This window comes from Denticeps clupeoides, chromosome 2 (assembly GCF_900700375.1).
Source record: "Denticeps clupeoides chromosome 2, fDenClu1.1, whole genome shotgun sequence".
NCBI classification, from domain to species: domain Eukaryota; kingdom Metazoa; phylum Chordata; class Actinopteri; order Clupeiformes; family Denticipitidae; genus Denticeps; species Denticeps clupeoides.
This window is the reverse complement of record NC_041708.1, coordinates 26,605,059-26,721,009: the sequence shown is the minus strand read 5'-3', so window position 1 is coordinate 26,721,009 and position 115,951 is coordinate 26,605,059. Positions and strand designations below refer to the sequence as shown.

Below are 115,951 nucleotides of genomic sequence, written 5' to 3'. Positions count from 1 at the left end.
GCACTTTACTTTTGGCGTCCAAACCAAAGACAAAGTTTTTAATTCATACATGTATAAATATATGAACTCCTGTCTGTAATCTTTTTTTATACATACATACATACAAACATAATTGATCGTGTTTATTAGGATGTTATTGCTATAGTACTGTAGCACAATGCAATAGTTGAAGAGAGTTACTTGTGTACACTTTATTTATTGTTAAGTTAAATAAGGGTGGTAGTAGCCTAGTGGGTAACACACTCGCCTATGAACCAGAAGACCCGGGTTCAAATCCCACTTACTACCATTGTGTCCCTGAGCAAGACACTTAACCCTAAATTGCTCCAGGGAGACTGTCCCTGTAACTACTGTTTGTAAGTCGCTCTGGATAAGTGCGTCTGATAAATGCTGTAAATGTAAATGTAAATGTAAATAATGGTAATGTATGTGATGTAGATGCTAGAGAATACTTGATCAAATTAGTCATCTATCTTTATATCAGGAAAGGATATTTGTAATAGAAAAAAATCTATCAACTGACTACATGTAAGCTGGCCTATAGTTATATTCAGAAGATACTGTAATGAGTGACAACCTGTGCCATAATTTGACTGTTTAAACTTATTTCTAAGTGCACATTACCTTGAATCAAAGACCAAGCATAACATTTTACTCTGCCAACATTTAATTTATTAACTTAAATTTACAAAAGTTCAGTAACATGATAGATGTTTCACCAGGTTTTGTCATCAAGGCAAGTTAAGACACATTTCTTTGCCTCCATCAAAAACCATCCACGCCTAATTGAACATATTCTTTCCTCCCCTCTGATTATCAAAACCCAGATGTAACATGTGTTTTTTGTTTGGCAATTTATGTAATATGACTATAATGAAATGTAAGTTTCAGAAAAGAAAGTGCAGTAGAATATATTTACAGTACAATCATTTCATGACATACAGCATCACTCCATGATTCCATAAAAATGCCATATAGTATGTGAGTACAGCGGAATGTGCAATGCTTTCTCAGTTCCTTGAAGGCACTTCTGAGGAGAGTGGCAAGCACTCGCTTGCTGTTTGATTCTGGTAGCCATGCATTAACGGCTCCTACTTATGGGAAATGTTGCATACACACTCTGCTAGTAAGAGTGACATATCAATAAAGTGTCGGGGGGACTGCAATGGTTTTAGTTTTGAAGCATTTTGTGTTGTTTATTTAATTACAATTCATTTTAGAGACAATTAATTTTTTATTTAATACAATTTTGACACCTATCAAATCAGATTGTGATGATTTATCCCTTCAACAAATGTTTGAAGAGAATTCCAAAATTGTTGCAGTTTGTACTATTCCAAAATCTCCTAACAGTACATGTACTGCGAATGCTTCACTTATACAGGCAGAAACCAGGGACCAGCTGACATCAGCCTTTACCTTAAAAATAAAAAAACCCAATTTCTTTGGTTTTTGGGCATTAGAGTGATGGGAATTAAAAAATATGTAGATCTAATGAGACACATGAAGGACAAGTGTGGCTATTTACAGTATTGCTTATTAACTTTTTTTTTTTAACAATACAAAACGTTTCGTATTTTATCCAAACATTACAATAAACCACATTGTTTTGTTTATAAAATTATAAAATGTTTCATTTCCAAAGTATAAAAAATATTTTTTTTCAGCTGATTATCCTGCATGTTAACACCATATGAATGCAAAAAAAGTGCAAATGGAAACAAAAGACGACTCTTTACAGTGACTCTTGCCAAAAGGGGAGGAGCGTTTTGTATTTCCATCTCTTTATGAACTTTGCATTATCAAATGTATTTTACTTTTCACCTCTGCACAATGGCAGAAAAAAAACACACACTTTAGTTTGACATGCACATTCCCCACTTTGGTGGTTATTCATGTGCTGTTCTGTGTCTTTTCTAAAATGGTTAGATTCCAACCACTGAACACCTTTGTCTAACCAAAATGACTCATCTGAGTATTTTACAGTAAAATTTCAATATCTGCTTGACATACTGAAAATACATTACCCAATACCAAAAAAAGGTTCTAGCCAAAGCAGGATGATATTGGAAATTTCCAACACCTAATGTGACTGACTTGTGTTTTCCTGAATTGTCATTCAATGTAACCTTTAAAAAAACAGTTCATTAGCATAATATCATGGCGTGTTGGCATGCCTCAGCTTTCACCTCTGCGTCTAGCAGGCTGGGCTGTGGGAGATAAGAGTGGACGACAGATCTCAGGCTTGGCCCACCAGCTCACTCGTTTGTCTGACTCGCTGAGGTTATTTTAGCAAGGTAACACCATTCTTCACTGAAAGTTAAGGTGCCCAAGCATGCACGATACAAGTGTGAGTAGGGTCTGTTCTGAGTTCAGCTGTAGAGGGTGGAGGGCTTCTCCATACCCTGGAAGGCAGAGGGTGGTGATTGTCAGTGGCCTGGAGCTCTGCTGAGAGAGCGTTGTTGGCCCTGGAGCCAAGGAGGAACGGTTTTCAGAACCCTCCCTGGACGAAAGGGTGGCTGAGAAGCACCTCAGCTGTGGGGCGCCACTTCTCTTCCACGAAAACCTGCCGCAGGAAGTCCCGACATGCATCAGAAACACTGTCAGGCAGCATGGGCTTAGTGGGCTGTGTTGCAATCTTGAAGATTGCCGCCATGGCTTCATATTCAGCCCAGGGAGGTTTCTGAGTAAGCATCTCCACCACGGTGCAGGCCACACTCCTGCACAAAGTATAATATACAGTATTTGTAGGACCTTCCAGGACCTTACATACAAATGATAAATACATAATCATTTAAAAGTCCCCTGACATGAAAATTTCCCTTTGTGAGATTATTTAACATTAATACGAGTGCTTTGGCCATTCTGCTTCGCTGTTCAGAGAGCAGCAGCTCAGACGGTCGGATCTGGAATTTGTCCCCTTATGTCATCATAAGGGGAATGGTTACCTCCCCTTTCTCCACCAACCGTCATGGCTTGAAAACGTGCAAAGCAGTGCAGTTACTCAGCTAAAAATGAGCGCGAACCAGTGGGTTAATTTTACTTTTTCCGGAAAAATGCCAACACTGCTTGCTATTTGCGCCAAACTTTGTAGTTGGTGAATGGTGTTGATGACATCATTTCTGTGAATGCTCACTTCTATACACTGCTCTCCTTCTCATTATCATTTAATACCACAGACAAACAGTGCGTTCTGGGGAAATTCTGCACAACGGTTGAATTTCGGAAATAGAGACTTCCGATAGAGTATTAGGGAACCATAAAGACCTACAGTAGGTATGGAAAGTATTCAGACTACCTTACATTTTTCACTCCTGAATTAGGCTTTTGATCAAATAATAAAAAATTTTTTTTTCCTAATTAATGTACACAGCACCCCATATTGACAGAAAAACAGAATTGTTGACATTTTTGCATATTTATTCAACTGAAATATCACATGGTTCTAAGTATTCAGACCCTTTTCTGTGACACTCATATATTTAACTCAGGTGCTGTCCGTTTCTTCGGATTATCCTTGAGATGGTTCCTCACCTTCATTTGAGTCCAGCTATGTTTGATTATACTGACTGGACTTGGAAAGCCACACCCCTGTCTATATAAGACCTTACAGCTCACAATGCATGTCAGAGCAAATGAAAATTATGAGGTCAAAGGAACTGCCTGAAGAACCCAGAGACAGAAATGCGGCCGGGCACAGATGTGGCCAAGGTTACAAAAAAATTCTGCTGCACTTATGGTTCCAAAGAGCACAGTTGCTCTTAAATGGAAGATGTTTGGGATGACCAGAACGCTTCCTAGACCAGGCCGTCCGGCCAAACTGAGCTATAGGGGGAGAAGAGCCTTGGTGAGAGAGATAAAGAAGAACCCAAAGAGTGGGTTCTGTGGCTGAGCTCCAGCGATGCATTTGGGAGATGGGAGAAAGTTGTAGAGTTGTAGGAAGTCAACCATCACTGCAGCCCTCTACCAGTCGGGGCTTTATGGCCTCTCCTCAGTGCAAGACACATGAAAGCCCGCATGGAGTTTGCTAAAAAACACCTGAAGGGCTCCAAGATGGTGAGAAATAAGATTCTCTGGTCTGATGAGACCAATATAGAACTTTATGGCCTTAATTCTAAATGGTATATATGGAGAAAACCTGGCACTGCCTATCACCTGTCCAATACAGTCCCAACAGTGAAGCATGGTGGTGGCAGCATAATTCTGTGTGGGGTGTTTTGCAGCTGCAGGGACAGGATAACTGGTTGCAAACCAGGGAAAGATGAATGCTGCCAAGTACAGGGATATACTGGAAGAAAACCTTCTCCAGAGTGCCCCAGATCTCAGATTGGGCCGATGGTTTACTTTCCAACAGCTAATATAACAAATGAATGGCTTCAAAACAACCCTGTGACTGTTCTTGAATGGCCCAGTCAGAGCCCTGATTTAAACCTAATTGTGCTTCTCCACAAAGACATAAACAAAGCTGTCCACAAACGTTTACCATCCAACCTGCCAGAAATGGAGAGGATCTGCAAGGAGGAATGGCAGAGGATTTCCAAATCCAGGTGTGAACAACTTGCCCAAAAAAAGACTCAAAAGGGTGTTTCTACTAAATACTGAGCAAAGGGTGTGAATACTTATGACCATATTTCAGTCATTCAGTTAATAAATGTGCAAAAATGTCAACAATTCTGTGTTTATCTGTCAATATGGGTGCTGTGTATACATTAATGAGGGGAAAAAAAATTGACAAAAAAAATTTAAGGGAGTCTTAATACTTTCCGTACCCACTGTATAAAAAAGTAAAAAAAAAATCACGTCATGGAACCTTTAAAAAAAGGGTCATGCTTACCAAACATCTGCTTTCCGTCCATACCCTTCCCCGTTAATAACTTCCGGACTCATCCAGTAGGGGGTGCCAGTGACAGATTTAATCCCTGTCCCTGACATGCAGATGGTCTGGATGCGCTTGCTGGCGCCAAAGTCTCCTAGCTTCACATTTCCCGAGGAATCCCTCAGTATGTTGGCACCTGGGGAAAGCATAAGGGCTAGAGGTCAACTCCCAGAGGCACAGTTCATCCAGTTCATCATCAACATACACACAGGCCACAGTTCTGAGCCAGCGCAGCTAAGGAAGTACACAGCTGGGCCAAGGCGTGCGTGTCTCCCTCTCCATGTTTCTGGGCCACAGAGATTTTCCACCAAAGCGGCGCTCCAACAGGCTGGGAGCCCGTCATTGTTTGAGCAGTGACTAATTAACATCAGCCACAAGCCATCTTTTTAGTATCTTCTGAATAAAATGTGTGAATTAAGATGGATGAAGGGAGAAGATACCCGGCTGCTCATTCCAGTGTCTCCCGACCTGATGCACAGGAGAAACCTGACAACCTATAACCGTTAACCTGGAATAGCAATTGTAAAGTATCACTCTGCATCAAACACGTGGGCAGAATCCAATCCATTTGTGCAATTTACAGAGAAGCCATTTCAACTGTAATCCTTTCTAAGCAGCCTATGTAAAGAGAACCTAAAATCACACATGTATGAAAATAACACAGTTCTGTTTCTTTGTGATCCAAATCATTGTAAAATGATGAAGCTGAGCTGGTGGCCAGTGCAAAATGTACCTTTGATGTCCCTGTGCACGATCATGTTGCTGTGAAGGTAGTAGACGCCCTGCAGGATCTGACGGGTGTATCTGCGTGTCACCTTCTCCGTCAGGGCCCCATAAGCCTTTAACTGGTCTTTTATGGACCCCTTTGCAAAAAACACACATAGCACATCAGGAAATAGCTTTTAAAGTTATGTATTGTATTGCACAAAACATATTTTTTCCTTATAACATGTTTTGGATCGTGCATGAGCGTCTTATTTCCATAATATCTACAGCAGATTACAACTGGATGTTTTGGTTCGGGTAGCTATTTTAACTTTTAAAAAATACTCTGCATCCATGTTGAACGTTTTCACTCCAGCTCTTTGGCTCACGCAGGCCACATTTCCTCTCTTTTCCTGTTTTCAGCTCACTGTTGAGGAAACAATGCCTCTTCACAGGCCCGCTTTCCAGCCATACCTGTCACAGAAACGTCCGACCAAACATGCTCCTCCATTCAACCGCACCGCTTCAATTCAAAGCCCTATAGAAGCCCCAAGGCCAAACTTATAGTTGCGTTACAGCGCAGTGAGGCCGTGTCCATGACCTCACTGGGCCGGGTGGAAAGGGAAAGAGTTGGCCCGAATCGTGGTGCAACGCACTGCCAGAAAAACCCAGTCACACATAAACATTCCCTCCGTTTCCAGAGCTCTCCGTTTATTAAAAACAGGCACTTTGTGCATCATTAAAGTCTTCGTTAGGAGAGAAAACAATCTCATAAAGCACAGTGTGGTGCTGACAGGGACAAGCACTGGCACATTTCTGGAGTACTTTTTTTGTTTAGTACTGGTGACATTTTGGCATTGTGTCGCGTCGCTGCTGTACATGGAGCCCTGATCTGGTTTCGACATTGTGAAGAGGTCCTCTGGGACACTCGCCCTCGCTGCATTTCTTGCTCGTATTGTGTTTCGCTCGCAGCATGAGGCTCGAACAATGCGGGATAATGGCAAAGTTCACATGCTGAATGCAAGTGCATTGTCGAACGCATGCAGAACACATGCTACACACCCCCGGCATGTATTCCACGAAGATGGAGAGTTTCCTTTGCTCCGGGTCACGCAGGCACCCATAATACTGGACAATGCGATCGTGGCGAAGATTCTTCAGCAGTTGGATTTCACATTCCAGAGCATTCACTTCCTGTCAAAAAGGCGGGAAGGAAGAGATGTTCACAGATACTGTTAAAGGCAGAAAAAGGAAGCGGGGAGGAAGCCTAATTCTAAATGTTTAAACATCCCTGGAATTCATCTTGCCACTCACCTTGCTGGTTTCCTGGCAGTCGGGGTCAAAGGGCACCTGTTTGACAGCTAGCTCTCTGCCTGTGTCGGCGTCATAGCAGAGGTAGACCTCACCGAATGCGCCGCGACCCAGCAGCTTACCCTGCCTCCAGTTCACCGGCGCCCGTGGAGCTGCATGGAACACACACCACGTTAATAAAACGAGAGCAGATTCATCACAACTCACCACAGACAGACGTCGGGTCTACCAAGCTATCGAATAAATCAAACGCCTTACGCAAGGCATTTCAGTTTACGGCGCAGGACGGGGATTTTCCCAGATATGAAGTGTCTCCGAATTTCTGATTAGAACACTAAATTGACCTAAATGCCATTCTCATGGCTGGACGGAAAGGAGCAGTATATAATCACACGTTCAGCCAGGCATTGTGGGAAACTGTTTTTTCAGCAACATGCAAGCTGCTGCTGTGTTGTGCAACCACAGGTCGGTCCTGCGTTGTGAAATGCAGTCTGTTGTTCCACACCGCTACTGATAATGCCTGCCGAACGGAGAAGAGCAGTTTCCTGCAACTCCAACATAACATACACACTTTGAGATTTTGACAAGATAAAAGCTCTTATTTCAGTTAACTTGTTAATTAATTGCATCATGTCTTTATGCACTTTCACCAATACAGATGATTTGTTTCATATGTGTGTGTGTTCATGAGTGTGTGTGTATATATTAAAAACAAAAACGTGGAAAACAGATACACCTCGAAAAGAGTTAGATCCATCGGCTTTCCCTTAAAGTAGCAAGACTATTCTAGAATTCTAGTTTCCAATGTGTACTACCACATATTTTCTCAATAGCTGCAACATGGTTTGAGACATTTGCTCAGCACTGTGGAACCACCGATATATTTATGACTGAAAGCGAGAACGCCAGAAAGCGAGCTATCTTAATAACTCAACAAGGGTCAGAGCATTAAGAGATCCTGAGTTTTTTTTTACATTTTTCTTTCTTCCAATTTGTTCCAAAGTTGCTGTGGGCCAGTGAGCCAGCCATGGATTTCCTCTTCCTGGCTCGTGGTCTGACAAGCTCGGCAGACAGGGAGCGTAACCACAGGCAGACAGTGGAGTTGCAAACAGGCCGCGTCTGACGCTGCATTTCTCGGTGCAGACGGGGATGATTAGGGCAGAGGGATGAGTCTGCAGCTTTGTGGTTGGTGTTCAGACACTCGTTAATGACCAGGGTCTGAAGCTGGTTAATACCCCACCACCTCTAGGGAGCACTGTAGCCCTGTAACTTATTGCGAGCAATTTGCAATCTTTAGGGTCTGAAATTTTTTGAAGGACCTACAGCATGATAGTGACATTTAGAATTCATAAATTACCCATGGTCTGGACAAACATTTGTGTGTGTGTGTGTTGAAGGTGGTCTCTCTACTCACACTTGGGGGTGCTGCGTTGCGAGCTCACTGAGTGCAGGTCGTACTGCAGGGTGCTGTCGTTGTTGTAGCTGCGCGTGCGGCTTGGAGGGGCCCACTGGAACATGTTCTCCTGAGGAACACGCATAAAGCTGCGCGGGAACGTCCTCCGGCCTGAACAAAGCAGGGACGCGAGACACCGCCATTAATTCATTAGTTCACGAATGCTGTTCCCACAAAAAAAAAAACAACACTTGGGGTGTTACAGACACTGCTGTGACACAAAACACTGCGCATCATGGAAACGTGACACTTGACTCATTTTGGGTTGATTGTTTCTCATACTGGTGACAAAATTGCTAAATATATACGATGATTCGCTGATCTCATTTAATTCATTTATTTTATGCTTTATTACAATGAAATTTGTATTTTGTGTCATGATGACTATACTATCTAGTGCCTGGAGACATATATAAATATTTGCCAGGAGTGTTTATCCTGCACATAAATGCACAATAGAGACTGATACAGATCGCCAATTGGCATGTGAAGAACCGGGTCCTGTCAATAGGCAAACAGCCGGCAAATACTCTTGCACGGTTCATAACGGGGGGGTGTACTGTGTGTGCCGCAGAGCTGACACTTCAATCTCAGTGGACAAACACAAACACAACTCGCTTTCCACCTCCCTCTCTCGCCCCCCCCCCCGCGTCCACCCCGCCAGCTCAGTTCCGCTCGATTTCCCCGCAGGCAGGAAGCCCCACACTGTGTTTTTATACAAGTCAGTTCGCTCCACACTGGGGGAAATGTAAATCACTGCTGCTCAAGGTTGGGTGGCGAGTAAGTGCATGCATCTGCCCCAGAGAGAGAGAGAGAGAGAGAGAGAGAGAGAGAACACTCATATCACACCAGCTGCTGTAGTGTGATGTATGGCGCTGCTAAAGTTACATGAATCCGCCGCTGTGTTACAACGGCCGTGCAAGCACAGCACTTTCAGCGTTTCGCCGCCATTAACTGCGACCACTGCCACCCGGCCCTATATATTTTACAGTGTGTGTAGTTCATTCCGAGCGGAGCTCGGTTCTGCTGATGACTCAAAATGTCGCAAATCTGTGGTATCAGCAGGGTGACCATTGTACTGTGAAGGGCTCCTCACCGTCGCCGTAGTCCTTGCTGTGATTGGACAAGTGGAACTGCCGGGGGAAAGTCCCGTGTTTGCCGTGCCGACCTGCAGGGGGAGCAAGGAAGAGGCGGCGTTAGCGTGCGCCGCACTGGTCTCCAGTCAGCAAGCCTACATGTCTCACTGTACATGTCTCTCTCCTCACAAGGAAGAGGCGGCGTTAGTGTGCGCCGCACTGGTCTCCAGTCAGCAAGCCTACATGTCTCACTGTAGCGCTGTCTGAGAACCACAGAACTCAAGGGAATTGGACTAAATCACGGCTTTAAATGTCACACAATACAACATTAAAAGGCATCAGAACCCACGGTGACAAGTTTTAGAAACACCTTCTGAATAACTAAAAAATGAATGCCACTTTAAACTTAAAACATTACACATATTAATTTCTAAGTGGCAATTTTTGGTGTTATGTGACAATGTTTGATTTAGTGTTTCCAACGCCCATGTGCAAATTTAAAATGCTTGTTTAATGTTACTAAAAGGTAAGGTTTCACTATTAATACCTATTTATTAATACCTTAATAGCATGTCCCATATTAACAGCTATTAATGAAATAGTTATCATATATGGTAAATGTGGCCTGTAACATTAAAATAGTCACAGAACATCCAAAAGGACTCCAAAATGCTTTAAGAAAAATGGTAATGAGCAGTTCAGTCAATTTTGCCAAGTCGTGTTAATGTTGTCATGAAGTGTTTCTTTCATTGGAAACAAGTCTGGGTTCCGCACGCACTTAACTGAAGGGATTATTACAGCTTCTCTTGTCCAGTGGATGATTTTTAAAAGCCCATTTACTGTGAAGCCTGCAAATTTGAATCCACGCTACATTCCTCAGCAGCTACTTTAGGTTAAAAATTGACTAATGGCGACTTGTGGAAAAATAGGTGTGTTGTCCATGAAGTGTGTGAAGGTCAAATGCATGCAGTTAAAAGTATAAAAAGATAACAACATGTTTCAGCCCTGTTCTTCAAATACTAACACGTGCGCACATATTTATGCTAGGGGCTTCGATATGAGGCCTAGCGCATCGGCTAACACAATGAAGTATGTCTTTTCGGCTGTCAGAAATAAATCAGCCAAAAAAAATTTACAAAATTCTGTAGCTGAGAGAGGATCAACGAACAACCAAGGTCAATGGTTCGTTCTAATCTTTCACTTCTTTTTATGAAAACATGATGTAACTTTAGCATGCTAGTCTTATCTGTAATGTTCTTAGCACCTTTAAAACAAAGCCTAGGATGTGAAATATGCCTGTGTGTGTGTGTGAGCATTAAATGAATGCAGGTGGGAGAGCCACGCTACAGAGTTAGCATTAGCTGGGCTCCGCCGCCTCCCGCCTCCCCTCGTGCCGTTTTCCTGCGGCTGTATCCCAGGGAGACGGGCCTTATTTTCTGTGTTTAACGGCCGAGGAAGGAGAGGGGAAAAATCTGCTCATGCCGGCCCGGTAAACAAATCGTCTCAGCCTTCCCGTGAGGGAGGACTGTCTGTGTGTGTTCGAGAGAGAGAGATGCCATTTTTTAAAGGGCTGAGTGGGTGTCCCGAGTTTTTTTTTTTTTTTTTTTTCAGTCTTAGTGGGTATCGCGTACATATGCATACTGGGTGGATGCTCGGAAAATCTGTGGTGTGCGTGCATGTGTTTGTGCATGTGTGTCAACTTCCCTCTGTTTAGGGGGGGATTATTATCTCATTATCGGAGGGGACAGTTCTATTTGATCAGTGTTCAATAGGAAAAAAACATCAGAGTGGAAAGAAAAATCCCCATCACTCTCCACTCTCACCAGGCCGAAACAAGTAAAGTAAATGAGATGGAGAAATCAGACACTGAAATGCTTCTCAAGGCTCCGACTCAATGATCCCTGAATTCAAAACGGCCAGTGTTGTGACAGAGACAAGCCCCTTATAGCCCCCTTTAAAAAGCAAAGCAATCACAGCCGGTCACACACACTTAGGCCCACAGACCTCGCCAGCCTCAGAATGGGGCCATTAAAATGGCAGCAAAGAGACTTAAAAAAGAAGAAGGAGAAAAGCAAATTCTTTAACGCTCCACAGCACCCACCTTTGTATTCGTAGTTGAGGTTTAGGTAATTGTTGTCCCGGTTGTTCTGGGAAAAAGGAGGGCTGCAAGTGACAGAAAGGAAGGCAGAAAGATAAATGACTACGGCTATTTTTGTGCTGTTAATTCCCTTTATGCCTCCACCAGCAAGGCTTGGCTCTGAGTCCTAACTATCCATCTGCCCTACATTTCACCACATCAACCAACCTCAGATATGAAAGGCCAGCAAATACCGGTACAGTCTTGTGCTGTTTAACTCTTGTTATCCCTGTGGGAGTGTGTAGCTTTCTTCCCATACTCCATAAATCTCACAATAAATGTTATATACAGCCGCGTTTTTCTCCTTGTGTGGTCCTAATGTGATTCTTTAAAAAAAAAAAGGGGAAAACGGTAAACTACCTGCACCATATGTTTTGTTGTTTTGTTCTTTGCATGTTAATCTGAAGAAGAAAATCATTGTAGCAAACTGTAGCAAAGGCACATGATCCAATTCATTTGATTCTTGGACTGATTCCTGAGCTGATTCAGAAATTATTCTTGACATCAAATACATAAAATAAAATACATTTGTTTAACCAAATGTAGTTCAACACTACTCACAACAAGTGTGAAAACATTTTGCAGGTAATATGTATACAGAGTACTCAGTTTTTGCAGTTTAAGACTTAGCAGCGCTATGCTAACTCTACACAACTTATCAAGTTACGGTCATCATGTGCAAACCCTTTAACAATAAATTTGCAAACAACAGTTTACTCATTTCAAGAGGCTTCAGATTCGTTTAGAGGCTACAAAATAATTCACAGCTCTGGTGGGGGTGGCCAGGTGGGGTGGCGGTCAGATACACATATATATTTGTGACGCATATTTTGAGCAACAAAAATGTTACAAGATTACAACAATCTTCAAATTTCAAACTACCACATAAGAAATTGCTAAAAATAAAATACACTTTAATTATGATTAATTCACAAAATCCACAGGGAACCACAGTGTAAGGATGAAAGAGCTGCATTCATCTCCATAGCCACAGACTGCCGAACCCTGGGCTTGGTGAACATCAAGAAACATTGGTCCAAAAATATAATTGGACTTTTGGATTGTTTGAATTGATTTTTTTAATTGGTAGAAACAGAATCTATAATTTTTATCCAGCACGTTGCCATTAGCCTCATTTTGCTGCATGTTTCAATGTCAACATGTGTAGTAAATGCCAGTGCATTGTTGCCCTTGGCCCAGGGACACTGCCATCGTGACATCATGTATGACCACTGGGGGGCAGGGAAGCCAAAGAAGGGGGGATGAGACCCCGGATAGAGGGCGCGCACGCCCAGAGAGAGGGAACATTTTCCATGCACTCGTTTCCTGCCATTGTTCTGTGACCCACGAGCCAGATAAGGCTCGTGCAGGTACCGCTGTTTCCGTCTCTCCAGCTGCTTTCTCTTTCTCTTTCCCTCACTCTTTCCATCCCTCTTCCCCTTTCTAGCTCTCTCTCTCTCTCTCAGCAGCAGCAGAGCTGGCGAGTGATAGCAGTGGAATCCAGGCGTCCAGATAAGGGCACTGTTGCCATGGAGACCACCGGGGCCTTCCTGGTTGGCCTTTGTAGCGACCTCGTTCCATTTCCTGTCAGGCTACAGCCTGAACAGCTCAGTGCTTACTGGACTAAAGGCAAACTGGGAACCCTTATAGAAAAACCACTCACACACACACAGCTCACCTGTCCAGGGCTTGTTCCAGTGATTGACAGCTGCTGGACAATGATTCATCAGCGCTGCCAAAAGGGTCCATGATCTAAGCAAAGGAAGAGCAATGCTATTTAACATCCACCATCTACGTTTACATTTACGACATGTAGTAGGCGGCCTTATCCAGAGTAGTTACAGGGACAGTCACCCTGGAGACACTCAGGGTTAAGTGGTAGTAGCCTAGAGGGTAACACACTCGCCTATGAACCAGAAGACCCGGGTTCGAATCCCACTTACTACCATTGTGTCCCTGAGCAAGACACTTAACCCTAAGTTGCTCCAGGGAGACTGTCCCTGTAAATACTGATTGTAAGTCGCTCTGGATAAGGGCGTCTGATAAATGCTGTAAATGTAAATGTGTCTTGCTCATAGACGACTGTGTTACCCACTAGGCTACCATCACCTCACCCCCTATGGCTCGACGCCCACCTGCAGCTGAGTAATCTTCTCAACACATGCTTTACTCATGCCGCTTCATTGCACTAACTCTACTAAAGTTCTCGCTGTCACAGCATAGACTTTCTTTGTCCCCCCTACAGAGTTCTCTGCACAGTAGTCAACGCCGTAATCAGCACTGCAGAAACCCGGTAAGTAAAGGTGAGGTCTCGTCAAGCGGCTGGCTTACGTTCTGGTCCAGCGTTTCAGGGATGAACTCGCCCTCGCTGTGGATGCTGGTGTAAGAACCCTGTCGGGCGATCTGCTGCTGCTCCTCCGGGACGCTGCCAGGAGGGGGGGAGGTGCGGCCGGTGTGCAGGGATCCTGGAGCGGGTGAAAGAAATACGTCCGGAAAGGTGAACGAAAAGGCGGTTTTAAACATGGAAGTACATCTGTACATAAACAAAGAGGGATGTAGAGTCGGTGACTCTACTTATGACAACATGGGTCTCAACAAAGGAGAAGCAGAGACTCTGGAGACGAGAGGTTGAGGCGACAGAGACACCAGAAGATGGGCGAGGGGGTAAAAGAAAGTAGGAACTTGAATGAAATAAAGAGGGGTTGGAGGACAGAAAGAGTGAGACAGTCTTTCATTATGACAAAATGCTTAATGGTGCCAGTCGCGGCTGGAAAAAAAAACAATGCCTTTCACCTCAATTATAAAGATGTACACTTCCCTTTCAGTAAAGTGGCATGCTGAAAAAACATGTCCTTGATTCCCTGCCATTATAAACCACCATTTCCCCCCCCTCAGCAGTGCCGTGGAGCGTGCATATGGTGTGAACGCTGAATTCTCTCTGCTCAGAGGTGTGAAAAGAGAGGAAAAAGAAAGGAAAGGAGGGACAGAAAGCGGGAGATGGCCACTGGAGCGTTTAAACCTCAAAAGCTCTCTGTTTCGCCCAGTCACCCCTCTCTCCCTCACTCTCCCGGGCTCGCTGGACTCGTGATCGCTCAGCGTAGATAATGCAATCGCCACCCGAGCATCTTGAAGATTCCAGCACAATGCATCTCTCCCTGATCACATCGCACCCCTATCCTTACAGCACGCCCCTCTAGCGTGAGTTAAAGAGGTCCAGTCCCCCCGCAAATGTGACATTTTACCAAGGGGAATATCACCTTTATCAATATCAGCTGTAGGGGTCTGTGAATTCTAGTTTCAATTTTTGATATATTGTGTATATATGTTGCAATAATCTTGTTAAGTTTCAAAAATTGACGCGATGAAAACTAATGCGGGGAACACACATACACCACAGTTTGTTCCAATCTCACAATCTGATATGCTTTTATCTTATATTCACACCGTTTTAACAAGGAAACATGCCATTAATTAATATATACTGTTAAACTACGGCAATTGATACACTGCAGTGGTGTGTTGAACCCTGACTTTGTCAATGATGTGTAAATTGTACATAAAATAATTAGAGTATGAATACTATTATAACAGTGTAGGCCTTGAAAATGTGCTTCACTACAGTTCACCTTCGAACTTTCCACATGCACGTTTAACTGGGATACTGTCACTGCCAGCATGCGTGTGAATATCTCGGTAAACACATTTGTTTGCGCGAACACCAGCCGAAGATGCCTGCGTGAACGTGTGAACCCACTCCTTTATCTGACAGAAGAGGCGGCTTTCAGAAAAGCCCTTCAGGCAGCACTACAGAGAACGTGGGTGCTGGCTTCTGACAGTCTGATCTGAGAGAGGCACAGGAGTCACTTATCCTGACATGCTCTCATGCTGGTTCACCAGAGCAGAACCATTTTCAGCAGAGCTACAGACCAACGGCACAATGTGCACTGTGTATCATTGCAAAAATGTTTTCTGAACGCTGTAGCTAAACCATGTTTTTTTTTTTGTAACAATATAGTTATGGATGTGTGTCAGTAGTGATTTATCTGAAGACTTCTTATCATTAGTGGGCAACAGAACACAAAGAATTCACCGCAATGTTGCTCAAATGGTGTACCAAATGTACCAAATTTACCAGTAGGTGCCACCTATATATAGGTGTGCTCTATATAGCACACCTATATATAGGAGGCACCTACTGATTTTTAAAAGAAAAAAGAAATTGTACTTAAACAAGCCGCACTTGTCCATAAGCCCTGAAACATGAGATATCAGATTTGAACAATTACTTTGTCACACACTTTCTTTGCGAAAATAATTGATGAGCAAAAGTCATTGATCACTATCGGCATCGTCCTCCTGTGCACTCGTGCTTACGTGCAACACCCTGACTAATCGCTTTTTAACATAAAGGTCGCAAGCTATGCATGTCTTTGTGTCTTTTCCAGGATGAAGGTCTGTGCATTAAGTGAAAAACGGCTGACCTGAAGAATTAAGTGTGAGTAAGTTTGCCGAAACAGTTTAATTGGTCGGTAATTTAATCGGTCTGATACGACGAGGTTAAATGTTTTGGTGGCAGGAATCTAGTTATCCCATAAAAATCCATAAATTTGCCCAATCGTTGTAAAAGCCACAGTTCTCAAAGTATGTGAAAAAGTAGCGGCTCATATGTCGAAATTTACAGTACACCTTAGAGCAATGTCATCTGAAAGTCGCTCCACCCACTTTTTTTAGTAAGTCATGTTTGACGTCACTAGTTCTGTCCTGTGGGACTAAGTGAAATTGGATAGAGTGATAATCTGGATAATGCATCTTTAATGATGGTTGGGGCGGGATGGTTGTATGAGTGTGTGTGAGTTTGTGTGTCATTGAGACGTACCTGTGGAGTGTTTGCGCACCCGCTCCGATCCCTTGTGCAGAGAGCCCTTAATGTCTACCAGCGACCGGGACGACCTCATCTCGTTGTGTTTGTCCCTGTTCACCTGAAGGAACTGCAGGGGAGAGGGGCAAAGTTTGAATAAAACAGAACATTCATGGTAATAAAATAAACTTGTAGGTAGAAGGCGGGTACTCACATGGTTGTTCTTAGGGGTTTTCAGCAGCACTCTCAGGTAGTTGTTCATGGCGGAGCTCACAACAGCCCGGTCCAAATCCTCCTGAGTCTTCAGAGGGAGCAGCATCTACAACACACACACGGCAGCTACTTCAACAACAGCATGCTAAATCATACAATACATATACAATACACGAATGCCATACATGCAGGGAATCTTAAGCACTTATCTAAGTCACTCTGATTAAGAGTATATGTTGTATAAATGCTGTATATGTAAATACAGGTGCACGTATATCAATTACAATCCAGTGTCATATTACCTATAATCAATACTACCTAAAATATATACATTTTTTATATGAATTAATACAGTCAATCCTTGACTCTCCTTTTCTTTCTTTTTTTCAAATGCACTTTGTATGTATTTATAAAAAAAACCTACATTTATTGAGAAGACATGCAGATAGATACATATACAACTACATTTAAACATTCATAAACCACAGCTGCTTTTCATCTTCTGCCATAACCACATACACATAATATGACTGCTATAAAACACACACACTCCAACCAGTAATGACCTTCATTTCAGGACAAGATAATGTGCATAAAATACTCAATTCAAAGCATTTTATACCTCTTTGTCAGTGTAGAATAAGTCCATCTGCTGGCCAAAGGCCTCGGTCACTTTCTGAAGCAACTCTTTAAGCTTGAGTGGCCGCTGGAAAGGGAAAATTCTGAAAGAGCCAAAGGGAGAAAAATGGATTAAAACATGAAGAATGTTTTTTTAGCCATCTAATGTTCTGATGGAATTAATATTTTTTTCTTCCCACAATAGTCATTCTGAATGAAAATGATCTGTATATTCTTAAAGTTTCACAGAGGAATATTTGTTCATAACATCCTGAAAATGTATGCAAAAATATGCAGCATTCTGGGAATGTTCCTTTCAAGCTAAAATTTCAAAGCAGAGTCATACAGAACCTAGAAAAACCAACACCAATCAGTTTAAAATCTGTTTAAAATCTATGCCGTAATTCACTTCTGTACAGCATCTCATTTATGTTTTTACAATTCTGTGACGACTCCGGGGAAATGGCTTATGGTTATGAGAAGGACAGGGGTACAGAAAGTGCATGACTGTGACCCACTGGACAGTCCGTGATGGCGCAGTCCAATTAAATCTCTGGCATCGAGGCCATTTCTGTACAATTCCGGGACGGATGAGGGACCGACACGTTAAAAGATGATTCATCAGCACAAAGAAAAGTTGTGACTGCCACACACATATGCACAGAAGTGTGTGTGTTTTAGGGAAGGGGCCCAATCAGCAAAAGTGGGACGTCTTTTCAACACCAACAGGCCCCACACACATCTGAGTGCACAAGGCAGATGGGAAGCTTCCTGAGAGGAAAGCAGCATAAAGCAAAAAAAAAAAAAAAAAAAAGAAATGCAGAAGCAGCAGGAAGTGTGTTTTCCCTCCGCTCTCCTGAAGTTCACTGGCTCTTCAGCACACTGCGGGATCCATCCCACCGCCCCCTCCCAAACCAGGCCCTACTACCCCATCTCACCCCACCCCCAATCTTCTCCATAGGTCGATCTTCAGCGAATGCTTAGCAATAAAACCTCACCGCTGTCTGGGTTTCAAATCAAAGCAAGCTTCTGGCGCTTCTTTTATCGTAATTGCGACCTGACTGCTATCTGCAGAGGGACGAGATTCTAGGAAAGGGGAGGTGCTGCGGAGTTGGCATGACTAAATGCTGGCTGAGTTTACGCTGCTGATGGGGGGAGATATCCGCAAAAATGGGCAAGCGGAGGAGAAGGACACCGGCGGTCGGAGCGGAGGACACAGAGCGATGTGGCTTTCCTTCCGCGATGCGCGCTGATAACATGCGATTTCTGGCTCCCGGTCTCTCGCTGCCTGGCAGCACACACTGGGTCCCTTTCTGATTGCAAATGAAAATGAGAGGCTTCTAGCAGCTCCAATTAGGCCACTTATCAAACTCATAGTAACAGATCTGACTTTAATGAGGTTTTTCAATAAACTGAGCTGCTGCTACTAAAATGCATTGTTATACTGTGTCTCCCTCATGTTTTACACACAGTACGGTATTTTATACCTTTAAATATTATATATTATATCTTGTTAAATACCCTGTTTTGATCATTTGAAGTGCCTTCATTTTCTGCATTGTATAAATCCCCTGTCAGTGATGATCTAGGTTTTGTAGCACCCTGGCAACCTAGAGAAAGGTGCTAAATTACGTGGATAGACCAAACTGATCACACGAATCTTCGGTGAAGATCCTCCCAAGTACGAGGAAAAATGAAAAACTCCATCTGTTCTGTTCATCTGTTCACCAAAATAATCCATGTAGTTACTACCGAGCATGCATCATGGACAGCACATGCTCCCAAGCACAAGGCAGGTTCCTATTACGCTGTACAAAGTGTAGCTTCCACATTTCAAAATGAAAGAAAATACAAAAAAAACAGGAACAAACCCAAGAAAAATTTCCTTTTTATGGTACCGCTGGACTTCTCTTTTTCTTTTTCCTTAAACATTTCCATACCAATATGCGTGGGAAAATTACAATCTAGAGAATGTTTTAGTTGGTCATTTTCAGTCCAAAAAAAAGACAATAAGCCAACAGAAGTTGCTTGTTGCTGAATGGAAGAAATTAGTAGCAAAGGGAATTAAGAAAAAGGAACTGCAACAGCAACTGAAATGTCAAGGCAGGAATTTTCCGGCATATTCTGGAGGTTTGAGCCATTCTCACGTTTTCCTTGTCCCAAACCAGACCTCTGATCTTCAGAGTGGAAATAAAGTGTGGATGAGGCAATATTGGAACAACAATAATAACGAGATTCCAACCCACCGCTTTTCTCTCTCATGCTCCAGCTTGACTCGTAAATCCTGTTAGTGGAATAAAAGAGAAAAAAACACTTTAAAATGAGAGGAAAATTTTACTGTTTCATCTCTGTGGAGTTCAGTACTTACTGACGGAAATAAGAAACCTGTTGCAGTACTAAAATCTCAATTACCCGCTTCATTATCTTTATGAGCCTACTGGAAGACAATGAAGTGAACTGAAGGCCACGCATAGCTGTTCTTTCATTATAATTTGCAGAGCTGTTGGAACGGAAATGCTGTTCTGCATTAAAACGTGGTCCGAAAGAGAAACCGTTCTGCCATTTACTGCGGTGTGCCGATGTCTGCAGTAACCAAAACTCTGTGATTCCCATAGTCAGCAGGGATTCGAGGAGATGGAGCAGTAGGGTCGGGGGGTTGACGCGGAAATGTTCTCTCCGTTCTTGTTTATGCAACTCTGTAAACAGATATGCTTCAAGGCAACAATTGCTCAATTACCATACCACAGTCCTGAGGCAATGCGTTAGAAGAATGAAGAAGCAGCTCAGTCTGGATCTCCAACAAGTACTTTTGCTTGAGATTTTCTGCATGCTTTACTAATACCAGCATGGCCAATGCATTGGTGCAAAGAGCCTGTGGAAAGCGTCATTAATAGGACAGGGATATGTGGTTAATTGAATATGAACGTAGTTGCTCAGATGCATGCTCAATTATGATCAACACCTTCAACGCTTTGTCCTCAAATAGTTCTTAAGCAATGTTTTCATAGTGGCCGTATCCTTCTGAAAGAGGACACTGTCATGTAAAACCACTGTTTCAGTACGTTAAAAGGAGCGGTCACATGAATGCACGCTGCTGCCACCCCTGTCTTCTTCCTGTCATGCATCCAGGTGCCAAGTCTTAGGTACCCCGCCATTCATATGGTGTATAAGATAATGTGATTTGTCAGGCCTTTCGATCATACCTGTCTATAAGACGGACTCCTGCTCTTGGGCTTGCTGCTGTTGAGAGGGTAGCATCCAAACCGCAGGGCTGCCAGGTCCTTCATGATGGAGTCCAGAGCTTTCTCGTCTTCTGAGGGGGACAAAAACACAGGAACTCATCACAACGCTCCTCACCAGCCACCAGGCCAACTAGGGTTATTGTTTTGAGGCCCTGAGGTGGTCAAGCCTGCCAGTCATACGAGTAGGTGAACTTTCACCTGAACAGAGTGCAAGTCATGTCTGAAATTCACACCTACAGCTAAGATGATCCTGCTGATTGTTCGCTTTACCAAAGATGGAGACATGAAGTGAGAATAATGTTTACTGTCGTAAGTCAAATCCTTAATGCAAAAACAATCTGATGCACAATGTTAAAATGATTTTATTGCTTTGGACTCATATCATGCCAATATTGCACTCTTTCTTTATTTGCATTTTTTTTTTAAATGCTCTGTGACATGTAGCTGTTCAGCACTGGCTAAAGGCTTGACAACTCCATTCTTCTGTTCTGGTCCAGGGGCTGAAGTGGAAGCCATGCAGCATGTTGGATGACAAGCTGAGAATGATGAGCCGGAGAACCTCAAAGAAAGACCCAGCTATGCCTCATCATAATGTACTTCAAAGAGAATATGTTGGAGGAAAAAAAAAACAGTAATCTTTATGAACGGGTGATAGAAGTCCCAGGTTCCAATCCCACTTACTACCATTGTGTCCCTGAGCAAGAAACTTAACCCAAAGTTGCTCAATGGGGGGGCTGTCCCTGTAACTACTGATTGTAAGTCGCTCTGGATAAGGGCTTCTGATAAATGCTGTAAATGTAAATAAATGCTGTAAATGTAAATGCGATTTGCAAAGCAAATTGATTTTGATTCAACTTGGGTATACACAGTGCAGAATTTTAATGGCTCCATATGTCCCCCGACAGTAAGCTCTCATGAAGAAACCACTCAGAGGTTCAGATAAATGTACATGCTGAGGTGGTTTACTAAAACATGCCTAGAGTACATAACTGCTCTTTGGAGCTTATAGACTGGCCACTTTACTCTTGATCCTTCTCATTTACTTCTTAAAATAATATATACATATACATACACACACATATATATATTTTTTTCCATAATCACCTCACCAGCAAATGGGAAGCAATCATGCAAATACGACAGTCTGGAATTACCATATCAAGAGGCCCTAATGGAGCCAATTAGCTGAGTCTGGTAATTGCAGCTTGACTACGGGGTCATTCACCCCCACTGGCAGCACTGCCAAACTATCAGATGCAGGACCGTCTGGGCCACATTCTCATGCATTAGGTGGGATCAGAGTGTCTGGACTGCAGGGGAGGAGCAGATTGGGTCTGGTGTCCCTCTGATGGCTTTCCAACAAAAGCAGCCTCCAGCAACAGCTGGACCAGCCACCACAGCCCCGGTTCTGTGAGGGTTCATGCAGGGTTCAGGGTCAGCTTGAAGAGGGGCTGGTGATCTACATCCTGTATCAGCAGTGGTCTGTTCAACGGTCACACTTTACAGGGATAATAGTGGATGTAAAAATGATCAGGCTCCGGGACAAATCCCCAGCATCCCCAGTTAGTTGTCTAGACAAACGGAAATACTGTACATGGTGCAAAAATTCTATATTTTATAAGGAATGTGAGCTGACCATCAGTGAAGTTTTTTTTTTGCATGATTGAAATGCACATTCATTAGTCTATGTTACTTCATTTAAACAATGAATTATATTCTGCCTTATCACCATCATCCAAAAAAAAAGAAACTCCAGAATCTGTCTCAAAAAAAGGTTAGTTTGAAATATCTTGAACATCTTTGCTGTGTTTTGCTGATTTCACTTAAAAACTAGGGTTACAGTGGAGGATCGGGTGATTAGGAATATGGTACAATAAAGAGGTACCTCTAAAAAAATGGCACGGCAATAATCACTGGCCCAGTGCTCTACCACCTACTGTTAAAATCCTACTTGGGTTTTCTCAGGCTTTCTCTTCACGTTACACAACTCACACTTGGTCATGACTCAACCACACACTTCCTGAACTCATCTGACAAAATCGACATCATGCAAGGGTGGTGACCTTGCCCTCAACCCCCACATGTCAAAGCGGTGGCATTAAAAACAAATCATAACCCCTGCCGCCCACTTGGACATCAGATCTCCCATCACACCTTAGACGGAAAAAAAAAGACGCCACCTTTACAAGACAGGCGACACATCGCAGCCTTTGTCCCTCCCCACCCCAACTATCTCAAAACCATCTTATCAGGACACAAGTTTTTGTTTTTTTTTTCTCGATGGCTGTCAGTACAGCACTAATACTAATTTATAGTATTGTGTCTCTCATATAAATGAAAGATTCACAATAAATTCCATTGTGTCTCCCAGGCACAACGATAACAGCTCCTTCAGAAGGCATCATATTACAGTACCAAAACCCACAGATCATTCTGCAAAAAGCAATGGTCAGGTTAAAAATGGACTAGTTCTAACAGTAGGAGCTGAGCTTTGGAGCTGACCTGGTTAACTCGGTTAACTTAAAAGACCCCAGATAAATTGCCGTTAGTGTTAAAATGTAGCGGCTCTGCGAGTTAAAAACGAGTTACGGGGAATAAACGCCCCCGCAAGCCCAAAGCGGGGCAGCCACAGAAAACACGCACAGCAACCCCTTTCTCTCCCTCCGTCTCTGTGTGGTCGACAGAACGCCCTCTGACCCCTCTCTCCCACTCTCTCGACGGCCCCGCTTTCTTCTCGGCAGCCAAGGATACAAAACAAACAAAGATGGGAAGGGGGGGGGGTGTTAGCGGTGTGGGAAAAGTGTGGTTCTGCCGGCGGTAAATCAAGCCATGACATCATCAGGCCCTGTCTGAGCCTGCCAGAGCCCACAGCACACACACACACACACACACACAGCAGAAATGAACCCCACATGTTCTCTCATTAACAGCACCTTTTGAAAGGTTTGAGTTAATGAACCTTCAAACTCAGTACAAACCCAAATGTTTGAAACAAATCAATAAAACCCATTAACACAAATGCATACACGTCCTGCCCAATCAACTTAAAACACAATCCAGACAGACAGACGTGTGCAAATACACACACACACCGCCCCCGCAAATATGCGTGAACATGCATACGCACACGTGCACATTAGGGTTGGGCAGGTGAGTTGACATTTAGACGTGGTGACGCCCACTCAGGGCCATTCCTGTTGTCATGTGACAGGCGGCGAGGGTCTCGCCGGGGAAACCTTTCCTCTGCTTTCTCTAGATTGCATCATCTCGCGCTGCTCTGTCTCCACTCGCCCCACTGGTTGGACGGGCTGAAGCCGAGAGAGAAGGGGGAGACGGATACAGAGGCCGACAGTGAAAGACGAGAACGACCAGAATGAAATGAATGAAAGAGTCAGAGAGCGAGCGAGGGGGGAGAAAGAGTGAGAGAGGGAACGCCTGAAAGAGAGCGAGAGCGCTTCCGAGACGTGAATGAAGACATTGAGGGGATTTCCCGCTTATGGGACACACATCATCGCAAAGGCATCTGGCTGGATTAGCGTCATGTACCGCCAGCACAGAGCCCCGGTTCAATCCTTCCTTCATCCTCTTCCCTTCCCTCTGAACCGCTCTCTCGCCTTCTCCTACATTTTGCCCGGCTCTGCCCTCCACGCTCCTTACCGGGGCATTCCGGAGCCGAGCGAGAGGCCGCTGACAGTAATCCAGAGTTAATGTGTCACGGGCAGCACAATAAGGGTGACGTAACGCTGTTTCATAGGCGTGTTTGGGTTTGCCTAACCTCGGGCTTATCGACGCCACGACGCGAGTCGTGTTTGTGGGTGCCAGGGTGACAGGGGTGGTGCCTACCTTGTGAACTCTTGTGCTCCCGGGGTCCATTTTGGACACCGTCATCTGTTGGGGCGTAAAACGAGAGCGTTGGCATGGGTATTTCTGCATTTCCATGTTCCGTGTAAATGAATACTGTAGCATTAATATTAAGGTTCTCCAAAGCACCGGTCCTGTTTACGGTCCTTTAGAAGGGACAAAAGCCACAGAATCTGCTTGCGAGGTGGTGAAGCCACGGCCAGCTAGGATTATACTGCAAGTGTGAAAAGGTGAAGAAAATCTTACGTAGGCTGACAAAGGGAAAAAAAATATGTCTGGTGTGGGGTGGGGTAGAGTAACACCATATATCATTTTCGGGACACACTAAGCCTAGTGTGAGGAATGGAGGCAGTAGTCTATATTTAGAAGCCCTCCTCGCTTGAAAGCTTGTCCAAACAGGGGGGGGGGGAATGTAGTATGCCGGGGAGGGACGTTATGAGGAAAACCCTGAAGTTTCTGAGAAGGTGGGTGAAGGTTTATGAGGGTGGAGTGAAGTCGTGTTCCTTCAAGGTGTGCTATGGTCCTCGCGTTCCTGAACGGCCTTACTCACCCATGTTTACTGTCATCATCAGGAAGTGGCCCTGTTGAACTCGAGCGCTGGGCTCGACTCCTCTCACCTCACAAAGACCTCGACCTGCAGACGACAATGCAAACGGGGATCTGGTTTAACACAAACGAAACCCATTAGAATCATGCAAGCAGCAATCCGTCTCAGGTCTGTCACGCGCCCACACAGCAAGACAGACCTCAGCGGAACAGCGTGTGCCTTTTTTTTTTTTTTTTTTTTTAAATAAAGCAATTACAAAAGAACAGCATGGTTAATGTGCATGTGATGCAATTTTAGAAGCTGCTGGGCCGGCTAGTCTGCTTTATACATGCATACCTCAGAATTAGTAGTATTAGTAGTATGTATGTACACCTTTAAAAATATTTTTTTTGCACACGTACAGTACAGGCCAAAAGTTTGGACACACCTTCTCATTCAATGTGTTTTCTGTATTTTCATGACCATTTACATTGGTAGACTCTCACTGAAGGCATCAAAACTATGAATGGACACGTGCCCCATTTGGTCAAAGTGCCACTGAAACTGAAACATCCTTGTGAGAATGATACATCCAGAATGACTCACTTGGACAAAAGGTCCTGCTAACTGGAATTCTAAACCATTTAACAGGCACATTTACTAACCAGTGTCAGAAACAAACACACATCGTGTTTTGTATAACCTTCCCTGGCACGGCACTGTGATTTAGTAATATGTTCTAGAGCCGCCAGGCTCTTTGGCATTCACAGAATGAGGATTCGGCACGGCACAGACTTTGATGGGTAAAAGCCCCCTTTGCCCTTGAGACGCAGTTAAGCCACAAAGCGTAGGATGAAAGATAGGTGCCGCGCCAGAAGGGTGCAGGCCGAGAGCGCGTCAAAGCTCAAGATGCGGGGATGCAAAGTTCTTTTCCCGAGGCACGACAGAGAGCCTGTCACTGGCGGAGACGTGCTGATCTGTGCACAGACTCTTTATTTTGACACATGAAAAGCAGTGCAGAGACAATAGGAGCCATTTTCTCCCGGTTGTCGTCAGCCCCTGTCAATAACATTGGCCCGTCAGCCGGCGATACAGTACAGAAACACAGTACAGTCCTTCTGTCTTTCGTGTAGCTTTGAAAACTGTATGAATCCATGACAAAAGACCTCCATTCACAGGTTGCGAAGAACATCGCTTGTATTGTGAAGCACAGACAATCTATGCAAAACCCACACTGAGGTGTTGGCCTGCTCACATTTATGTGAAAACCATTAAGACTACAGTACAATATCACACTATGGGCCCTATTTTCAAATGACAATATCACACCGCTCTTAAAATACTGACACAATTTGTGCAGAAATCTGGAAATAACGTTTCCTCTTGTACAACAGGGCCTTGTGTGTCGATGGCTGGAGGCACATTTGCCGTGAACTTGTGAGAATTCTGAGTATTAGGGTTTATGTCTGTGTCTGCATGTCGTGTCGTCCCATGCCTCTGTTCTCCCTCACGGCACCCGAGGTGTTCCCCGTGTCTGCCGTCGCTCCCAACAGTCTGGTTTGTGCGTAACGTATGTGTATGTTTGGACTCTGTTGCACTGGTGCGTTCAGGTCCGCGCTGTTGTCGTCGAGGGGGAGCTCGCTTGTGAAACGTGCTGGTTCACTTTTTGACCATCGCCTCCCTCCACACCTCGGGTGTGACTGTAGTAGTCACATCCCATCTGTTTTTATAGAAAATTGTTAAAGGCACATGGTTTGCCCCCCAAAAAAGCTAAACTATTTTTATTCTTAAATCACATTAATTCTGATACATAAATCAACATTTTGAAGGTTTGCAGCACCACAATGTGTCAGGCAACCCCTGAACCCAGTAAACTACAAATATGGGGCAAGAAAACCCACTGCATGATGCCTCATCCTTGGGAATACTCAAGCAGACTTGACTTCCACGTATGTGGCAGCATGAGATATAAGATACACAAGACGCAAACACCAGCGCCATCGCTCCGATCGGGTGAGAGATTTCAAAAGCTCGGGGACGTTTAAAAATATGTATCTGACCACAGCATCTGTCCATTCATAGATGAAATGTCATAAAAAAGTGAGGACGAGTGCCGGGCCGCAGATCTCCGGGCCTGGTAATAAAGGGGGAAATAAGTAGCCGCTGCTTCAAAGCGATTGCTTTTAGCTCTTGTAATTGCCTTTCCTGAACACGCGTATTTATTTATATATTTATTTAGCACGTTGCCTGTAATGACGCGGGGATGCAGGTCGTGTTGAAAAGAACCGCATCCAAGCGCACATTCCACTGAGATGATAGAAAGAAAGATAGAATAAATCGGCTATTTGCTCGCTGGAGGACTGCGTTGCCCTTGATGAAAACCCTCTGTTTGTATAGACGGTTGTTTTCCCTCCCCGACGTCTAAAGCTGGCACCTCGTTGACTTTCTCCAGAAAGTCAGCAGACAAAAATGTCCCGGGCTCTTAAAAGAGGCACAAAGGGCGTGCTGTAAGTTTCCACCTCTCAAGCCAAAGCGCTCGCATCAGGCGCTCAGGCCGACAGACAGGGCCCAGCCTGGATCTCTCCGAGGGAAAATACGCCGGGGCCACCGAGAGCTCCAGAGGCATTTTTATAAGACCAGTTAATGGAGCACTAGATGCCCCGACATATTTGTGAGTGGTAAGATGATGTGTAGCTAAGATGGGCCAGATCAGAGGAATGGATGGCCGCGTCTGTGAGAGCCCTCGGCAATTAAACATAACAAGCTCCTGAATCTCGTCCAGTTTAAACACTACAGCCAGTCAGCTGCATCACTTTTTGACTGCGTCTTTGTAGCCTGAGGCTGTGTGTGAGAGAGAGAGAGAGAGAGAGAGAGAGAAAACTCCCACTCGCTCTGAAGTAACAGACAGCCACTCTTGACCTTGTAACTCCCACCCAGCCCGGCTTAGCCGGTCCACACGGGTGCGAAGCTGCGCCGTGCCAGAAGACAGGTGGCCCTGCCACACCGCCACTCTCGTCTCGCTGAAGCCCGGCTCTCCGGGCGTCTCGCGCCAGCCACTCGCAACATGGCCCATCTGCTCAGACGCTCCTCCCAGCATGCATCGCGAGGCCTGCCCGGGTTGCTGTTGACGACGCAACCCAGCCTGCACTCTATTCTTGGATCCATCTCCAAAGATTAGCACAAAACTGCACAAGTGAGTCATTCTGTGCACTTCGTCCTGAGTAAAACATCTACAAAGTCTACTTACTCATCTTTATTGCGACATCTATTCACTAATTACCAGGACAGTCCCCATGAAGCAGCAACTTTTGTTGGCTAGATCATGGTTGAGGTTGTTCCCTACTTTCTCAAAAGTAGAATACAGTAACATGGTGGTCCTACGTACAGTGAGGCAAAAACGTAGCCACCAATTATGCAAGTTGTCCCATTTAAAGAGATGAGCGAGGTCTGTCATTTTCACCATAGGTACACTTCAACTGTGAGGAATTTTTTTTCAAAAAAAAAAATTCAAAGATTTTATTAGTATAACGTCGCAGAAAATAAGTATTTGGTCAATAGAAAATGTTACCTCAATACTTTGTAATGTAATGGTTGGCAAAGTATAGGTCAAACATTTCCTGTAGGTCTTGCACTATAACCAGTAATTTGGGCCATTCTTCCATGCAACTCTTCTCAAGAGCTGTGATGCTTTGGGGTTTGTCGCTGGGCACAGATTTTTTATTGGATTGAGGTCTGGAGACTGGCTAGGCCATTCCAGAACCTTGTAATGCTTTTTACGTAACCATTCCTTCATTGGCTGGGCGGTGTGTTTGGGATCATTGTCATGCTGGAAGATCCAGCCACGTTTCATCTTCAATGTTCTGGAAGGAGGTTTTTACCCAAATTCTCACGATAAATGGCCCCATTCATCCTTCCCTTAATACGGTTCACTCGTCCTGTCTTTGCCGAAAAGCAGCACCAAAGCATAATGTTTCCACCCCCATGCTTCACAGTGGGTATGGTTTTATTGAGCATTCAACTCAACTCTATAGGTCCTAAATACTTATTTTCTGTGTATCAATCCCGCTTATTAAAGTGGGGTTGGACTGATCTGATCACCCTAAATAAGTGAAAGTGAAGTGATTGTCTCTATGATACATTGCAGCACAGCACACGGTGTCAGAAAGAAATTTGTCCTCTGCTTTTAACTTGGTGAGCAGTGGGCAGCCATGACAGGCGCCCGGGGAGCAGTGTGTGGGGACGGTGCTTTGCTCAGTGGCACCTCAGTGACACCTTGGCGGATCGGGATTCAAACCGGCAACCTTCTGATTACGGGGCTGCTGCCTAAACTGCTAGGCCACCACTGCCCCTGCACCACGGCACTAACATAGATCCTTAAAGAATCTCCAGCTCCACTTTCCCAACTACTAATTACATGTTACAAAGATTCGGGGTGAGAAAGGAGGAGAACTCACACGCCTTTCACGCTCCAGGCTGCGCTCAGTTTTGCGTCACTCTCGTGGAAAAGAAAAGAAATCGAAACAGAGAGAAAAAAAAAAGAACAGGCATGGCTATTTCCCCTCTTCCTAAAACAACGATCCCCAACTGCAGCCCCTCATGACATCACCTCAGCCGTTTAACACAGCGCTGCACAATCGGCCCCATGTTCCACCAGGAATTAATACTGACAGTAATGACGCATTTATACACTCACACATCACAATACACATTAATGTGTATAAACACATTATAATCAAATAATCAGGCTCACGGTCTTAATATTTCACATCACTTGGTCCCATCTTTCTGTTGCCAAGAAACTGTCAATCAATCAATGTCGTATTCAGCAAACACACTCTATTGTTTACTCTTCTCACCATATGGATGAATGCATAATCCCACAAAGTCACATATGATCCTGGGTTTAAGGTTGGCAGGGATTAAATATTAATAAATGTAACACAAAATTCAACACACTGAATACCGATAGCGGTATTTTAGATCCTCGCGTCATTTGGCAACTTGTGTGAAAGTGGGATGTGTCACTACTTTATAAGGTCAGATAACACCAATGACCGAAGCAGCACGGCCCCTGGATACGGCCCCTGGATACGGCCCCTGGATGGTCGGTGACCCTATGAGGCTCTGTGGTCAGGTCTTTCCAAAAAGAGTGCTGAAGATAAATCTGTGTGGTTGGTTGACCTCACGTAGACTCCTTTTCCTCCAGACTACATTTACACGGTTACACAGAATGGGGTTACAACAGCAATCTGTCAAAATTGCATTATTATTGACACCGATATTAAAAATGCAGGAAATGTTGACCGCGCCTGCTTCTGCTCATTGGTTGAGCGATAACACGCACACAACTTTTCACTCTGCACCCTCCCCTTGCTCGCCCAAAACACTCCCAGTACGACCGCCACGCCAGCGTCACGCACGTTCCTACATACTTCAACTTGGCATCGATGACGAGGTCCACTGGCAACTTTAAGCACATTTTGTAAGAGCCCAGCTGTACAGGAAATAGGCAGAAACCCAGAAGAAGAACGTAACGTGTTACCACGTCGCGTCCTTGTTTAGCAGGTCTTCCAGTTTTAACATTTGTTACGCTAGAATGGCATCTGCATTTTTAAGCTAAGCCACCCTTTCCATCGGCCGATTGGCTTGTTTTGTGTCGGCACTTTTTATGGTTCTGCTCAAGAGTGCAATCGCAGCAGCGGCTGAACATTCCGGAGCGGCGGGCCCACGCTTCGCCTGCATGTGCTTAAGAGGTACTTGAGAACGCTCTTAATTGACACGTGCTTTGCCACTCGAATCAAAGCCACTGACCTGAGGCCGGTGCAAGTGCAGAGAGAGAGAGAGAGCGAGAGAGAGAGAAAACCAAGCGCACTTATGTGAACCGTACAAAAATTGCGCAAGGACCTTATTCCTCCACTTGGCCGGGTCGCATTTTCCCGCTTGTTTATCGTGACCCCGTCAGAGGGTGGGTTATCTGCCGGCCGTCTGGCTCTGCTGCTAATGAGGGCATTGTACCTGTCAGACGGAGACCTCAATCAGACCATTTCCTTTGCGCTCATTAGATCAGAGGGCCAGCGACGGACACGGGGAAAACTGGACAGATATCCCATTAGAATTTTTTTTTTTTTTAAATCGCATCGCATGCTGCTTAGGGCTGAGAGGGCTTGACCTTTGACCCACGCACGTTTGGTTGCTGGTAAAAGCACAGCACGTCCGGCCAGATTGGATGAGAGATGGAGCTGGCCAGGCGTAGGGCAAGTGTTATCGCCATGGTGACCAGCATCTAAACACTCCAGGCTCTGAGGTCATCTGTACTTTTCTCCAGGATGGTTACTGATGTTAACTAGAGAGTGCGATGCGATATGATACATTACGATAAATGCCATACTTGTAAAATGACTAAAATATATATTTTTTCCACACACACACACATAAAGATGGAATCAGAAAATAAGGTAAAGTAAGATGCTATAATACGAATACCAACAAGCCTGAGAAAAACATATCCGAGCCGAAAAGCTGCATGGTGTGTCAAACGTATGAAATTGAGACTGACTGGGATCTCCGCCTAACGTTTTTTCATGGCATGTGACGTACATAAAAAGATCCGGCCTGCGATAAATTCATCCCATCAAAACGGAGTTAGAAACCGCCGCTCCCGTCTCCGTCTGGCATTCCGGCGCCGCTATCTGCTGCCGGGCTGTTTGGCTTGTACCGGGGGCCTCGGGACGTCTTTCTACCTGACAGCTCCACCAATGGCCTCCCTCTGTCCTGCGGGGCGCGACCCCGCCCCTGCCCTGCCCTCCCATGGCCCGTCCCATCTGTGCTCCGCTACGCTGATGCTCTTAAGTAAACCCGGTGACTTTAATTTGACATGCAGCAATGGTCGATGACGCCTTCATTCAAACATTTTCCCTTTTTTTTTTTGAATGGCGGTAGTTCGTTTGTACGTACCGACCTGGCCTGCCCGGCCGAGGTCAAATAATCGCTCCAATATCAGGACTGAACATGATCAAGAGTGTCAAAAAAAGGCCGATCTGTGCGCGTTGACTTTGGGGGAATGGACACGTGGAAACCTGGTGCGAGGGAAAGGGCGTAAACCTGAACACGCAACGCACAGGGACGTTCAACCTGAAGAGACAGACACAACGGCGCTTCCTGTCCACGTCCACCACACAGTTACGTGCATGGACAGGGCCCGGCGGCCCGGCGACAAGGCGGGCACCGATGGCCACTTGTGGCTCCTGACCCTGGAACAAATCTGGAAAACTACGCATGACCTACAACGTCCAAAGTCGTCAATTGATCCCGCAAATGTCGCCAATAATAAGAGGTGAACGGCAATGACCAACTTTGCACCAGAATTGTGGCCAGAGCCTAGAAAAGTTGCTCATAGAAACGACGTCGGCGTCTCGCAGAAATATCCGTGCACGTTGAATATTTTGGTTGGTTTTGGAACGCCGAATCCAACCCGCCCAATAAGCACGTTCCACGGCCCGTGGAGCGTTATTAACACGTAACTGAGGGTTCATAAGACAGCCGTGGAACAACTGGACTGTACATCTACTCGGCGTTGTGTCGTTCAGCAGCTGATAGTACGCAACACCGGTCGCCATTAATATACGGACGAGGGAAATGCGCATATAGCCGGGAAAGAAGAAGCAACTTTAACCCCTGTTCTCTGGCGTATTTTCCGGAACTCACCTCGTTACCTGCGCGTCTTCATCGTCTGACGGGGGGAAAAAAAACAGCAGGCGGCCGAATCGGTGCTCGGGGGGCGATGCTGCGCGAAATCCCGCCGTACGCGGAAACCGCGCTCCTCCGAGGCGGCGCGGAACTGGCTGGACGCTCCGCCAAAGTCCGAACGCGGCGCGGCGTCTCTCCGTGGGGGTAAAAAAAAAAAAAGGGGGGAATAAAGCGGAAAAGAAAGTTTCTGCTGTCGACCGTGCGCGGCGCTCGGGAACTGCGACTTTTTCTCTCGGGGTTCTTTTTTTTTTTCGCCCCGCAGCTGCGCTCCAGGAAACGGGTGACGCCGCCTGCGCCGCCGCCGCGCGGGGTCTGCTGCCCTCGTCTGGACCCGCAGAAGGTCGCCGAGGGGACCGCCACACCAAACTTTCAACGCATTCCTTTAAATCGGCGCAAACCAACACAAAATCGCGCTTAATTAACCATTTGTGACGCTCCTCTTAACTAATTTTTTTTTTTTTACAAAAATTACACTGTAGTTTGCAATAGAACATCGTAGCTTTACGTTATCATTATAAAACCTTATCGAGCAATAATTTATGCCGCGTAACTTCTATTACAGTGAAAGAAGGAAGAGTATTTAAAAGAATACACTTCTCATTCAATGTGTTTTCCTCATTTTCATGACTATTTACGTTGGTAGATTCTCTCATGAAGGCATCAAAACAATGAATGAAGGTGGTAGTGGCCTAGTGGGTAAGACACTCGCCTGTGAACCAGAAGACCCAGGTTCAAATCCCACGTACTACCATTGTGTCCCTGAGCAAGACACTTAACCCTGAGTTGCTCCAGGGAGACTGTCCCTGTAACTAATGATTGTAAGTCGCTCTGGATAAGGGCGTCTGATAAATACTGTAAATGTAATGAATGAACACATGTGGAGTTATGTTCTTTACGAAAAAAGGTGAAACAACTAGTTTCTTCGAAATAGCCGCCCTTTGCTCTGATTACTGCTTTACACACTCTTGCCATTCTCTCGATGAGCTTCAAGAGGTCGTCACCTGAATTGCTTTTCCAACAGTCTTGAAGGAGTTCCCAGAGGTGTTCAGCACTTGTTGGCCCCTTTGCCTTCACTCTGCGGTCCAGCTCACCCCAAACCATCTTGATTGGGTTCAGGTCCGGTGACTGTGGAGGCCTGGTCTCCACTTTTTGTTAAGTGCTTAACTCCACATGTGTTCATTCATAGTTTTGATGCCTTCAGTGAGAATCTGTAAATAGTCATGAAAATAAAGAAAACACACTGATTGAGAAGGTGTGTACAAACCTTTGGCCTGTACTGTATAATGGCTAAAGTGATTTGGAAACGCGTTTTGTCCCCGGGCGCTTGCCGTCGTTCGCCCGTGTGAACGCGGACGTCGGTCTGACGGCATCAAAGTCCAACAACCGGACTGTCGTTTGGAACCAGTGTGTTTGTTCCGCTTCTGTTTTATTAGCATTAGTTTTAAATCCGCCATGCAGAGAGTGAAGGTAGTTTTGGGACACGTGAAACAGACCGGTTTCTCCGTCGCTCCGTCTCAGTGCGGCGCGTCTGCTGGGGCGCCTGATGACGTCGTTGTGGTCCATGGGTTGAGAACTGCGATCGGAAGGGCTAAACGCGGGTCGTTCAAGGTGCGCCGTGCTCGGTGTTGGTTCCTTAAGCAAGCAAGCAAGCAAGCAATCAATCAATCAATCGATCAATTTAATTTCTAAAGCACTTTAAAAACAACACAGTCGAACAAAGTGCTGTACAGAATTAAATTCAAACCATAGTTAAAATCTCATAGGATACAATTAAAAACTAGGTTAAAAATGGACATAAAATATCTAAACAAATTATAAAAACAATAATAGTCTAAAAGCCATGGGGGGAAGAATAGAGAAGAAAAGAAAAGAGAACTCTTTAAATCAGGAAGTGATTGTGCCTACAGATTAATTGATGGAGATTTAAATACAGTGTGTGCTGTATATAGAATGGGCGTTTTAGGTCGGTTGCCAAATGCGACTTGATGATTCCTCGTTGTGACTCTGCGTTAAAGGACACCACTCCAGACGAGCTTCTCAGTGCTGTGATCACAGCCGTCCTGAAGGATGTGGGGCTTCCACCTCATAAAGTTGGAGATATGTGTGTGGGTGAGTCTGGAAGCACTTGTTAGCAACAAATCTGATTATTCTACACACACTTGCATTATACATTTTATAGAGTGGTGTTTTCTTTTTGTATTGTTCCAATAGGCAACGTGTTGCAGCCAGGGGCAGGTGCACTGGTGGCCAGAATAGCCCAGTTTATGAGGTAGGATCTCAATAACATTAAATTGATGATAACAAAATGCATGCTTACCATCCAGAATCATTGCAAGTTGCCTTTAATTCCATTTTGAAGTGGCTTTCCTGAGACGGTAACAGTCTACACTGTGAACAGACAATGTTCCTCCGGACTACAGGCCCTGTTCAACATAGCAGGTAGGAGCTGAGCACTAATGCTCAAAGTCACCCTCTGCTTTTGTTTCTGCTGCCCAGAACTGACAGTATGCACATTTTGTTAAAGGTGGCATCAGAAATGGGTCATGTGACCTTGGACTTGCTTGTGGGTCAGTATTTGCATGAAAGATTTGCCAAGGGAAATGTTAATTTGTGAGTGTGATGTTAATCTTTCTTTCTGTCTGGACCCCCAGGGTGGAGAGCATGTCGCTGCGCTCTGTAGGTAACCCAGGAGACCTAAGTTCCAGGTTCATGGATGTAGAGAAAGCTCGCGACTGCATCATTCCCATGGGGTAAAAACATACACAGGAATCACATTACATTCACCAGGGACAATGGTGAGAAATATCTGCGAGCCCTTGAGACAGTGTGGTGAACGGCTGTCTGTTGCAGCATCACATCAGAAAATGTGGCAGAGCGATACGGCATCACCAGGGAGAAGCAGGATGCCTTCTCTGTGAGTTCTCATCAGAAGTAAGCTATCAGTTCTCCCTCCCACCCTCACGCACTATCCTCAACCACGTAGTCCTGTTAAGACAGAAATATACTCACTGTGAGCTACGTATGTGTAGCCGTACACGGTTGCGTTGTTAACATTTGTGCTGATATACTTGCATCTGTACTGTGCGTCGTAATCTGTAGTGTGTACTCCTTACCACCAGGTGTCAGTGTCGAGGCCGCAAACCAAATAAATTAATGAATACCTCTATCTTAAAATTGTCATCTGAGACCCCGGAAGAAAACACAAGAGGAGCAAAACGCCGGGAATTGATTTGCCCCTTGGGGACAAATAAAGTTCTTTCAATTGAATTGACCAACTCGCCAATGTGTGGATTGCTATCTGGTTCTATGACTAGTTTGCTGGACACCTGTATATTTGACACGCTGATGCTGTTTACAGAACACTGGTGTTGTGAATGGCTTAAACCATGTGCTCTTCAATCGGCACGCTCGTCCTCAGGGCTGCAGCGGCACAGAAGAAAGGCCTGTTCGATCAGGAGATCACACCGGTCACCACTAAATTTGTGGATGAGGGAGGCTCAGAACGCACCATCACGGTCACCAAGGACGATGGCATTCGACCTGGCACAACAATGGAAGGGTTGGCCAGACTCCGGCCAGCGTTCAAACCGGACGGAAGCACGACAGCTGGTCAGCGCACTTTTCTGTACAATCACAATCTGCCATATTGTTGTTACGTCAAGTTGTGTGAAATACTTAATTCGCCAGTCAGGGAGAATAACAGCTGCTCTCCCATGCAGGCAATGCCAGTCAGGTGAGTGACGGTGCAGCGGCGGTACTGGTGGGCCGGCGCTCCGCGGTGGAGGCCCTAGGCCTTCCTGTCCTTGGTGTCCTGAGAGCCAGTGCAGTTGTGGGCGTTCCCCCAGATGTCATGGGCATCGGGCCGGCTGATGCCATTCCAGCCGCTGTAAAGCAGGCAGGTTTGTATTCTTCCTTATTTTGTATCAGATTGCGAACAATTTTGTTTTCTTTAAATAAATTCTACTACTGTTTTATATATTCTCTATTAGGTTTGACATTGGCTGATATTGATGTCTTTGAGATCAATGAAGCCTTTGCTAGTCAGGTATGTTTTGCTAGAAATAACAAAATGACCTTTTTTTTTTAAATGTTTTTTTTATTTGCCCATCTTAACTGTGTATGCGTGGCACGTTCCAGGCTGTCTACTGTGTGGAGAAGCTGGGCATTCCCCCTGAGAAGGTGAATCCCAATGGTGGAGCCATTGCACTGGGTCATCCATTGGGTTGCACAGGGGCCCGGCAGGTGGTGACCCTGCTGAATGAGCTCAAGCGCAGAGGCCGGAGGTATGTTGATCGTACGAGTTGAGAACAATAATCAATAGGAATAAGGACAAATACTGTTCTTTACCCCCTCCCCAATTCAGGTCCTATGGTGTGGTCTCCATGTGCATTGGAACTGGGATGGGGGCTGCAGCAGTTTTTGAATATCCTGGATATTGATTGCCAAGGAGAGATATGGAAATTGTGATTTACTGTTTTTGATCACTATACAACAACAGTCCTTAATTACCACTAATGTGGCATATGATGCTTTTAGCGAGGTGCGACTATACTTGAATTCCACAAGTTCAATGTCAAGAATGAACCATTATTGATTTAGGACATATCACATGAGCTTAATGGATCTTTTGGAACAGAATATCTACTAAAAAGTGCCTTGACTTCTAAGAGTTATTCAGAGTGATTTATATAAATGGACACCTCTGGCTTCTGAGATGTCCTATTGATTTAAGGAAGTGTTGCAAGATGTTCTGGAACTTAATAGGATTGCCACCTTGTCCAGTTACTGGCCTGTCAAATTTTGGATTGATCTCCAAGAGTATGTGTCTGAAATGCGGCAAATGTCTGTTGATTTAATTTTATTTTTTATTTCATCACACATTAATACTCAATAATACTAAAAGACAACCGAACATTTATCACTTGTTTCATTTGTACATATTATTACATGTAATCAATTACTTTGAATAAAGATGGAATATCATTGTCTGCTGATCATCAGCCCCACTGTGCAGATATATGAGAACCGGCCCAGCAAGTGATGCCTGTGCCTGTTGTAGCCTGTTCAAGTTGACTTTCTTCACCATGCACCTGCATGTATGTGTTTTTCATCTAAGGAGCCTCTTCCCACCACCTGCAGCCTGAGGGAAGCCTCTCCCAGCATTCCTCTGATGGTAATGATGGCTGTGAACTCTTCCTGGTCGCTTTAGGGAAAGATATTGCATTTATTTGTGGGAATTTGTGGCAGTGCTAGTAAATTACGTTGCTTGGGCATCGTAGAAGCAGAATGATGTCAGGCATGTACCTGGCAGTGAAACAAATTTGTAATGGCTGGCTGCTGCCGGATTGCTTCATAGGCTTCAACACACCACAGTCAGGCCTCACCCTGAACACACCTCTCCCACTCGCCTCTTCTAAGGAGGCAAACCATCAACTGATCACAATAAATTAGTAATACATTTAAAAACTCTCATGACAAACCATCCCCCTTCTTAAATAGAAGTAAGCTGATTTAAAAGGTGCTTTATAGCATGATGGACTTTTGCACATGGCTGTATTTTACCTATAAAGGTGTTCCAGGAGCTGCTGGAGCCTCCTTGGTTATAAAGGTGAACCTCTTTTATCTGCGGCTGGCCCACATGGCAGATGCCAAAGTCCACGTTATCACTTGAGAGGCGTAGTGCTGGCAGGGCCAAGTGGGCCAAGAGTGGCACCATCTAATGAGGAGAAATGAAAATGGTCACCCCACACAAAGGACATTGGAATCTCAATGTTTCTGGTCATATTCAGAAGAAAAAAATTATATTAGCATTTAAACCGTGTTTATATAGCAACAGTGTTCATTCATGGAAAATGCGTTCTTGCTAATACCATGTCTGACCTGAACGCTGTTGTTTGTGAAGTGCAATATGAGTGTCTGGTGAAAACAGAGGTTTTTCTCCCCTGAGTCACCACAGACCAGCGTTACAGAGGGCGGCAGCTCCTCTGGTCGCCTGTTCACATAGTCCAGAAGAGATACGGAAGAGTGGAACCCAACTTTCACCTGCAGATTACATGTTGATAAGAACAATCAGTCAGCAAGACAAGAACAATTCAAGTATGTCAAAGGGATTCCTATATATGAAAGCAATAAAAAGGTCTAATAACTTGAGTTGGACTCAAGTTGTCACACACCTGCATGTTGTGCTGTGGAGGAAGCCGCAGTGGCTGACTCTCTGCTGGCTGCCCGTGTGAGCTGCCAGTTCTGCTGACAGCACGGGGCTGCAGAACGGAGAACGGCGGCTGACAGCTCAGCCTGAAGCACAGTGGCATCTCCGTCAGGTTCTTCAGTTGTATCGTCCGCGCCACCACAGTCGCCTGGGCAACAATGCAGTCGATTGAACTAGCATAGAAAATACGCTCGGCGTGCCAGGTTAAGGTTAAAGGTGTAATCATATAATTTTTGCTTAAAAATGTTATGTTACATATCGGCATTTGATTTGTGTACATTAAAGTGCATAGCCATGTGTTAGACTTGTCCTTAAATTAATCCAAAATTGTTTCTGCCTTTAATCTTTCCTCAAAGCACAGTCTGGACTCATAAAAGCTCTGCTAAAACAGATGAGCGGTTCTCTATCAGACCCACCTCCTTCTGGTCTTCCTCCTCTATTAAATTACTTGCTACTGCCCAGAACTTCAGAATCTTCTCATCGTCTTCCATCTGTACCAACAGACTTCACACACATGCACGCAGGCACACAGTATCCAAATTACCCTCAGTAGCTGTCGCCACAATTCATCACTGCACTGATTCCAAATGCCAAAGCAAACCAGCAGAAGAAGAACACGCGCACAGCCAAAAACGACAAGGACACAAGCGATTCCATTTTGTGCTGTTTACTGTGCATGCAGAATTAGCTCTGGTTGGCATGGCGACTGTGTGCACATGGGACTGAGTTCTCAACAAAGCCAGAAGATGAACATAGTGTCTCACGTGGCTGGCTTCACCGAGGCCTGCAGGTCCAGTCTCAGGGGTTCCATCCTGTAGCCCTGTGCCCGCTCCACTTTTCCTGGAACGCAGGATGCCACCTGGTGCCAGACAAGTTTTTGTTTCTTTCATCTCTCATTTGCCAGACAGTCTCAAAGAGAAATGATTTTCGCTAAAACTGTGGAATGAAGTCAGTAAAAGAGTTCTAGCCAACGAACAGAAAAAGAGGTCAGAGGTGAACATGATTTTGGTAGCATGCCTTACCCTGGAGTCAAGACTCATGAAGCCCAGAGCAAAACCCAAACACTCGGAATCCTTTGGCTGGTCTGAGAGACTGAGGGGGGTGAAGGACACATGCATGATGCTACAGCCCCCTGCTGGAACTACCTGGGACCACAAATGTGCATTAAATGGGACAGTTTTTCCTTGGTTTCAATGCATAATGAGAAAAAGAGGGTAGTTTTGAAGCCATGACATACTATCTGCTGGGGCGTGATGCAAAACGGGTAGTCAGAGGCATTGCCTTCATGAGCTCTTAGGAACACAGAGAAGAGTTTCCTCTCTGGACCATGAACGAAAGGAGACATTATCTGCTCCTCTTCTAAATGATCCCCAGTGGGCTCCTATTTGAAACAATGTTTTAGTATTTACAGTCTCTTCTGAAATAAAGGAATAAACGTAACGATGCTCACAGAATAAACCGTGCTGAGGGAGGAGCAGGAAATCTTGCTGCTGGGGGTGTGGCTTCTATCCCACGTGGGTGGGGAGTTCTCACTGGAGGAAAGTCTTCTACCCACAACCTCATTGCCATCAGCATCTTTCAGAGGGAAGGGCTCCCCACAAGCTACCACCATGTCTAGTAGCTTCCTGTCTAGTGGGTCCCAGTTAAAAGTCTCCCAGTCAACACGGATATCTGGAAGACAACACAAGCTCAAAACCACCTGCTTTTAAATGTCATATTTTCTCTCAGAAAGGTCTGTAAATAAATGATGTGACTTATCCACATTCTTATGAAAGGTTTTACCGTATGGGCTGGTATTGTTCAGGCGCAGAGAGCGTGACACGGTGTCTCCCCCAGACATGTGAGTTCCAAATCTGTAGAGTCAACAGCAAAACCACCCACGTCTCATAACTAAAATGTTTCAGAAAGAATACACAAATATGTTCTTTCCTTTCTCACCTTATGATTGGCCCCTCATTCTGTTTCTCTGGATGTGGTCCAGTCATCTGGAAGTAAAGTGGACAGCCCCTCACTGCCATCTGTACTGGGATGCAGGTTGGCTCAAGATCTCCTGCCTCAAATTAGACGGAACAAACACAGACATTTACCCATCACCACATCCCGTGATTGCTTGTGTGGATTAATTCGCATTCATAACATGACCAAAGTTTCATTTCATACTTTACATATAAGCAGGTCTTGGTAGTCTCCCCACATGTTGGTAAATGCAGTGATGTTTATGGTGTGAGTCTGGAACGGCCCAAGAGTCCCAGAATCTGGCTGGACAAAGAGCACTGCTCCTTTTCCAAGGGATAGCAGATCCTTGACAAAGTCTTCATAGAGGAAAAATAACTCCATAATAAAACAGCATGCACATAAAGACAAAATGTATATATTTGAAGAAACATAAAGTGTTATACCATCATATGCTTTCTCCTCAATTTTCTTAGCTTGTACTGAGTGTAACGGCCTTCTCATATAAATATGCCTGAATAACATAGTAATATTCAATGTGTCAGTATGAGCAAAACCCGTGTGATTACACTTCTAATACTGAGACTAATACTTCTAATACTGATATCTAAATGAGACCTTTACCTAAACTGAGACTCAGAGGGACGATAGGCTTTGAAATATTCTGCCTCAACAGAGAAGGAGGCCGGGATGGCCGTCTCATTGGTTAATTTCAACGTTCTGGTGACTGGGACTCCGAGAGTCAGTTTGTCCCCAAAGTCAAGTACTAGTGCAGAAGAATTGGCACTGAAAACATGACATATGGAGATCAGATGTATAACAGTAATTTTAATAACAAGCATATTGGGTTATCAGAATGACAAAAACCAGGTTACCTATCAGGGAGAGAATAAGAGACAGAGAGGGGCTTTGCTTTTGAGGAGAAATGCAACACTGGAGGATTCTCCATCTCTTTCACTTCACAGACTGCTGATATACCAGTAATCTCTTCCTGTTTGAGAGACATATGAAACATGCATAAGCTTTTATTATTAAAGGAAATGCAGAGATTATTGGCAGCTCAGCATGGAGCAGGTACGTACATCAGTGTGAGCTGTGAAGGAGACCATGACCTCCAATTTGGCTTGAGATGCTAAAGTGCCACTGGCTGGCACAAAGCTGGCTGTGCACAGGGATGCTTGTTTGCCAAAAACCTGATGAAGAAGAATGTGATCCACACCCAACCATTCAATCCCTGGCATTTTTAATTAAAGTGTCAATTATGAGCATTGTGTCTACAATGGCATTTCTTGAAGTGTAACCCACAGATTTGGTGCATTTGAAAGCTATTCATTAATAATTCATTAAAGCCCAGATGTGAGCTAGCTGAAGCCAATTTTCCTGACAACAGAAAAAAAACGTTCACTCCCAAATGTCTGCTGATTCTTGAAAAATGAAGAAATGTGTATTCTGACCGGTCCCCATCTGAAATGTGCAGGTAGTTGGGTCTGGTTGAAGATGGTGACAGTGCTGGTCTCTGGCACCCCGACATAGAGGTTGGGAAACACCATTTCACAGCTCAACAAACACACGTCATGGCCCTGCACGTCACCCTTTACCAAGAGTTTACTGGGGACATAGAAATAAAAAAAAAAAAAATAAAATATATATATATATATATATATATATATATATATATATATATATATATATATATATATATATACATATATATATATATATATATATATATATATATATATATATATATATATATATATATATATATATATAATAATTGATATACATAAATAATTTATATATATAAAGAAGTTCTCTCACCACCCTGTCCCCTCCTTGACCACCAGCTCCAGGTTGCTCTCAAAGTTTTGACAGAGCAGGGCCTTAAAGAACATTTTCACCTTACAGGAGGCAAATGGGGCCAGCAGACCTTCTCTGGGGTCTAGTACCAACTGACATGGAAAAGGACAACTCAAAGAATCAAACTTTCATTATACTTAGTACTGGGCAATGGTACAGTCATAGTTGAGATGTACCTGACCACTCGTGCTATGCTGATCGAGGCTCCACTGTGCCTCTAGATGACTGTGGTTGATGATATTAAATCTAGAGTCAGTCTCTTCTCCCAGTCCCATCAGCCCAAGATCCACACTAGGCACGTCTATGGTGAGCTCTGGACCCTTACACCCAACACACCATTGAGGAATGATAAGTACTTGTACTTTTTATTAATTGCTATTGACAGACCACACTTAACATACTTACAATCATATAACTCTAGTAGTAGCCTAGTGGGTAAGACACTCACTTATGAACAAGAAGACCATAAAGTCTCAGGATCAACCCCACTTACTACCACTATGTGCCTGAGCAAGACACTTAACCCTGATTCTAACCCTACTTAACCATACAGATTGTAAGTCACTCTGGATAAGGGAGTCTGATAAATGTTGTAAATGTAAATGTAAAAAGAATATGCAAGAATATGTGTAAGGGCTTTCTTGCAATGAGTCTCTACAGAGTGCAGAGTGTCTCCTCCAACCTTAAATGTTGCATTGATGTGCAAGCCCAGGGGTTGTGGGTAATGCTGAACATGGCAGAATAAGACAGATGAAAAGTGCTCTGGTTTTCCTCCAGTGATTGCCAGGCTCAGTTCAATAAAATCGTTTGCCACTGGAAACCAAAGGACAACTTAACAGAATGCATCTTTTTGAGCACATTTCTCATACCCCTCAGTGGTTTTACCTATTTCTCCAGTAGGGGGCTCCACCTCCATGGTGTGGCAGTCTCTGGTGCACTCCCATTCAAAGCGAATGACTGATTTGCTGTGGTTCCACATCTAAATTATAAAAGCTGTTCTTCTCAAGGACATAATTTATTTATAATATAGAATAATATTTATTTATTTATTTATTTATTTGGAATGGGTACTTGTATCAAGCCACATTATAATTTTATTTGAATTTTACAGAGTCTGTTAGAGTTACCTTGAATGTCTTGATCATGGTAGTGTGGACATAGATTTCCTCAGACAGGATTATGGTGCATGGCTCCAGGAGGACCTTGTAGGGTTCGGTAGAGCCTTTCACCTCCACCTCCATCACCACCTCACTGCACATTTGTTCTGTTTCTATTGTCTGAGCTGCTCTGTTGACCCAACACAAAAATAAAATGGGATTAAAACATATTGATTTTGTACCATTTGTACTACATTTATTCATATTAATCTTATTATTACATCAGTCTTTACATCAAGATAAGTGGAGACAGTGGAATATCCTTGAGCTCTCTCTGCATTAAGGCCTTACCCTTCTTCAGGAACTTGTCTGGGTGGCTCTCGGGCATTAATTATGACCAGATGACATAAGCTGTGGTAATCAATCAACTGGGGAAACGTAAGTAAATATGAGTAAATAGGGGAATATGGCTGGGAGTAAAGGGCTCTGATATTAAATGTGTGGTAGAGAGTGTGTGTAAGTAAGTACCCGCTGAGGGTGGTAGGTGAGCAGGAACTCATGGTCTTCCAAAGGTTTCAGAATCCCTGATGCGGGGCTGATGAGGAAAGCATTGTCAGTGGCTATGTGACGCTGGATGTAGGATAGGTCTGCGCCTTCTTCATGCTGCTGCAGGATGGGCTTCATGATCGACCAGTGAAATGGCAGCTCTATGTGGCTTTACAAAGAATGACATAACAATATTGAACAAACCAATGCATAGTCATGTGTTATACATATACAAAAAGTGTAATTGTTTTATTTCTAGACTGAGCCAACACTGGAGACAAATGCATGGGGTCTATAGTAGACTGAACAATCAGTACAATGCAACAACTTAGCTGAAACAAATTTCCTTTTATTTGTTCAAATTTCACTTCCTCTTCCCTGATTTAACCATTGAAAAAAGGACAAGGATCATCACTCTGTGGTTTATTTTGTAAGCAAGCAATAAGATATCTCACCCATTGTTTCTGATCACCATTTTTTTCCTCAGCACAGAGTATGGGTTGGTTGAACCGAAGCGTACGAAGTGGTTGGCAGTGACATCACGTAACTCCCCAACAGCAGGAAGGTCCTCGCCACCTGTCACAGACACCAGGTCCAACGCAATCATCTGTCCCTGACCTGAAAAGTGTCACAGAGGCACATATTTTTTATGCACATAATTTACTTTCTGTATGTATTCTACCATTCACATTTAACACATTCCGACAAACTTGTTCTAACATTAGATGCCAATCTTAATTAATCTCACAGTGAAAAGCCACATTCCTCATCACATGTTTCATCACATGTTTCATCAGCAGTAGATTGATAGTGTCCACCAATTACTATGACAAGTTCCCAGCCTCTGCACTGTCTTATTAACAAGGGACACACCCATTCACATGGCAACAATTCAAAATATGTTGCAATGCATTCACTGTATGTTGTACTGGTATAACTACGCATGCAAACAAATAAAAATCTTGAATCTTCTGAATTCAGAGCTAAAAGTCTCCAAAACCTGCAATGATGTTGTTTTTACAAAAAAATATTCTTTTTAAATGTCTCTTTCAAACAGATTTTGTAGGCATGGAAAAAGATATTCTTACATAGAATGTGGATATGCTGTTTTGTCTTGTATATATGTTTAAGCCATCTGAGCCATTGCAGTAAATATATTCAGGCTGGCGCTCTGGTTTAGGAAGAAATGGGTATTTGACAAGAAGACACTGTCAGCATACCCTGCAGGGTGATATGTTTCACATGGCAGTTGTCACAAACGATGGTGAAGTCCTGAGAAAAAAGCTCAGCTGTGCTGGGGAAAAACACAACCTGCGGAATTACAAAAAAAATTACAATGTACCAAGCACAATGAAATTCTTACTTGAGAAAGAATTCACTTGTTATAGATAATATAGAACTATGTCATAGGTGTGGGCATGGCTGATGGACTGCATGTGTAATCATAATCTCACCTCCAGCACAGTGGCCTGTCCAGGCAACAGCTCAAAGAGAGAAGGGCACACAGCAAAGGGCAGCCCCTCTGCATAGCTGGCCTTCACCACAGACTGCGGAGAGAAATGCAGCATTACGGTTATTATGGTATTAAAACATAGGACATACTGGGAAATGTGAGCTGAATTACACTGGAGAAAATAGACAGTAAACCCTCAAGATATTATCATTCACTTCACTTTTAAACTCAGTTTTCTGCACCTTTCTGCACTGTTTCAGTTCCTAGGGACACCATGAGGCTGTTATTAGGAAAGCGTCCTGGTTTTGATACAGGCCCAGTGATCTCACCTTGAGGTCGAATGCAGGCCACTGTTTTCTGGGCATGATGCAGAAGGTTCCAGCACTGAAGCCCTCATTTTGGCAAAGTACCTCGATGAACTTCACACCCCCAACCAAGCAGTAGCCACAGTCCAATTCAGCTGGCACTAAGCAATCACAGTGGTAAGAGAGACTCAGTGAGAGAAGAGCTTACATATTGCCATTTATGCATAATGATTGTTCATTTGGGTCCTGCGTAGTCTCAGTCTCCTCAGGTGGACGAATGCTATTCAAAATTTACATTTACATTTACATTTACAGCATTTATCAGACGCCCTTATCCAGAGCGACTTACAACCAGTAGTTACAGGGACAGTCTCCCTGGAGCAACTTAGGGTTAAGTGTCTTGCTCAGGGACACAATGGTAGTAAGGGCAAAATGGCATGTTAAAGTTATTACTGTAGTTGTAAAGTTTGTTATGGGTGACCCAGAAACCATGAAACGTCAGATGGTGACGCAGTAACTTTTCACCAGGGTGATACTGAGATCATGTTTCAAATTACTAAGCTACACAGACGGCATAATGCAGTGCAAACAATGTTGAAAGGGGTTCAGTAATGACCGTGTAATAATACTTTAAATAGGATTATGTAAGCACAACCTAAGGGCGCTTAATAATAGGTCACAAAACAGCAGAACTTTTCAAATGGACTCAGGCTCAAGCTAGAGTACAGACGTCTGGGCTCTTACACTCCCTGTCCTTATGGCCCTAACAGGTGCAATGGTGCATATAAGGTGAATCAAATATATGGGTGTGGTGAACTCATAAGTCTAGGCTTATTGCTTGACATTCTGTGACATGAAAAATCTAATTTTGTCACATGCCATTTGTCATTTATGTGTTGTACAGTTAGCACTGTGCAATATTTGTTGACTCACGTGTGAGTATAGGCGGGGGTCGCCGGGCTTCCACTGGCACAATGAGAGGCTGGCAGGAACGAGTCTCCACCACAATGAAGTCCTCATAATCTTCCAGTGAGTCTGGGGCAAAGCGAACTGTGTACTGGCAGCACATCCCAGCTGCTACAATTCCTCCTTCACCAGGGAACTTTCCTATGAACGTCCAGGTACAAAAAGGGAAACGTATATAAAAAATTTATAGAAATTAAGAATGTTTATCGTTTCAAATTGCAATGCTCTTGTGTTTTTTTCTTCATTGTTCATAAGGCACCAGTTGGTGGTGCCATCTCCCTGTTTTTATGCCCAGAAACACTGGAAGTCCCCACAACACCAGAAGCACTAAATAACATTGAGCTCAATCATCTCAGGCATTTAACCCAGCGCTGAGTGTAAGAAGTGACGGAGCCACAGGAATGAGAATGGCCTGTGTTTTAGGGCGGGTGAGTGGGAAGGAGCTCACCCAGGCCGATGGAGAAGTAGGGGCTGGCGGGTGGGATGACACGCACATGCTGGCTGATGGCAGTCATGTTTCTCAGGGCTATGGTGGTCTGAAAGAGAATGCGTTCAACTAAGCGCTCGACCGTAAAAATGTACAGAACTCATGCTGCATGTAACTATGGCCACACCCCAGCTTTCAGAAAACAAAGGAAGAAAATGCCTGCTTTGTTTGAGATTATAAGAGGGTAAATTCTAAAGAGAATCATTGGTCACAAATGAAATGTTTAATGTACCTCGTAAACTTGTCCCACGCTGTAGTCTGTGAAGAAAACCACAGCTGGATTGGCCAAGAATATTGGAACCGAAGCCTCAGGCCTGTGTCAGCAGAACAGCAATAAAGGTTTTTGTCATGCTGGTTTGACATGTCGAGGCAGTAGATCTGGAACGATGGCCGGACATGGCGTGGAAGAAGGACACATACGCACTACATCACAAAACAGGGGTTTAATACATGGTGGACAGGACAAGGGAAACATCACCAAACAATGACTCAAGGGCAAACAGACACAAACAGGGCAGCTTTATACAATCATACACATGCCATCACGTCCTCTACTCAGCAACACATGTAATATGGAGGACAAAAAAAAACACTGGAGTGCATGGTGCTGTTACGGATCATATGGCAATATGGCAGAGTGACTAAGAAAATTAAGGTAAGTGTGAAAAAAAGGCCCCATTGTGTAACCACGCAGACATTCACCGGATTATGCTGTCACGTAGGCAAATGCAGCTGATTGCAGGCCAAAAGCCTCTTGCACCCTTGCGGTGGAATGTGCAGCAAGACAGGAGTATTTAACCAAGACAGCAAAACTAATGTCTAACAGATAACAACAAAACCTTTAAAGCCGTATGTTTAAGCAAATTACACCTAATATTTTATGGCCATATATTTGCCTGATGACAAATCTATTGTGTTTTGGGTTTGTAGATAGAATTAAACATAAGATTAAACATAAGATTTTAAAATATAATATGAATAATAATTTTAATGGTCATATGATTCTGTTGGCTGAGGACATAGGCCACCCCAGTAACACAGACTTGCAGGGCGTTTGACAGTCCACCATGATGACCTGTGTGTTTTATCAGGCTTGTCTGAATACCTTTATTCTGCCCTCTTTCTTTATGAAGTGCATGTTTGAAGGTTTGAAGTGCATTTTCTTTTATAATTCACAGCTCAGACGAACGCAACAATAGCACCACATGCTTCAAGCAGAAGCAGGATTTGTTGGTTAAACACACCCTGGAGACCATGAAATATGGCACAGTAATAGTGGTCAAATGGGTGACATAATACAGGGCGTAGAAGCACTATTGCAAAGATCACATTTCATACTGGTAAGCTGCACAAACAGCTGGCTGACGCGTAAAGAAGTGTGATCAACCGAGACGACTCTTTAATGGCCAGCCTATTATGCTTGGAAACCAAGGGTACAACATCAACAGGCCATAAAACAGCATATACACTACAGGCCAAAAGTTTGGACACACCTTCTCATTCAATGTGTTTTCTTTATTTTCATGACCATTTAAATTGGTAGATTCTCACGGAAGGCATCAAAACTATGAATGAACACATGGCCAGGTCTCCACTTTTTGTGAAGTACATAACTCCACATGTGTTCATTCATAGTTTTGATGCCTTCAGTGAGAATCTACCAACACATTGAAGGAGATGGTGTGTCCAAACATTTGGCCTGTACTGTATATATAGGTCAGGTGGATGTGGTGGTTTTTCCATTCGTATTCGTATTGGGCACAACATACAAAACCAGTTGCGGATGAAAGAGAGCTCGCTGCCATTTAATACTGGCCGCTGAAGGCGTAGCACGAGGCCATGTGCCATGCAGGCGCCAGCCCAGATTCAGGTATCGCTGCTACAGGAGGTAGTTTTGTTGTAACAGTAAAGACGCTTTATATTGAGTCTACAGACTGCCAACAGACTGCTGTTTATATTGTTGCTACGCAACAGGGAAGGCAGAAGACGCCTGTTCCTAAAAATCTGTTTATCGCCAGTAAAGCCAATAAACAGACACGGCTATATGTACCTCTCCTCCACCAGCGCTTCGTTCGCTGCGGCCTTGCTCTCTTCCATCTTTTTGGACAGGATGAGGGACTTGCACCCTCTCTCGGCACTGGGCGTCAGGAAGCGTGGGTTTCGCAGGAAGTTTTGTCGCTCTTTGAGCTTCAGCACATCTTCCCTTTCTTCTGCCCTGCGTTTGGTATTTGGCTGTCGCTTCCATGATGATTTACGCACAAATGCGGGTTTCTGAACACACATACAAGCAAATTATAAAACTGCGAGTAAGAAACATCTCTATAATCATTTGGATATAAATTTGTAAATTTAAATTTGATCAGTTTTTTTATATTACCTGGCTGGGAGTAGGAAGGCTTGTCTTGGTGCCGTACTCCTGAGAGGAGGAGGTAAAAGTCATTGTCGTCTCCGACCCATCCAGCAGGTTCTGTTCAGCTCCCCCTTGAGGTGAAATCACCGCAAATCCATCATCCTGGGGCAGGTTGCAGGTATGTTTCACGTATGAGGTGGTTGGGTTGGCAAAACCTGGTGCAGACTTTCCTTCAACATGTCAAGGAGAACAATGGCACAAGTATTTTTTTTTCCCTCTGTGGTATGACTATTCATCAAGAGTATATATTACTGATTACCATTACTATTACTCAACTGTAAATAAAACCAACCGTCACTCAACCAGAGAAAAGCTGTTTCTGTTCAGCACACTACCAAATTGCACTAAACACTGGGAGATTCTCTGCTGACCTTGTGGGGGCTTTCTGTACGGAACCTGCTCTGTTATGTAGTCCTCTGGGCAAATCAAATGATTACTTTTCAGAAGATGGTTGTCCACACAGCACTTGAAGGCTGACCTGACTGGCGGCAGGAAGACGTACAAAACATCACATGGTGAGTACATTACATCCCTATGCTGCTTGAGTTCGTGTATTTTGTACTCTACCAGCAGGAAGATCCACTTGATGGTACGACCCTCCCAAATCCTCCAGCATTCGTGAGCGGGTTCGCTCCTCAGCCGCCGTGGCACGAACCCTGGCCTGAACGATGTGTTTCTCCAACACGTCAGCATCTCTCAGTCTCTGACCGTATTCGGCACGAGCCTGTACAGGACACCCAACTGCTGTGAATATTAATGAGTTATAATGCACGTGAACTAACGTGAGCAGTGCTACCTTCTGAAGCTCCTCCACGTATCTGTCTTGGAAGCGGTTTCCTCCTTGTCGTGACTTGGTCAGGTTAGCCACAGTGTCCTTGCCGATAACGTCTGATGTGTAGACATCTTTGAAAATGCTTGCCAGTAGATATGAAATCTCCTAGGAGGACAGAGGACAGAGTTATGGAGTCATCCCTCTGCTGGGGATTATAAAGTTTATCATCTAGATATATATATCATCTACAGATAGATAGATAGATAGATAGATAGATCATTTAATTTTTTTTATTAATTTGTCAGACCCAATATTTAGGATTGATATAATGTGACCTGTAACCTGGTTTATTGACATTACGTCAACGTGACAGATTAATTCAATTTTTTTATTCTTTTTTTTTTTTTTTACAGTGCAGTGAGTTCTGCCGACCTGACTTTCTCCCGACGCTGGTCTGTGTCGATCCATGGGCGGATCAGAAGCGTTTTCGAGCATGGTCGCGCCGGGAAAGAACACGACGTAATATAAATGAAGTGGTTTAATACGCCCTCCGCCAGGAATGGATATCAGCGAAGCTGCGATGCGGGTTATAAATGTTTCTGAACTTGAATCGCTTGCGCTGCGCCGCCATTGTTGTTTCTGTAACCACGGAAACAAGGAGCGCTTAAAGGGCCGGCTCCCTCTAAAAAGAAAATATTTTTTTAGTTTTCTTTTTAGATTGCCTTGCATGCTGACTGATCAATTATAGTTGTTGTGTGTCAATGTTTCCATGCAGAAGCTCAAATATTAACAAATCAAAATGCCTTTATTGTCACTGTTATAATTAGCCTACATAGATAAAGATAAATAATATAAAATTTCAGAATGCAAGAATTAGACCCTAATAATGCAACATTTAATATGTAAAGAGATTTAAAACAAGACATATATAAATTAACTAGATTTAAACAGCTAAATTATTAGTTATTAATTAGTTATTGCACTTGACGCATTGCAATGACAGATATATCATACTCTCCACATTAAATAAACGCAAAGCAGTGAAAGTGAGGTGATCGTTGAAGTGTGCTGTCCTTCATCCTAGATCAGTCTCTTAGACTCATGCGTCATGCTCTGCATCTTCATCAATTCAAATACCAAAGTTGAGGAAGGCTCAGCCTCCTCCTACCTCAGATCTCTCATCACCCCTCACTCTGCACCTCCGCCTCTTCGATCCTCCAGCACTGCTCGACTGGTACCACCATCTCTTACTAGGAAAGATACTCTTACTAGGAGTATCTAGATGTCTGAACAGATCACTTGACTTTGAGGATCACCAAAGATTTTCAAACACAAGCTAAAAACCTAAAAAGGGCTTTTACGTATACTTACTCTGAGTTGTTAAGTGAATGGTGTCACCAGATCGGTCCTAATGAACCAAATTAGGGATTTCAATGGACATTTTAAAGTCGATTTGGATTAGAGCGTCTGCCAAGTTCTGTAAATGTAAATGTTTCTCATGTGGATGAATTCCATGGTGCAGTAATTAATGGACAATCCTCAAGACATCATCTGATTATGGGCTCAAAGCTCATTAAAGGTCCTAGAGGATATATAATTTTTCATCAGTGCCCTAAAATGTTTTTTTGCAGAATGATGAAAAACGCATTTCCATCGCAATGTGGTAGGAGACCAGTGGTCCTAATGATTTATATGGTTGCTGGAGGAAACATCTAGCATGGCCTCCTGAACATTCTTTTAGTGTGATTATAATCGGGCCGTGGGATTTCAGATTGGCAGCAAATCCCTCCATTCCATCCCGCAATCTTTCTCAGTTTCGATAAATGTGCCTGGTGTTTGGACATCGGTACCAATGCCATACAGTGCAACACAAGCACTCGTCCTTTCATAGCATCAAGCACTTATTGTCTTGAGCCTCCACTCATTAAAAGAAGAATAATGCTTCTTTATAAATGTAAGGTTCTTGGCACTTTAATAGGGCTTGTGATGGTACGTAACTAAGATAGTGAAAGTGAAATGACTGTCATTGTGAAACACTGCAGCGTAGCACACGGTGACAGAACGAAATGTGTCCTCTGCTTTTAACCATCACCCTTGGTGAGCAGTGGGCAGCCATGACAGGCGCCCGGGAAGCAGAGTGTGGGGACGGTGCTTTGCTCAGTGGCACCTCAGTGGAACCTTGGTGATTTGCGGATTTGTTTCCTTTACCCGCAAGGCCACCACTGCCCCAAGAGGAGCCACCATGGCAGGATTGTTCAGTCTCTGCTGTCTCAGCATCTTTTTGTTTATGCTATACAGGTATGAAGACCAGATATGGACGGCAAAGCACTGGTGTACGTCTCTCTGGAGACAAGCGTCTTCTGGAAGCTCTGAATATAAAAATGTATTCAATTATTAAACTGTCTAACTGTGGGAAAATTACTCTGTTATGTTTACTGAAACATCAAACTTCCTGTACATACAGTATATACGCGGCTTCCAACACATACACCAAAACAACGAAGAGCTGCACACACACACACACACACACACACACACAAAAAACCCATAAAAGAACCTAAAATGTATCTGAATAGATCAGTTTCATAGCACCCTGCTACAGATACCTGGTCCACTTATTTGAGTCATTATTTGACCGACATCCGATACATTCCTGCACCAAACACAGATTAATATTACAAGCCCAAGGAGGGACTTACGAGAGACATTTGTTAAGCGTAAATGCAAGATTAACTTGCTAATATTGCACATATCAAATAGCAACAAAAGCAGATGAAATTTGCCGGGTCCTAAGAGCCAACTGGTTACACTTTAATAAAAAAAAAAATTCCAGAAAGGAATAAACATGGAAGTGCACAGAAACGAAACCTTTTGGCATGCATGCACACTGGAAGCTACTTTAATGTCAGTGTGAGGAATCTGGACGTGTTTGGCTTCACCCCTGCTCATGTCACCACACGCCACAGTTTGAACTCAGGCCTGTTCCTCAGTTCCACACACTAGCGTGAGACAGTGAGCAAGGGTGTGCCAGGGCTTCAAACTCACACATGCTGAAATATGCTTGCAAAATATTCTGTGACACACACATACACACACACACACACATATATAGTACAGATCAAAAATTTGGAGACACATTTTCTTTATTTTCAGGACCATTTACATTGGTAGATTCTCACTGAAGGCATCAAAACTATGAATGAACACATGTGGAGTTATGTACTTAACAAAAAAAGTGAAATAACTGAAAACGTGTTTTATATTCTAGTTTCTTCAAAATAGCCGCCCTTTGCTCTGATTACCAGAGGTGTGGACTCGAGTTACATGACTTGGACTCGAGTCAGACTCGAGTCATTAATTTGATGACTTTAGACTCGACTTGACAAAATGTAAAGAGACTTGCAACTCGACTTGGACTTTAACATCATTGACTCGTGACTTCACTTGGACTTGTGCCTTTTGACTTGACAAGACTTGCTGTTTCCCAGAAAACCCAAATATTAAAACGTATGTTATTACCGAACGCTCTGTATCTTTCAATGTCTGTGTATATGTGCGTCTGTGCGCGTATTTGCTGTCGGCAAGACATCCAATCAAATTAGATCCACGTTGTTTTGAGCCAACAGCATCCATCCAATCAAATTACAGGACAACCAATGCAGTGGAACTCTCAAATAACGCGCCAGTTAGACAAAATGATACCAAACATAGTTTCGTTCGGATATAAAAACTACGAGGTGGTCAACAAAAAACGAACAGCAGTATGCAAAACATGCGGGTCGAAGATTACAGACGGAGATGCAACAACTTCCAACTTCGTTCGACATTTGAAGTTGCACAAATACGGTAAGTTCTGAGTGAATGCTAACGCTTATTTGCTAACTTTTCTTTGCTGTGTAGTTAAATCAGTGAGGCTGTAAACTCACTGTTAACGTCGCAAACTGGTAATCTGTCCACTGCGAGTTCACTCCCTTAATTTGTACACGTATTAAAGTGATTTTTTAAAACCTGGTAGGATGAGGTACTTATACATAACATTAGTCAATGTACAGTATCGCACACAGTAGACGGCGGTCAGCAGCAACGTGTATTTTAGCCACCAACAAAGACATACAATACATACATATTAGTGGTGGGCCGTTATCGGCCCAGACTCTTTATCGGGCGATAAAAACGTGCTGCGTTAATGTGAGACTCTTATCTGCGATAAAAAAAATATCGCCGTTAATCTATTCACAAAGTTGGGTTGGGAGCTGGGTTATACGCAAGCTATTGTGCCGAAGTTAAATGGTTAGATTTATAAGTATATTTCTTCTTTCTTGTGTCTTTTATGTTCTTATTTTCTAAAGACTTTTATTTTGTTTTTGAGACCTGGTTCAGGTCTCTTGGACACATGGCGTGAGCTGTGAGAGGTGCGTGGGGTTTGTGTGCAAAAATTTATTTCTTTCATTTTAATTTATGTACATATTAGGAATATTTTGCATGTGTGTTATTTTGTGAATATTGTTTTTATGTTCTTTTAATACTGTATATTGTAGAGAGAGGTGCAGAAAGACGCGATGTTATGACGCGACCTTGCTTTTTGTACAGGTATGCAGTATTGTAAATTGTGAATGCTTTATGTTAATGTTCAGTTCTCTTGGACACATGGCGTGAGTTGTGAGAGAGAGAGGTGCAGAAAGACGCGATGTGTGTCGCGATGTTCTGACGCGACCTTGCTTTTTGTACAGAATACACTTTGCACAGAAAATCTCTTGGGTGTCAGCTCATCATTTGTGGTTCAAGAAATCAAGAAATCAAAACGTTCCACAATGCAGAAGAAGAACCGCTACACTATGATGACTTTCACCTTGATATTTTAGCGCGGATGTATACCTAGCCGAATTGCACTGTAGGGGGCGAGAACGAGTCTTCGAACTGTGAAATGACCACATCAAACGTGACGTGGTAACATGGATGCAGCTATTTAACTGAATTAACAGTTGGTAAACAAAAGTACATCTTATTTTCCACTTCCCGCGGTTAAGTCTGTTATGTTCATGTATTTGTTACAGTACAGGACAAACTGCTGTGGAACTAATTGAAATGCAATATGTCATGGAAATACAATGTTAGCACTTTTTGTTCGAATAATTACAGTTGCACTTGTTTTTTCAGATGCGTTTATTCCGTAAAGCAGTGGTTTAAAATGAAGAATATTCTTAAAAAATATGAGTTAAATATGCAATATCAGTGCAATATCAGCACTATTTATTTCTGCAGTTTCAATTGCACTTGTTTAAATAAAACAATAGATTTTAAAAGCATACACGATCGGTGAAAATATATTATTATTGTGCGGTTGAAAAGACTTGAATGGACTCGAAACTCAAACTGCAGGACTTAGGACTTGACTTGAGACTTATCAGTCTTGACTCGACACTTGCCTGTCTTGACTTGGCAATGACTTTGTCCCACTTCTGCTGATTACTGCTTTGCACACTCTTGGCATTCTCTCGATGAGCTTCAAGAGGTCGTCACCTGAAATGGTTTTCCAACAGTCTTGAAGGATTTGTAAAATTGTAAATTTGTTCATATATACAGACAGATACATATTTATCTTATTTTTGTGATGCTATTACCTCTGTTTTTGCTGCTATTACCTTCTGCTTCTGTCCACTTTCTGCCGTGACAAGTGCAATTTCCCACTTGTGGGACTAATAAAGGTTTATCTTATCTTATCTTATCCTTAAGGAGTTCCCAGAGGTGTTTAGCACTTGTTGGCCCCTTTGCCTTCACTCTGCGGTCCAGCTCACCCCAAACCATCTCGACTGGGTTCAGGTCCGGTGACTGTGGAGGCCAGGTCTCCACTTTTTGTTAAGTACATAACTCCACATGTGTTCATTCATAGTTTTGATGCCTTCAGTGAGAATCTACCAACGTAAATGGTCATGAAAATAAAGAAATTGACCAGTCAAATGGTGTGATGTGCAAATCAGGGCCAAGTATCAAAAATACTTCCCCGTAGCAAACTTTGCTACAACATTGCAAACATTGAATGAGAAGGTTAGTCCTAACTTTTGGCCTGTATACTGTATATGTTTTTTTCCAGCCGGCCGGTCATTCTGTTTGGGAATGTTTTTACTTTAAACAATCCGCGTTTGCTCCCAAGCACTGGCAGTAAATTCGAGTGGCATTTCACGGTTGGTCTGGTGGCGGCTGAACCACACGTCAGAACAGCTTCATTCTAACCCTCCTTGCTGCCAACTTGCCTCATATATAATTAGCCTATTCATAACCGCCTGAGTGGTATTAAGGTGGGGCTGGAAGCACATACTTTAGGTTGGAGGATTAAGACTGAAATGTATTTCATTACAAAGGTGATCTAGGGATTTCTGGTGATGTGTGGATTCTTAAACATCATCATAAAGCAAAATAAAATAAAATAAAATATTTTAGCTTCAATGGAATTTCAAGGGACCTTAAACGCAGAACTTTTTTCTCTGTTTTCTCTGTGAAGTGCCACAATGTCACGTGATACTGCATTCTGACGATCCAGTTCAATTGGATCGCAGGTTCGAAGCTGGAAGGAAACCCCCGGTACCGTTCTGGACCAGCCCTCTGGCAGACCTGCGTGTGTTCTTACACACCTTCAGCCGTGGACGCGTTCGATTCCACGCAGGAGAATAGCAGAAGCTGCGCAGAAAACCTGAAACTCGAGAAACTCGGGACCTGAAGGACCGGTGCTGGGTGGGTGTGGACGCGAGGATGATCATGATGATGATGATGATGGGTTGATACTTTGCTCTTCCAGTCGACAGTGGTTGACCGGAGGCTGCGATCGCGCGTTTTCTCTCCATTACGCGACCAACTCAGGACATTTGCAAAAAAAAAAAAAAAGAAAAAAAAAAAAACATTTTGTTGGGGCCACACCCGAATCACCGGGGCTGATAATCGCAACCGGCGGTGACCTGGAACCTCGGCAATGGAGTTGAACGGGAATTTAAGCAAAAACGGTGAGCAATCACATGAATCACATGACTGTTTATTTACATTTTACAGCATTTACCAAACGCCCTTTTCCAGAGCGACTTTCAATCAGTAGTTACAGGACAGTTTAAGTGTCTTGCTCAGGGACACGACGGTAGTACGTGGGATTTGAACCTGGGTCTTCTGGATACTACCACCTCTGTTTACTCACCTTGTAGGATCTCTTCAGATAAATTTATTCTTGAGGCAGGTTAAAAAAAAAATGATGCATGCACGAAAGAAAAATAAAAAGTATAAAGCAGATTTTCTTCTAACTGTACTTTGCATGCGTTTATCGCGCACTGATTGCTGGAGGCGATAAATGGCGCGGTCGTAAACCAGTAAAGTGCAGGACAGCGGGGTCATCTCCGTTGCAAGTGTAAAATATGTTGGTTTTTTTTATTTAAAACAGCAAACACATCTGACGACTAATGTGTCGGGCGAGACGTGACACAGTCAAACCAAAAGAGGGCAATCGGCCTCCATCCGTCCGTCCGTCCGTCCACGGCAGCCGCCCCACGCCGCATTCTTCGCCGTTGCGTAACGCGCCCGATGCACAAACTTCCAAATTTCAAGGACGACGTCCCTTTGGGACGTTCGCTCGTTTGTATTAAGACGACACGCGAGATTCGCCGTGGCGTGGAAAAGCACGCACACGCCCCGAGCGCCGTGCCGGGCACGATCCGAGTCTCCGCGGGGATCTTGCGGGGAGCCGAACGTTTCGGGACGAGTCACATGGGCGGAGAAGGTCTAGGGCGGAACAAGAAGACTCTCGCGACTGTTTTGTGCGACCTTTGTCGCCGAATGGCCGGCGGCGGGGACGTCGCGAATTCCTTCGGGTCCCTTTGGATCGGCCTTTGACTCTGCGCGATGTCCTGTCTGAAACGCGTGAAAACTAGCGGCTCCCAGGAGCCGTCGGACCGGGAGCACTCCACGAAGGTGTCGCGGGAGAACACGAAGCGCATGGGTACGTGCTGTGGACAGTGGCAGGTTGCGTTGGCGACATGACGGCCGCCACGCCACGCCACGCCGCGTTACGTCGCCTCGTGATTTGTTGCTGTAAAGTTATTTTGAGTGGTTGTGGATTAGTTAACAAAAGTTAACAAACCCACGCACTTGCGACGCTGATTGGCTGTGGGCGAGGTTTTTGTCACGTGACCGACTCAGAACAGCTCCAGTTGCAGAATGCAAAACAAGAGAATAATGCTTTAACATTTTGCCCTGATTATTTTTTTTTTTTTCACCATCAGTAGCCTTGAAGGTTTAGGGGAACGGTTTCAATAAATAATATAGTCAGCGCGTTGTACGTATTAAAAAATGCTGGTTAGAATGTGGAATGCTAAGCATTTATTGTGGGATCATATGACCGTAGGCGGAAGAATGGCATTATGAACTTCTTTTTTTTTTTCTGGGCTCCTCGTTTTATCAGATAGCCACCCCACAAATATACCCCACAGGCGCAAGGTTCAGGTCAGGTCAGCTCTCACAAAAGGGGAGCGTTGTTCACGGTCCACACCTCCGAAGAGTTTTGTGCGGCTGCAACATGCCAGATGGAAATTGATTCTTTTTTTTTTTTTTTTTTGTTAAGCAAAGAATATTCTGGGTGCAGGAACTACGCAAATCAGTGGCTCGAAGGCCCTGGGTGATTACCTTCCCTCCTGTCCGATCTCTACCTTCGCCCATCACCTTACAGCTTTACAGTTCCCATTTGTTTGGCGCCTAATACTGAGATTAGTTTACCGCTTTGCATCTGTAGAGCTTGTTTTGCCTGTGGTCACTACAAATTGCCTGATTTCACTGACACCCCACGGCCGCTGCTCGTCGCACCACTCGCGGCCTCGCGGTTTCGCCCCCAGGCAGTAGCCTGAGCGTTGCGGGGTAAAGGGCCGGGCTTGACGCAAATTCCTCTGCTTCGCTGTTATCGATGAGACGGGGCTCTGTCGGCAGGGCTGAAGAAAAAGAAAGCCATTACTCAAATCACTCGCATTCAAAACCAGACTCAGTATCGAGTCAAATCCCAGCCTTTTCCATACCTTGCACCTCGCAATGGCCTTTAAAGCTCACCGTGGACTTTGAGGCGCGACAACGGGAGCGTCCTCCCGAAGGCACGGAGTAACAAGGGCCTTTACCGAGTCAACACATAATTACAACAACATGACCTAGAAAAGAAGAAGAAGAAAAAAACGGGGCGTAGCTGAGACACTCAGAATGTTCCTCCTCCAGATCCACAGCCCTGCCAGACTCACACAAACAAGCCTCTGTGGTAGGAACTTGCAAAAAATGCCTGCGATGTTGGGGTCGTGCCCACACCGCTGAGTCGCGGTCAGCGTTTTACATCGAAAGTGCGCAGTTTGCTACGGGGAAGTATTTTTGATACTTGGCCCTGATTTGCACATCACACCATTTGACTGGTCATATGCTTGTGTGACTCCTTATGACTCAATATTTACAGTACAGGCCAAAAGTTTGGACTCATCTTCTCATTCGTTGTGTTTTCTTTATTTTCATGACCATTTACGTTGGTAGATTCTCACTGAAGGCATCAAAACTGTGAATGAACACATGTGGAGTTATGTACTTAACAAAAAGTGGAGACCTGGCCTCCACAGTCACCAGACCTGAACCCAGTCGAGATGGTTTGGGGTGCTAAACACCTCTGGGAACTCCTTCAAGACTGTTGGAAAAGCATTTTAGGTGACGACCTCTTGAAGCTCATCGAGAGAATGGCAAGAGTGTGTAAAGCAGTAATCAGAGCAAAGGGCGGCTATTTTGAAGAAACTAGAATATAAAACATGTTTTCAGTTATTTCACCTTTTTTTTGTTAAGTACATAACTCCACATGTGTTCATTCATAGTTTTGATGCCTTCAGTGAGAATCTACCAACGTAAATGGTCATGAAAATAAAGAAAACGCATTGAATAAGAAGCTGTGTTCAAACTTTTGGCCTCTACTGTGCATTTACAGCATTTATCAGACACCCTTATCCACAGCGACTTACAATCAGTAGTTACAGGGACAGTCCCCCCCAGGAGACACTCGGGGTTAAGTGTCTTGTGCAGGGACACAGTGGTTGTGAATGGGGTTTGAACATGTGACTTTCTGGTCTTCTTCTTGTGTTGCCCACCAGGCTACAGTTTTCTCACCATAATGCACACTGTGTCTACACGTCAAACATATTTAGTCGTGTGGAAAGTGAGGGAATGGATCAGGCCCGTAGCTGGAGACCACAGTCACCCGTCTGTCTAGAGCGTTGGGCAAAACTATGAAAAACTGACTCACTTATCTTCCAGCTGGAGGTCAGGTTCGACGTGACCGTGTTTCACAACTCTCTTCTCGCTGTGACTCGCAGGCCTAGAGGACGATGCTGACCTGAAGTTCTTGCTGGAGGGCGGCGCGCTGCAGAAGGTGCGCTCAAATTCATGGCAGAAGAGCCGCTTCTACAAGCTGCTGGAAGACTGCATGACCATGTGGCAGGAGTCCCACAAGGCCTTCAAGGGCGACCAGACCTGTGAGTAGCCAGGAGGGGTTTAAAGGGACCAAATTAAGTGTAGAATCACATGACTCGGCAGCAACATTAACTAATATTAACTAATATTAACTCCAGCTCCTTCTGAATCATACCAAGTACCAGATGGTCGTTCTCGAAGATCATTCAGGGCTTCGGAAATGCCATTGTAAGCGTATTCTCAGAGGGATAAAGATATGAGAGACAATGAACAAAAACAGGATGGAATAGATGTGCACTCTCTGCACTCGGTGGCTAGATAGCGCTCAGAGGGGGGGGGCGTTGATACCCTACACGAGCAGATACCTGGGGGGTTAATGTCAACGGCCGACAGCGTGGTCCATTATGATTGCTGCGAACATGAGACACGCCCTATTGTGGAAACGGCATCGCTACAATTATGACCATGTGTGGCCTAATTAAACACAGTCAGTCATATAGGTATCTCATTGGGAAAATCTTAAATTCTGTGATCCAGAATTGGGTCAAACGCCTACAAAAAAAAATTTTTTTTTTGAAAGGGTGGAATGGAAAGAAAAACTCCTCTGCAGATAGCCTGGCCGGAAGAAATTGGTGCAAAACAAAAGTTTTTCCCACAGACCCATCCACTCGTGGCTTCCTCCCCGGCACACCCTGGCCAAAGGGCTCCTATCAGGCAGCGGCTATCTGCGCTCTGCCAGGCTACAGCTGGCTGCCCCGATCTCTGTTCGGGAAGCCCCGGAGAAATGGAGTGGCAGACAGCCGTCTTCTGTCCAAATGAGGAAACAGCAGGGACATAATGAGGCCGTACTCTGTTCGTCTGCAGGAAAGCGTGTTTTAGGCCCAAGCTTGTGTGTTCAGTTGCTCATTTTCAGCACCGTTAGCCTGTAAATGAATTTATTTTTTTTCCTTTACAAGACGTCAACACCATAAAAAGGTTTTAAAGGTCCCCTGACCTTAACATTTTTTTTTTTATTTAGGTCTCATTGTTCCCCTAATCCTGTATCTGGCAGAGTGTTGGCCTAATGGTCGTAACCGGAAGGCTGTGGGTTCGAGTCCTGTAGAATGTCAACCTCCCCCACCAAAAAAAGCTGGCGATCAGCGTGGCATACGGTTCATGTCCGCCGAATAAGGAGTGTACGACCGGAGTTCGAATCCCGATGTGAGCAGTCTTATTTGGAGCAGTGGTGGCCTAGCGGTTAGTTACATACACAGTCATACACAGTATGATATGCAGTGAAATGCTTTTGCGACTGCTATAGACCTCAATATTGCAATATGGCCACCCCCAAACACTCTTCATCTTACACTCTTCATCTCGCTAATGACACTTTTACGCCCATCAAAATTAGTTTAGCTGCTGCTAACGGTTTTGGATTTAATGACTCAGGACTTTACTTGTTTGAGTGAGTTTCTCCAAAAAGGTTTGACGGACAATAGCCTCTCTTGGGTGAGTCGTTTTTTTTCTGCGGATCTTTGATTTCGGGGAAATGTCCACTCGACATTTTTTGCCGTTATTTCCAGACTTCTTCACGGAGCTCACCTCGTCCTGGTCCAAACCTCTCAAACCTCGTCTCTTCACAGTTCCTGGATCTGGGCGGCTTGGACACGGTGGGCCCGGTCAGTCTCCCTATGATTGAGTATTCACTGGCCACCTATCTCGCCTGTCATTTCTCCTGGAGAATATTTCTCAGGTGAGCGCTGCACGGGCGTTGAGTTGGGTCACCCTGCTGCTGACCTACCAGGCGATATGCTTATCTGACCTGAGCAGCACGTTGCCACCGGAGAGCGCCTTCAGAATCACCTTCAGTTACTTTCTCCGCGTTGGACATGCCAGACCGTGACGGGTGACTTATCTGGATGAGCCACTTTCCTCAGTGGATTTATGCGGCCAGTCACTCGTCGCAGTTGTGGAAGAAACAGACAAAAGCTCTTCGCTGTGTCCTTCCCAGAGGGGATGACAAGCCAAGGCAGCCATTTAAAACCCGCAGACTGGTCCTGACACCTGCACCTGCGCCCCCGGTGAAAGGGGCCGCAGGGATGAAACCGGGACCTCTCAGGCAGGAGTGCAGGACCCCCACCCAGCATCAGAATATACACCAGGGGGAGACGGAAACCTTCTTCATCCTCCTGACACAGGGAATGACCAGTTGGTACCAGGAGACACCACTGCCTCTCCAGAATTTGTTGTGGCTGCCAGAAAGCCCCATTCTGTTCATGTTGTGGGTTCCGGTCAAAATAGGACATGTTCTGGAGTGCACATCATGTATTGACTCTGAGACCCGCCCACATTCCGGGTCATCTGAACACGGGCGGATCACCTCTTCAGAGGGGGGCCTTGTGTGGGATCGGGATCGGTTTGGCAGGGCAGAGAAAACACACATTGTCCTCTGTGTTTCTCTCTGACGCTCTTGCTCACACGTGGCCAAATGTTTTCCTTTATACGTCTCCCCCAGAGCGGGGGAACGGTCAGGCGGGGTACGCTGACCCTGACTCTGGTGACCCCTCCCTAGCTTTCTTCAGAGATCATCAACCTCTCTGTGGTAGGATGGTGTACCCCCCCTTCGCAGGGATCTTCTCTCTCAGGTGGGGGGCCAGGTGATCCACCCCCATCCAGAGCTGTGGTGCCTTCAGGCCTATTTGCTGAGAGGTCAAAGCTTGTAGCTAAAGGTTTTCCCGCTAATGTTAGCGCCACTATTCAGAGCTCCAGGGCATCTTCAACCATGGGCTTCTATGCTTCTTTTGCTGAGCTCTGGTGTCATAAGAAGGGTCTGGATCCATTCCTCTGTTCCATTGAGGGCATTCTAACATTTCTGCAGGACCTGCCAGAACAAGGTTGCTCATTTTCAACAAGAAAGGTTTATTTGGCAGTTATTTCAGATTGTCATGTTGGTATTGATGAGGTGTCGCCAGGGTCTCACCCCCTTGCCATATGTTTTCTGAAGGGTGTGCGATGGCTGAGGCCTGTCAGTAGGCCCTCTGTTCCTCCCTGGGACCTATCAGTGGTTCTGAATGCTTTGTGTGTGCCCATTGAGTTGGTGGATCTTAAAGCACTCCCTTTCTCCACCACCTTTTGCAACCTTCATCTGCTCTGGCGATTGCGGGCAAATGTGCTCCGTACTCCGACTTTCCGCTCATGTGAGCAGCTACGAAGCCAGCCTCTGTCAAAGCAGCGTTTGTCGCATTGGGTTGTGGAGGCCATCTCCTTGGATTATAATAGCAGGGTAACTGGTCCCGCCGCTAGGGGGGGGGTTCATTGCCTGGATGTGGTCTCCTCCTCAGTTGCTACTGCAGTGTTCTGAACTGAAGGGGAGGTGGCAGGTGGTTTTATTGGGAGGCATTGCGACTTTCCCTGTTGCCCCATCTCCTGCCTGTATGCGTGATTAAAGGTGTCTTCAAGCAGAGGCGTGGTTATCCCATACTTCTTGTGTTGTGTCGTTCCTCTTCCTCCGGGAACAGTGGTCATATAACCTGAAGTTTCTCTTACTCGAAAAAGAAAGCTGATTTGCTAGTCGACCTTAGGTTGTGTGAGAAAACTGAGAAGCATTCCAGAGCTTTCATTATTATTGCTTCTCGTTGACCTTTGTCAGCATTACCCTGCTCAAAGCAGCATGACCAGCTTAAACTGAACCAGCAAGTTTGACCATCTTTCATTGTGTTTTTCTGGTGGTCATGCTTGCCTACCAACTAAAACCTCTACCAGCTTTATGGTGTTCTTTACAACAGGGTAAAAAACACTGTACCACAGTTAAAGCTGTGTAGAATGTTTTACTACTTCACTATTTCTAATTGCAGTATTGGAACCTTTTTATGTTTTCATATTTGTGTGTATTCAGAATAGTGGATAATCTAACAGAATTAGGAATGGCAGAGTAACACCTCTACTGTCATTGTAGTATTTCTATCCAATAACTGAGCCAGTCATGTTCCTAGAGGAACCTGGTGAGGAATGACTAAGAGATGATTCGAGGCACATTTTGAAGCCTCCATCGCATCACACTGCGATTTAGATTCTTGGTGGGTTAGATCAGGACGACATTTTACACTGATTCCTGGGTAGGGCACGGATGTGATTACTCTGACAGACAGTTGTGAAGCACTAGGCTTAATGAAATTTCTATCACAGTTTACTCTGAACAAGTTCTGAGGGATGAATGAATGCTTTTATTTACGATAAATCTAGGGCATTAGGTCTAATTTCAAAAATATACATTACATTAAAATATAGATATTAATATTTTATTGCGCTTAAAGTAAAATAATGTGTCTCTTGTGATATGTTACCTCTGCATCTCCACACAATATACTCTTTGATCCAGTGTGTTTTGATGGAATGTGAAGAATGTCAGCATGGCACCAACGACAATTCAGAGACTCCACTGGCTCCACACAGTTGCTCTGTAGGAGAGCTATTTTGGAAAACGCCCAATAGTAGAAGCGTTTTTGAGAGCCAGTGGAGTCTCTGAATAGTGGGCGATGTGCTCAGCGAACCCAGCTTGGGTTCAGTTCATATAAATGAAAAGTGTTCTATAAATGTGTTTTAGGCAATTCTTTGTTGAAAATGCTGAATTTTCAAGCAGCTGATCCCTGGGAAAGGCTAAGGTCTTCTGTTTTATGTGACTGTCAACTAATCTTTCATGATTGCTCAAAATGTCCAAATCCTGAAGAAAACAAGCACGTGTCAAAGGTGTGATTGGATGTGGCGTGCAGCATGTTGTGAATCGAGGCAGTCCAGGTCAGCAGGCGCGTTTGATGCCCCTGTGAACAAAGCTCGCGGTCAGGGTATTATGTAATCATCCATACATTTAGCTGCACCCCAATGGGCCAGGCTTCAAAATACAGCACGGGGGGGATCATGTTATCTTTATGTAGCACCAGGACCACTGGCGCCGATTCAGAACAATCTCTGCGAGTTCAGCTGTAGAGAACCTCAAACAGTGGTCCTGTGTATAGGAAATGAAAACCCAGAGCAGAACAGTACTGTACTATATTAACTTTTTTTTAGGGCTGCACGATTTGGGGAAAAAAGACATATTGCAATTATTGAGATCAATATTGCGATATGCGATTGTGATATGATAAAGGGCACTTGCTTGTATATCAATGAAAAGTTGCATACAAATTACTAATAGTGAAATGTTTAATTTCAAAGTGAAACATTTTTTTTAAGTATTTTTAAGTATTTTAAATAAGTTTATTGCAATTGATATACCATTATGGACTCTTTTCAAGCTGGTGTTAATTGAAGTGTTACACGCTAATTGTGCTACATGCTTATTTGTTAGAGTAAAGCATTTGGGGTGATGGGGTACTGTGCATCGTAATCTGTAGTGTGTACTCCTTACCACCAGGCATCAGTGTCGAGGCCACAAACCAAATAAATAAAATGAATACCTTAAAAACACCGATCTTGCAACACTGCCACTATAAAATCATGCAGGTATTGCACCCATATCCGTATATATGTTCTGTTAATAAATAATGTCACCTATAATGAGTGATGTTTTCACAAGTTTAAAATGGGAGGAGCCCAGTGATTGTCATTTCTTATGCATGCTACTTGAAAGTGCCCTATCAAGCATAGCAGCAGCATTTCACAAATATTTGACGTGTAGCTTGAGTATAACTCAAGTAAAACTAGTCATTGTCAGGTTAATCAAGTTTCCTTGTAGGTGAACTTCGCTCGTCATTGGTGCGTCTCACCAGCTACGTGTTGTCCTGCCCTGCGGACATTATAACAGGTGGTGGGTAAGGAAGCAGACTCATAAGCAGACTCATAAGTGAAGGGTTACCTAACCCCCTGAGCCTGGCTGCTAATAAAGGTCTCTGTCCTTGTCCGTAATTGGCTTCTAAGTGCTAACTATGACTGAGATATTATTATGACCTCAAAACCGATATCTTCATTGTGGCCATTTTTTGCAAACAGTACTTCAGTGGCTCTTGTGTTATCTTCGCCTCAGTCTCCATTGAGGATATTGAGTCAGTGCGCCAAGGAAGGCAGTCTGAGGGGCTCCAGAAGTTCACCGATCCGGACATGGAAGAACGCTGCTTCTCCATCATCTTCAAAGGCCACCGCAAGAACCTGGATCTGATGGCCAAATCCCCGGAGGAAGCCAGTAAGTGGGTTGCAGGCCTGGGGAAAGTCCTCAGCTACGTAAGCAAGCTGAACCGCCAGCAGAACAGCGAGCAGTATCTTTTGACATGACAAATGCATTATTATACAGAGCTCCTCAGTTGTAAGTAGTATTGTAATACTAATTATCACCAAATATGGCTAAACCAAACAGCTCAGGCAACAGTTTTGTAAGTCTACTGACTGGTAACCAAACAGACCTTACATCAGAGATTCAGCTGGATCCTCAGCTGCATGCGCAAAGCGGATAAGAACAAGGACAACAAGATGACCCTGAAGGAGCTGAAGCACTTCATGCGTCAGATAAACATTGAGGTGGATGACGCATATGCCGAGTTGCTCTTCCGAGTGAGTGCAAGAGTACATTTCTTTAGTCTCTCTTAATTTTGGATAAATCACGTTTTTTGGAATGTTAAAGTGAAGATGGATTACATGTCTGAACATTTTATTCATGTCTGTCCCAGTGACCTTTTCTTCCTCTTTGTCTGCAGAGATGTGACACCTCTAATTCTGGAACCCTGGAAGGGGATGAAATCAAGATTTTCTATCAAATGCTGACATCCAGAGAGGAGATCGATGTGATCTATGGGAAGTTTTCTAAAAATGCCAGAGAGATGAGTGCTGGTGACCTCCTCAACTTCTTGAAGACAGAGCAGATTGAGCATGCCACCTTGGAAGATGCTCTCAATCTCATTGAGAAGTATGAGCCAGATGAAATAGGTAATTAATTCACTCTCGCGTTGTGGCGGCATCAGGTAATTTCATTGCTCATTTTATTATGCAGTTAATGTTGCACAAATGGGGAAATTCTATTTATTTGTGTTCCTAGCCAAGAGCAACAAGCACATGACCAAAGATGGTTTTCTGATGTACCTGCAGCAGGAGGACGGGCTAATATTAAACCCCGCTTATAAGAAAATCTATCAGGACATGACGCAACCTCTTAATCATTACTTCATCAATTCCTCACACAACACGTACCTGATGGAGGACCAGCTGAAAGGACCCAGCAGCACGGAGGCCTATGTTCGGCAAGTGCTTTTTCATTTGGGATATTGTAATTATCACCGCTTTGTACATAGAATGTAAAAAAAAATTTAATTCGATTTTTGACGACAGCAAGTGATTACTGCATTACCATTAATTAATGAAATCAGAACTCAGCAACATACAAAACATTTATTTGCTTGACTAATAATAGTAAAACCCATGGTAATATTTAACAACTTTTGCCTTTAATTCTGACGTACTGCATTTGGCATCTTAAAGGGTGAAGGCTAAAGGTTATGGGGTGTTTCTGGTGATGGTTCAGCTAGAGCACAGGGGAGAATTCAGTTCTGACTTGAAGGTGAAATTGCAGAGCGCTGATGAAGAACTGTCGTTGTGTGGAGCTGGACTGCTGGGACGGCGCCAACGGGGAGCCTGTCGTCTACCATGGCTACACGCTCACATCCAAGATCCTCTTCAAAGATGTCATCAAGGCCATCAAAGAGTACGCCTTCAAAGTGCGTCATCTGTCCGGGGGACAAAGTTTGAGTATTTTAGCTAAATGGCAGTTTGCCTTGAGAATGTAGCTGTTCTAAAACCTTTTACCCCCCATTTGTCTATAAGGTATCTGAATACCCGGTGATCCTGTCCCTGGAGAATCATTGCACCGTAGACCAGCAGAAAATAATGGCAAATCACCTGACCAAAATTCTGGGCAGTGCTCTTCTCGTACATCCCCTGGGAGATCAGATGCCCACAGCCCTTCCTTCTCCAGAGGTTTGCTTACCATCCTATAAATTTCCTCCAATTAATTCCCTAAATAGCTACTTAATGAGCTCTCCTTGTGGAATTGGATTGTGGTAATGTCAAGGAATAGTTTGGAGGTTTCTGTCCACAGCACCACATGGGTTTTTGAAGAGATGCTGATGGATTTTAAATTTCCAGGCAAGATAGAACATGGGCTGCCAAACCAGGTCTTTAGGGTGTGTTCAGAGGTCAGTTGCTGAGATGCTTGAAAAAACAGAATTTTGTTTGAATCAGAATATATGAGGGGGAAGACATGCAGATAACTTTTGTTTTCATTAAAATATATATTTTTTTCTAGAGATAAAAACTGGTAAAGGCATGTTTATGTGTCAGGGCTAAAAGAAAAGGCACAAGACTGACACACAAACACCCCGACACACAAGCCTGGGCACGAGTGCTGAGGACGTAAAGTCTGTAGAACACCTAAGCATGTCGGAAAATATTTTTCACCATCATACGGCGTCGTGGTATGTGCCAGTATAGTGGGGCATTCATGTGGTTTCTCAAATGAAGCTTATAATTTACGCGTACATGCTTGAGTGTGATTGGCTGCCTGCATGGTGTGACTTGTTTTCTCACCATGCCATTGGTTTTTTTCTGCTGTGGTAAAGGAAAACATTACAGGTCGTGCTTAGTTTGTTTTTTTGTGCCATCAGGATTTGAAGGGGCGCGTTTTGATCAAGGGGAAGCGTCTGAATAAGCTGGATGCTGTGTTCAATAATAACAACACCATAGACGAAGAAAGTGTCTCTGAAGAGGACGAGGCAGCTGAGTGCGGGGACAACAACCAACAAAATCAACAGAAGAAGTCAGCCAAGGTATGTAAAGTTTTAAACAAGGTTTGCAATTGCATAATAAATCCATCCAAATGATTAACCCATCATCAATTCTGGTCGGAAATGTCTATTAATGAGTATAACGTCTGCATTAATGTAGATATGAAACGCCCCAAACCTTTGAATGGTAGTTGAAACGGCTGTTGAAAGAAGCTCCTCATTCTCTTGCTGAAACAATTGGCACGTTTGTGTATTTGGGCTTTTTTTTTTCTTCTTCAGAGGACAAAAATAAAACTGGCAAAGGAGCTCTCGGACTTGGTCATCTACTGCAAGAGCGTGCACTTTAGTAGCTTTGAAAACTCCAGAACCAAACAGGCCTTCTATGAGATGGCCTCCTTCAAAGAGACCAAAGCATTCCATCTAGCAGAAAATTCCGGTAATAACCATGCTTCACCAAATTGCAAAATGCCTTTCACACTAGAAATTGCATCTGGGTTCCTTGTATGTGTTCAAAAAGCACAAGAATTTGGGAAAATAATACTACCATTGCATTGCAGGTGCAGAGTGTATCCACCACAATATGGAAAAGCTCAGTAGAATCTACCCAGCAGGTTCTCGAACAGACTCCTCCAACTACAACCCAGTTCCCATGTGGAACGTTGGCTCTCAAATAGGTACCAGAAAAGGCTATACTTTCTCTCTGTTTTTTTTTTTTTTTACATTTTGTTAAATATTTTAGACTAAAATGTGACACTTTTTTTCCCACAGTGGCCCTGAACTTTCAGACACCATGTAAGGAGATGGACCTTAACCAGGCCATGTTCCTCCCCAATGGTCAGTGTGGGTACATACTGAAGCCTCAGTTCCTAAGAGACCCATCCTCAGGGTTCAATCCATTCAAACTCACCAAAGGGCCCTGGTACAAAAAGAAGACTCTACACCTTATGGTCATTTTTTTCCCCCACTTCAAAAAATATATAGTACATACCAGTTAGCCACAATATTGAAACCACCAGCCTTATGTTGTAGATCGAGATCAGCAGACGCTTTAGGTCCTGTAACTTGTCATCTTTGAATTTCATGCACAGCCTACACATGCACATTTGGTCATTTGGAGACCAAGTCAACACCCTGAATTCTTTCTCATGTTTTCCTGCATCTTTGCATTTTGACCTGTATCCTGTAACCCAGAACTTTGCCAAGAACATCATGCTGTCTCCATGACTTTTGGTAGTTTTAATGTTGTGGCTGATTGATATATGCAGTTAACAGAATTCTGTGTGCACGGCTTTTATGTTCAATAGCATGACAGAGTGCTGCAGTTATGCTGTGTACATTTCCTTTGTTGGCTTTTTGATGTCTTGTTGTTCCTCAGTTTGATTAGTAGGCGTCAGCTCCTTAAATCAAATAAAATATTTTGTGGTTGGTGCTGACTCCCTCTGGCATGTTCGTCTAGGTGATCTCCGCCCAGCAGCTTCCGAAGATCAACAAGAATAAAGAGAGCTCCATCGTGGACCCTCTGGTTAAAGTGGATATCTTTGGTGTGTCAGAGGACTGTGCAAGCAAGAAGACTCATCATATTGAGAATAATGGTAACTCCTGGTTAATAAAACCCTTTTAGGCATTCTAAAATTAGCAGGATACTGTGTGTGTGTGTGTGTGTGTGTGTGTGTTGTCACATTAAGAAGAAATATAGCACTTTTCTTTTTTTCTTTCTCCTCTAGGCTTTAATCCTATGTGGAATGTATCTTTCGAGTTCACTGTGAGGGTGCCTGAGTTGGCCTTTGTGCGCTTTGTGGTAGATGACTATGATAAAGGAAGCCAGAACGATCGTATTGGTCAATACACGATCCCTTTCACCAGTATGCAGAATGGTATGGCTTTTTTTTTTTTTATATGGTTTTGCTTACTTACAGAGTTTTCTTAACAAGCCATTTTGTTCTTGGCTTTCAAATTGAATTTTTAAACCATTACACAATGATTTCATAGACTGTGAAAATTTGTAAACCCTTTGAAATATATACAAGATGAATAAGGGTAATTGACCACTAACCAATCACATGTAAAAAAAAGATTTTTTTTTAATCAGGGGTGGCCACTACATCATGGTACGTCTACATGTTATGTGTGTATGTGCCCGTTTTCACAATTCTTTAAATAATATATCACAGGGTTCTGAATGCAGGGTCTGTAGAGGCTGAAAACTGTTGCCCCCTTTTGCCCTCTGCTTTTAGAAGGATAGGTTGTCTAATCCTGTTTCCTGTTTCCCTAGGTTACCGCCACGTCCCTCTCCTGACAAAGAGAGGTGACCTCATCCCGTCCACTGGACTGTTTGTACATATCATGGTTGTGGATGCCTAGTGGGACCACGGGAGCGTTTCAGACGCTGTGTTACAGAAAAGTGCACTTATTTTAAAATGTATGTGTAGAAGAATACTCACATTCTTTTGTCTTTTTTTAATAATGGTGCATATATTCTTTTACCTCTTAGAATGATTAGAAATGTTTCAACATAGCAGAATATCATGTTTTGGTGGAGGGACTGAGTTCAAATGCAAATTTGACAAGAAGTCATGGTGACTGGAGATCTTCAGTGCCTTGAAACCCCATAGGAAACAAAACCCCATCACTTACGTGCCATCACTCAGAAAATAGGACACTTTCCCTGTTTAGGATAGAAATGTGCAATCTAGAGAGTAGTGGAGAGTTGGGTTTTTACTGCAGCTATTTTAAATTCCAGGTCTGAGCAAAGTCCAAGCAAATACATATTTAGGGTTCTTTGTGGGTAAAATGCAATATGCTTGGGAGTGGACTTTTATTCTTTTTTTATTTCACTTTGACATAACTGCAGCAGTGATAGAAACACAGTACTAGTATAAATGAGCCCTAAAAAAAACATCTTGTCCAGAATGCATGAGAGTGTCATAAATCAGTGTCTTGTTTATCGGTCACTGTCATGATTGACCTTAAGTGCCAACTTTTAACCTCTGGTCAAGCTCATAGAGCAGGGGTTGATTGTTCTGGGGAGTTCAGAGAGGTTTGCCAAACAACATTGTCTGAATTAAGGTTCCAGACAATTTACTACCAGATTAATGTATTGCAAAAGTGTTTGCCTAATAATGCAATTTTTATTTTTATTTTATGCAGTGAATCAGGAATCAGGTATATATAGATGTGTATAAAAGGGGCATCTTTTGGTCATGGGCTGCATGAAGGGCACATCTGAATGGGATTTAAGTGAGGCCCATTTGGGGGGTTTATTTGCTTGATAAGACCCGACTGGACCTTATGCAGAGCAGAGGTGTCCTCCCCCCTGGAATGTCAACCTCTGCTCAAATGGGCCTGCCCATATGTGATCCTGACGGACATAGCTAATTTACACAACTTTGTTTCAAAATAAGTTCAATTATTGTCTCATCTGCTTTTCTAGCTGCAGAATTCCAATATTGTGTGTTGCTGAATGGATTGGAGTAATTTTTGTATATGACTGTATTGTATATTTGTGTATAGGTACTTTCCCTTTAATCAATCTTGATGTTCTTATAAGTGCCTTTATAAGTGCCTTTTACGTGGATAATGCTAAAAACTTTATTTTTTTATTTTTATTTTTTAATCAGTGCATAGACTGTGCCTTATTATTAACTTGTGAACTGACCAATTTTTTTAAGTTATTATTCTCTAACAAGGGCCTCAAACGTCATCTTGTAAGACTAGAGTCTGTTTTGCGTACCAACAATTGACTGTTTTGACCGGTTTTCTGTGACAGGGCAGGTTAGTGCAGGAAGAACGCTTAAGTAGACAGCACTGCTATGCCCTGCTAACTGAATTTTGGTCCTACAAACATTACATCTGTTAGATTTTCACACCGTAACACTAACCAAGCCGCAGGAGCAGAAAGTTCATTAACCGTTGATTAAACCGTTTACACGCTATAATATGGAATGGGTTCATGCCTTCGGGGGCTTCTGAGATTAAGGCTACTATTTCTCCCTGCTTCATTGCAGAGTAGTTTATGTAAGGAAATTCGTGGTGCATATCAAAAATGTCTACCTGTTGTAATACTATATGCATGCATGAATAAACACCTTCTTCCATTTATGGCACGAATCAGTGTTCTTTTCAATTACACAGCACTTTTTAATATCAGAGCTTAATAAACGTTTCCATTCGGTGTTTAGTCCTAATTAAGACCTTTTGACAGAACATTGACATGTACACACACACTACACAATATGATGAGAGCAGTTTTACTTTGCTCGTCGTTCATGACCTAAAGTCTTTATTGCAATGAATACAGTGGCACTTAGGAACGCAGTGAAAATAGGAAGTAGGTGAAACCACTACGTTGCTGTAGGTCTGTGTTTGCCTCCACATTATTTACATCATTGAATAACCTTTAACTATACAGTGGCATGTGAACAGTTGGCATTTTAAGTAAACAATGGCACTGAAATTGAAATATGGCTACTTGCTCTAGCTTACAGATGTCATATTCTGCCAAAATGCTGGTTCAAGGAGAGAGTGGCTATGTTCAGAGTAAATCGATGTGAGGCGTAAGTCCTCCATAATGTGTCTGTGTTCATCAAAAGAGCCCCGCCTTCTTTTTGAGATCGCTCTGCCTCCATTTGGGCAGGCGCTGGAAGTCTGCCCTAGAGGATCCCAGGACGCTCTCAAAATCTGCATCTGACAAGTAGGCCTGAAAACAGAAAAAAGAAAACTCAAGTTCTGAATTTGCGTGAACTGACAAGCATACTAAATGCATTCCGCTTGGGGAGACCCCTCACAAAGTGAGCTTCAGCCCTGAGCCCACCTCTCTCCTGTTGGGGTCCACCCCTGCAGGCAGCTCATTGGGGTTCTTGTTCAGCAGCTGCTCGGGGCTGTACGTTCCTGAGTTCCCAGCGCTGCTCTGGGACGCTGAGACGGTCGTGCTGGGAATGAAGGAGGGAGGGGTCGGCTGACTGCTTTTGTTGCCAGGAGGGGAGCTGATATTGCCAGGCCCGCCAGTGCTGTATCTCCCCCTGCCACCTTCTGCCTTCTGATTCAGATCGGCATTGTTCATGTTCTGCAGTAAAACAGCCCACAGATTAGAGCTTTTACACAAACATGTATTGTACTGGTAGAATAAATATCGTAAATCAGCAGTTGCAGTGAAGTTTCCCGGACAAATCATCACGCCTTGTGCTGCCTTTGATTCTCAGTTTGGAACGCCTTCTGCACAGTTGCTGAATCATCATGATCAGCCTTGTTTTTTTTTGTTTTTTTTTATTGGATTTCTGTGCCCGGATATCTGTATTTGCTAATAAACAGCAGCCACTTAAAAGCAGCAACACCCGTTATTTGGGAAACCTACATGTTTTTTTTTTTTTTTTACATTTTTTAACTCACTGTATAGACTCATCCTAGACCCAACCTTCGAAAAGATTACGATCGTCCGCATGACACGTGAAGAAACCATACTACCTGTTCACATGAATGTCATGTCAGTTTGGCGCTTGATATTTACCACAGTTATCTGAGAAACTGAGCCCACATCACGTAGTTTTTGCTTCATTTCCTCGTAGGAAAGGCCGCCCTGTGGGGAGAAAATAAATACATAAATGCCTGCAAATGGTCTAAATTATGCTATGTTGTTTTGTGTCTGTTGTGAATTAAAGATAATAACAATTAGATGGTAATGTACACTGACTGTGTACCTTTAAAAATTTCGTTTGTACAAATAAACAAATAATTGTAATTTTTAAAAATATATTTTTTATGACAGCAAGTTCTGCCTTTATCATTCTGACCGAAAGTGTGGCAATACTTAGCAATATGCAATACATAATTACATGAATCTGTAGAAGATGAGCTTCTGAATTAGTTTGACAACTTTGAGCTTCAAGTTAGTTTGACAACTTTGTTAATTACACAAGAAATTGGGTAGTAAAGTAAAGTAAAGTGAGTAAAGTGAAGTGATTGTCACATGTGATACACAGCAGCACAGCACACAGTGCACACAGTGAAATTTGTCCTCTGCATTTAACCCATCACCCTGAGTGAGCAGTGGGCAGCCATGACCGGCGCCCGGGGAGCAGTGTGTGGGGACGGTGCTTTGCTCAGTGGCACCTCAGTGGCACCTTGGCGGATCGGGATTCAAACCGGCAACCTTCTGATTACGGGGCCGCTTCCTTAACCGCTAGGCCACCACTGCCCCAAAGATGTACTGCGTTGGCCGGGAAACGAACCCGGGTCAACTGCTTGGAAGGCAGCTATGCTCACCACTATACCACCAACGCACAAGTAGGGATATATCACTATGGTCTACAGTGGTGTTTTTCACTAGAAAGACCAAAAGTCCCGCTGAAAAGACTGACTTTTCAGACCACTACAAAAGGGGGAGGAACTTTTTCACTTTGACGGTGTGGTAATTCTCTGCCACCCTCTGGTGGAGACTTTCTGTCAGCCCTCACACACTCACACTCCATTTGTGTGGGTCCCAGGCACTGAACCAGCCAGTGAAGGTGGGGGGCTCGTAGCCCTGCTTCACTGTGATGATTGGGGTGTTGGGGTCCCGTCCTGCCGGGTGGGTTCTCAGGTACTCCACCGCACTTTTAGATGCTTCCTGAGTCTCATATTGGTTGGCTGAGTTGCCAATCCACAAGAACACCTGAAAGAAAAGCAATTCAAAAAGTGAACTTTATTGTCATCTCACATATTCAAGTACACAGAAACACGAAATTGTGAAGCTCCAGGGATTTACGGTGAGCAAAAGAACATGGAAATGGAAATTTAAAATAACAGACAACACCATGACAAAGGACATTGTGCATCGACCCATAATACAGTGCAGGTCAAGACCAACCAGATGGACAAGGAGCAGCAAGTAACAATTAAGACGTCCATACATGACGTGAGAAAAAAAAAAAGCATGCATGAGACTTTCACCTCCTCCCATGTGTCCAGCAGCATAACATCATCCTCATCCAGGTCCTCCTGGGCAAAGTCCTGCACCTCGGTCATCAGGAATCTCCCTGTCTGATTGGAGCACTCAAACAGACGTGGAGTGTAGAGCGGCGTCTCCTTCTCGAACCTAACCATGTGATTGACAGCATAGCAATGCATCACCAGTCCAACTGTTACTAAAGCAAATGGGATTATTCTTCATTGTTGGTTATGCCAAATTAAGCAACTTCCTTCAGGATTGATAAAGTTTTCTGATTCTGATTCCATAATTGAGTTAAAAAGTGCAAATATTGCACCCTCTCATTAGACTGAAATGAGAAAATATTAATTGGTTAACCAAATATCCTTCATTTAAACTTCTGGCAGTCAAACAATACGATTCAGTCTATTAATTACATTTCATGACTGTTATATATCATTAGATTTTATCGTGTGTGAATGTTCTTATGACTGTACCTTTTGTCACTTGCATATGGAGCCTTCCCCCCTAAGGCTACCCAGAACTGGGCAGGTTCCTGGCCTTCCATCACAATTTGTTTGTCCTGCCTAGATACGACATCTGAGATGGCTTTTCCCATTTCCCGCTCATCCCCACTGCATCCCTGTTTGAGAGAGAATAGCAGACATAATATAAACATGTTAAAAATAAAGTAACAGTAATTACAGACTAATTACAATATGTAATATAATACAATATTACACAATAATGACACAATTACATAGAACATATAGTTAGATTAAAATCACTATGTGCCATAGTGACAGAGTGACAACAATGACTTGCCTTGCCGTACCACAGATAGCACACATTGTCAGCCTTGAGGATAAACACATCGTTGCTATTGAGGGAGGAGGATCTTGGGGGAACTTCTGTTGCCTGTGTGTTGAATTCATCTGTCCCTCTAACCTGGAAGAGTCTCACGCCGGTGGAAGTGTTGACCACACCGGGTCTACCTGTGCCTCCCTGTGGAATCGATTCTCAGATTATAGTGTTTTATGGATTCTGCATCAGAATATGACACATGGTGTCAGCAAGGAAAGAATCTCAACCTCATATATGATGAGTTTGCCCTTGAAGATGGCCAGGAAGTGGCGGGGTTCCTTGCCCATGGTCACTCTGACCTGTACAGGCGCTCCGTTGTAGCGGTTGTCCACGTTAACCGCTTGATATGCGCATGCTGTGATCTCGTCCTGAGTGGCATGGCGACCCTGCATGTCCCAGCATTAAATTTAGTACTTAGTACAGCAAAGCAATTCCACATTTATCATTTTTGGCAGGAGACTCAGGACAACACACACACACACACGCACAGTATGTATTAGAATCAGCTTTACCCTGGTGCTGTAAGACTACGTAACATACAGTAATAGGACAGGCTTTTATTTCTCTTTCTCTGGGATTCTGGCTCCTCATGACGCGTGATGCTGTAGCACATAACATGGCACTGACACTTAATGTTATGCCACTCCTGCACTTTATATTATGAAACTCTTACTTACTTATTTAGATATTTATTAAATGTAATACTGTCATATGTACCTACATTCTGATATCATCCCACTACTGCCTTTTTTTATAGGATGTTGAAAGTTTATTTTGGTATTGTTGCACTATTTTGTCTTCTATGTCCTGTTTGAAGTCTTATATGTCTTGTCTGTAGAGATGGTACTGAAATAAGAATTTCATTGAGCTTGATACATTGTACATTTGATTATAAACTAAAAATAAATGAACTAACTAAACTATATAATCAAATTGTTTCTTAAATACTCATACCCAGTCCCTATAGTAAAATGATGCTAAGATATCCACAACCTCAAATTTGCCTAAAACTGATTGCCATCATGTGAACATTTGACATGCAAAGGGTAATGCAGTTTGTGTACCATGTTTGCAAAACTGTGTTTAAATATACAGTAATTATACAGTGTGCATTGTACTGTACATGTGAATGGGTCAGTTGTACACTGTCTTCCAATATTCTTACCAGCCACATGTAGAGGATGTACTGCGGCTGGCTCGATCTCATGTAGGAATAGAGCACCAGGTAACAGTCTCCTCCATAGAACTGCCCATAAGTGCTTGGGGACACCTCTTGCAGCTCCAGGTTCTCAATTCGCCAGATCTGAGATGGAATACATGTAATCAAACACGTTTTGTTGTCTCTTCTGACACGAATGGCATTTGGAGCAACCTTGCCTTCACTTCTCCAGAGGCGTCGTCCACCATGCGCTGCTGTGCAGCCAGCTCAGGCCGAGCGTGAAGCTCCATCACATCAAATTTCGCCTGGTCCACTTTGGCTGCGTGAAAGGATAGAGGTGCGAAGACCGCATTGCTTCCATTAATCTTCATGTCCTCTCAGGAAATACATTACCTCTTCAGGGTGGATGATAGATAGTTATAATATTGCTTCATATCGTGGACTATAAGTCATCTATTCTGTCTGTAGCATTTACCAATCTTGCCAACAGAGTAGGTCTTGCCCAGACCCTGGGTCTGCCCCTTCTCCATCCATGATTTGAAGAGCTGCTTGAATGTGGCCGACTCCGCTCCCTCACACATTACCTCCACGTTTGTGGTGGTGGGGTAGTTCTTCGCCTTGATAAAGCCCTGTGTGTACCACAGAAGTGCTTGTGTTAAGGTGGTATTATCCTAGTGAGTAACACACTTGCCTATGAACCAGAAGTCACAGGTTCAAACCCCACTCACTACCATTGTGTCTTAACCCTGAGTGTCCCCAGGGGGACTGACGAATCCCGTAAACGTAAATGTGTTCCAGCATGTAATGTCACACCATTTATCACTCATGTTGTTGTGCATTGTAGTAACGTTTCCGCTTAACAATTACTTTCAAATGAGTATGCGTGATTGTTTGCTCCTAGAGATCTTACTACTGCGTTGCTCAGCGCCGCATGCCTCTCCTCCTTGGTTGCATGTTTGCCCTTCCACACAAATATTGCAGCTCCACCCTGGTCTACGATGAAGCAGTCCTGGGGCAGGGAAATGGACAAGCCGAGTAAATGAGGTGAAGTGGTTTCGATCCAGACAAGCTCGCAGGGTTCCGGCTCACCGAAGACTGCAGCAGGTCTTTGGTCAGTGGCTGAGTCGCCACCTCCTGCACCACCAGCTTTCCGCTTGCATCCGAGACGCTGCAGACAGAGAGGCGCCGTCAGGTGCAAGAACGGCCTCCATCAGTTCCACTTAGTTTCACAAATGAACTTGAACTTGAGACAATTAACTGAAGCGGGAGATGTTGATTACAGCTGCACCAGCACGAAAGAGCAGCACTTTTTTTTACCTGCACAACTTTTTAAATGCAAGATCATTTGTTTCTTGACATTTATCCAACCTGTAAAGCCTGACATGGGCAGTCTGATAGAAGTCTGGCTGGTCGTCGGGTATGGCATCCCTTAGTTGACCAGCTCTCTGGCCCAGTACAGCCCTCATCATCTTCATCAGCTCTGGACCATCTTCTTCACTGCCACCTTCCACCAGTCCAATCTGAGCCCGGCCTCCACGCTCTCGGTCTCTGATGTCCTGAGCCAGCAGTACACCCTGGAGCAACGGGTCAAGGGCAAAATGTTAACATCTGCCCAGACACTTTCCTGTCAGCTGTCAGATGTGATGTAGCGTGGTGAAAACCTGCTCCTTCTCTACCTTGAGTTTCTCTTGCCGGTTGCTCTGCGGCCCGTTCCACTGCACGATCATTTTCCCCATGTCCAGCAGGAAAACGTCTCCACTGTTAAAGCTGTTCCAGGAGACTTCCACCTTGAACAGGCATTAAACAAGCACACTTGAGCTGAACATCTTACAAAAAAAAAACAAGCACCATAAAAGAACTTCATGGTTGCTGAATGCTAATTAAAGGCAAAATGACTATTTCACGGAATCAATTTTCCTTGGTTTTTGGTTTAGAATAAATCCTTTCAGACTAATACTCTGCATTGATGAAATCTTTCCACTGTTTCTTTCTGTCAGTAATGCACATAGTGTAATATTGGCAATGTGTTTTATTCATACAGTGTTTTTAGATTGTGCTTTATTGTAAATTTAAGAAAACAGGAAGTGCCAACTGCATTCAGAACCAACTTATGCTGCCCGACTAGTAGGTTTGGCGAGCCTACGGATTGTTTACACAAGAAAACCGGCTAAAACATCTACCAGCATGCTGGGTTTCGGCTTTGTTTTCTGCAGGAATACCTCCGTTGCAGTGACATTCTTTGTCCCCTTGACATGCAGCAGCCGTCGGATGTTGTATACGTTGGTCTCAACGTGCTGGAACCCTGATGCCACCCCGCCCTTCTTGTAGCTGAGGTCAGTGACAGACAGGAAGTTCAACGCACTGCCATTAGATGTTCAGCGCACTGCTATATAATGGTGCTTGACCCTAAAAAAAAATCTGTGCAATGCTTAATCAATGTTCACTTTACGATCAAGTCAATGTTTTTCACTTAATTTATAATTGCATGTGATAGCTAGCAACATAAAGACTCTTTATTCCTTTATTTTTATATATTGTCTAACATACCTGTACAACAAAGAAATTATTCAGAAAACTAATATCCAGAGTATTAATACCATGTAGGATTAAGCCTTGTCCTAGACTAAAAGTATTTTTGAGTGGGGATCTACATTTAAGAGCTTCATTGAAGATTTCTTTAACAAGAAACCGACCCATTTTGAATGTGCTAATACTCGTATGACAACTGAGATATAAAGATACGATATCACACCACTAGTGATCAAAATGGAGGCTCACATGAGGCCATTCTTGAAATAACTCCTGAACTTGGCAGATTCACAGCTCTGCACCTCCCTGTGCTGGACAGGACTGCCCCCAAGGAACGAGTCCATCTGGGTGACATAGATGGCCGCTGATCCCTGCTCATCCTGGGAAGACGTGTTGCCTATCCAGTAGTGGATGTCCGTGGAGCGGGCGGGGTCCTGGTTTTGCTAAAAAGACACAGAGACAGCTCCAGATGTCTAAATTTACATACCTCAGTTCTGTTTGGTTACATTTTTTTGTGATAAGAAAAATTAGCCTGAACAAAGAACCTGTTCAGAGCTTTTTGGACATGCAATATTTGCACACCTAATTACAGCCTGTGTGATGCAAAGCCATGATCGTAATCTCAGCGAAAGCCCTGTGTCTACTCACATTAAGCACTATGTAGCAATCTCCTTCAAAGAAATTCCCATAGGCTTGCTCTGGGACAGGAACCATCTTCATGCTCTACAAATTAAACACATTTCAAAGACTTTATGACTTTTTTCCCCCAATGACCCCCCAGCCAGCTCTGAAGCCCTGACGCTCTTACATTGATGGTCCAAATCTGCAGGCCAGGTTTTCTCTGGATGCTCTTGAACACATCTGGAGTTTCGTCACTCATCCTTTTAGGCTCTGAGGGGGGACAAATAATCTTCTTTCAGATACTGAGGGTGATTGCTGTTTGTTTCCAAAATGTGTATGAACGGATAAACAGTGAAGCATCTCCCTGGGCCAAGCCGTGCAAAAACAGAAGATCAGCATGTTTCCATTCATTAACAGTAGACATGAATGCAAGACATGTCTTACTCAAGGACATGTCTTACTCAAGGCGGCCTGAAATCTGAAGTCACCTCTTGCAAAATCTGAATCCATTTAAAGCCCTGAACGAGGCTGACCAATGAGTTGTGACTACTGGGCGGTTGCTGCAGGATGACTCCTCAGACACAGAGTTACTAGTCACTGGAAATTTAACCGAGCTGATTCATAGCAGGAGCAGCAAACTTTCCATGCATCTGTCATTGGACGAGGTTTAAATTAAAGAAAGGTTTCATGGGCCTGTTTCAACGTTCACTGAGATTGTCCGTGTCTCGACTACAGACTGAGGGAGGAAGAGGATAAGGCAGCTCAATGGACTGCAAAGAACTATCCATATGCAGGTCTTGTGTACAATAAATCTAATTCAATTGCTTATTAAATGCACCAACATATGGTATTATTAAGGATTTGTAAATAACTGTCAAGTAGGAGACTATTTTCAAACTGGCACTAAGAATTGTACTATTCACCAGGGTCAAACGTGCACTCAGGATCTCCATAAATAAAAAAAGAACAGAAACTAGATAGTTCTATCACCCTGAATACAACCGTGCTTGTAAAAGCAAAGCTTGAAGTGGGAGGATCTGTATCCGACGATACAGATACTAGGTCCTCATTCTGGATTATTTAAACCCACGCCCATGCACAAACACCATTAAAGATCATGCTTCTTTTTTGTTTTACCTGTTTATTTATGTAAATCCTAGGACACCTTTGACCTTAGTGCGTAACTCTGCACTCAGCACTAGTTTGAAAACAGTGCCCGTAGAGTTTACATTATAATGAAATATGAAGACGTTCAATTGCCACATTACATGTTCAATGCAAACGTGACCGCTGACCTTTTTTTAAACTCAATCTCAGCCTTTGGTAGGAACTGTGAAGTATAGTTAAGGTGGAGGTGTTGCAGGCGCCGATGGGGATGTTTGCACAGTGATGCCGTAGCAGGATACGAGATTGTGCCACCCTGGGGACGCCACCCTTTTTTAATCCCTTTGAGCCATTGGAATGCACTTTAAGTCAAACTGATAAAAGCGTGTGACTAATAAAAAACAAACAGAAATCCTCCTGTAAGAACAAAGAGATTCGTGCTGAAGAAATATTTCTCTAGCGCAACCGTGCTGCTCCCAATACAAACGGCCAGTGGCTTGTGCTCAGGTGGGGGAGGACAAAACACAGCGCTGCTTATTAATACTACACCTGCTCCGATTTTCATATCAGCTTTCATAGCACACTGGCTAAACATCGTCCAAGAACCTGACAAACTAGCAACTCTGCCAGTTGAGGATTTTATAACATCAGTAAAAAATGATGAAGAGATATTACAACGGGTCCCAGTAAGTGGGGTTGTCTTGATGCCACTTCAGCATCCGTGAAGCAATCTGTATCTTTAAAGCATAAGCTGACATAGGAATCATTAGGAGACAGAGCTAATTTAATATTACATTACAACAGAAGCCGCATGAATAGCGCACACACACACACCTTACTTTAACAATTCTCCCATCCTTGTTAAAAGGGATTTCTACAGGTTGTCAAAACAGTGCAGGAAAAATCATGGCAAACACAGTTCCACACACACACACACACACACACACAGAAACCATGAATAATGGAGCAGCCTGCATCCCTTTCATGCCCAGTGTTTACACCCTGTCAAGAAATACTGGTTTACACTCAATTAAGCCCCATTATCGTTTCTGTATGAAATACAATCGTTAGCAAAAGATCGTTTTTAAAGCAAACTGTACCTATACGTTATGGGCTCAAATTCATACAAGTCTATACAACAAGCTCACAACCTACAGGGATGACATGAGTGTGTTTATTGTAATTATGCGACTGTTTGCCAGTGAGGTTCGTACTAAGACCAAATATACTAGTTGTACCCACATTCTAAAACATCTTAATGTAAACATTCTCATTTTAATTTCTAGCAATTAATGAATTAACCATAATCAATGAATATATGCATTTATGCTCCATTGGACTATATCTAGTGTAAAATGTCTATGTCTATAACTAAGCATAAATAAGGCTTGAGTTTACTAAGCATAATAAGGATTGAGCAATCAGGTCAGCAGTTCTATGTTCAATTGACAATTTAATGTCTGTGTGCACGATCCTTACCTTAATCCAACCGAAGAGGCAGAGCAGTGAAAATGATTAAATAAAGTGTTGTTTTTTTGGTCTCCTTTTTCGTGGAATCGGCTGTGCTGACCGCTCCTTTCTCTGGATGAATGTGTCCCCACCCAGGTGAAATCACCTGCCTACTCTCTCTCGCTCTCTGTGACTGGATTTCCTCCTCCTCCTCCTCCAATCTGTAACTTTAAGCCTCCGTTTCTACAGGGCACACAAATTGGACTGCAAAAAGTGGACATATGATACACACACATCTTAGGGCTGGGAACGTTTGTTGTTTTTTTTTTTTTTTTTTGGTTTTACGTGACCTCTTCTAAAAGAACAAAGGCCGCCGTCCGTAAATCTACACAGTGATGCAGATCTGAAGATCCTGGTGAAGCGTCTGGTCTCAGAGCAGGGCCTGTGCTGTCCACCCTGAGCCCACAGCAGCTCACATAAGACCATGGGGAGCCAGAGTGGGCAGTAATTAATTTCCACATCCCCCAGCAGATGGTGCGGGGGGGTGGGCTGGAAAGGTCCCGCCCGCACAATCGCTATATGATGTGGCAAATAGCGCGTCGAGCCTTGGCAGACATGGATTAGCTCCACGCGAAACCATTCCAGATCAAAGTACTGAGGCTTAACTTTACTCATCCCCCAACAGGGCCACGTTGATGGAGATGCGGCAGGATCTTTTGAGGACGACCATGGACAAGCTGCTGCGTTATGTTTACAAAGGGGGCTACGGCTGCTGGGGTTCTACCAACTTCCAATATGCACTAGCTTGAAGTTCCTCCGGAGACGCCCCGAGTTCCCTCGTGACGTGCTGTATTGTGATGCCACTTGTCTTGTGTCCAGGTACCCAGTACCCAGCACATCTCACCATGTTTTTTTTTTTTTTTTTTACAAACGCATCCCCCTCACCCCCTACTTAATTAAGCAAATGAGCGTGTTCCCAGCTCTCTTTCTTTTTTTTCTGTTGTTTTTTGTCTTCGCTCTGGCCATCCTGTTGTGGGAGTAGCCGGCCTTTTCCAGGCCTCCCTTAATGAGACAGCGACCCCCACCTCCCTCCTCTCCCTTTGGCTCGCTGAAAAACAAACAGCCTCGACTCTCTGGCAACAATCAAAGCGCCCCGATGAGGGGCTCCCCCAGCCTACTGAGCGTGGACCCCCTTTTTCATCCTTATTAAGGGGCAACTTTCAGCTTCGGATTAATCCGAAGTGTGATTACGTGAACGCATTTGCACACGTGTACCGAGATTTAAAGATTACGGGAGCGAACCACGAGAAAATAGCAAGAGCTGCGTTGAAAAAGTTCTGGGAATCGGTGACCTTGTGCAACTTTGACGAAAGCTGCCTTGTCAGGGGGATTTTGGACCATAAATCTTCACAATATTTGGATTTCCTCTCTCTTGTTTCAAAGAAACCGCAGTCATTTCCCCATCTCACGAGAAGAGCGTGGAAAGGCTATTAGTAAGAAACGTAGTCTTACCGTGAGCGTCCTGTGTAAGTAATCCGTAGGCACCTTGGATGGCTGAATAGAAATCAGGACTGGTTTGCAGCAAGCAAATCCACACATGAACGCGTTTAACGCCCCTCCACTGTTTGCAGAGTTCTTGATGTCACGGCGGCTCGGCCAGAGAGAGCCGCTCTTTTGTGCAGCGCTCACTGTACCGATAGGGCACGAATTCTTCGCCGCACCAGCTGACTGCGTTGCGCCGGTTGCTTGGCAATGCAGAAAAAGCTGAAAGTTCACGGCAGCTCGCGGCGCTTGCACATTAACTTGCCATTCCTCGTGCTTTTTGCTTGCTAGAGCAAGACGCTGCACTCAAAGCGTGGATGGCATCTCTGAAGCCAACAGATGTGGGCTGTGGCACCATGTCCCCGTTTCACAGCTTCAAAAAAAGCTTATCATTTGATTATCATTAATTGCCACACACTTTTTGCAAGCCAATTCGGAGAATCATCTCTGCTACTAACTAGGGAATAGAAATCCTGTGGATTGTGAAATATGTTGAGTGTAATTAAAGCAATTTCTCAGAGAAAATTATTGCACACTTTTACTTTTGTAACGTTATCCCAAGAATGCAAAACGAGTGAAAAAACTAGTGATTTTTGATGACAAAATGATGACATTTACAAAATAACACATATACACAGAAGACAAACATACAGCTTTAATGATGTCACATATCTGAGATTTCAAATATACCACTTTCATATACTTGCAATGTATTTTTTTTAGAACAGGTCATACCTAAATGTGGCCAAAACGGTTTAATTGCTACAAGATTGGAATCATTTTTCAACTGATTGCTTTGTATAATAGTGCCAAATTGCCATATCTAGGATTGGTCTTGATTCACATACATAACAAAATTTTTTATTATTATTATTATTATTATTATCATGGTACATTAACAAACAAACTGCGATTAGGCCATGTGCAATGCATTATGCCATAACTGTAACTTCCAAATCAAGGAAAAATAGAAGAACTATAACAGCACGAGCCTTTATCCATGAATGGAATTTTGATAGAAGGATACCTGTGTTGATCGCTCTTTCAAGTCCTTTTAATAAATAAGCTCCAAAATAAAGATATTTCTCCTGACGCTTTACACAATAGAAGTTGTTGGGATTTTCCACCCCCAGTTCTCTGTAAGTACGCAGCATAAAAAAGTTACTCTCCTCATAAAACGATCCCGGTAAAAAGAAGAGTCTGAAGGCACTTCAGTCAGTAGGATGAAATAATCACAGTTGTTGGGACTACTGGTGACGGAATAAAAGACTGCCTGCATAGCAAGGAAAGAAGAAAAAGACCCGGTAGTCTGTGGGCTTCAGTATGTCATTGAAAATAGTTTTGCTTCTTTGTTGTTATTTATTTTGGTAAATATATATTGAACTGAAGACGATAGAAAACCTGGGTCTCTCCAGATGAAACTCTGTTAGAAACATATGTACATATTTCCTTGCCAGTGTGTCCCATTGGCACTGGGTCTGTGGTTGGGCGGACGTATGCAGGACTCCGTCCTTGCGCCCGGAGTGCAAGGTGCCGCCCTCGGGCGGAAGCTGGACGCGCCCGGCCCTCGGCGAGAGCTACAGTGTGCGCGGGGGCTGGGAGGACGCAGCGCTACCTGGCCCTGAGGCTCTGAAGCACGCTGTAGATGTCTTCCTCTTGGCTCAGGCCCTCAAAAAGGGGTATGAGGTCCAGGAGCTCGGTGTCTGTCATGTCATCGAACCATGACTGCACTGGAACCTGTGGGCACGGAAATGAGAATGAAAATAAATACGTCACATCATCACTCTCATTATTGGCTCCTCCTCACGCCGGAGACCAGATTAACTGGTCAAGCACTCGTGTTTGCAGAAGGATTTCTCCCAGATGCAATATAATCATTAATGCTCTTATCTTGCAACACCAAGTTCAGCCTGTCGCTCAGGGGCACAATGGTAGCGGCAGGATTTGTGGGGGTCAAACTTCAGCTCAGTTCAATTTCAGATCATGCTACATTTAATTTCTTGCTATGGGTCTGACTGCTTCATCTTATGCTCGTTCTGTCAAACGTCCAAAAAGCATTTGGGCCCAGACAGACACACTAACACACACACACACACACACACACACACACACACAGCCACCCACACACATTTAAAAGAGCCCTGGGAAGAGCAGCGCTCTGGATCTGATACGAGACTTGGACGCGTCTGAGAGAGCTCTGGCAGCGTCCTCCTACGTTCGCCGTTACATCAGCAGTCAAGAGCTCGAAGCCTGCATGGGTAAATAATTGATGAGGAGGCGAATCAAAAGCCCGCAAAGCTTTCCCTCCGCAGAGCAGAAGTCTGAGAAACAGACCGACACCCACCCCGGCTCACAAGATCCCAGCAGCCGGATCCCGCACTAAACATTCAGCCAGAAGTCCCAGCTGGCTCGAGAAGGACGGCACCGAAGAACGCTTCTCATCCTCTGCAACTCCCCAGTGATCAATTACAGTAAACGCTGTTACTTCCCTGGGATTATATGGTTCTATACATCAGTAATGTATCTGTCACACTGTCGCACAGATTTTCATAAATTCCCAATGGCCAAGCTGCTACATGACCTACGGATGACACAAAGTATGAATCAATTGGTTACTGATCAGAATGAGATATTTTTGACGCATATGATTATATGAACATCCTCTTGTTTACTCGGCTGGCTTTATACCAATAAAAGACACTTGTGATCTGTCGCACCGACGTGCCACCGTGGGGCTGTGTTGTGTTGCAGCCACTTGATAGAATTTATGATAAATGAAACAATTTCCTGTACCGTATATAAAGCTTGTACCACAACCATCTGTTAAAAGGAACGTAATTGTTGTTAGTTTTGTCTTCCTGCTCCCCAGCAGACTCACAGCATTCTCAGGATGGAAGATGTAGGAGGCAGGCGAGTTGTCCACAATGATGACTTTGCTGAGCTCCCGGCCCAGCCGGCTGAGGTCTTTGACGTAGTTCCCTCGGTGGAACACGCAGGATTCCCTGAAGAGCCGTGCCCGGAACACCCCCCACTGGTCCAGAAGGTCGGCCACTGGGTCCGCATACTGCAGGAGAGCACCCAACACTGTCAGGTGCATTACACCTTCTGCTATCAAAATCTTTCATTTTACATAACAGATGCATAAAAAACATAAACTGAGAAAAATACGATAATCACAAAATACATATAAAAAGTGGTGTCATAAGAAAAAGAACAATACTGTTTATATATGGTGCCATTTATAATATAATGTAATAAATGTTTTAATTCATCTTGAAGGGCCATTATTCATATATTATTCATATATTAAGCCTCAAATGGTATTATACTGTATACCATTGTTTTTTTTTAAAGTTCTTTACATGAACATGTTTTTAGGCTTGTGTATCTCACAACTGCTGAGCATATAATGGAATACTTGTTTATTAATGACACAGTAAAAGCACTTTGTGACCTTCATATAGAGCCCAACCTTGGCTAAGCTGGCTGTGAAAAGTACACATTCAAAAAGCTCCCCCATCTTCTGCAGGAACTGGTCCACATGAGGTCTTTTCAGCACATAGACCTGAAGTAAAAAAAAAGAAAGCATGCATAAAAGCAGGAACATGACCGAGAGATATAAGCACGTCTGCCAGAAGACAAGTTGCTGCAACCAAGTGCAAGTAACCAAGAACAGGCCGACTTGGCTGTACAGAGCCTATCCTGGATTACTTGAACCCGGTAACAGTCTTAACTCCACTTCGTGATCGTCTTCGCACTCTAAATCGGTGGCACTGGGGCTCCCACGGGTGTCTGCTCAGCCAGTTCCTCCAAATGGGACGTTTGTTTAGGCAGTGACAGTGTCAGTCACCTTAGTCAAGGACAAGGTGGTTCTTTGTGACAGACAATCTGTATTTCAGAGAGATTTTTTTTTAATGATTCGGTGTCGGTTCAGGTTGTGTGATTTATGCGGTATCTCTTGGGCCCCACTCATGTTACCTTTGCTGTAAGATGAAATGCATCTGGGAACAAGGGGAAAAAGAAAAAAACACCACAAAAAAACTTTCTCTTACAGTAGAATTTCAAACTTCGGCACCTCGCTGTTGATCTCTGAATAAGGCAACAATGACATTTTCAGCAGTAGCAGACTTTGCCTCTTTGATCTGTGACATTAACTTGCAAGTGCTGTTGAGAACAAGAGGGCCTGCCGACTCCACCGTACCTGATGAACTGTTCCATCGATCTCCACAGGGACGATGAAATCTGCATTACTTATGGGCTGCAAACACAAGGGGCAGAACAAGTGGGTCACATCAGAACCAATTCCACGGGAACTCTGCAAAAATGAGATCCCACCCTATACTTCCCATTTCTATGACACCCATAGTACATAGCAATTGGTTGTTTATAATAGCCAATAGATTTTTAATATTACTTAATTAATGTTTGATTAGTGATTAGATATGTGTTAGCAGTGTCAGTATACAATGTGGAATGCAATGGATGGAGGGCAGGGGGGCACCGGTGATCCTTTCTGCTGTCCGTACATTACATTAATTAAGTTCATATACACACACACACACACACACACACTCTGTAATATCTGTATTTTCTGTTCATAAGATTTAGATTGTCTATTACTGTTCATTGTTCATTTATAGACACTTATAGACCTATGTACATTCATATGTATATTTATATTCAGTATACATATTTATAAACAGTATAAACATATTATACAACTTGTACAAATAACACTTATACACATCCTTACACTTTGTTGTTGTTGTTGTTGTTTACTTCTATACTGTACTTGAGAGACACCATCTACTGGAATCAAATTCCTTGTATGTGCTTGCACTTACTTGTCCAATAAACATGATTCTGATTCTGATATATATCCTGAGGACCAGTGCTGTCAAAAATAATTGGATACTAATAATTACTCTAGGATTTGTATTGATCAACTATTGCCTTCTTCAACTGGCAATACAATTAAGTAACACAATAAACTTTTTTTTAACAAAGCCTCACTTTAAAAGTATTAAACAGTTAGAATAAATGTCAACTGGAGCAAACATAAACATTAGCCTTTTAACAATTAGCAATGAGCCGATTAATTAATAATTATTTGGCATCATCTAGCAAAGTCCTTCCCATCTCTTTCTTAATACCCACTCACCCACCCTCCATCACTACTTATTCCCAATCAGCTCAGATCACTCACACACACCTTCTTATCACACACTCACAATTACAGACAATTTAGTCACCTATCCACCTAGTGTAGAACGAGGGTCAGTTTTTACATTCATTAACACATAAATAAAAAAATCGTCACATAATGTCTGCTTTGCATCATTAACAGACAGTGTTAATTTAACAGGACAAGCCAAAGATTGAAACTTGAGAAAATTTGTGATCGTACACAGGCATTGTTACCCGTGACAACACTACCCAGGACAGGCCCGATTCAGCCCTCGCGCGCTGTTTTGTTACACTGCAGTGCCGAGCAGGACACTTTCGAGTGTCTCTGCCTGAGGAGGCAAGGGGGCGTCACACCGACGCCTATAACAGGGCCCTTTCATTGGGGAGGCACGGGGGAGCCCGGCCTGGAGTCGTCTTTGAAGCCTGGCAGTGTGAGAAGACAGGCTGAGAGGGAGGGAGGAAGATGAGTGGAGACGGGATGAAAGAGCTCAGCAGGTGGTGCTGCGATGTCTTCGCGCTGCAGAAATGAAAAGGGGGCTGATTAAAAAAAAAAAAAGAGACTGGGTTTGTTTTTCGGGGGGAGTTGAGAAAAGTTGAGCACTCGTTTTTTTTTTTTTAACAGCTGCTTAAATATAATGAGATTCTTTCAACCATAGAGATTTGATCACTTCCAGACCAAGACTCAGAATTAAAGGTTTTATTTATTTAAATGCAGCTCCTCTGCTTAATTCAAACACAGCACACGGCAAAAAAATATATACTGCCCTTGAATACTTGAATTCATATTATGCTTGTTATGCATTTGCATGCTCTTTCTGTATTTTACAGGTGATCTAGAACCTGTATTTTTGGTCCCGTCAACCAGTGTTGAAGCTGAAGGAGCTGCATGTCCAGCAGGGGGAGCGTGTGAACTGTTTATGTGGTACAGCTGACCTCTGGCTACCATGTAGAGTGTGACACGCCTCCCATCAGCAAACACCATTTAGATTTAGGGCCTTTATCAGGCGCCCTTATCCCGAGCACCTTACAATCAGTAGTTACAGGGACAGGGTTAAGTGTCTTGCTCAGGGACACAGTGGTAGTAAGTGGGGTTACAACTAGGCTGCAACCACCCTGTCACACCCTGAGACATCCATCTCTGTGAAAGCTGTCTGCATGTTGTCCAGCATCTTGGATTTCTGTACTGGAGATGATGCTGCTCTAGTGCAGGTCCTCAAGCCAAAGTCCAAATCCTTTCTGTTTAAAAAAGCTGGCTTATAAGGCTGCATATGGAGCAGGCGGCTAATCGTTCAATTTCTAATTAATTCAAAAGAGGTTGAGAGCGAGCCAACAGAGTGACAGAGTATTTAGAGATCACTTCAGAAAGCAGAAAGCAAAAAAAAAGAGCTCAGATGGACCCGGGTTAATCTCCATTGGTCAGCAGCCGCTATTCATCTCTAAACCTCACCACAAACACACACACACATCACAAACTAATATCAATTAACAGCAAGAACTGAGATATCAAGTATTTGCCTCAATGTTTATAATATTTTTAGGGACATAAAAAAAATCACATATTGAGGGCTTGCAAGTGAGGAAACGTCCCCGTAATCAGAAGGTTGCCGATTGAAATCCTGAACCGCCAAGGAGCTACTGAGCAAAGCACCGTCCCCACACACTGCTCCCCGGGCGCCTGTCATGGCTGCCCACTGCTCACCAAGGGTGATGGGTTAAAGGCAGAGGACAAATTTCACTGTGTGCACCGTGTGCTGTGCTGCAGTGTTTCACAAGTGCTTCACTTTCAAATATTGGATTATTATGTTTGGTCAATATTTGATACCAATATTTGATATCCACGGCAAATCTGCTGAACAAATCTGCAGACCAAACAGCTCATTAATCACAGATTAAAAAAAAAAAAAAAAGAACCCGCTTGTTAAGTTGTTTTGTCTCCTAAATCCCGGCACAGAAAAGCGGGCCTTCCCACTTCAGGATCTTAGTGCACAGCCTAATGCAGACACACCCTTTGGTAAGATCTCGGGTTTTCTTTTCTGGTGTGTCTGTGTGTGAGGCTGACTGTGAGAAGAAAAACAACAAGATGGGAAGAAAGAGAGAGACTGTGTGGGTGTGTGTGTGTGTGTTTATGCGCTATGGCATGCATCCCTCTCTCTTTCCCCTTTCTCTGGGCCTCTTTCTTCTCTTTTCCCCTTTCACCGCGACCACATCCCTCTCTTTTTTTTTTAAAGAGCAACAGCAGAGTTGCTGTGGAGTTTGTGCGATTTATGGCATTTAATATGCTTCCATTTTTTTGCACTGTGTTGACCTGGACACGCAGGCTGTAACTCGGGTCACTCAGGAGGTGCTGCCTGCATGGGGACTTTTTTTTTAAAGGCATGTAAAACGGCGCAATGATCTCAAAAGGGATTTCATTCATTTGGGAGTTTTAATCCCCGCGGTCTCAAAATAGTCACTGCCATTGTCTCGCGTTATCGAGTCGCGGTGTGCAACAGATTACGCCGCACCTCTACTCCAGTAATTTCACAGTGAAAAAAGGCTGTTTTCTAAAGGAATGTTCAAAAAACCACGCTGTAACATAACTACACCCAAATAGCAGAAGGGTTGCCACACCTTCTTCAAGTCCCACTAGTTCAGGCACCCAACATAACTGTGGCAAAGTCCACATTTATAATGAGAACCAGCAGCTCACAGATAGAGATTTAATGCTCAAACATGACATTGTGGCAGGTGGTGCACACTGGGATACATACATACAGTACAGGCTAAAAGTTTGGACACACCTTCTCATTCAATGTGTTTTCTTTATTTTCATGAACATTTACGTTTTATAGAATATAAAACATGTTTTCTGTTATTTCACCAAGTACATAACTCCACATGTGTTCATTCATAGTTTTGATGCCTTCAGTGAGAATCTACCAATGTAAATGGTCATGAAAATAAAGAAAACACATTGAATGAGATGGTGTGTCCAAACTTTTGGCCTGTACTGAACAAATAGCAGAAAATATTGTTTTAGCATCAGCACTGACACTGGAAATTGATATTACTGCTAAAAAACATTAGATCAATTGATATTAAATCATTTGTTAAATTGGGAATAAAGTAATTTTCACCAATATTGCAAACATCACAAAATTCTAATATATAAAAATGAGAATGTCATTTTAAACTCTGATTCAATTAGAATAAAGACTACAAACCAAAAGCTTTATGTAACAATGGTGTGTGTGAGTGTGGGTGTGTATACCTTAAACGAACTGTGCACCAGCGTCTCATCAAGATCGATGACCACACAGTTCTTGCCGTAGTCCTTGATACTGACCTCAGGCAGGAGGTATTTGGCTGGAGACTGAAGGAATTAAAAGGTTAACAGGTTAAGAGGTTTCTTAAGATAAAAAGGATGGAGCGCTTTGACTAAAGATTTAGCCTGAAAGCCTGTTTTTTGGCTGAGAATTAATTAAAGAAAAAAGTTGATTTTATATCAGGAACTCAAAAACTCCTGTTTGGGGTTTACAGTAAAGTATTTTTGATATCAAGTTCAGGTTACATGAGTGAAATGTTTAATCTCCCTGAAATTTCCAGCCGACGGCTTTCCTCAATTTTCCGCCACACTGCCAAGTCATGTTGACTAAGCACAATCTGGCCTTATAACGCTGTTGGCACTGGCCAGGGAGAAGACACAGAAACACTAATACGAGGCTAGACCCTGCCAACGGCGGCCTGAGGGAGGCAGACGGGTATTGGCCAGATGGATTCACCTTGGGGGGTGCGCACACACACACACACACACACACATAGCACCGTGCACTAAACTCGAACGTGAGAGCTGGGGTGTCAAAGACATTAATGAGTGTGCGTCAGCAACAAGGTGAGGGAGTGAGTTGGTTTTTGGTGTGTGTGTTTGTTTGTGTGTCCACCTGTATGTGCACTTCCAGCACTCCATGCAGTAAAGGACGGAGAAGTTCAAGGGCAGTGAGCTCGCTGTGTGATTTATCGAGGCCTATGAAATGCTATGAGTTGTACCGGGGCTCTCATTCATCACATTTCATTGTTCACACATTGTGATATGTGAAAAAAAAAAGAACATTCCTGCATGCATATTATCATTCATTCCACTCAGCGAGAGATATGTTAAATAACACAGGCAGCACACACCGGGACTACCATGCAGATACTCATGCTCACACAGGCATTCCAGCAAGTTGCATGAACTTTTCTGTCGCGTCTTAACAGCAGTAAAGCTTCTAAAACCTTCAGTTTGGGTCACCTGTCCTAGAGCTATTTGAAGAATGATGCAAGTTAAGCGTATGTAAGGAGCATCTGTATGCTATGAACACTTAAATATGAAACTGTATTGAAGAGGCGTGATGGTCAGGACAAGAGGAGGCATCAGATGCTGACACTTACTGACAAACCAATTTAAAACTACTGCACTATTTCATGCATTCATGGATGTTGGAAGGTTGCCCTTTTCATTAAATGCGACCCTTCCGATCCAGTTCTGCTGAACTGGCAGAGACAGACGGACTATTTTCAGGTCTTGCACTACCTGCGAAGGCTTCTGGGTAGGAGCAGGAGGGAGACCAGGAGCAGACCTCCTCTCCACAGGCCTTTTCTGACTCGGCCGAGCCTACTGCTCGATCTGCAGGTGAATACCTCCCCGCCTTGGCTGGTGAGCAGAAGAAGCACGCAGCACCACGGGAGGGGGGAAGAGCGGTGCGACGGCTCTTTGGCACAGATGCTGAGGGACTGTGTATGTTCTAGTTCACTTAAAGGTCAGTCCAAAAAAAAATACATAGATTGTGTAAACCTGAAGCTGGTACCAATTTCATTTAAAGTCCTGGAACTCGGGTTTTGGAAAAAAAAAAAAAGAGAGAAGCAATCCTGCGCTACAGCAAATAGCCTTATATCAGATCTGATCAGGGCTTTATGGTCAAGTAACGCTTTCATCTAATACCAGGCCGTGCAAGGCCTTAATACAACTTGCCAAACGAGGCTGCAGAATTCAATTAAACACATTTTAATGAAAAGAGGACTTCGATTTCGTGCTTGCTCCCGCGGGGAAATTAGTCCACTGGATACATGTGACACTAGTACGCTGTTTCCAGCACAATTCCTCAAATGCAAAATGAATCCTGCTGGTTAACGGCCAGCAGGATTAGAAAGATTAAAGACGCTCTCTAAACCAAGGCAGGCCGCCGCAAGCATGCAGACACAGCACACAGCGCAGGCAAAATGAGAAGAGATAATACATACACTAGGGATGGGGATGACCTGGACCTGGTCACACTGAAAAATTAAAACAGAGACACAGAGAGAGAGAGAGAGAGAGAGAGAGAGAGAGAGATAGGACAATACTTAAAACACAAGCACATCTACTCGCAATTTCTGTATGGTGATTCCATTTTTCATTGGTTGCAAGTAATTATGATCATAATATTGTAATAACAGAATGATTTTTTTTCATCTTTTACACAATGCACTAACTGGACACAACAGTTAAAAATATGTGAACTAATATGGCACCAGGGGACCAAAATATGTCTGTTCCCCAGGTTCATTATTTTAAAAAATGAAATAAAATATATATGTATGCCTCGTTCGGTTAGCGAGTACCGAAAACCAGTCAGCGGCGACCGCGTGTACCTGCAAGCCGGACAGAAATTCCGCTTGCGTGTGCGAGCTGCTCGCAGGCAAACATTATCGGTAACGCGATCCAGCAGCGTTCCGTTTATAGCCTGTTCCTGTACCTGCTTTGGCAGCGGAGACGTGTGTTTGTGGAGGCTGTGGGCCCGGCGCCGCCCTCCCTGGCCAGTTCATGCTGTACAGTGGTCTGTGTGTGACGGAGGAGGGGGAGCTGCGGACCGGCAATCCATCACACAAGACACACAAGGCCCACTTCATGGGGATTAAAGGAGCAGCGGTGGCACTGGTGTGAACGATTGAGTGCGAATACATGTGTGGAATTGTGATTGAGTCGGAGCAAGCGTGTGTGTGTGTGTGTGTGTGTGTGTGTGTGCGTGTGTGCGTGGGGAGGAGTACGCGTAAGAATGCACACAGGGAAGCCCATAATTTCATGAACCAAGATGGTAAACAGCCTCCGAGTTCAGTGGGTTCGGAACAGCTGGAGTGTGTGCACAGGGCTTGCATTTCAGCACACTGCACAAACCAACCAGGAACAAAACAACAAAAAAAGACATAAACCCTGGCCTGTCATTAATTACTGCATTCAAACCTACAAAGACACTAGCCACCATAAACCTAAACCCACATCAGACAGACACCGATACATAAACGCGCCTTTACTACCCAGATCCTGCCAGTAACCCTTAAATGAATAGCATATCAAACGTGAACACACACGTAAAGCCCCATCCTATTTCTAATTCTATGCACCATTGGGCCGGAGAAGAATGCTGAGGTTGGGGTTGTGACGGTACACATATTCATAAAGGGAATTTTCGCCGTGGTTCAAAAAAACACTGCAAATGTTAAGCATTCGTTTAATTTAGACCGTCCCTCTAGCAAGCAAAGGGTCGGAGGACGTTGGCTGTGCGGCTGGCTTGTACCCAGCTGACCGTGGTGCTCACATGTGCATTTATGGCATTCATCAGACACCCTTATCCAGAGTGACTTCCAATGAGTAGTTACAGAGACAGTCCCCCTGTGACCATACCGAAATATAGCTGTATATTATATGCATTTCTCCACAATGTAGGCATTGCCATTTGCACTGAACGTTGGGTTCTGTTTCTTCTCCTACCTTTGTTTAGTTCTGTTTTGCTCTTGTGTTGCACCATGACCACGGAGGAATGTTTTTTTTTTTACTATTTGCTGTGTAGTTGATTTTTTTTTTTGACCGTAGGATGACATCTGATTTCAGTAGAGGGCTCTTGACCAGGCCCTTCTTCTCAAACGAGCACAGGATGAAAAATCCCATCCACTCATCCCCGATAATCTGCCCGTTCACCACTGAGCCCACATCAGGACCGCTTTACCCAGCATGCCCTGTGACGCCATCGGCTTTGCGCCTCTCACCTTTGGGGGGTTGCCGTTCTCCTCGGCGGGTGGTGGGAGGGTGCAGGCCTTGTTGTTGGCGACAGGTGGCTCTACATTGTAGTTGCGGAAGCAGCAGAAGAAGGGACTGAAGATGCTCCTGCTCCTGTGCTTCTTTAAGCTGCTGTTCGTCTGGGACACTGAGATCCAGAAAAAGAAAAAGAGAGGAAGAGGAATGAGAAAAGAAGACGTATATCGCCCCAGGGTCCCGATCCAGATCCACCAGACCATGAGGCCGATGCTGTTGTGCAATCAGCGCTGCACGGTACACACCTACAGCATTGTGCACAGGAATCGCTGCCATGGCAACGTCATCACCCGTCCATTCACAGGTTCCCTCTTCGGCGAGAGGGCGTACTGTTACTCGCTATTAGACACCGCCGACCTGCCACAAGCTTTGTGTAACAAGTGACGCTCTTGGCGAAACAACCTTGAGTTTTATTTTGCTGCAGGCCAGCAGGCGCCTTCCCGTACAGGCGTGGGGGAGAAAACCAGACACTTAAATACAACTAAGCCGAGGGCATGGCTGGTGATGCCCTCTACACCTCTTCCCTCACACAGGCAGAAGAAAAGGATACGTCTGGAACGTAGGGACTCACCGGCTTGCATACCAGCAGAATTCTTGATCAGCACTTGTGCCAAAGACTGCCTCTGTGCCAAAAAACCCTAACCACTATATTGCAAATCTAGTTGGGGTTTTTTTTTCTGTCTTTTCAAGCTTATTAACCTTAGTTGCTCAGTTAGAGCGAATGTCCAAGGTCATGGCTGAAGGGATCACCATCTTATCGCTCTCTTTATGTGAACGGATGTGCCACTGTCTCTTTGGTGGTCTGATAAATGCCGTTCATGTATTGCATGATAAATGGCATGCGTGCTCGTCAACAGACATCGTTCTTGTTCTGCTGCGAGAGCGAGGCATTGCGGGAACGTGGTGTTATTCCCAAAAATTGCACAGCAGGAACACTGTGTCCCGGGAACACTGCGCGGTTTCCTAGAAAATTACAAAGAGGTTAAGGCAGAGAACCCTAAGCCCCCCTGGCACCTGTGTCTGCAAGCACCGCAAGATGTTTTTTTTTCACACAAATACCACCAAATATTACAATCTGTCTTCTGCATGCATCATACGGGTTCCCCAACACACTGTCAAAGTTAAGAAACAAGGTTTTCCGAGACACGCGCCACCTCCGGCCAGCAGGGCAAGATCTTGAAATCTTGGCAGGCCAGCATTAGGGTAATTGCACAGGGCAAATGTCAGATTAGAGCTACGAGGAAATACATCAGCACACGCTGTGAGCGTTAAAGCGATAGGCGGGCGGGCGGTGGCCGCCGACGTTAAGCAGTCTGCTGACCAGCTGAGTGGAGCTGCTTACAGGACCCCGCTAAAGCACAACGGGGGATTAAGAAGTGGGCTACAATCACTGCTAATACACACCCTGCTGGTCACAGCTCTGCTTCAGAGTTGCAAGGGCTGCAACAAACAGCGCAGCTACTTTGAGTTAAAAAAAAAAAAACGTTATTCAAAATGATGCAGCTAGTAAAAAGACACAATCATCAGGAATAACAGGGACAGTTTCCCTGGAGACACCCTCGCTCAGGGACACAAATTAGCAAGTGGGCTTTGAACCTGCGACTTTGTGACCTTCTGCTTCATAGGCGAGCATGTTACCCACTAGGACCTCTCTGGGATCAAGTCCTGGGATCGAGTCCACAGGTTTTTCACTTTCCTTCCATAGTCCAAAGACAAATAGTTTCGGTGAACTGATCCAGTTGTAATAGGGCTGATAAGAGTAGCAGGACTTGAACGACTGGGAGTCGTACCTACGGGTGATAGCAAGTTCTGGTTCTCGCTCAGGCCAAACTGGGTGATTTCTGTGTGTGCGCAACCACTAAGGGGAAAGATCAAGGGAGAGATCATCTCGGATCGACTTAGATCAATGCTTTTTTGCAATAATTTCTACAGGACATCGCTCTGCTCGTTTCATACACCTTACATGTCCCACAAATTCCATGATACCTTATGGTGAAAGGCAGCAGGGGTCAGGAGTGTCCTTCAGCTTGCTGTCAGGCAAAGGCCATCAGAGGCAAGGCACGTGTGAGTTTACTAGGTGATTAGATGTCTCATTAGAGCCTTTAGTGTATGTGAAGCACAAGCCTCCATTAAGGCCGTTTCGTTTTAACACATTTGATTCCAGTACAGAGACACGTTCCGAGCAGGGCATTCCCTACTAAAATATAATTACCTCGACTTCGCTGATACGCAAATCGGCACAGCCACACAATGATGGTGGCGGCCCACCAGCTCATTCTTCTCTGACCAAAACGGCGCAATCCCTGGTAATGAAGAGGCCGTCCGGCTCAGAGCACATTTCTCTCAAACAGCTTTTTGAAAATATTAACAAAAGCATAGAGCACAAAAGTGACCTCACTGCAGCTGCCTGCTGTGATGTCACTCCGCTATGATGACGCTCCCGTAGACCCCTTGTCAGCATTGGCTGCGGCTGGAGACGTCACCTGTGCCCAATCCAGACGGCGGATAAGAGGCGATGGGCTCCGGCCTTTTTTCTGAACTCTTTAGTGGACCTCGCAACTGTTTGAGTGAAGTTGTTTTGAGTTCTGTCAATCGCCACACACGCCGCGGACTAGTTTAAGCTCTCCCCTTTTTTTCCCCTGGTTTTCGGCCATCGTGCCTGGTGTTGTTTCTGTTTAAATAAATCATTGTTTGCATTATGTCCCGCCTCTGCACTTCCTTCCCCCCGTCAGCTTGCCAACGTGACACCCTTAAAGCCACGCCCTTGCCCCACCTCTCCAAGTTCACCCTGTCTGACGTTGCCCGCCTTTTGTAGGCGGACTGAGAGGCTGAAGGTGGGTGGGAGGAGAAGCGAGAGCGTTCATACCGTACCCTTCCCTCCCTCCGACTGCGCCACCCAACACAAACAGCGCTCACTCTTCCTGCCACAAACAACATAGCTGACTGTTCAGCACTGCCAATCCCACACACACACACACACACACACAAACACACTGAAGACATATTCTTTTCCTGACCGCAGGAATGCAGCTGGAGACAGCTTGCATGGCAATGTTGTCCTGGTCCTGTCCAGGCTTTTGCACCCCTCTGGTAAATGTGCAACATTTTCCATTCCGCTCAAACACTTGCTGAGCAAACAGCCATTAAGCAGAGCACTACGGAGCAACAAGAGCCACGAGGAAGCTTCCAAACTGTTTCTGCCGAGGGCAAGGCGAAGTATCCGATGTTGTTAACAACAGCACCGTCACCGTAGGTGACCAAGGCAAGGCACCTTAAAAGTCCCCGCGAGGTGCAGTCACGCGCATAGGCAGGCCTTCTGAAGGGGTCCGGAAGCTGAGGAAAGGCAGGAAATTCCCCACATTCCTGACAGGAAAAGATAATAATGTGTGGCTGTGCTGCGTGCCCAGGATGGAGCCCAGGAAGCCCTTGTAACCTGGTTTTTACCCTTAATTACCCTTAACTCTCAAACCGCGTCTTACAAGGAGGCATAGTTTTGACTATTCCCCCAAAAAATATGCATTGGAGAGAGAGATTATATTTTAAAGATGGAATTCTTTCATGGAGACAAACAACAGGCGTATGTACTTTTTATATAACGGCAAACCAGGTAGACGTACATGACAATCATCACTTTAATAACAGTTAATTACAGATAATTACAATGGAGGAGGAATTACCGGAGGAGCTGTGGTCCGAAATGAGCTCATTTTTTTACACATATCCCAACACTCCCTGAATTGTCTGGAGCTGTGAGGTAATGCACGTCCCTGCCGGGCGACCTTGAAATCGCTGGTTTTCACAGCACTGTAAATCAGGGGACTCCCCGTCTGGATGCCTGCGAGGTCACTAGCTCTGATGTCTGAGGCCTGAAAATCATTTACAAGGATCTTACAACATTTTTTTTTTACTATTTGTTCTTCAGTTTTCTAAATTCATGACACACCATAGTTATTTTTGCATATAGAGCATATAGGGCAGATATTTCACATTCAACCCTCCTTGTCTTTTTCGCCAGCTATTTAATTGGGACTAAAATATGGACTAATGTCATGCTGCTGCCTACAGTCATCATAAAGCGTCTTTTCCAAAACTTCCGACACATCCTGTTGCATAGAAAGTTTAAAATTATTTTAAGGCACTGTCTTACAAAATAATGGACACATTATTAATATTAGATAAAAACAAAAGTTTCCTTAATTTTTTCTCTGTACCTCCCCTTAAGCAGTTTCAGTGTGTAAAATTGTCCTATGTATATGTGTGTGTGAGTGTCTATATGTTTATTCATAGTTTATATAGATATATGACTCAGGTTTCTTTATTTTTGCTGTGATCAGGGTTACACTTCTGTAAAATGTAAAATCTCACAAATATATATTTAATGTACATACTGATTTTTTTTTTTTAACTCACATTTGCTATTCTATGACTATTTATTTGTTTATTTGTACAGTGAACTTTTATACTATACAGTCTAAATAGTGTCTGTGCTCTTATCTTGTACTATCCACTTCATGCTATGACAATGTAAACTTCCTACTTGTGGGACTATTAAAGGATCATCTTATCTTCCTGCATGTTACGCATTTACGACTCAATCTTGTATCTTAAATGTTGAGTAGGGCTTTACTATTATGAGCGACATCAAGGTCTCGAAGTGATTTTGCACTACAAAATGAAAAAACATTCCAGACAAGCACATTCCAGGATGTTTGGCAACCCGGGCCCTGTTTTCCAGTTTAATGTCACATGTTCTGTCTGGGGTGACAAGTCGACATGAAAATCTGACAGGTACTCCTTGTTAGGGGTGTGCATAATCTCACGATACGTATCACGACACGAGTCACGAAACGATTATGATTATATCAATATATTGTGATACTGTGCATATTGCGATATTCTGCAGTTCACTGAAAATGTAAAAACAGAGCTGATATACAAGATGCTGGATCATATTAAATGAATAATTCAGCCAAACCAACATAACATAGAACTGAATTTCAACTGCATAGTCTTTGCATTTTAACACACTGAACTAGTGGACTAGTGGACAGCAAATATCGATATGAAGTCCCTGTATGGATACAATATCACCACGTAAAATATTGCCATGTATTGCGGCATGGTTATTTTCGAACGCCCCTACTCCCTGTTATGTAAGTGCTGTTTTTCAGGCTTCCATCCCCGGAAATGGCCGTCTGCTGACAGCGTTTCCCCTCGTCTCGAGCAGATCTCCCGTGCCACTTCTCTTCACCGCCACAACCTCTGAGCGTCTTGCGGGCCCCGGGGCCAAGTTACTGCCGCTCAACCTGCCTCCCGAGATGAAGGAACTGACAGGCTAAAATAATGAAAGGAATGTGGAAGGCGGGAGGGGACGAGCATTCAAATCTGGCCGTTATGTAACGCGGCCCACGTTGTTTTGGAAGGCGGAGGGATTTTTTTTCCCGTTCTTTCCCATAGAAAAGTGTTTTTCAAAGGCAGCTGACACTGAGGCTGTGGCTGAGGAAGCTGGAGAGCTGGAGAAGGAGCCTGGGAGAGAAGATTCCCACTGCCACATACAATCAGCGTCCCTTTCAGGTTCCACCCGCGGTGGCGTCAGGGTCCTTTCTGCGCGCAGCCAGCGTGTTGCGGTCTCACCCCTTCAGCCACATGCCGGAATTTTCCATTCTGAATAAATCACTGTGCTAACAAAGGTGGTGGAGAGGTGAAAAAGCGGGCCTTTGGTGCACAAAGCTGACTTGCTATATCATTCACACACACACACACACACACACACACACACACACACACAGATCTTCTGTCCCACTTAGACTTTCTCCACAGAGACACGCTGACTATTAAACACAGTTCACCCTGAACTCTGAAGATAAAAAAGGAAAGAATCCTCCACATGGAGGCTTCCCCTCTTTCTAGAATATCTCTCTCCCTCCACGTCTCCTACACACAACACACACACACACACACACACACACTAATGCTTAGCAATGGCAAGCTGTGCTGTACGTGTTTTGGGATGAAATGCAAGCTGAGGGTGGTGCTGTTCCATGCGCAGCCACTAATTACAAGATGCCTTGGTTCCCGTTCTTGGGTTTTGGTAGCTCTGGTGTCGCAAACCCGAACACACAAACACACACACACACACACACACACACAAACATATTGATTTGTATTGATCTGCCGTCCGCCAGACGCTCAATTAATCTCAGCCTGTGGGAGGCATGCGTCCGTGCTAAACATCGCCGTTAAACACAGTTTACGAGCCGTGTGCAGAGACGGAGGCCTGGGAAGGCAGACGGTGACGTTGCCATGGCAATGACATGCCCTTGAGACCGCCATGCCATTACCATGGTAAACACGGTTACTGAAGTCTCAGTGAATTTAGACTTACAAAGAGCGCGGCCCGGGGCCTAATAATGCCATCAAAAAATACAGCCATTAGGCGTTATGAATTTCACGCCATAATCCGCTTGAAACTTACGCAACGCTGTGAAATAAGATTACAGCGGGGTAATTCCCGGGTGCTGGGGCAGGCTTGTTAAAGGTGCACTTCGCAAAATATTAATCATTTGTGATCCTAGGCGTTCTGCGGGCACAGCCCAAGCTTTCTGGGAAAGGAACAGAAAGAACTGAATGTATAGATGTTCGGCCGCCATGTTGTTTTTCGCTCGTTCGTACTTTGTGGTTCGGCCCGTTTTTTTCGCCGCCTGCCCTTTTTGTCTCTAGTCTGCATTGATTTTTGCCTTGTTGAGTCACCTCACCTGCTCCTGTTATTGATCCCGACGACACCGACCATACGCCCACCCCCTGACGCCGCGTTTGGCGTCTCCCATCGCTTGCTGGATCCTGCTGGTACCGGCCCATTTCTGAAGACGCTGAGTTCGAACGCCCCCACGCAGCGCCTCACAGCCACAGAGAAGACCGCTTCGGTTTCACCACCGTGCCACCGCAGGAGGCGGCCTCATCTTCCTCATCCACGCTTCCCTCCTCCTGCTCCAATTCGTCCCCTCTCTGTGCGTCCCCTCTCTGTGCATGGCAAATGCCGGCTCCAGTCGTTCCCATTCTCAAGGGTCCTCCATGTCTGCACATGCGCCTCTCAAGCCCTCCCATGACACAACGACTCCATTTGCATGAAGTGAGGAATTATTATGCATGATTTCTGCAGTGGGATGTGCTATGTTCTGACTACGCAACTTTCTGACTTTCTGCTTATGTCATTTAGGGCTCATATTGCATGACTGACAGGTGACAGGGGAGTGACACACTACATGAGCTCAAGCCCCTGAGCGGTTTGCTGGGTATCCAAAACAACGTTCTGTCATGAGAAGACAGTGGAAATTATTCAACATTTTTAATTATGACCGAGCCACAAGACAACTAAGGGACTTCTTGCACAGTGCAGTTCCAAAAAGCCAAGTGAAAAAATGATTGAACACATCTCAAGAAATGGATTGGCAAAAGCTGACCAAGAGCTCTCATTTGGAAACGTACATTTTCATTTTGCGCAAATTGTTCTCGCCCCTCCATATGAATTCAGTAAAAGGGTGATGTGAATACTGTGCGCCGTGTTTTCCACAGCGACTAAACGTGTGTTTACGGTCTGGTGTAACAAAGATTACACTTTAACTTCTGCACACGCCAAATGAATACAAAAAAAGACGGCCTACGGATATTTTGAACCACAAAGAGTCCGACTCACTGGTATGGCAGTGAACCACATCGCCGACACTCCCTCACGCTGCCTTTGGGAAGTGTGCCCAGCGTGCTTGATGATCCATCATGCATCCCACATCTCAGTTTGCCTCGTCTCCGAGCGTCCTTCACACAGAGGTCAACCTCGCCTGGCGAGGTACCTTGTATTAGAACTGTAATCGTGTCTAAAAAGTTAGGTTTGACCAAGCCCCAGCCCGACAGAGTCTGACCCAACCCAACAAGTTCAGCTTTTTAAAAGCACGCCTGGAGCGGCAGACTAAGAGGGAAAAGAAAATGTGAAATGAGCGGGTTTAAAACAGAATCTCCAAAGGCTAGTCTGCATTTCACCTCCTCAGCATCCATTTTCGCATCAACGAAGAGATGACAACGGTGGCCAAGAATTGCAAATCAAATGAACATTTCATTTAAAAAAATTATCATTCAATAAAACAAGTTCCTTGTATGGCTCCCATTGGGCCCTGGCCTCTGCCTCAAAGCTGCATCCACAGGGCACCAAACCTGCCCCCATTACAAGGTGAATTCTACATTTTTTTTTGGTTGGCCACTACCAGTGAATAAGGAACACCTGCGAAGCAACATTGAATATGGTTCTTACATTTTTATCCATTTTGCAATAAAAATTCCATCAGATTAAAACCACTTTCTCCTAAACCGCAGCCATAGTCATTAGGGGTGTTGAAATTAATCGTATAATCGATGCATCGCGGTGCAGACATTGCATCGATGCAGTGCAGGACATAATCGATCACATCATAATGACGTTGCTTGTTGATTTTCTGGCGGCGGCATAAAGGTTCTGGTTAAAAAAAGTAGTGCCGGTAGTGACTGTGGCGGCCTGATCTACAGAGCACGCCGCCGCTCCAAATCGGAATGTTAAAGCTGCACGGCACCCGGCGGTGACAGATTCTCGCGCGACAAACAGAACCCCAGCGGCCGTGTTTTCTTTCTGCCACTTCGAAACGCGCACACACGAAGCGGGAACGGAGGAGAAACGGACCCTCCTCTGAGTGTCCAGAGATCTACGACACGACATTTAGGAAAACACGCAGATTTTTCGCGCTGACCGCGCCGCGCTTTAACTGTACACACAGTCTCAAAAGTCGTAAATAATAGTCGTGTGAGATGGGATGTTTAGTTTAATTCAGTTGAATTTGAAAAAAAAAAATTAATTCTGTAAAGAATACTGTTTAAAATGTCTCCCTGTGATGCCTGTGAGAGCGTCCACACAGGCGTACCATGTAGAAAATGTCTGGGATGCATCGCGATATCGAGGCACTGATAATCGTAATCGAATCGAATCGTGAGACCAGTGAAGGTTCACACCTCTAATAGTCATCCTTAACACTCACCACTCAAAGGCTGGGGGTGGGAGGGGGTGACACTCGAGGATACTTGCCCACATTAATAAATTACACCGTGCCAAAGGGGGAAGAAAGAAAGTGAAAGTGAAGTGATTGTCATCGTGAAACACTGCAGCACAGCACACGGTGCCGCAACAAAATGTGTCCTCTGCTTTTAACCATCACCCTTTGTGAGCTGCCCAGTTCTGATTACGGGTCAGTTTCCTTACCCTATTCACGCTGGCCATCACTGCCTCTGTCGGGATGTTTTTTTTCCCCTTGGCATGAATGAACACAGGGCAAACATCACACTTCTTCCTTCCAAACATCACACTTGTGCATCTTGAACAGGGACAGACAAGACAACCTGATGAGCCATTTGGTGCCCTCTATAAGACTAAAGACAGTAATAATAACTGCTGATAATTAAACACAATATAAGGAATTGTGGCCATGATGGGAATCAGCATTTTCTTTTTTCTTTAGCTTGCAGTGAGACTGAGGATTAAGGGTTTGTTGGGAAACCTAATGCAATCAGTGCACTTGAGGTAAGCTTACGTAATAGTGCAGTTATGTAAATGCCAAGCGAACAATCCCAGTCTTATGTTATGCATTTCGGGCATGCTCGGGCCATGTGGAATACTGGGATCACATCACTGTCGTGGGCTAGATTGTTCCCCATTTTACTCCAGTAATGGAGTTTAAAAAAAAAATGATAATAGAGGTCTAGAATAAACATGGATGCATAACCAAAAAAATTAAACACGTCCTCAGCACAGTCGTTTAGGCTTGAGGTTCTCAACCAACAGCCAGTGGCCAGATGAAACATGTTCTGCCACGAGTACAACCATAAAACATTGTTCACATGGTACATACACGTATTGATCATGATAACTGGAGCAGTCAAAACACGGCAAGTACCTGAATTATCATCACGTTTTTACACTGTTGCATATGCAATGGTTTCACCATTGACCTATAAATATACAAGCCGGCATAACCCAGAATTATTGCATTACTGCATGTCTGTGAAATCTAGAATCACTCATCGCCATGGCCTGTGACGTAGTATGTTAATGTCATTAAATTTCACTGTAGAGAAGAACTGCCTGGAGAACTGTAGGCTGCACATACGCTTATTGTTATCTGCATGGTTCGTTTGATTTAAAGCCATTAGGGTAAAAAAATATCGGGGCATAGTGTGTATGACACAATATAAGATTTTGTGCATTTCACATGTTCCCACAATTCTGCAGACACATACACTTTTTGCCATCTGCAGTGACAATTGTGAAATTGACTGCGTATGCTACAGGCAGTGGTTGGCCTTGAGCGTGAGAAAACGGGCCCGTAATGAGAAGGTTATGTCTCAGAGCGTCTCTATGTGTTAAGGTGCCACTGAGCAAAGCACCGTCCCCGCACACTGCTCCCCGGGCGCCTGTCATGGCTGCCCACTGCTCACCAAGGGTGATGGGTTAAATGCAGAGGACAAATTTTGTTGTGTGCACTGTGTGCTGCGTTTCACAATGACAATCATTTCACTTTCACTTCCCTCTCTACATGTGATGCTGGTTAAAGAGCCCATTACCTGTTGGGGGATGAGGGCTATGACGCTTTTTACACAGTTCTGTCGTGAGAGGGAAAATTACATAAGGCAAATGGAAAGCTATGAAAATATGTCTTCTAATCCACAGCAGTATAAGGGCGGAAGTAGCTGAGTAATTTCAAGCACCACAGGCACAGGTTCAAACCCCACTTACTACCATTGTGTCCCCGAGCAAGATTCTGAGTGTCTCCAGGAGGACTGTCCCTGTAACTACTGATTGATAATGAATGATGAATCCCATAAATATAAAAAAATTGAGGTTGGTTGCAATGCATTATTGCATTAAAAGTGGTCTCTGTCAAGGGAAACTGCAACTCCTTCCAGAAGAAAGACCCTTGAAGAACCACCCAGCGGTTAATTGTCTGTCAGCGCGCGCCGTGAGTGGATAAACATCCTCGGCCAGACAGACACTAATCTTATTAAGGTAAAGCGCTCATCCAATGATACCTGTCCGACTTAAAAGTTCTTCGAGCAAAGCCCTCGCCGCCGGGCTGCAGGGTAAACACTCCCGCAGGCCACGCCGACCTGCCACGCCGCTACAGTGCCCACAGAGCGTCTCTATGTGTGCTTTTTTCGAGAACCCAAAAGGATGCGAGGCTTTCTCTTTCCCCCCTACTGAAGGCCTTTATGAACGAGCATTAAAAATAACTGTGAAATGTTCTAGGTCCGAGCCCCCCGGCATGGAGACAGTGTATTTGAAAGGGATTATATTTCATTAGTTATGAAGCCTAGTAAGTAATTTAAGAACCGAATGAGACGGAGAGAGCGTTGCTGGAAGCATCAGGCTTCCATTGCATTTTTTTTTTTTTTGGACATTTTGTGCTCGTAAACGAATGCTCGTTTTGTATCATCTGCATCCTTCTTCATGCATACGTCAAAAGCCATTAATAATTCACAACGACTGCCACACTTTCAGAAATGTCTCCGGCCGATTAGTCGCTCTTTTGCTCGCAATGAAACCGATAGGGCTCTGAAAATAACCTGGACGGGCTTTGAAATATTCAGTGCGTGTGGCGTCATTCCAAGGCCAGCGTGTTGGAGGAGGCTATCCTCCATGAGGGAGCAGACCGGTGAATTAGGCTTTTTTTCCGCCAAATTCCTCCAGCCCCAGAGCCCATCACCGATACCCCTGGACTACGCGGGAATCCCTGCCAGGTCTACCAGTAACCGACATCGACAAGTTCCACGCCGGAACGTCACACGAATTACCGGGATTCAACTCAGGCAGGCTCATGAAAACTTTCGCAGGCACTTCATTATCTCAATTTATCTGCTTAAAGGGTCCGGAGGGCTTTTCTTCCCCCGTAATTGCCGCGGCCTCGGCGCAGGTTCGGGCTCATTGTGCCAGCGTTGGATAAACAGAGGCCTGGTTTCGGAGACATGATTTAGCACTTTGTGCGATTTTAACATAATAGCCACAATTTTAAATATGAATGAAATCCAACAGCAGCAGACGCCCGTGCTTCTTACAGCGGAGGGCGACAAAGGTAGAAAAAAAAGTGGGTCATCTGTGCGACTTTAGGCACACACCTGCAGCCTCGTGCAACGGCACAGTTAAACACCGGTTTTTTAAACTCACGTGTGCAGCGGTGCAGGAAAAGGACATGCAAGCGGAATTTACATATTATAGCTGGAAATATTACCGCTATTAGCCTGTTATGTCTGTGGGTATTTAAGCATCTGTATGTGTGAGCATGCACACAGACAAATGGAAGCACCACTGTGTACCTATATGGGTACAAATGTGGTGGCCTAGCAGTTAAGGAAGCGGCCCCATAATCAGAAGGTTGCCGGTCACCTCGTGGTCCGCCACTGAGGAGCCACAGAGCAAAGCACCATCCTGCTCACACACTGCTCCACGGGCGCCTGTCATGGCTGCCCACTGCTCACTAAGGGTGATGGTTCAAAGCAGAGGACACTTTTCGTTGTGTAACCGTGTATCACAATGACAATCAATCACTTGCTTGTCGCTTGGGCAGCACCCTTCTGAATAACAATAATGTACCTGTCCTCACAGGTACTTTTTTGTACCTTAGTCGTCTGTACCATTTAAGGCACAACTGTGTACCTGTCATGACTGTAAATTAAAATTATATTTACAGACGTGGGGAGGCTGGGCTCGAACCGGCAACCTTCAACTCACAGTCCACTGAGCTGTCTCTCTGTCTTTTTTTCCATCATTGATGTATTTTGTGTACATGTACATTCCTTTTGTCCTTTGTTGTGTTATGCTGCTGTGAAAAACTTACTTTTACAAACATGAACATCAGCCACTTTTGGAAAAATTGGTCAGATCCACTAGCCATTTTATCACCATTGTACAGCTGAAATCTAGCAATTTACAAGCATTTTTGTCAGTACATTGGGTTGGTTGGGATCATTTTCATGTGGTGCAGGTTCATGGGTACAACTATGTACTTTCCCAAATCATGTACCTCTAAAGGTACAACGTGGTGTCACAAAGGACCTGTCCTGTACTTTTTGAGGTACAATCAACTGAAAGGAACAGGTTTAATATTGTACCCTGTGTGCACCTTTATTTCGCTGTATGAATGTCTGTATTGCTGACAGTACATTCTGCATGGTGCCATACGTGATTCGTCAACACTTCTGACATGAAAAAAAAAAATTACATTTACTTAATATAGAAGAAAAGAGGGGAAGCACCTGCAGCATCCACACAGTCCCGGTCATGCAGGACCACACAGGTGCCTGGTGTCCACATGCGTTTCCACATGTACCACCATTGCACCACAATGGACGAAAAGCTGGTCGACCTGAGCCCATTCCTTTCAGAAGCACACACTTTCCCCCAATCAGGTGTCATATACACACACACACACACACACACACATACATACACACATTTTTCGTGCAAACAGATAATCAGCATGAGCTGCAGTCGACTCCCTTGTTTACATGGTGCAGCCTCCACTACTCCACTACTCTTTTACCCCGAGGTGGCCGGTAATACGAGCCCAGGAATTACTCTGCTGTCCCGCTGCTGAATCCGCGATGCCGACTGCAGCGTAATCAATGATAAATATCTTATGATAGCGACGCGATATCAGCATGGTTAGTCTGTAAGCAGCAAGGTATCCCAAATATAACCTTACAAATATAACCTTACACTTGATTGCAATATTAGCCTCGATGTTTTATTGTGAATTTCGCGTCCAGCGACCCAAGATGCTGTCAATAACACGCAGGCGGGAAAAACGATCTATATAATATATCTCCATGTTCACCTTTCTCTTGACTCGAAGAAAGGATTTCCTCCTCCTTGGGATTTGCAACTTGGGTTATTATGGACGTGTTGTCCATGGAAACGGGATTTTATTCCTTCTTCACCGCCGTGTTCACTTTACGTTGCGTCGTCGCTGGCTGCTCGTGTTCGACCGCGAAACGCGTATGGCGTCTTTCCGCATTAAAAAATATCTATTTAAAAAAACACACACATTCAAAAACAATCCAGTTTTTCCGGACACATGAACCGGGAAAAAAAATCACAAAAACGCGATTATAGGCCAGCAGCTAGTGTCATGTCCAAGCGCGTCGCGCGTCTCCTCTCGGGTCGAGAGCTGAAGAGGAAAACAAACAGCGATCCGTATACGCCTCTCTCTCTCTCTCCCTCCCTCTCAGTCTGTCTGTCTTGCTCTCTCTCTCTTGCTCACTCCCTCTCTCGCTCTCTCAGTCTGTCTGTCCTGGTCTCTCTCTCCCTCACTCTCTCTCAGTGTCTGTCTTGCGCTCTCTCTCGCTCACTCCCTCTCTCTCTCAGTCTATCTGTCTTGCTCTCTCTCTCGCTCACTCCCTCTCTCTCTCAGTGTCTGTCTTGCGCTCTCTCTCTCTCTCCCTTGCTCGCTCCCTCTGTCTCAGTCTCATGGTACTGGCGCTTGTGGTGATGGTGGTGGGGGGTGGTGCTTGACAAGGTGATAGTAGTGGTAATTGTGGTGCTGGTGGTGATAGTGGTGGTGGTGGTGCTTGTCAAGGTGATGGTAGTGGTAATTGTGACGCTGGTGGTGATCGTGGTATGGTAGTGGGGGTGGTGTATGTCAAGGTGATGGTAGTGGTAATTGTGGCACTGGTGGTGATGGTGGTGGGGGGTGGTGCTTGTCAAGGTGATGGTAGTGGTAATTGTGGCACTGGTGGTGATGGTGGTGGGGGTGGTGCTTGTCAAGGTGATGGTAGTGTAATTGTGGCACTGGTGGTGATCGTGGTGATGGAGGTGATTGTGTGCTTGTCAAGGTGATGGTAGTGGTAATTGTGGCGCTGGTGGTGATCGCGTTGATGGTGGTGGGGGTGGTGCTTGTCAAGGTGATGGTAGTGGTAATTGTGGCGCTGGTGGTGATCATGGTGATAGTGGTGGGGGGTGCTTGTCAAGGTGATGGTAGTGGTAATTGTGACGCTGGTGGTGATCGTGGTATGGTAGTGGGGGGTGGTGTTTGTCAAGGTGATGGTAGTGGTAATTGTGGCACTGGTGGTGATGGTGGTGGGGGGTGGTGCTTGTCAAGGTGATGGTAGTGGTAATTGTGGCACTGGTGGTGGGGGTGGTGCTTGTCAAGGTGATGGTAGTGGTAATTGTGGCGCTGGTGGTGATGGTGGTGGGGGTGGTGCTTGTCAAGGTGATTGTAGTGGTAATTGTGGTGCTGGTGGTGATAGTGGTGGTGGTGGTGCTTGTCAAGGTGATGGTAGTGGTAATTGTGACGCTGGTGGTGATCGTGGTATGGTAGTGGGGGGTGGTGTATGTCAAGGTGATGGTAGTGGTAATTGTGGCACTGAAGGTGATGGTGGTGGGGGTGGTGCTTGTCAAGGTGATGGTAGTGGTAATTGTGGCACTGGTGGTGATGGTGGTGGGGGTGGTGCTTGTCAAGGTGATGGTAGTGTAATTGTGGCACTGGTGGTGATCGTGGTGATGGAGGTGATTGTGTGCTTGTCAAGGTGATGGTAGTGGTAATTGTGGCGCTGGTGGTGATCGCGTTGATGGTGGTGGGGGTGGTGCTTGTCAAGGTGATGGTAGTGGTAATTGTGGCGCTGGTGGTGATCGTGGTGATAGTGATGGGGGGTGCTTGTCAAGGTGATGGTAGTGGTAATTGTGACGCTGGTGGTGATCGTGGTATGGTAGTGGGGGGTGGTGTTTGTCAAGGTGATGGTAGTGGTAATTGTGGCACTGGTGGTGGGGGGTGGTGCTTGTCAAGGTGATGGTAGTGGTAATTGTGGCACTGGTGGTGATGGTGGTGGGGGTGGTGCTTGTCAAGGTGATGGTAGTGGTAATTGTGGCGCTGGGGGTGATGGCGGTGGGGGTGGTGCTTGTCAAGGTGATTGTAGTGGTAATTGTGGTGCTGGTGGTGATAGTTGTGGGGGGTGGTGCTTGTCAAGGTGATGGTAGTGGTAATTGTGGCACTGGTGGTGATCGTGGTGGGGGGTGGTGCCTTTCAAGGTGATTGTAGTGGTAATTGTGGTGCTGGTGGTGATCATGGTGATGGTGGTGGGGGGTGGTGCTTGTCAAGGTGATGGTAGTGGTAATTGTGGCGCTGGTGGTGGTGCTTGTCAAGGTGATTGTAGTGGTAATTGTGGTGATAGTGGTGGTTGTGGTGGGGGGTGGTGCTTGTCAAGGTGATGGTAGTGGTCATTGTGGTGCTGGTGATGATCGTGGTGATGGAGGTGATTGTGTGCTTGTCAAGGTGATGGTAGTGATAATTGTGGCGCTGGTGGTGATGGTGGTGATGGGGGGGCTTGTCAAGGTGATTGTAGTGGTAATTGTGGCACTGGTGGTGATCGTAGTGATGGTGGTGGGGGGTGGTGCTTGTCAAGGTGGTGGTAGTGGTAATTGTGGTACTGGTGGTGATTGTGGTGATGGTGGTGGGGGGGTGCTTGTCAAGATGATGGTAGTGGTAATTGTGGCACTGGTGGTGATGGTGGTGATGGTGGTGGGGGTGGTACTTGTAAAGGTAATTGTAGTGGTAATTGTGGTGCTGGTGGTGATGGAGGTGGGGGTGGTGCTTGTCAAGGTGATAGCAGTGGTAATTGTGGTGCTGGTGGCGATGGTGGTGGGGGGTGGTGCTTGTCAAGGTGATGGTAGTGGTAATTGTGGCGCTGGTGGTGATCGTGGTAATGGTGGTGGTGGGGGTGGTGCTTGTCAAGGTGATTGTAGTGGTAATTGTGGTGCTGGTGGTGATGGTGGTGGGGGTGGTGCTTGTCAAGGTGATGGTAGTGGTAATTGTGGCGCTGGTGGTGATGATGGTGATGGTGGTGGTGGGGGTTCTGGTGGTGATGGTGTTGGGGGGGGTGGTGCTTGTCAAGGTGATTTTAGTGTTAATTGTGGTGCTGGTGGTGATAGTGGTGGTGGTGATGGTGGTGGGGGGGGTGCTTGTCAAGGTGATTGTAGAGGTAATTGTGGCGCTGGTGGTGATCATGGTGATGGGGGTGGTGCTTGTCAAGGTGGTGGTAGTGGTAATTGTGGTGCTGGTGGTGATGGTGGTGGGAGTGGTGCTTGTCAAGGTGATTGTAGTGGTAATTGTGGTGCTGGTGGTGATAGTGGTGGTGGTAGTTGTAATTGTGGCGCTGGTGGTGATTGTGGTGATGGTGGTGGGGGGGTGCTTGTCAAGGTGATGGTAGTGGTAATTGTGGCGCTGGTGGTGATCGTGGTAATGGTGGTGATGGGGGTGCTGGTGGTGGGGGGTGGTGCTTGTCAAGGTGATTGTAGTGTTAATTGTGGTGCTGGTGGTGATAGTGGTGGTGGTTTTGGTGGGGGGGTGGTGCTTGTCAAGGTGATGGTAGTGGTAATTGTGGTGATGGTGGTGGGGGTGGTGCTTGTCAAGGTGATGGTAGTGGTAATTGTGGTGCTGGTGGTGATGGTGGTGGTGGGGGTGCTGGTAGTGATGGTGGTGGGGGGTGCTTGTCAAGGTGATTGTAGTTGTAATTGTGGCGCTGGTGGTGATCGTGGTGATGGTGGTGGGGGTGGTGCTTGTCAAGGTGATGGT

The 115,951-nt window shown here is 44.4% G+C and overlaps 6 protein-coding genes and 1 non-coding gene across 12 annotated transcripts; 2 read left to right on the top strand and 5 right to left on the bottom strand.

Moving 5' to 3' along the window:
• Positions 1-644: 644 nt before the first annotated feature.
• Positions 645-32,868, bottom strand: map3k22 (mitogen-activated protein kinase kinase kinase 22). 2 transcript variants are annotated; one of them, XM_028970018.1, is made up of 18 exons: positions 32,581-32,867; positions 24,901-24,984; positions 24,333-24,377; positions 20,451-20,560; positions 19,494-19,531; positions 17,252-17,351; positions 16,631-16,735; positions 16,435-16,546; positions 13,890-14,023; positions 13,237-13,310; positions 11,523-11,584; positions 9,442-9,513; positions 8,307-8,456; positions 6,896-7,044; positions 6,644-6,775; positions 5,610-5,739; positions 4,835-5,012; positions 2,492-2,720 (listed from the first exon to the last, which is right to left on the bottom strand). In XM_028970018.1, exons 2-18 carry the CDS (start codon positions 24,917-24,919, stop codon positions 2,492-2,494), a joined length of 1,839 nt encoding a protein of 612 aa, XP_028825851.1. In that variant the 5' UTR covers positions 24,920-24,984; positions 32,581-32,867. The 2 variants fall into 2 exon arrangements, with proteins under 2 accessions (XP_028825850.1, XP_028825851.1); XM_028970017.1 differs by having other exon boundaries at positions 645-2,720; positions 16,435-16,735; positions 32,581-32,868.
• A 1,064-nt stretch (positions 32,869-33,932) lies between these two features.
• On the top strand, positions 33,933-37,617 carry acaa1 (acetyl-CoA acyltransferase 1). The gene is made up of 12 exons (XM_028970078.1): positions 33,933-34,230; positions 34,638-34,731; positions 34,834-34,891; positions 34,982-35,061; positions 35,147-35,189; positions 35,274-35,372; positions 35,473-35,553; positions 36,041-36,231; positions 36,342-36,521; positions 36,612-36,667; positions 36,760-36,905; positions 36,986-37,617. The coding sequence occupies exons 1-12, from the start codon at positions 34,075-34,077 to the stop codon at positions 37,059-37,061; spliced, it is 1,260 nt and encodes a 419-aa protein (XP_028825911.1). The 5' UTR covers positions 33,933-34,074; the 3' UTR covers positions 37,062-37,617.
• Positions 37,470-51,297, bottom strand: dlec1 (DLEC1 cilia and flagella associated protein). Of its 2 annotated transcripts, none has more exons than XM_028970076.1 (38): positions 51,112-51,297; positions 50,704-50,844; positions 50,475-50,631; positions 50,279-50,389; positions 49,875-50,077; positions 49,548-49,768; positions 47,730-47,811; positions 47,459-47,546; positions 46,978-47,151; positions 46,069-46,205; positions 45,741-45,833; positions 45,507-45,597; positions 44,742-44,904; positions 44,269-44,455; positions 44,092-44,168; positions 43,771-43,930; positions 43,529-43,622; positions 43,326-43,456; positions 42,820-42,963; positions 42,605-42,735; positions 42,238-42,391; positions 41,866-41,976; positions 41,659-41,774; positions 41,408-41,569; positions 41,230-41,297; positions 40,991-41,142; positions 40,769-40,884; positions 40,613-40,683; positions 40,281-40,501; positions 40,068-40,211; positions 39,853-39,975; positions 39,595-39,689; positions 39,247-39,334; positions 38,796-38,978; positions 38,503-38,664; positions 38,185-38,338; positions 37,927-38,035; positions 37,470-37,825 (listed from the first exon to the last, which is right to left on the bottom strand). In XM_028970076.1, the coding sequence occupies exons 1-38, from the start codon at positions 51,172-51,174 to the stop codon at positions 37,702-37,704; spliced, it is 5,001 nt and encodes a 1,666-aa protein (XP_028825909.1). In that variant the 5' UTR covers positions 51,175-51,297; the 3' UTR covers positions 37,470-37,701. The 2 variants fall into 2 exon arrangements, with proteins under 2 accessions (XP_028825909.1, XP_028825910.1); XM_028970077.1 differs by having other exon boundaries at positions 37,927-38,032.
• Positions 51,298-57,071: 5,774 nt separating this feature from the next.
• Positions 57,072-73,973, top strand: plcd1a (phospholipase C, delta 1a). Of its 2 annotated transcripts, none has more exons than XM_028967641.1 (15): positions 57,072-57,674; positions 61,038-61,196; positions 67,133-67,361; positions 67,524-67,653; positions 67,797-68,025; positions 68,135-68,336; positions 68,666-68,810; positions 68,917-69,069; positions 69,756-69,917; positions 70,155-70,311; positions 70,433-70,549; positions 70,644-70,822; positions 71,332-71,467; positions 71,600-71,749; positions 72,148-73,973. In XM_028967641.1, exons 1-15 carry the CDS (start codon positions 57,644-57,646, stop codon positions 72,234-72,236), a joined length of 2,268 nt encoding a protein of 755 aa, XP_028823474.1. In that variant the 5' UTR covers positions 57,072-57,643; the 3' UTR covers positions 72,237-73,973. The 2 variants fall into 2 exon arrangements, with proteins under 2 accessions (XP_028823474.1, XP_028823464.1); XM_028967631.1 differs by lacking the exon at positions 57,072-57,674 and adding an exon at positions 58,252-58,654.
• A 135-nt stretch (positions 73,974-74,108) lies between these two features.
• On the bottom strand, positions 74,109-86,421 carry vill (villin-like). 2 transcript variants are annotated; one of them, XM_028967628.1, is made up of 20 exons: positions 86,015-86,421; positions 82,137-82,219; positions 81,977-82,051; positions 81,578-81,771; positions 81,019-81,127; positions 80,476-80,586; positions 80,168-80,373; positions 79,889-79,967; positions 79,710-79,808; positions 79,275-79,428; positions 79,018-79,118; positions 78,806-78,943; positions 77,868-78,026; positions 77,602-77,781; positions 77,274-77,419; positions 76,800-76,944; positions 76,333-76,521; positions 75,379-75,447; positions 74,686-74,937; positions 74,109-74,571 (listed from the first exon to the last, which is right to left on the bottom strand). In XM_028967628.1, the coding sequence occupies exons 2-20, from the start codon at positions 82,206-82,208 to the stop codon at positions 74,458-74,460; spliced, it is 2,592 nt and encodes an 863-aa protein (XP_028823461.1). In that variant the 5' UTR covers positions 82,209-82,219; positions 86,015-86,421; the 3' UTR covers positions 74,109-74,457. The 2 variants fall into 2 exon arrangements, with proteins under 2 accessions (XP_028823461.1, XP_028823460.1); XM_028967627.1 differs by lacking the exon at positions 86,015-86,421 and adding an exon at positions 84,533-85,561.
• On the bottom strand, positions 76,079-76,150 carry trnag-ucc (transfer RNA glycine (anticodon UCC)). Its single transcript has one exon. It is a non-coding gene; the product is annotated as a tRNA-Gly (tRNA).
• Positions 86,422-86,681: 260 nt separating the features above from the next.
• Positions 86,682-112,652, bottom strand: ctdspla (CTD (carboxy-terminal domain, RNA polymerase II, polypeptide A) small phosphatase-like a). 2 transcript variants are annotated; one of them, XM_028967629.1, is made up of 8 exons: positions 112,220-112,649; positions 98,273-98,430; positions 96,491-96,523; positions 94,482-94,583; positions 90,246-90,302; positions 89,517-89,609; positions 88,923-89,108; positions 86,682-87,781 (listed from the first exon to the last, which is right to left on the bottom strand). In XM_028967629.1, exons 1-8 carry the CDS (start codon positions 112,293-112,295, stop codon positions 87,656-87,658), a joined length of 831 nt encoding a protein of 276 aa, XP_028823462.1. In that variant the 5' UTR covers positions 112,296-112,649; the 3' UTR covers positions 86,682-87,655. The 2 variants fall into 2 exon arrangements, with proteins under 2 accessions (XP_028823462.1, XP_028823463.1); XM_028967630.1 differs by lacking the exon at positions 96,491-96,523 and having other exon boundaries at positions 112,220-112,652.
• Between the last annotated feature and the right edge of the window lie 3,299 nt (positions 112,653-115,951).

What these genes read in the sequence shown, in the direction of transcription:
- map3k22 (XM_028970017.1), bottom strand. An exon ending in GGAGCACAAGAGTTCACAAG is followed by an intron (nt 20,561 to 24,332) that starts GTAGGCACCACC and finishes TGTCCCCCTCAG; the next exon opens with AAGACGAGAAAGCTCTGGAC. An exon ending in CTGAAACGCTGGACCAGAAC is followed by an intron (nt 13,311 to 13,889) that starts GTAAGCCAGCCG and finishes TCCTTTGCTTAG; the next exon opens with ATCATGGACCCTTTTGGCAG.
- dlec1 (XM_028970076.1), bottom strand. Translation starts at nt 51,174, where the DNA reads ATGCTCGAAAACGCTTCTGATCCGCCCATGGATCGACACAGACCAGCG. An exon ending in CCCTCAGCACGGTTTATTCT is followed by an intron (nt 40,212 to 40,280) that starts GTGAGCATCGTT and finishes TGTTTCAAATAG; the next exon opens with GAGCCCACTGGGGATCATTT. An exon ending in AGGAGGAAGACCAGAAGGAG is followed by an intron (nt 38,979 to 39,246) that starts GTGGGTCTGATA and finishes ATTGTTGCCCAG; the next exon opens with GCGACTGTGGTGGCGCGGAC.
- ctdspla (XM_028967629.1), bottom strand. Translation starts at nt 112,295, where the DNA reads ATGGACAACACGTCCATAATAACCCAAGTTGCAAATCCCAAGGAGGAG. An exon ending in TTCTTCGAGTCAAGAGAAAG is followed by an intron (nt 98,431 to 112,219) that starts GTGAACATGGAG and finishes TCTGGATCTCAG; the next exon opens with TGTCCCAGACGAACAGCAGC. An exon ending in TGGTGCACAGTTCGTTTAAG is followed by an intron (nt 90,303 to 94,481) that starts GTATACACACCC and finishes TTGTGTTTGCAG; the next exon opens with CCCATAAGTAATGCAGATTT.
- vill (XM_028967628.1), bottom strand. Translation starts at nt 82,208, where the DNA reads ATGAGTGACGAAACTCCAGATGTGTTCAAGAGCATCCAGAGAAAACCT. An exon ending in ATTGCTACATAGTGCTTAAT is followed by an intron (nt 81,772 to 81,976) that starts GTGAGTAGACAC and finishes GTGTCTTTTTAG; the next exon opens with CAAAACCAGGACCCCGCCCG. An exon ending in CGGCGCTGAGCAACGCAGTA is followed by an intron (nt 79,429 to 79,709) that starts GTAAGATCTCTA and finishes TGGTACACACAG; the next exon opens with GGCTTTATCAAGGCGAAGAA.
- acaa1 (XM_028970078.1), top strand. Translation starts at nt 34,075, where the DNA reads ATGCAGAGAGTGAAGGTAGTTTTGGGACACGTGAAACAGACCGGTTTC. An exon ending in ATGAAGCCTTTGCTAGTCAG is followed by an intron (nt 36,668 to 36,759) that starts GTATGTTTTGCT and finishes GGCACGTTCCAG; the next exon opens with GCTGTCTACTGTGTGGAGAA. An exon ending in CTCAAGCGCAGAGGCCGGAG is followed by an intron (nt 36,906 to 36,985) that starts GTATGTTGATCG and finishes TCCCCAATTCAG; the next exon opens with GTCCTATGGTGTGGTCTCCA.
- plcd1a (XM_028967631.1), top strand. Translation starts at nt 58,558, where the DNA reads ATGTCCTGTCTGAAACGCGTGAAAACTAGCGGCTCCCAGGAGCCGTCG. An exon ending in GTATGAGCCAGATGAAATAG is followed by an intron (nt 68,026 to 68,134) that starts GTAATTAATTCA and finishes TTGTGTTCCTAG; the next exon opens with CCAAGAGCAACAAGCACATG. An exon ending in GAACGTTGGCTCTCAAATAG is followed by an intron (nt 70,550 to 70,643) that starts GTACCAGAAAAG and finishes TTTTTCCCACAG; the next exon opens with TGGCCCTGAACTTTCAGACA.